This window comes from Monodelphis domestica, chromosome 1 (assembly GCF_027887165.1).
Source record: "Monodelphis domestica isolate mMonDom1 chromosome 1, mMonDom1.pri, whole genome shotgun sequence".
Lineage (NCBI taxonomy): Eukaryota > Metazoa > Chordata > Mammalia > Didelphimorphia > Didelphidae > Monodelphis > Monodelphis domestica.
The window spans coordinates 143,804,507-143,948,685 of NC_077227.1; the positions used below are offsets into that span (position 1 = coordinate 143,804,507).

General features: G+C 36.4%; 1 long non-coding RNA gene across 3 annotated transcripts; it reads left to right on the forward strand.

Moving 5' to 3' along the window:
• Positions 1 to 38,541: 38,541 nt before the first annotated feature.
• Positions 38,542 to 115,254, forward strand: LOC107648927 (uncharacterized). 3 transcript variants are annotated; one of them, XR_008914015.1, is made up of 6 exons: positions 38,542 to 39,108; positions 39,917 to 39,966; positions 44,592 to 44,685; positions 61,268 to 61,348; positions 113,933 to 114,080; positions 114,976 to 115,254. It is a non-coding gene; the product is annotated as an uncharacterized LOC107648927 (long non-coding RNA). The 3 variants fall into 3 exon arrangements; XR_008914017.1 differs by lacking the exon at positions 44,592 to 44,685 and having other exon boundaries at positions 38,547 to 39,108; XR_001626684.2 differs by lacking the exons at positions 38,542 to 39,108; positions 39,917 to 39,966; positions 44,592 to 44,685; positions 61,268 to 61,348 and adding an exon at positions 112,248 to 112,461.
• The last annotated feature ends 28,925 nt before the right edge of the window (positions 115,255 to 144,179 follow it).

Below are 144,179 nucleotides of genomic sequence, written 5' to 3' on the forward strand. Positions count from 1 at the left end.
GGGAACTTCTCTGTCTGGGGGTGGGGGGTGGGGAGGCACTCCAGGGTCTTTGGGATCTGGGGGCTGCCAGGAAATAACATCTAAGGGTGGTTTCACGGGAGAATCCTGCGCTGAGCACAGGGGCCGCGGAGCTGTACTCGGGGTGGTTGCGCTGAGTATCTGGGCAGAGCTAAACAACAGGGGCGGACCACGTGCTGATTATCTGGGTGGAGCTGAACACCTGGGCAGTTTGGCTGTGATCAGGGCCCCAGCACTGTAAGAAACCTCGGAGGCTGGGAAGAACTAGTCTGAGGCAACCTAAATTCACAGAAAACCCACCCACATCACCAATACCCCAAACCAAAAAAGAAAGTGGAATAAAACCACCAAAGGGATGGCTCACATGGCCCAAAATCAAGCCTCCAGGAAGAAAGGGAAAAAGGTGACTATTGAAAACTCTTATGGTGGAAGTACCCATGGAAAAGAAGAGAATGAGGATGAAATCCAAAAAAAATCAGAACATGCCTCCCAAAAAAGAAACTATCAACAAGCTCTGGAAGATCTCAAACTGGAGCTTACCCAAAAGACAGAAACCTTCTGGAAAGAAAAATGAGAGAAAGAGATCAGCAGTCTGATAGATAAGACTGCACAATTGGAGAAAGAGCTCGAAGCATCCAATAGAAGGGCAGACAAAGCTGAAAAGCAAAACTAGTCCCTAATGGCCAGAATTAAGCAACTCAAAGAAAGTGAGATCATAAAACAGCAAGAATCAATAAAGCAAAGCCAAAAAAAAATAATGAATTAGAAGAAACCATACAATATCTCACTGAAAAGGTCACAGATTTGGAAAACAGAGGAAGAAGAGACAACCTCCGAATTATCGGTCTCCCAGAAAAAACAGAGATAAACAATAACCTCAATGTTATTCTACAGGAGATTATAGAAGAAAATTGCCCACACGTTCTGGAGCAAGGGGGCAAAATAGAAATAGAAAGGGTTCATAGAACACCCTCTATACTAAATCCCCAAAAGACAACACCCAGGAATGTAATTGCCAAATTCAAGAGCTTCCAAGAAAAGGAGAAAATCCTACAAGAAGCCAAGAAGAGGAGCTTCAGATATAGGGGTGGGGGTGGGGGTGGGGGGCTCCCATAAGGATCACACATGACTTAGCAGCTAACACACTAAGAGACCACAAAGAATGGAACACAATATTTAGAAAGGCAAGAGAGCTGGGTCTCCAACCAAAAATCAACTACCCAGCAAAATTGACTATATACTTCCAGGGGAAAGTATGGGCATTCAACAAAATAGAAGACTTCCAAGCATTTGCTAAGAAAATACCAGAACTTAGGGGAAAATTTGATATCCAAGCACAGAAAGCAAGAGAAACATGAAAAGGTAAATATGAAAGAAAGGGAAAAGGAGATAAATCTTATCTTTTTCTTTAAGTCAAACTCTCTTCTATAAGGACTACATTTACATCAAATTATATATATATATATTAATATGTGGGGAAAATGTTTTGTGTAACTCTCAAAAATTGTATGCATCATAAGAGTAGTTAGAAGAAACATGCATAGGGAAAGATTGGGGCATTAAGAAGATTTGGTGAAAGTGGGGGGAAAGAAAGGAAAAGGGAGGGGGGAACCGTCAATAACACTAAGATTTACCTCAAGAAATGGGGGGGGGGGCTTAATAGAATAATCTTTCCCATATAAAGATACACATGGGAAGGGGAGGGGAAGAACTCTCATATGAGAAGGAGAGGAAGAAAGCATGAAGTAGAATTACTTAAACCTTACTCTCAGTGAAATCATATCTGAGAGGGAAGAATATCTAGATCCAGTGGGATCCTGAATTCTATCTTATCCAACAGAGTAAGAAAGAAAGGAAAATTAAGGAAGGGGAGGAGGGAAGGAGTATAAAAAGGAAGGGAAGGAGAGGGGGGAGGGGAAGGGAGCATAAAAAGGGAGGGGCTAGAAAGGGAAGCATATCAAGGGAGGGAACTAGGGGGACTGACCCAAAGTAAATCACTGGTTCAAAAGGAGATACCTAAAGAAGAAAGGTCAGAACTAGGGAAAGATATCAAAATGCCAGCGAATCCACAAATGACAATCATAACTTTGAACATGAATGGGATGAACTCACGCATAAAACGTAGACAAATAGCAGATTGGATTAGAACCCCAAACCCTACCATCTGTTGTCTACAAGAAACACATATGAGGCGGGTCGATACTCACAAGGTTAGAATTAAAGGTTGGAGTAAGACCTTTTGGGCCTCAACTGATAGAAAGAAGGCAGGAGTTGCAATCATGATATCTGACAAAGCCAAAGCAAAAATAGACCTGATCAAAAGAGATAGGGAAGGTAAATATATTCTGCTAAAAGGGAGTATAGACAATGAGGAAATATCACTAATCAACATGTATGCACCAAATGGTATAGCATCCAAATTTTTAATAGAGAAACTAGGAGAATTGAAGGAGGAAATAGACAGTAAAACCATATTAGTGGGAGACTTGAACCAACCACTATCAAATTTAGATAAATCAAACCAAAAAATAAACAAGAAAGAGGTAAAAGAGGTGAATGAAATCTTAGAAAAATTAGAGTTAATAGACATATGGAGAAAAATAAATAGGGACAAAAAGGAATACACCTTCTTTTCAGCACCACATGACACATTCACAAAAATAGATCATACACTAGGTCACAGAAACATGGCAGTCAAATGCAGAAAAGCAAAAATAATAAATGCAGCCTTTTCAGATCACAAGGCAATAAAAATATTGATCGGTAAGGGTACATGGAGAGCAAAATCAAAAATTAATTGGAAATTAAATAATATGATACTCCAAAATCTGTTAGTTAGAGAAGAAATCATAGAAACAATTAATAATTTCATTGAGAAAAATGACAATGGCGAGACACCCTTTCAAACCTTATGGGATGCAGCCAAGGCAGTACTTAGAGAAAAATTCATATCCCTGAGTGCATATATTAACAAATTAAGGAGGACAGAGATCAAGGAATTGGAAATGCAAATCAAAAAACTTGAGAACAAACAAATTAAAAACCCCCAGAAGAAAACCAAACTAGAAATCCTAAAAATTAAGGGAGAAATTAATAAAATCAAAAGTAATAGAACTATTGGGCTAATAAACAAGACTAGAAGCTGGTACTTTGAAAAAACAGACAAAATAGACAAAGTACTGGTCAATCTAATTTAAAAAAGGAAAGAAGAAAGGCAAATTACATCAAGGATGAAAAGGGGGAACTCATCTCCAATGAAGAGGAAATTAAGGCAATCATTAATAACTACTTTGCCCAACTATATGGCAACAAATATACCAACCTAGGTGATATGGATGAATATTTACAAAAATATAAATTGCCTAGACGAACAGAAGAAGAAATAGATGTCTTAAATAATCCCATATCAGAAAAAGAAATCCAACAGGCCATCAAAGAACTTCCTAAGAAAAAAATTCCCAGGGCATGATTGATTCACCATTGAATTCTATAAAACAGTCAAAGAACAGCTAACTCCAATACTATACAAACTATTTGACATAATAAGCAAAGAGGGAGTTCTACCAAATTCCTTTTATGACACAAACATGGTACTAATTCCAAAGCCAGGCAGGCCAAAAACAGAGAAAGAAAATTATAGACCAATCTCCCTAATGAATATAGATGCAAAAATCTTAAATAGGATACTAGCAAAAAGACTCCAGCAAGTGATCAGAAGAATCATTCACCATGATCAAGTAGGATTCATACCAGGGTTGCAGGGCTGGTTCAATATTAGGAAAACCATCCACATAATTGACCACATCAACAATCAAACCAACAAAAATCACATGATTATTTCAATAGATGCAGGAAAAGCCTTTGATAAAATACAACACCCATTCCTATTAAAAACACTGGAAAGTATAGGAATAGAAGGGCCGTTCCTAAAAAAAATAAACAGTATATATCTAAAACCATCAACTAATATCATCTGCAATGGGGATAAGCTAAATCCATTCCCATTAAGATCAGGAGTGAAACAAGGATGCCCATTATCACCTTTATTATTTGACATTGTATTAGAAACACTAGCAGTAGCAATTAGAGGAGAAAAAGAAATTGAAGGCATCAAAATAGGCAAGGAGGAGACCAAGTTATCACTCTTTGCAGATGACATGATGGTCTACCTAAAGAATCCTAGAGATTCAACCAAAAAGCTAATCAAAATAATCAACAACTTTAGCAAAGTGGCAGGATACAAAATAAATCCACATAAGTCCTCAACATTTCTATAGAATTCCAACACAGCTCAGCAGCAAGAACTAGAAAGAGAAATCCCATTCAAAATCACCTTAGACAAAATAAAATACTTAGGAATCTACCTCCCGAGACAAACACAGGAACTATATGAACACAACTACAAAACACTCTCCACACAACTAAAACTAGACTTGAACAATTGGAAAAACATTAACTGCTCATGGATAGGACGAGCCAATATAATAAAAATGACCATCCTACCCAAACTCATCTATCTATTTAGTGCCATACCCATGGAACTTCCAAAAATATTTTTTACTGATTTAGAAAAAACCATAACAAAGTTCATTTGGAAGAAAAAAAGATCAAGGATATCCAGGGAAATAATAAAAAAATACAAAAGAAGGGGGCCTTGCAGTCCCAGATCTCCGACTATATTATAAAGCAGCGGTCACCAAAACAATCTGGTACTGGCTAAGAGACAGAATGGAGGATCAGTGGAATAGACTCGGGATAAGTGACCTCAGCAAGACAGTATATGAAATACCCAAAGATCCCAGCTTTTGGGACAAAAATCCACTATTTCATAAAACCTGCTGGAAAAATTGGAGGACAGTGTGGGAAAGATTAGGTTTAGATCAACACCTCACACCCTACACCAAGATAAATTCAAAATGGGTGAGTGACTTGAACATAAAGAAGGAAACTATAAGAAAATTAGGTGAACACAGAATAGTGCACATGTCAGACCTTTGGGAAGGGAAAGACTTCAAAACCAAGCAAGACTTAGAAAGAGTCACAAAATGCAAAAAAATATCTGGAATACATCAAATTAAAAAGTTTTTGTACAAACAAAACCAATGTAACTAAAATCAGAAGGGAAGCAACAAATTGGGAAACAATCTTCATAAAAACCTCTGACAAAGGTTTAATTACTCAAATATACAAAGAACTAAATCAATTGTACAAAAAATCAAGCCATTCTCCAATTGATAAATGGGCAAGGGACATGAACAGGCAGTTCTCAGCCAAAGAAATCAAAACTATTAATAAGCACATGAAAAAGTGCTCTACATCTCTTATAATCAGAGAGATGCAAATCAAAACAACTCTGAGGTATCACCTCACACCTAGCAGATTGGCTAACATGACAGCTATGGAAAGTAATGAATATTGGAGGGGATGTGGCAAAATTGGGACACTAATTCATTGCTCGTGGAGTTGTGAATTGATCCAACCATTCTGGAGGGCAATTTGGAACTATGCCTAAAGGGTGATAAAAGACTGTCTGCCCTTTGATCCAGCTATAGCACTGCTGGGTTTGTACCCCAAAGAGATAATAAGGAAAAAGACTTGTACAAGAATATTCATAGCTGCACTCTTTTTGGTGGCCAAAAATTGGAAAATGAGGGGATGCCCATCAATTGGGGAATGGCTGAACAAATTGTGGTATATGTTGGTGATGGAATACTATTGTGCTAAAAGGAATAATAAAGTAGAGGAATTCCATGGAGACTGGAACAACCTCCAGGAAGTGATGCAGAGCGAAAGGAGCAGAACCAGGAAATCATTACACACAGAGACTGATACGCTGTGGTACAATTGAAGGTGATGGACTTCTCCATTGGTGTCAATGCAGTGTCCCTGAACAATCTGCAGGGATCTAAAAAATACTAACTACAAGCAGTGGATAAACTGTGGGAGTAAAAATACCAATGAAAAACAACTGCTTGACTACAGGGGTGGAGGGGATATGACTGAGGAGAGACTCTAAATGAACACTCTAATGCAAATACCAACAACATGGAAATGGGTTAGAAACAGGAACACATGTGATAACCAGTGGAATCGTGCGTCGGCTATGGGAGAGGGAAGGGTGGTGGGAGGAGGGGAGGAAAAGAAAATGATCTTTGTTTCCAGTGAATAATGTTTGGAAATGACCAAATAAAATAATGTTAAAAAAATATTCCAGCATTTAAAGCCCTTCTGTCTAATTCCAATACACTTAAGTTTTTTTTTTCTTTTTCCAAAGGACTTTGCTATATTTTCCAATTATATGCACAAATAATTTTTAAGATTCATTTCCTAACATACCTATTTCCATATTCATCATGTTGTAAAAGAACATATATCATACATACAAGAAAATACTCATGAAGGAAATAAAGTGGAAAATGATATGCTTTGATCTGTATTCAGAAGGCAGAAGTGCCCATCATATGGAGAATAATTGAACAAGTTGTGGTGTATGATTGTAACTGAATACTGTTGTGCTCTAAGAAATGACACTATTTAAGAAAAACCCGGAAGACATGAACTGATGCAGAGTGAAGTGAGCAGAGCCAAGAGACTATAATTTGATATTTGGTAGGTATTCTGAATGTATGATTCTGGTATTGGAGGGAGACTATAGTAACTATATAATAACTAACTATGAATGACATAGCTATTCTTAATAATACAATGGTCTAAGACAATCCCAAAGGACTCGTGATAAAAAATGCCATCAGCCTCCAGAGAAAGAGCTCAAGGAGTCTGAACCCAGATCAAAGTATACTGTATCTCACTTTTTTTCTTTGTTTTTTGTTTGTTTGTTTTAGTTTTCCTCCACACAAGGACTAATATGGAACAATGTATTAAATGATTATACATATGAAATCTTTTTTAAAAAACTCTTACCAAGAGTTTTAAAAACTCTTACCAAATTAGAATACATCAATTCTAAGGCAGAAGAATAGTAAAGGCAGGGCATTTGTGGTTAAGTGACTTGCCCAGGGTCACACAAATAGAAAGTGTCTGAGGCCAGAATTGAACCCAGGACCTTCCGTCTCCAGGCCTGGTTTTCTATCCACTGAGCCACCTAGTTTCCCTGTATATATAAAATCTTTATCATATTGTTTACAGTCTCTGGGAAGAGAGAAGCAATGGAGGGAGAGAATTCAGAACTCAATTTTTTAAAAGAATGTTAAAATTGATTTTACATGAAATTTTGAGGGGAAATAAAATATTACTATAAAAAATGATGAGCAAGATGCTTTTAGAAAAACCTGAGGATCCTTACATGAACTGATGCAAAGCGAAGCGAGCAAAACCAAGAGAACATTTCTTCTCAGAGTAATAGCAATTTTGTACAATGGTCAATTGTGAATGACTGAGCTACTCTCACCAATACACGGATCCAAATCATTTCCAATGGACCCATGAAGAAACGGTCTCCAGAAAAAGTTTTTTGTTTGAGTTTTCTTCCACACCCGAACTAATATGGAACAATGTTTTAAGTGATTATGCATATAAAATCTTTTTTTAACTCTTACCTTCTATCTTAGAATAGATTAGTTCTAAGGCAGAAGAAAAGTAAAAGCTGAGCATTGGGGTTAAGTGACTTGCCCAGGGTCACACAAATAGAACCTGAACACATATTGAAGCATATTTTAAACTATTTTTCTTGGGTTTTTTTGGTCTATGTTTTTCCTTTGCAATATGGCTAATATTGAAATATGTTTTAAGCAATGAGATATGTATAATCTATATCAAATTGCTTACTTTCTTTAGGAGAGGGGTAGAGAGGGATAGAGAAAAGAATCTGGAACTCAATTTTTTTTGAATGAACATGAAGAGGACAGCTCAGCAGATAGAGATTCAGGCATAGAGATGGGAGACTTAGGTTTGAATCTGGCCTCTGATACTTCCTAGTTGTGTGACCCTGGAGAAATCATTTAGTCACCATTGTCTTGCCCTTACCTCTCTTCTCCCTTGGAACCAATACAGGATTGACTCTAGGACAGAAGGTCAGGGTTTGTTTGTTTTTTTAAAGGATGTTAAATTTTTTTACATGCAATTGGAATTTTAAAAAAATTTAAGAAAACATAAACAATGGTGTCAGTAAAATAGCTGCCTGCTTGTATGATGTATTCTAAACAAAGTTTGTCTGTTCCTATAACTCTGTGTATTCCTTCTGTGTTCTGGACATGGGCCAGATCCAAAGGGCCACCTCTCCTGACTCAGTTGTTCCAGTGAATCTGAGGGCTTGGACAGCTGGCTTCATTTGCAGGGGTGGGAGGGGGGAAGTAGAAGGGGAGTCGTGTCCCTTAAGGAATAGCCCAGTTCAGGATCAAAGTGACTTTGCCCTGTCAACAACCAAAGCCACCCCTTTGATCCAGCCACCCTGTCTGTAAATAAGCACCCTCTCTTTTCAGACCTATTGTTACAGGGTGGGAAAATGATTTATTGCTAAAGCAGATTTCAAGCAAACAAATGAGTATTTAAGAAGTCCAATTAATTTGGAGAGGTTTTTCAAAAGAAAGCTTTGATCTCTGCTTTGCAGTACACATATGCTTAGTTTTTAAATAATAATCATGACATGCAGTGGGCAAGTTAAGGAATGCTGAATTCATGGAATTTAGTGGAATATCAAACCACCCAAAATTTGACATCGTACATAAGAAATAAATGTCTTAGATCTTTTTTTTAAACTACTAAAGCAGCCAAGATGCCATGCCTTACGAAGATATAGGAATGCAATTTAGAAATTGTGTTCCGAAATGGTTGCCCCATTTTATTTTGGCCCGGTTACTATAGGGGGCCCTCCTGGTCAAACCAGGGTCTTCTCACCTGATAGAAAGTAAAGCTCTTTGAGGACAGAGATTGGTTCATTTTTGTCTTTGTATCTTCAGCCCCTAGTAAAATGCTTGCCAAGTAGCAGATGCTTAATAAAAGCTTGTTTATTAATTGGTTGAATAATGGATCATTAGCTGTCAACTATTGCCATAAATCTCTAAGTAGGTTGAAAACAACGTGGTGTAATGGACAGTGTTGTACTTGGAATTTGGAAAACATGAGTTCAAATCCCACTTGTCACACTTAGCAGCTATGGGGTCATAGACAAGTTACTTAAGTTCTGTAAAGTTCAATTACCTCATCTGCCAAATGGAAGCTATTATACCCTATTACCTCCCTTCTACCTTTACCAACAGAGCTTTTTTGAGGCTTGAGACAAATTTTGAAAACTTTAAAATTATTTAAATATCAGCTGCTGTCACCGTACTTGTTATTATTATTCAAGTAAAAAAAAGGCTCTTATCTCCAAATTCTCAGGTAACTCAAGGATGATAATAATAAACATCTTCATGAGACAATTCCCATGAGGCCACTTTGTAAAGTAAGTCAGTATCAAAATAGTGATTCCTATGGATCACTTTTATCAGTCACTTTCCATCCTGAATCATTCATTGTCGATGTTTGTGAAGCCAAGCTAAACCAAATTAAGCAGCTATTCACTACTCTTTCCCTCCTGAAAGGACAGAATTTTCAAGCTGTAACAGCCTATAGAGGTCATCTAGTCTAACGTCCACAATGTACACATGGAGAAACTTGAGAGTACGGGAAGTTGATAGCTTGCCCAAGATCAGTTGGTCACTGGTGGATTTAGATTTAAGAACCAAGCTCTCCTGACTCTCAATCCACTATACCCCAGCTACCTCTCTGTTCTCTCCATTCTTTCTACTTCCCTTTTTCCTCCCCTTCATCTTTAACCCTAGTTCTACCTCCCCCTTCATCCCTTCTGTAAGCCTCCATCCTCATCTGGATTTGACTCATCTGAAAAGATATGATTTGGCTATTGATAAGTGATCAGTGCCTGCCTTTAACTCATGCCAGAACATAACCATAAGGTTCCTCCCATCTCTCTAAATCGTGTGTTCTAAGAAACTGGAGACATTAAGAAATACTTCAAATTAATTACCAACTTTTGAAAAGGATAAAGAAGAGAAATCCTGCCTTATTTAGTCAGTGAAGAGACAAAACAGGTGAGGAGTTGGGGATGAGGTGGCAGATACAAAGTTCTGACAGTCTAACCATTAGTACAGTCACACTAGGAGAAAGAATCATTTGTCCCTCACCCCTGAGGAGTCTGGGAGGAAAAGATGAGTCCCAGGACCCTGGGAATGGCAGCCCAAGGACAATTGGGCCACACAGCAGTAAGGCAGGAAAAGGAACATGAGGTAAATAAAAGTATTTTATTTTTTAAATTTAATTTAAATTAAAGTCATTGTAAGGAAAGGTATACCCTCCCAGGAGAAAGTATGTCCTCAAAAATCTCTCCTACATGTTGGCACTCTGGGACAATTTCCCAAATGCTCCCATGCTAGCAATGGCTCCAAAAAAGACAACTCCCTGAGCTCAGTCCTAATTCAGAGAATGGCCTTTCTGAAGTTCTGCAAAAGGTAACAGAACAGATCCCACAAACCAATTTGAAAACCACTCCGCTAAGTTTTCCGTCAGTCAATCCTTCACATGTTAGATGATCTCGCCCCTGCCGGTGGCCACAAATCTATGAGTAAGCATTTTTTTCCTAATAGCTGGAGCCAAGAAAGATAGGACTGAAACATGAGCTCTCTCTTTTAATCATCATCAAGGCCATTAGGTCATTGAGTCCTCCCTCCTGTTCAGGGAAAGGGACTATTCTGGGACCCACCCAAAGGGATGGAACACATGCTCAGGGTGGGAGAATGCAGGAGGGACAGAGAAAGGGCCTCCCCTCTAAAATATAAAATATCAGTGAAGACCTATGTTTCACGTGTTGGAGACCTTTCGTTGTCTCTCTGCCTGTGCACTGGGACAGTGCTAAAAACAAACAAATGAAGGAGCTTCCCAGATAGACTCAATTACTCAAATCAAACAACAAATATTTATTAATCACTTACTAGGTGCCAGGAACCACTGTTTCTAAGTAATGAGGACACAAAGACAAAAAAAAAAGAAATATTTGTGCTGGAAGAACTTATGTTCTATTGAATGAGGGTATCCATCACAAAGAGCAAATGAGAGGTCAAAACTAGATTGATTCTTGGAGAAACAAAGCTGAACTGAACTCTTTTGCAGCCATAGGTCTCTACAGCTAATCTAATCTTGAATCAGTGCTCGGTAATAATTTTTGCTGTTGTTGAGTCGTTTCTGGTCAATCCAATTCTTTTGTGATCCCATTTAAGGTCTTCTTGGCAAAATATTGGAGAGGTTTGCCATTTCCTGCTCCAGCTCATTTTACAGATAAGGAAACTGAGGCAACCAGGATTAAATGAGGCCAAATTTGAACTTAGGAAGATGTCTTCCTGACTTTAGGTCTACCACCCTATCGACTGTACTACCTAGCTGCCTTTGTGTATGTGTATGTACATATATATATATATATATATATATATATATATATATATATATAGGGCTCTATATTTTTAGAATAATTCTGGAATGCTTCCATTGGTCATCAAGGCTCCCCCAAAGAACATTTTATATATGCATATATATATATGTACATACATAACTTTATATTTATATATATATCATCTCATTTGATACAACACCATGAAATAGGTTCAATTGGTATCCCTATTTTGTAAATGAAAAAACTGAGGCTAAAAGACTTGCTTAGGGTCTCTCTACTAGCATGTGTCAGAGGTAGGATTCAGACTTGGCCACAAGTCCAATACTTTATCCCCTTTGGCCAAAGTAGATTGAGGTAGGAAAATATTGTTTGGGGGAGTCTTGATGACCAATTGAAGCATACCAGAATTATTCTAAAAATATAGGAACCTGTTTTTAATGGACAGTCCTTAAAGCTGCAGCTCTCAGGTAGGAGAATCAAGGCTTTTGAAGGGGAAAATGTCCAAGAAATGTGGAGGCTGAGGAGCCCAAAATATGCATAGGACATGTGCTATTGGATGAAATAATTAAGAAAACATGCCTAATCTCCTAGGGAAACATAAATCATCTCGTGCCACTTTCTAGGCAGATACTCTATGGCAGAGGTCCTAATTTTTCACAGCTGTACCGGTAAGACAAATGGATGTAGGAGGGAATTGGGGGCTGGGGAGAAGGAGGCAGGATGAACAAAAGGGGGATGGGAGGGAGAAAGTGGGGGAGGGGGTACTAAGAAAGAGGCATGTGATCAGAAAATCTTTGGAGAGTTAAAAGGATTAAGACAAGGTCTCGCTCTTCTGAAATGAGAGTCTTTTGGTTGCACAAACATTCAGCCTGATTCCTCTGCAGTCAACAGATATAATATTAGCCCTGGGTAGTGTGAAGACGATTCCCAAATGTACAATTCCCCTGTCAGTGATAGCATATTTCTCCAGAAGGGAGAATGTCATGGGCTCCATCAAGCACTAATTCTTATACATCCTTTAAAATTCAACCCCAGTACTCCTTGTTCCATGAAGTCTTCCCCAATCACTTTCCCAGCAGATCTCATCTATTATTTTCTTAAGTAGTTTTCTACCGCACTTATTGTAATGTTGTGAACTACAGTTGCCTGTTTTTGTGTCTTGTCCTCTCCAAAAGTCTATAAAGGCCATAAAGCAAGAAGTTGATATTAACTAAACTTTGCATCTCCCACTGTGCCTAGCATAGCCATCTGCATGGAGTAGGAGTTTAATAAATGCTTGTTGAAAATGAAGGACTGAGCCTTCCAACTTTTTGGTTCCTCTTTTTCTTTCCCTCTCCAACTTTCTTCTATTTCTTCTCTTTATATTTGCATAAATTTTTTAAAAATATAAGGAGGAAAAATTACCAAATACACATGCAAAGAAAATAGGTTTGGCTTTTATAGGGAGTGCCATATAATATCACTAGATTTGGAATCAGAAGTTTTGGATTTTAACTTTAATGCTACAAGTTGTAAACTGCATGACCTTGGATCAGTTACTTCCTCTCTCAAGAACTCATTCTGATTTGTTACTGAAAGGGGTTGGACTAGATGACCAGCAAGGTCAGCCGTCCAGCCAAAAAGTCTATAAACTGGGCTTAGAAACTGGGGGCCTTGGCTTATTATATTATTCTAAGGGTGAAGGAAAAAAGTACATGAATAGTTTTCCCACTTTCCCTATCCCTGATGGCCTGGCATGATGACAATTAATCTTGCCTGCTCAGTGGATGCTATTTAATGTTCTTCGAAATATAGTCCTATATCCCACAATCTCAACCTGTGCCACCTGTGTTAGCCCCCAGTAGCTTTCTAGATCTTTCCCAGGTCATAATATCAGCATTGCAGAGCTGGAAGGATCTCAGAAGTTGACCAATCCAAACAAAACCACAATATACACTTGACATAAAGTTAACAAGGGGTCATCCAGCCCCTGCGTTGAATAATGGTTGTTTCTAGCACATTCAATTTTAGTGTAGCTTTTTTATATCAAGGTGAAATCTGTTTCTCTGGATCTTTGCACATTGTTCCTACTTCTGTCTTCATGACCCAAGGGGAACAACTCTAATTCATTCCCTGTACCAGTCCATCAACAAGCATCAGGCATCGTGCAATGACATCTCCTACCATCAAGGAATTTATGTTCTAACAGGGGAGAAAATGAACTTATTTAGTATTTCGACAAATTAGAAGGAAGGTAACCTTAGAAAGGAAGGGATTTTAGCATCTGTTGGTATCAGAAAAGACTTTCAGCAGCAAATAGAATTTGAAATAAGTCTAAAAGAAGCTAAGTATTCTAAGGAGCAAAGGTGACAAAGGAGAGCTTTCTAGATATAGGGGTCAGCCAATGCAAAGAGGAAATAAAGATGGAACATGGAGTGTTATGTATGAAGAACAAGTATGGCTGAATGAATTTTGGAGTACATGGAAGAGATTAATGTTTAAAGATACTGGAAAGACAACAAGAGACTAGATTAACATAAGATCAAATATAAACTCTAGGATATTTGACTCCAGGGTTAATATGAAATTACTAGAGTTTATTGAATAAGGTGAGACATGGCCCATTAGGAAAACCACTTTGGCAGTTTTGTGGAGGATGAATTAGAATGGGGATAAACCTTAGGCAGGAAGGCCAATTAGGAGGCCATTGCTATAGACAGGAGTAAGGTCAATGCATTGAATCCAAAGGACCAATAATGAAGAATACTACCCTACCTCCTAACAGAGAGGTAGTGAAGGGATCAAGATACAGAATGGATACATTTTCATCGCCAATGTGGGAATTGGAAGGTAGAGCGAAAGGGAAGGAGGGAGACAGAGAAAGGAAGACAGAAAGACAGAGAGAGAGAGAGAGAGAGAGAGAGAGAGAGAGAGAGAGAGAGAGAGAGAGAGAGAGAATAAATGCTTGCCAAGTATAAAAATAAGGAATGAAAAGAAAGTCAAGAGAGAGCAGACAGAGACAGACAGAAAAAAAGGGTGTTATATTTGGCAATGAAAAAATCATGGCTTACTTTGGAGAGCAGTTTCAGTTGAATGTTGAGACTGAAAATTAGATTACAAAAACTTTAGAAGAAAGTGAGGATAAAGTGAAGGCAATACGCATAGACAGCTTTTTCTGACCTATCAATTTGGTTTTTGCACTGTCATCCCATCCATGTTAGTCAATTCTGCAACCTTTTCTGCCAATTGTGTCATCTTTGAATCTGATAAACATGATATCTATGATTTTATTCAAGTTATTAATAAAATTATTGAACTGCATCTCACTCAATGGCCTTTCCCCCTTTGAGGTTTTCATTACCCAAATCTATCACCCAATCCAGGTCCTGATAAAGGCTTCCTATTGACTTCCAAAGCATTCTTCTTCTGTTTTCAATAATTGAGTACCTAGCCTAGTCTTTTTCTCCACTCCAACTCCTGCCCTTATACTAGAGGACTTCAAAATATATATTGATGTTTCCTCAAATACCCTAATTTCCTAATCCCATAGGAATTTATTTCAATTTATGGCACATTCCTTCACTCCATCTTAGTCACAGACAGGCAATCTTGATCTTGTCATTTCCTAAAAGTGTTCAACTTCCAGGCCAAAGAACTCTGAAAATCCTATACTGACCATAGTCTTCTATCATTCAATATCTCCAGATATCTTAAATTCTCTAAATCTATTCTTATAATTCTTTCTATGACTTCCAATCCCTTTACTCCTAAGGATTTCCCAAAGACAAAATCCCCGTTTTTGGCTATATTCTATCCATTCCACTTTTAAAAATTTCCATTTTTTACCACTAACTATTTTGTATTATAGTCTTTCAATATAGCACTAATCATCTCTGATTCTTTATATTTGCTTGTCTTCTTTGTGGAACAGTACACAACTGATTTTTGTGAATTTTGGAAAAAAAGTTTATTCTTTCTTTTTCTTGTTGAGTTCTCTAGATGTCCTTTGGCTTTTGTTTAATATTCTGTTTGGCTCTCTAATTTCTTTCTTTCTTCTTTCTTATTACATTGGATTATAAAAGTTTTAATTAAATTTTATTTTTAATTACATGTATTTGGCAATTGTTTTCTGATATTTTGCAATTCATATTCTCTCCCTTTCCCCTTTTACTCTTTCCTTGAGGCGGTAAGTAGTCTGATCTAGGTTATACCAGTGCTTTCATGCAATACTTATTTCTATATTTCCCATGTCCTAACTGAAGACATATCACATACACAATCAAAAAGTCATGAAGTAAATAAAGTAAAGGATAGGGAACTTTGATCTGCACTTCGATTCCAACAGTTCCTTCTTTGGCTGTGGATAGCATTTTTAATTTTTATCCTGAAGACCTTAGAATTATCTTGGAACTTGTCTTGCTGATAATAGTTTAGTCCTTCAGATTAATCACCATATACTACTTCTAGTACTGTACACACTGTTCCCAGCTTCTGGTCACTTCACTTTGCATCAATTCATATAAGTCCTTCTAGGTTTTTCTGAACTCATCCTATTTATGATTTCTTATGACACAATAGTTTCCCTTTACCACTATATACTACAGATTGTTCAGCCATTCCCCCAACTGATGGACAGTCACTCAGTTTCCAATTCGTTGCCACTATAAAATTGCTCCAAAAATATTTTCGAATAAGTAGGTCCTTTCCCCCTACCTCTGATCTCTTTTGGGATAGTGATATTGCTGGATCAAAGGACATGCAAATTTTGATGGCCCTTTTGGGCATGGTTCCAAATTCCTTTCCAGAATGATTGTATCAGTTCACAGCTGCACCAACAGTATATTAATATCCCAATTTTCCCATATCCTTTCCAACAACTATCATTTTCCTTTTAGTCATATTAGTCACTCTAATAAGCCTAAGGTGGTATTTCAGAGTTGTTTTAAGATGTATTTCTTTAATCAGTGATTTAAAGAATTTCCTCATATGGCTACAGATAGTTTTAATTTCTTTATCTGAAAACTGCCTGTTTATATTGTTTGACCATTTATCAGTGGGAGAATGCTTTGAATTCTTATAAATTTCACCCAGTTCTCTATATTTTTTAGAAATGAGAGTTTGTCAAAGATATTTGCAATAAAAATAATTTTCCCAGGTTGTTGTTTCCCTTCTAATCTTGGTTGCATTCATTTTGTTTGTATAGAAACTTTTTTAATGTCAAATAATCAAAATTATACATTTTATTTTTCATGATGTTCTATATGTCTTGTATGGTCATAAATTCTTTCCTTATCCATAAGTCTGATGGGCAAACTTTTCCATGTTTCTCTAATTTTTTATGGTATTCCCCCTTTATTTCAAAATAAAATATCCATTTTAACTTTATCTTGGCATATGGTGTGAGATGTTGATCTATGCCTAGTTTCTGCCACATTGTTTTTCACTTTTCCCAGCAGTTTTTGTCAAATAGTGAGTTCTTCTTCCCAATACCTTGGATCTTTGGATTTATTGAATACTAGGTTAATATGGTCATTAACTACTATGTGCTGATTTCCTAACCTATCCCAATGATCCACTATTCTATTTCTTAGCCAGTACCACACTGTTTTGATGATTACTGCTTCATAATATAGATCTATTATATGTAATAATGAGGTACTAAAATCTCCCACTAGTTTAGTTTTTTTTAATCCATGATTTTTTTGGTTTATTTTTTTTCATAATCTAAAGGATTTTCTTGAATTTTGACACAGTATTAAGAAATGTATTTAAGATTAAGATTCTCTTATTTGGTATATAACATTTTAGCATTACATAATGTCCTGGTTTGCATCTTTTTATACATTTCTAATTAATATCATATTGCTGTACTCTGCTTTTTTATTTCATTCTTTGATTCTCTTTCATTTTTATTGAAGCATTTAACTTATCTGTATATAGTAGTTACAATAAGGTTTGTATTTTTTCTTTTTCTTTATTTTTTTTTACTTTCCATCTTAGAATCTATACTATGTATTGATTCTAAGAAGAGTAGGAAGGACTAGGTAATGGAGAATTAAATGATTTGCTCAGGATCACATAGCTAAGAAGTATCTGAGGCCAAATTTGAACCCAGTACCTCCTATTTATGGGCCTGGCTTTCAATCCACTGAATGACCTATCTGCCCCCCAAGTTTCTATTTTTTCAAACCATCCTATCATGAGGGAATATATTTGCTTCCTTATATTTTATTTTTCTATCATAAATCTAAATTTTATAGAACCAGTCTAAAAATTTCTTTGTTTCATATTAAGAAATATTTGTTTCTTTAACTTAGATATCTCCTTTATTGATGAAAGGTTTCCTCTGGAATTATACTGCCCTGATCCCTTTTCTTTTTTCCCCTCTTTTATTCTTGCTTCTCTGAAACCTTTAGTAATGTACTAGTTGTCTTTTCTTAAAGGCTTTAATACTTATCTTTTGTCTGAGAGCTAGGTTTAAGAACATAATCAAAGAAAATGTTTCTGTAATTTTTTAGTCTCTTTTGTTTCTCAAATGTCTATCTGCAGTTATCATAAAGATTCTCAGTTCTATAAATGTTCTATTGCATTTTTAATGATTCTTAATTGCACCTTGAAAAGTTCACTGTGACCCTAATTATGGACCCAGGTTAAGTAAATCTCTGTAGCATTTTCCCCCTCATAACTGTAATGCTAAATGTGTCTAATCCATGAGTTTTTTCCTTATCATTTTGTGGGCGTTGTTGTTGGGTTTTTTTAATTACTCACCAGTTCTAGGAAAATTTCTTTGATGATTTCCTGAAATAAGATATTCAAATTATTTTGTTTTTCTAAGTTCTAGAATTGAATGTCCTGAGATTGGTGTGTCATCTGTCTTATAAGTCTCTCACATGAGTCTACATGTTTTCCAATAGTTTGGATTAAGGGGTGATTTTGAGATTATATTTCAATTCTTCCTTATTGTGTACAATTCAACTTTCTGCCAGAGTAAATTTGCTTCTGTTCACTTTTCATTTTGGTCTTTATATTCTTCTATGTGGTGTCCTTTTAAGCTGTTTTTCTTCTCTTTTGCATTTCTCTTTGTTGTTTTTATGTGGAATGTTAGTAAACTGGCTTCCTTTAGTTTTATCACTTCTATCTGAAGTAATGTGGGGGTTCACATTTGGCATTGTGGTGGCAGTTTGGACAACTAAAAGGTCTGCCATCACTGGCATAGACTGTTCCTCCCACCACTGACCCCGTTTCCTCTTTACTGGTACCTCCTACAATCCTTAGCTTCCTTCAACATTCATCTCTGGTGTTTTCCTTATCTTTAAGCCTTTCCTTCTTCTAATTGTTAGTTCTCTCTCCTTCCACAAATTAGATTGCCTTTACCTAACTCTATAAACTTTTTATTTTCCCAATAAAGCATAGGTTTTTTTTTTTTATAAAACCCTTACCTTCCACCTTAGAATCAATACTGTATATTGGTTCCAAGGCAGAAGAGCAGTAAGGGCTAGGCAATGGGGATTAAGTGACTTGCCCAGGGTCACACAGCTAGGAAGTGTCTGAGGACAGATTTGAACCCAGGACCTCTCATCTCTAGGCCTGGTTCTCAATCCATTGAGCTACCCAGATGCCCCCAAAACAAAAACTTCTTAAGGGCATAGGTAGATATTGTTGGTGTTATTACACATCATAAGATGCTTCTTAAAATTAAGGATCCAATTCTCTTTGTTCCATTTCTTATCCTACATCAGAGTCAAGAGATTTAACCAGCAATTAGAACACCAAACTCTCAGTATCAGAAATGTCAAGAGAAAAACCTGTGTCTTTTATACCCAGTATAGGGTATTATCTACTTGGGAAGACATTTCTAAAGGTCCTGATAGGATAGGATCCTCTCAGGAATCATTATTTTCAAGTTTTTTGGATGTTGCTTTGCAAGGAAATTTCAATGTGGGTTTTCACATCACCATATTTATTGTTATTGCATTTTTTATAACAGCTGAATCTGGTATAAACTCATTATAATAGTATGGGGCCTAATGGCCAAGTACATTACAATACTATACTGCTGGGACAGAAATTGCTTCGTCGTGTGGCAACTGTCTAGAAGTTCTGCCTTGTTAATAATTGCCAAAATATGATGTATCGCTGCTACTACGGTCCAACAAAAGTGTATGTGAAACCACCCCAGATTGTTGAGATGATGTCAGGGATCCTGAAGCCAGAGCCTCTGCCCAACCCTTGGAGGGAGGCAGGCAGCCCTGCCTTTAGGTCCCCAGGTAATTGGGACACCCCTGCAGGCTTCTTAGTCCCTCCCAAGGATAAAGCCCTGCCAGCCACACACAGAGAAATTCAGCATGCTGCTGGCTCAAATTCCTGCCAGAAGGCTTTAAATCCAAAGGAGCTGGCCAGAGATGATGGAGTTAAGCAGAGAAGCCTGTTCTCTCCCATCATAAAAGGCAGCAGAGAGACTCCCAGCAGCTCTGTGTGACCAGAGGTTTCAGGAAGCTCCACTGCTTAGCATTTCTGTTCCTTTGTGCCACAGATTCCCTGGTCACCACTTTAGACTACTTGTAATATGGTTGACAGCTTTCCACCCTTGGCTAGATACCTGGCTTAGTCATGACCTGGACTAATCAGAACTGCCTTATTATCCCCTAGTGACCTAGACTAGTGACCCTGAGAGTGCTCCATGCTCAGGGACCCAACCCTGAGTCACAGGTGCAAAGGATTATTGGAGGCACTGCTGGATGGAGGCATCCTTCTGCTTAAGAATAGCTAACTGACCGCTTGCTGTGAGCATACACACCTCTCTAGATGTCAGACATGGAGACTGAGTTCTCATTGCTTGCTAGTACACTCTTCTACTCTGGTTCCCATCCTTTCTACCAGGTTATTCCTTACTGGACACTGATTTGGCCTGGTCCCCTTCACCAGACACATGAGAGAGAAAGAGCATTCATTGAGAACTGGAAGGGACATTGCAACATCCTCCTCATTTTTCAGATGAGGAAACTGAGGCCCAGAGCAGTTTAGAGGTTTTCCCCAGGGTCATGCAGGTAATATAATTAATAGAGGCTAGATTCACCTGATTCCAAAAGAACACCAAGTTCACAGGTTGGGCCATCTGGTGGCGCAGCCAGGATGGTACTTTTGCCATTCTACTAGGGGTCCCTGGCTAAACCAATTGGCTGGGAAGCCTAGGAGGAGCAAAAGATGACAAGTGGCATTACTTTACAGTTACTCATTTTTCATATTTGCTTTGATTCCTCTGAGAAATCTGAATTTTTTCTTCTTTTCTGCATAGGTTCTCCAGATGTTTCCACTGAGTGCCTGAGCTTCAGTAAGCCCTTCTTAATTAGGACCTCACTTATTTGGAATTTGTGAAAAATCTAACTGGAGTTGAAATGAAGAGTACTTTTTCACTATGCATTTTTTTTTTCTTCAAGACTGTGTTAAGCCAATAAAGAGAGCTCTGATTTAACTACAGAGAAGTTGTTTTCAAGCACTTTTCCAACAGGAGGTTACATCTGATCAATTGATATGGGAATTACAAAGCACTCTTATCTGCTCATTAAAGCAAATCCCCCAAGGATCAGTACTTTCTTGGCAGTCCTTCCCTAGCCTAGTTCAGGTTACTGTTTGTACTTGAAAGCAATGAAATTGCAGGTCTTGAAAGTCTTTTGGACTTCAGATTTGTTGGCCTGAATTAGTGAGATTTTACTCTCTCAGATCAAGTCGTTGATATTATTATCATTACCTTTACTGCTAAAGGTCTGTCTTATCGTTTGGGGTGTTTTTACCAGACATTTGTTTTCCATGTTCAGTATTTTCCTTTTGATTATGCAATGCTCCATTAAGAAGTAACTCTGGGAAGGGAAGGCATGCTGTCCTTGTAGTGTTTTGATCTATTGTTATCCATGTTCACTCTGGTCCCCAGGAGATCAAAGAGTTTAATTTATGATGGGTGGATAGATCAAGTCCAGTCCTCTGAAGCAGACATTGGGCAATGAAAACCTTGGAACAATAGCTCCTTAAATGTACAAATGGTTCTGCAGAGAAACAACCTTCCTGATAAAGGAAGTTCCCATTTTTCTTTGCCCTCCTGCTTGGGGCTTGGGGAACTAAATGATCTTCTCTAACAGGGTCTTGAGGACAGCTGCAGGCTGTCTGTCAATTTTTTCTCTCTTCCTCCCCCAAGTTCAATATCCCCTGAGCATAAGAGGGCAGCACCAGACTCCTCCGGGCAGCAAGCTGCTGTTGGGGAGAGCAGAGCACCCACTCCAAACTGGCTCATTCACAGGATTGTGCCCAGTGTGTGTGCCTTTGGGAAGTTTCCTACATTTTCCCATGCTTCACGAGATTTCAGACAGACCTGACATTAACCACCCAACAAATGGCTTAACAAAGGTACGAGATGTTGTTCCCTGGAAGCAGGTTTCAAACTGAGGTGGGGAGCAGGGAGCAAAGAGAAGACCTACAGAATAACAGCTTGGTGGTACCTGGAATGTCCTATCAGCCAGGACAGACTGAGCAGATTCTTTCCCTTTTTCTGCATTTCCTGTTAGCCCGAGTCTTCTTTAAAAATGAAGAGCACAAAGACTGACAAGTATTTTCAGCAGCAGTGGGAGATAGATGCAGTGAAAGTCAGAGCAGACTGGGAACCTTTATCTAAAATTGAAACCAAACCCTTTTGGAAGTTCAAAGGTTGGGCTGGGAAAGAGTGGGGGAGAAATTTCAACAACTCTCTGTTAATTCCTGAGTTATTTTTCAATTTTTCTCCACCTTCCAGGATCCAGCTGGGTATGCAAGCCAGAAAAGGGGGATCTTCTAGAAATCTGGGGAGAGAGAGACACCAACGGAGACAAGAGACAGACAGACAAACAGACACAGAAAGAAAGGAAGGAGACAGGGAGAAACAGACAGGAAAGGAACAGGGAGATAGACAAGAGAAAAGAGAAAGAATGAAAGTGAACTTGATCTCACCTGAGTGGAAGGAAGCCTCTTCATTTTCTAATGTTATCCCTTCCCCCATATATATATATATATATTTTTTTCCTGTCCTGACCTGTGATTTTATCTGTATAGAGAACAACTTCAAGCAAAGTGGACAAGCAACTCCTGTAACTTAATCTTACAAAATTGCCTGGAACTGAAGTTAAATGACTTACCTACAGTCACACTAAATGTGTCAGAGACTGGACTTGAACCCAGAACCTTCCAAGTCTAAGTTCAGTTCTCCATCTGCTACACCCCATGTTGTAATTCTTTGTAGTTAAGGATGAGAATTAGAAAGAACCTCAGAGGCCATTAGTCTAATGTCTTCATTTTTCAGGTAAAGAATTGAGATCCAGGAAGGGTCAAAAGGCACTTGCCCAAGGGATTGATCCTATAGCATGCTCTGATAAGGTGAACTAAGTATTCCCCCAAAGAGAAAGAATCCTCTCCCTTTACAAATGTTTTATGAGGCAGCCACGTGACGCATTGAATAGAGTACTGGGTCTTATATCAGGAAAACTCATCTTCCTGAGTCTAAATCTGGCCTGAGACACTTAACAGCTGAGGCCCTGAGCAAGTCATTTAAGCACATTTGCCTCAGTTTCCTCATCTGTGAAATGGGTTGGAGAAGAAAATGGCAAACCAATCTAGAATCTCTGCCAAGAAAACCCCAAAGGGGTCGTGAAGAGTCAGACATGATTAAACAATAAAGGCCTCTCTCAATACAGCTCAAGATTGCAAATGTTTTATGACTGATGACAATGGCATGGACTCATGTAAAGGCTTATTGTTCAGTCCTGTCTGACTTTCTGAGAACCTGTGGACCATACTACTCATGGGATTTTCTTAGCAAGGATACTGGGATGGTTTGCCATTTCCTTCTCCAGTGGATTAAGGCAAACAGAAAGAGGTTAAGTGACTTGTCCAGGGTTACATAGCTAGTAAGTATTTGAGGTGGATTTTGAACACAGGTCTCCCTGACTCCAAGCCTGAGCTATCTAGGTGCCCTTCTGTAAAGACTTCTTTTTTATTCTGTAAATTGGGTCTGACTCTTTATGACTTCATTTGGGGTTTTCTTGGCAAAGATACTGAAGGTTTGCCATTTCCTTCTCTAGCTCATTTTATGGATAAGGAAATGAGGCAAACATGGTTAAGTGTCCAGTGTTACACAGGCCAGATTTGGACTCAGAAAGATGAGTCTTCCTGATCAGACCCAGCAGTCTACTTACTGCGCCACTGGCTGCCCCATGGGAAAGCTACTTGGCACCTACCAGAATTTGAGACAGAAAATTAATAAAATTATATTGGAAAATATCTGAGTTCCATGAGGAAGGCCACCAGGATTCCTGAGGGCCTGATGGCTACCTAACACTGTCAGACCTTGGATATGGTGTTTAGTGACAGTTCAAAGATGTTTCACAAAACAGTGGGTCAAAAGCAAGAGTATTTGAGAATGGCCCATGCTGCTTGTGATCTTCAGAGTTAAATGGGAGATGGGGAAGAAATTAACTTCACATTAAGCAGCTCTGTGGAAAGGTAGTCATAGAAAGAAGACTTTGTCTTCTGGTATGCAGAGGCATACCTGCTACATCTTGAAAAGGTGTGGTGAGGATGGTGGTAGTGGTGGAGACAGCTAGAAATTGTTATCCAAGGGATAAGATCTTTGATTATAATCAATTTAAGCCATTCCTTACATCCAGGGAACAACCAAAGTTATTTTAGATTTAATATTCAAAGCCAGTGCTTGGCATACTATTGATGGGGCTGTGAATGGTTCCAATGATTCTGGGAAACAATTGAAATTATACTTTTAAAAAATGACTAAAGTATCTCTACCCTTTGGCCCCCTTAATTGCTAGGCATATACATCAAAGAAGCCGAAAAGAGGCAGAAAACTTCCATGTACTCTGACATATTCACTGGTGCACTTTTGGTAGAAGCAAAGAATTAAACACAAAGTAGATCCCCAACATTTGGGGAATGACTAAGCAAATTTCAGTACCTCAATATAATGGAGTATTACTATATTATAATAAATGATGCCTTTAAAGAATTTGGAAAATCAAGAGAAGACTTATGACATTGTATAAAGTAAGCAGAACCAGAAAAGCAGTTTATACAATGACTGAAACAATGTAAAGAAAGAACAAATTAAATTTCTATATACATAATTACAGGGAATCGGTTTAGACCTCCAAAAGAGTTACAGTGGTATACCTCTCCTTTCATGGAAAAGGTCAAGAGCTAAGGTTATGGAATATTGCATATATTGTCAGAAATAAGTTGGTTAATAACGTTGAATTTTTTTTTCATTCTTTTTGCAACAACTCCTGGAAAAGAGCTCTGGAAAAGCCTCTGGGGTTTGGAGGTCTCCCCAGCTTAGGAAAAGAGGAAACTAACAGGTTAGCCCTCAAAAGAAGGTGGAGAGGTTTCTTCGTATATGGCTAGAGTGAGATGGAGTACTGTTGAGGGCAACAGGGAGAGAAGGGAAAAGTAGTGGTTGTCCCACTGCAGTAGCATGAGACCAAAGCAGCAGCTGTTGCTGGCCATATCTGTAGTTACCTTCTGTAAGGCCACGAGAGATGATAAGTAGATTGGTTAAACTAACATATATTCTATTTTCATCTTATAATAAAGAATATTTCCCAAAGTATTTACTTTATTTGAGAGTATGGAATAGTGGATAAAGTGCCAGCCTTGCAGCCAGGAAGACCACTGATGTATCCTTGTTATATGCTTTCAGGTAAAAGTCCCCCGACTTCTCTGTGTTTTAGACAACTCTCTGGACTATCCATTTCAGAGAAGATATATTCAGAGAAGACACAGGGAGTGTCTTCATTAAAGAGTTACTAAACCATTTAAATCTCAGATCCAGTCCCACATGTGAGAAATTGCCTATAAAGGCCATGTGTAGTGGCAGAGCACCAATTACTGCTTTAGAATCAATAACCTTGACTTGAACCAACATGAATAGCAATTATATGATACTTCAAGGTTTATGAAGTGCCTTTTCCATGACAGCCCCATAGAGTAAATAGGAAGTATCCTTTATCCCCAAGTTACAAATAAGGAAATAAATGCTTAGGCAAATCACTTGCCCAAAATTAATGCAGATAATAAAGGGCAAACTAAAAATTCAAATTCAGATCTGACTCTGAGTCCAACCTAATTTCCAATCTGTTAGTCAGACAACACGATGGGCTGCCAACCAGAATGAACAATCCTCTGCCCCAGGAGTGATTAGTTTGGAGTAGTGGAAACAGTACTAGACTTGGAGTCAGGAGAGGTCTGGTTTTGAATTCAGCTTCCGAAAATATCTATAGAGTGTCCATGGGCTAGTTACTTAACCTTCCTTAGCCTTGATTTCTTCGTTTGCAAAACAGGGGAAATAATACCTATAGCTTTTGTGCTACTAGATTTTTAGGAGTTTCTTATGAGATAATGTTTGTCAGGAATTCTCACCTTTGTTCTATGAATTCCTTTCAACAACAACAAAAGATGTATTGTGAATGGCCAGTGTAATTTAATATTTTACCCAGAATATTCTTTTAGATTTATTCATTAAGTGCTTATGATAAATACAACTTCTTGCCCAAGAAGCTATAAATTAATATTTTATTTATATATAATTACATTTTAATTCTACCTATAATTATGAAAGTTACAAATACAAAGTTACAAAACTCACAAAATAACCATGATTATTTTATGTGTAATATTCCAAGAGAATTGAAACAAGCATTCCTCATATATTCACTATTATTATCTGCAGGACTTCATCTTAATCTCTATATTCTACCAGTTTTGTTGAACACAAATATTTTAACAAAATAAGTTACAACTTGGAATATATCTAACATAACAAGAATAATTATATGTAAGATGAATTTATATCTTGACCTTTTATTCTGAACAAAGGTTCAGAACTAAAAAAAGCACAGCCTCGATCTGGTTAAATATTGAATTTGCTTTTATATTCTGATTTTTTTTTAAAAAAAAAAAGCTATAGTGAAAAACACTTGCTTATGTGGCAGGAGAATTTTATAAACTCTCATACTTAGAGATAAAAATTCATTTTTTCAGCTAATCAATCAGTGAAGATGAGTGGTTAGATATGATATAAAATATTTACTTTTCTACTGATTAATGACAGACTATACTAAATAATAAATGTGCTTAAAATTCAATAAAGTGTGTTGCTTAATTTTTAGCAATGTTTATATGTAATCTAATTTGTATAAGGAAAAAAATCTTTTCAGGCATGACTTTCTTCTATTCTGCCCCAACACACTGGTTATACTCTCACAGAAACTTGACCAGTGTTACCAATCCATTCATTTGAAAATCCACCAGACAGAGAAATAGCAACATAAGGAGAGGATAAGTTTAAAGTAGAAGATAGACAATACTGCAATGAGAGATGATATAAAATATATTTCTGCAGAACATTTGCAATGGTCTGTGATCATTTCAAGATGGATTATAATAGGCATGCCCAGAGATCACTGTTTTCAAACACCCTGATATGTGTGATGCAAGAACACAAATGTTCATAATACCTTGTCACATGATTACATGACTGCTGTGTAATTAGGGTAACAATAGAATAAGAGAATTACTCTTGTACAGTGAAAAGAACAAAATGGGAATATGCACATGTTTCTGATAATCTTTTAGAAATAGGTTTGTGCTTGAATGGAAAATGTTTGTGACAATTTGGAAAAAATTTGATGATAGCTTGAGAAACTACAAGAACATATTACACTTGGTCAGAATTTGATGAAATTGCTGTACCAACACCAAAATCATTACATGTACAATCCTGATGGTTACAAACCACGGCAGAAATAAACCTATAATGCTTCAAACATGCTTGTTGTCAGAGAGGAAAAATATTTGAAGCCTAATTGGGAAATTAATTAGTACTTAAGGTGCCATCAAAAAAACCTTTTTGACAGTCTCTTGAACCATTGTTAGGACCTCCAAAATTATTTGCAAGCCACTAAATAAGAACCACTAGTCTGTTGAATTTTAGGTAAATGTCAACTGTTATCATCATACTTCCCTTACGGCTGCGAGCTGTCAGGCCATGATGTCTTGACAAGGTCATTTGTGGAAGCCAGAAGGTCACAAAGTGACTCCTTGGCAGGATGGAATTGCCCGCTCAGTCCCCTCTGTATGACTTCTCTCATCAACATCCCTTACTAATGGAATTGACGTGATTGTTGTCCTCTCTATAGTCTCAGAAAAAAGTAATATAAGAGCAAAATGTTTGTACACTATTTCCCTAAAATATCACCAAATATCACCAAAAGTTCAGACTCTCAAATCCAAACCCAAAAGACCATCATGGGTTAACTTTTGCTTAGGGACATTATTCCCAGCAAAAGCTGTGCCCACAAGCCAAGTGTAGAAAATCCCCTTCTCCCCTGTATAGAAACGTATTCTCCTAAAGCCAGTACATAAATCAACCATAAAAACCTGCACAAAATGTTTTGGTACACCATGCTTCATCATGCCTCAGTGACTTTATTTTACCAACCAAAATTCTCCTTGAAAAACTCCCTAACAAACCCTGAAAATGATCAGCCTAATATTAAATCTGAATTGTGTTTTCAGTACCCCTTTGATCTCTCAATTTCATTGCCATGATTGTTAATTGTCTTCAGGATTTCTGTTGATTATCTTTTTTTCTTACAGGTAATAAATGATTTTCCTTGATTGTCTGTAAGCTCAAAGCTCCTCACAGGTTAATGATAAAATTAAGTCACCTGTGACAATAATTTATCTTGTGTAAAACTTTTGTGTGTCCTGTCAGAATCAATAGTCAAAATATGATAATTTAAATTATCTCAGAATGTTAATCAAAAATGATTTGTTAATGTATCACTTATCCAATTATCTTTATTTCAGCATGTATGTTGAATAATGTAGCTGTATGCCAAGAAAATGGGTATAAAAATAAAGGCTAAACCTGGGCACAGCAAAGCTGCCATTTCATGCAGAGCTTTGCCCCAGGCTGATACACATACAGCTGCCTTCTTTCTCTCATTTCCTCCTAGTTGCTCCACCTGCCCAGGACCCTCTGGAGCCGTGGGCTCTGCGGGATCCCTTTGTTTTTTGGAGTCCTCTAAAGAAATTTCTCAAAGCTGGAGTGTCTCTCTTCTATGGTTCATTGTTTTATTTGTTCTGCTCATAATCAGAAACAATAGAACTAATTATCCTTTTCAAGCTACTTTGTCAACAAACTTAGTCAGAAACCCCTCTAGTCCATTACAGAAAGTCAAATGTCATCTAGTATCGCTTTTGAATTATTAATTTGGAGTTGGTCTGCCATTTCATTAGTATAGAGCATATCTGTCAAACATGCAGCCCACAACAATCCTGTGTGCAGTTAGATTAAAATGTAATTGGGGGAAGGGGCAACTAAGTAGCACAGTAGAGAGTGCCAGGCCAGGAGTCTGGAGATGTGGGTTCACATCTAGCCTCAGACTAGATGTATGACTCTGGTCAAGTCACTTAACCCAATTGCCTAGCCCTTGCTGCTCTAAGACAGAAGACAAGGATTTTAAAAAATGTAATAGGGAAATATTTAACAAAATACAATAAAACATAGATAGTATTGATAAGCTTTGAGAGTTGTTCCAGTGGTCTCTCAGAGGGGAGGGTCCTACTAAGTGTGATGATTCAGTCAAATAATGGATGAGAGGCACTGTGTGCTCAATCCTACGTGCGTAGGCATCACACAGTGCTCTACCATGGCACCAGGTTCGTTTATTTTATAGGTTCAGTGAGTACATGCTTTTCTGGCACACAATCATTTCTCAACATACATGTTTCCATAGAACCTAACAACAGACGCAAAGCCTAATGAGATAGTAAATGAAACATTGTTGCTATGACAAAAATAGCTGAATGACATAAACAGGGTGATCTGGAGGTTAGTTCTCCCTGATCTATGGGATGACCAGTTAGGAGAATCATTGTTGCTTTTGGTCAGCTTTCACAATCAATCACAATTACTTAGGAGATGGGTAACAAAACATTTTGTAGCTAGGTACAGGATTAGAGGGTAATTGGGGTTTTCCTCAATTTACAAGTTCTATTTTTCTTGTATTATTTTAAAGCACCTGGCAATGTTGCCTGATTTCTGTCCACAAACAGATTCAGTGGAGCGTGTCCTGTAGACCTGGGCTTGAAGGTGATTGATGTTCTTGGCTTGCCTGGCTTATAATGGGAGTGAATGTAACTCTGTGGAGAGGGAAAGGAGGAGGCTAATGGGTAATGATCTTTCACTTTTAATTTTGTGAATGTAATCTTTTAATGTAATAATCTGGGGGATTAAGGTGGGATATATGTGTGTTGATTATTTCTCCTGTATTGGGGAGAGAACAATAATTATAGCAATTCCATTAGTAGGGGAAGTTAGAGGGAGAAGTCACACAGAAGGGGGTTCAGTGGGTGCCTTATTTTCTGGGGTCTGATTTACAGTCTCCATTTCCCCAAACTGTGACTCTGTCAGACAGCAGGGGTGATGACACTCCACAGATAAGTGGTTTCCTAAGTCAATATGCAGCTCTCAGGGATCTTTGTGTACAGTTTTGTGGCATTAACACAAATAAACATCTGCTCTGCCACATGGAAAATTAAAGTCACTTGGACAGCTAAAAAGCCAAATGACTTCCCTATTCAGCCATTGACACAACCATTATGTGTCAGAGGCAGTTCTTGAATACAGGTCTTCCTCACCTGGAAGCCAGTTTTCTATCACTGAAATATAAGAATTCTCTTTGACTTGTTACTCAATGCAAATTTGAGAGATCCTTTAGGAATGGGTTTGCCTTATAGCTTACTGGAACGTCTCCTGGATTTGCTATTCACAGAAATGTATGACTCTTTCCCTCACAGTAAATAAATGCAACTCTTTTGTGTAACAAGAGTTTGACACTAGGTTCCTGGTATCTCCCATATTAATACCTCCATTTTACATGATCTGGGCATGTGCCAAATATTATTACAGTAGCAATAAATTCTTGATGACTGATTAATTCATTGATTGATAGTAATTTGCATTTACATAGTACTTCCCCTATCTGAAAGGTAATTTCTTCCTTGTTCCTCTAATTTGATCATGATGTGACCTTTTACATATTTGGAGCTTATTTTGGTATGTGTTCTGAGATCTTGATGTATACCTAATTTCTGCCACATTGCTTTCCATATCCTTCCACAATTTTTGACAAATATGTTCTTACTCATTTTACCCAGAATCTTTGGGTTTATCAAATTCTAGGCTAGTAGGTTCATTTGCTTCCTTAAAAAAATGTTTTAAGTATTTATTTATTCATTTGTTACATTAAAATTTCCAGGTATCTCACTTCTTCTCTCCTCCTCTCCTAGAGGGACATCATTTCACTAGATGAAGCTATCATTTGACAAGAAGATATATGTATATGTAAAACTATGTCATGCTTTTTCTATTTATCAGTTGTTTCTCTGGAGGTGGACCTAAACAAGTCATTCTTCAAAGAATATTTCTGTTAATGTATATAATGTGCTCTTGGTTCTGCTCATTTTGTCCTTCATAATTTCATGTAGGAGTTTACATTTTTTAAAAATGTTTAGCTTCTGTCTCAGAATCAATACTAAGTATAGGTTTTAAGGCAGAAAGGTGGCAACGGCTAGTCAAATGAGATTAAGTGATTTGCCCAATGTCATACAACCACAAAGTATCTAAGGCCAGATTTGAACTCAGGTCCTCTTGAGTCCAGGCCTGGCTTTCTCTCCACTGAGACACCTCTCTTCCCTCATGATTTTTTAAAAATTAACCCACTCATCAATTCTTATGGTGCAAGTAGCATTCCTTCACAATCATATGCCACAACTTGTTTATCCATTCCCTAACTGATGGGCATCCCCTCAATTTTCATTTCTTTGCTATCATAAAGAGAGCTTCTATAAATATTTTAGAACATATAAATTCTTTTACTTTTCCCCTGATCATTTTAGGAAATAAACCTAATAATGATATTACCAGTATATACCTAACCAGATCCACTGATATCTTTCTACTTTTAAATGGTAGCTGATCATCTCAATGATTATGGCTTTGTAGTATTTTTTGAATCAGACTAAGCCCTATTCCTTCCTACCTTTTTTCATTATTTCTAATGAGATACCTGACCTTTTGTTCATCAAGATGAATTTTTTCTAGCTCCATAAACTCCTTTTGTAGTCTAATATAAGAGTAAAAGTCAACCAAAAAGTGGTCAAAGGATATGAACAGCCTGTTCTCAATAGAAGGAGCTTTCCAAATAACTAACAATTAGATAAATACAAATTAACATAACACTCAAGTTTAACTTTACACCCATTAGGTTGCAAAGTTGACAAAAAATGATAATATCAAATGTTGGAGGGCTATAAGAAAATAGGAACACACTGTTATTGTAGCCATGAGTCTAGCCATTTTGGAAAGCAATTTGGGAATATGCCCCAAAAGTTACTGACTTTCATACTCTTTGGCCCAAAGTATGTAGGGACCACTATGAGGTCTATATCCCAAAGAAATCAAAGAAAGAGGAAGAGGACCAATATGTACAAAAAACTGTTATTGTTGTTGTTGTTGTTGTTGTTGATTTAACTAGAGACTAAAAGGTTACTGATCAGTTGGGGGTTGACTTGAACACATCATGGAATGTGAAATGAACACAAAAATGCAGCCCCTTACTGGAAGATGTGCATTAAGGTAGGACTCTATGGTTTGCCAATATGGCAGAAATGTAGTCCCTGACTTTGGGAAAGGGGACGGTGGAAACCCATGTGTGCCTGGTGATGTGACTGGTTTAATTAGAAAACCCAGTAGGAGTACTGTCATTGGCCTTATAAAAGATGGGGATGAGCAATAGCAGGGATCTTTTTTGGTGCAGGCTTCATCCTTATCGAGGTTCTCCTTGCTCTGCCCAGCAATCTCTGATATTATCTTTCCCATGCCACTTGTAAAATATTCTGGGCAGTCTAGGAATCTGGAGAACTGAAGAAGCACAGCTGGGTCAGAAGTCTTTGGTAATTAGGAAGACCTGGTGATATTTTTCTTTCACACTTTTACTAATAAATAATTATGATTCAATATCTGGTCTCCAAGATTTATTTTAAGCATAACAATAAATGTGACAGGATATTATTGTGCCAAAATAAACCAGGAAAAGAATGATTTTAGAGAAATCTGGGAAGATTTATATGAAATGATACAAAGTGAGGTGAGCAAAACCAGAAGAAGAATTAATACAACAACAAGACTTAAGAACTCTGATCATTGCAATGACTAATGATGATGAATAATGCCATCCTCCCCCTGACAGACTGACAGAGATATGGAATAAGATAGAGAATAAGATATATACTTTTGGACACAGTCATTTTATGAATCTGTTTTGCTTTAATATAAATATTTGTTACAAGGGGTTTTGGTTTTCTTTTTTCCTTCTCAATGGAGAAAAGGGGATGGTGGGAGAGAGAGAAAATAAACTCTCAGTAGGTGCAATGGATAGTTCTGGACCTCAAGTCAGGAAGACCTGAGTTCAAATCTGACCTCAGATAATTGTTAGTTGTGTGATCCTAGGCAAGTCACTGTTTGCCTTTGTTTCTTTCAAGGTTGTTTTGAGGACCAAATAAGATAATATTCGTAAACTCCTTTGATCAGTACCTGGCACTTAGTAAATCCTTGTTCTATGCACTCTCTTCCCCTTCCCTATTGAAAAAATATTTACATTTTAAAAATTAGCCCTCCACAATTGACTTGATAGGTAAATAAGTATTCAAAGGATGCCATTTCTTACAATCATTTGATTTTTAAAAAGTAATTTAAAGTTCCCAAGGTGCCTTCCTAACAAAACCTTATGAGATATATAGATGAATTACTGTACACATTTGAGAAATGAAGAAACTGAGTACAGGAAGGAGATATGTGGCTAAAAAGTATAGAAACCATAAGTTAAACTCAGTTCTTTTGATTCTAAAGCCAATGCCTTTCCCAGTCTACCAACCTGCCTCTTACTCTAAGAAGGAACTAAAAACCCTTTTTTCTCTTCTTACTGTCTCATCCCAATTTTCTTTGGAGTTTTCATCTCTCCCAATATTCTTTGTTTTAAAGGTTTACCTCTCTTTCACAACTCAGCATTTAGATCACATCATAGATCTAGAGTTGGAAGTAATTTTGGGGGCCCTTTAAGGTAATCCCTTTTCATTTTACAAATGAAAAAACTAAAGCTCAAAGGTTAAATGACTTGGGTAACTGCAGGCTTAGAGAAAGGATTTGAATCTAGGTGTTGTGACTCTCACTAGAGCCAGTGCTCCCACAGATATTATAATTTTCCTTCTTGTTTACAAATATTAGAATTAGATCCCAAACTCTGCAGAAAAAGACAAATCAACTTACTATGAGACATGGAGCAAGATTATAAAAGTAATTTTTGCATTTTTTTTAAATTTCAATCATTAGAGTTCCCATTGACTGAAATAGGCATGATCATGCGCCAGTCACAGGGTGACTCATAGATGATGCAGCTGGTGATTGTCTACTCTGAGGTAATTGAATTAAATGAGTGTTTTAAGATGCTTAGCCTTAAAAAAAAAATGTATACTTCCTCTCCCCAGATTTGAGGCTTATTGTTCACTATGAGGCATATACAAGTCCCATTTGGAGAATCAATTGTTTTCCACTTGGCTTTTCAGTCAGTGAAGTTCAAGAAATGCATTATATTCTCTGCCCCAGCGTATGTTTACAAAGAAAATTCAGAATTACCCTGAATTATAGAATTGTCTTACTATCTCAAAATAAAAATGGATTTTTGTTTAGCCGTAAAAAAATGATAATAATGAAATCTCTTTAAAAGTTGGAAGAGACAGAGACAGAGAAGTAACTATTAAAAAAGAAAATCCAAAGCTCAAAATTCTACCACTAGTTATAGGGCCTAGGGTAGTGGGAGGAGTCAAAGAGGAAGATGAAAAACATTATAGTGTCTACTCCTGTTCTGGAAGTATCATGGGCTTTAGTCACAGGCAGAAACACCCCCGAAAGTCTGGAAACAAACCAGTGTGAAACTTCCCTGAAGAGTACTATACTATACTCCTTCCCTTTCCCTCTGGCTACTATTTCCCCACCTCCACCCCCTCACATAAGCTATAGAACACTGAGGTAGGAACCAAGAAGAAGGGAAGTAGTAGAAAGATCAGGCCAATTTTCCAGAGCCTCTCCAACGCCCATTCTTTTATTGTATTTGAGTTTGATGAAATCTAAGAGTTTTAATTATCCTGCTCTTATTAGTGATTTGGTGCTATATTCCATAGAACTGTTGATCATTTGCATTTCTTCTTTTTAAAAGTGATCATATCCTTTATTAGTCAACGTATTCATTGTAAACATGTCTAAATGTACATATTGGAGGTAAAATACTAAGATCAGTTTGTTCTGGATTAATGATATACAAAGCACTAGAAAAGATTAGAAGAGCAAAATTGGGAAATATTTTGGTGGCAGTATAGTCCAGTGAAGAGTACTGGATTTTAAGACTTGGTTCAAGTCCAGGTTCTCCTTATTGCCATCTCAAACCTTGGGTAAGTCATTTACTATGTTCTCTCTGAAAATCACTTTAAAAAATCTTATAAAATGAAGGGATTGAATTCTTTGGTTCTGGCAGAAAATCCATGAAGCTATGAACTTGATTAAGAAATTATGGCAAGATGGAAAAAGTGGGCAAGGTTAAGAGTTTAACCAATGTATTATTTGAAGTCAGAGTCAATAAAGTGTCTAAAGAGAGCTGGCCTCAAAGCCACGAAGACCTGGCTTCAAGTGTCAATTCTGACCCTTATGAAACTATGGACAAATCATTTAATGCCTCAGTAGCCTATCTAAGACTAGGAGTTGCAAAGGAGGCACCAATCTGCTCTGGTAAAGAGGGTTTTCTCACTTCAGAGTTCTCAATATCAATGAAATTACAGGTCCGATCTCTATTCCTATTTGAGACAAAAATACTCAGATGAACACAGGAAGTTGATACCAACTTAATGACAGTCTTCTTCAAATACAAAAGACAACAACACTCAGAGAAAGAAACATGTGGTATGCTTGGTATAAAAAACTAAAAAGAAACAAAAAACAAAAAAAGACTGTGAGGTAAATTAAGAATATTAGTAAACCAGCCCCCAAACTGACTGAAAATGATTATTCTTTGGATGGAATTGGAGATCTAGTGGTCAAATGCGAAAAATGTTTATTTTTGATCTTCAACTGCACCTAATTTCATCCTTTCTTCACTAAAAAATGAGGGCACATAAAGCCACTTTGTAACAACATTTTATACCAAAATATTCTTTATATTCTATTCTAGGACTTCTTATTTTCCTCTTAGTGATCTCTACTCCCATGGATTCCTATCTAAGGAGATGACTCTTAGTTTATCTCAACTCCCAACCTCTCCCAGGAAGAGTCCAAATGTTCCCAACTGTCAGTCTACCTAGATGTTCCTATTGATACCTAAAACTCAACATGTCTAAACCTACACTTTCTCTCTCTGCACAAAACTGACCCTATCCTGAACTCTATTTACTGGTAGTTCTGGTCACCAATTTGGGGACCTGATAGTCTCTTCTCAGCTTTCTTTCTCCCTTAGCTGATACATCCAATCAATTGCCAAGTACTGACATTTTGGTCTTTCCAACATATCTCATAGTAGGTCCCTCCTTTTACTCTCACCCCAATCACTCTAGTTGAAGCCCTCTTTTACTCTCACCTATTACAATACCCTCTTTCCTAGGGTCCCTGATCCCAGGCTATTCCTTCTTTCTTTGTTCTTCGCATAACTAGAGAGTAATTTTCCTAATAGTCTGGGATCATGTCAATCCTTTACTCAAAAAAATTTCCTGGGTTGGGAATTTTGCTTTAGTGGATTTATGTTGGACTATAAATCAGAAAGATCTGGGATCAATTCCTATCTCTGGCTGCATGACCATGGGCAAGTTACTTAACCTTACTGAGCCTCAGTTCTCTCAACTGCAAAATAGGACTAACAGTCCCTACCTTGCAGGACTGTTATTAGACTAAACTGCAACTGTCTTGAAAGAGTTTTGCATACTTTGAAAGCACTGTATAAATATTAACTTTTTGCCCAAAAAACCTTTGGTGGTTATCATTAACTATTAAAAATCTTAATAACTCTAATATTCAAGGCCCTCCACTATATAATTCAATCTCTAACTGTCCATTCTTATCTACCATTACTCCACTTCTCAGATTTGACATTTTAGCGGGAACTTTCTCCTCCCTTTTTTTGTCCTGCTCTTCACAAACTTCAAGATTTGGTTCAATTTCTGAAAATTGGAATGGAAATCTTTCATATCTCCACCTGTTTATGTTTCTCTCTTTCTTCAATCATCAATCCAGTTGCCAACTCCTCCAGAAAGCCTGTAGTGATTTGACCACTCTATCAGTTGAAAATGACTTTTCCTTTTCCTTCTTCAATTTTTTTCACAACCCTTTGCCTGAACCTTTCCTTTAGATTTACCTCACTCTCCTTTGTAAAATACTTATTTAATACTTATTCTACCCTGTATTGGCCCATATACTATACTTAAGAATGGAGGCTGTGCCATAGCTCTCTTTGAACCGAAAGTGTTTATTGACTTCAAATGAACCATTAAAGATGTTCAATTTTTAATCTCTTTGCCCTCAATGCATCTCTTTAATACCTTGATAGGAAGTTCTTTGACAGAAAAAAAAAACAGTCTGAGTTTTCATCATTGTACCTTCAGCTCTTAATTTGTCATCATTTGTGTTCCCCTCATCTCCCCATGAAAGTACTTAATGTTTATTGTTTATAAACCTTTAAATGCACTTATCTGTCTTTGCCTTGTTTACCCTCTCAAGAAGGTATATTCCTTAAAGACATTCCTTAAAGAGCTGTTTAATTTTATTTTTTTACACCCTAGACAACTAGCACAGATCCTGGCACATATCATTTAATAAATCCCCTACCATTTTTGACCAAAATACTTGATTCGATGACCCTATATAGATAAATCCTTAGTCTATATCTCCCACAGAAATCATATTTTGAGGCACTCAACCAACACATGTACTATTTTAGAGCTATATGCCAAAAAGAAGTAGCTGAATAAATCCTTACTACATATAAAATAACTGGACAGTAACTGGGAAGAAATGTTTATAATTATTTGTTATTGTAGTTTTTCAGTTGTGTCCTTATCTTTGTGGTCCCATTTGGGATATTCTTGGCAAAGATCCTGGAGTGGTTGGCATTTCTTCCTCCAGATCACTCTACTGATGAGAAAAATGAGGCAAACAGGATTAAGTGACTTGCCCGGAGTCACACAGGTAGTTTCTGAGGAGGGATTTGAACTTGGGTCTTCCTAATTCTATTCACTATACCACCTAATTATTTAGCTCTAATCAATTCTCATTTGTCAAAGAAGCTAGATTTGGAAGAGACTTTGGAAATCTTCTAGTCCAATACTTTCATTTTATGACTAAGGAAGTTGAGGCTCAACTTCTAAAGCATTTGTCTGTCACCCAGATATTGAACAGCATTCAACCCAGGTCTTCTGGCCCAAGATTAATTTCTTACTTCTACTATACCAACTCTGAATGGCAGGATCAAGAGTTGATGATTTCTTTTCTTCTTTAGGCAATGAGAAGCCAATGGAGATTTTTTAGCAGATGAGTTCCTTTATCATTGTAGGCATTAAGATTACTTGGATGGGGGAAGCTAGGTGGCTCAAAGAATAGAGAGCCAGGATGAGAGGTCCTAGGTTTAAATCTGGCCTCAGACACTCCTAGCTGTGTGATGCTGGGCAAGTTTCTTTGCTATTGCCTAGCATTTACTACTCTTCTGCCTTAGAACCAATACATAGTAATGACTCTAAGGCAGAAGATAAGGATTTAAATACAATTACTTGCATAACAGATATTGGAGGTAAGATGATAACAGTGTAGCTAAGAGGAGGTGAAGCTCAAATTAAAGTGATTAAAATGAAGACAGAGACCAAGGAGCCAGTCATAAGAGATATTACAAAGTAGCTATTTGGCAACAAACTAGATGTAGAGGGTGAGGGAGAGAGAAGAATTAAAGATGACTCCAAGGTTCTAAGGCTTTGTGACTAAGAGGATGAATAAAGGGATTCCTGAGAGAGGAAGATTTCCCTGGGGAAAGTATTGAATCTAGAATCTTGGGATCTAGGTTCAAACTCCAGTTACAACATTTATTATCTCTGTGATTTAGTTTCCTTATCTACAAAATTAAAAGTTTTAACTAAATTTTCTCTTAAGTCACTTCCACTGACTGAATTCAATCTTTGAGATGATGTGTTTGAGGCTACACATCTAAGTAACACTACCTACAGGGGAGTTGAGAAATCAGGACCAGAGCTGTAATTTTTGCTTCCTTTTGGATATTTTGTTTCCTTTTAGTATTAGTAGGCTTGTGCTAGACCTACTTTTCCTTACTTTGGCATTGTTTCTTACCCAAGTTTTCCAATTTTGCTAATAATTTTTTTCTACCATCATTTTGCACACAGACACTTGGAGAAGTCTCACAGACACCTGTGAGAAGCAGTTCTGCTAGACTTCTGCTGGAGGCTACTGGCAGTTCTACTGGAGTGGAGGCTGATGAAGAAGAGGCTGATAAAGAATCTGCTGATTGAACTGACAGGTGGTGAGTGTAAAGGCTGACTCCCTTTTCCTTGGACTTTCTGAAGCACCAGCCTCTGGAGAGGCCCATCCACTTGGGACTCCTTTCCCCTGGCTGGGGCCTCTGAATTCTTGCCTGGCTCACAGAAAGCTAGAGCAGCTATCTCTCTCCTTTTCTTCTCTTTCTCTCTTCCTTAATATCTTCCCTCTTTATTGTAAACTACCATAAATTCCATTCTGACTTTAGTAATTCATTTGGGATTTAGTAATTAAATCCCTGGTGACCAACTAAAATATTATTCAGTCCAACCATACATTTAACAATCTTAATATTCATCTCCATACTCAACTTTTAAGTACCAGTCAACAAGCACTTATTTCAGAGAAGTATGAGTTAAGATTTTTAGCACAATGCCTACACTGTATAAATACTTATTCCCTTCCCTTGTGAGCATGTCATCAGAACCTTGAGAAAACATGAAAGGGGAATGGGGGGTGGGGGGGTAAGGGTTTAGAAAAGGTGCATGGAAAGGCTGTGGTGAATGTGGTGAGTAAATTAGGGAGGTATAGAGGAATTGCCTTGCTCCAGTGAGGGTCCAAAGGAGATTATGAAACATAAATTTGTAGCTGATCCAAATAATTTCTTCTGTTCATCAGTAAATGAGAATGAAAGTGGTAGGAGGTGGGACTGTTTTATGATAAGAAGAAGAGATAAATCAAAGTTGAAAGATCAAACAGATTCAGTTCTCCTTTGGTCTTCATTTTTAGCCTAGGTCTATACATTCAAAAATTAAACTAAATTAATTCAATCTTTCTCTTGTTTAAAAATACAGGTATCCCTTCCACATGATGACTTTCTCCATCAAAGTTTCCATATATTGCGGTCAGTATGAGAAATTAAATGGACATTTGGGGGGAGTGTTGCAGAAGCTGAAGAGGACTGTATGAAAGCCAGTAGATGACCAAGAAAAAATTTAGAAACTAAGAAATCCATAAAATGCAAATATAACATTGCATAATAGCAACAACACATTTTATCTTTTAATACCATAAATACATATAACTTCTTTTTAAAAGTTAAAATAAGTAAAAAGAATGCAAAAGCCAGCAGATGACACACAAAGGCTAGAAATATAGAGATGTCTTTAAAAGTTTAATTCATAAATATGTAAAATGTATATATTGTTATGTATGTGTTTTACTAGTCGGTAACATAAATGAACAGCTACACAAATTATTTTCCTTAAAATTAAATTTGTAATAAAATAATTGTCATTCCATGTACTGGTTTGGGGATGCTGATTATGTTTATAGCACTTTTTTTCAGTGATCTTGGAAAGGTTTTTACATATTGAGTCTGAAGGGGCCCCTAAACCTGGAGATTTGGAAGAGTTAGATGTAGTTGTACTCAGTAAAAATGTAGAGTTTGGTGTATGTGGTAATGGTGGTAGTGGTGGGTTCTTTGTCACCCAAAATGATTTGACTCAATTATTTCCTTTTCAACCAATTATTCTAGTAAAACCAGTGATGAGCAACTTTCCAGATATGAGCCAAAGGTATTTTCAAGAAATCCTCAGGACCCATTAAGCATAATGTGGAAAGAGACTCATAGAACCTGCTCCACTGATGGGCAAAAGCATGAACTAGACCACACTGAACAATCTCTTGACTCCTTCATAAACTTGCTGACTATATTTTCCAGCCACTGAGTCATAGTATACATTGTCTGACAAATAATATTCCCTTAACAAAGCCTTGCTGTTTCCAGTCATTGAGTCAGTATACATTGTCTGACAAATAATATTGCCTTAACAAAGCCTAATTAAAAGTGCCCTTTCTTTTCTCAAAAAGCAGGACTGGGCCCCTAAATCCCCACACCATTTCATTTTCTTTCTCTTGGTGCCTGGGGACTTGTTAAACCCACATCCCCACATTCAACCAATCTGCTAACCCCAGCTAAGGTGTTAACCCATAACTAAGGTATTAACTGTGACTTGACCTGTGCCCCCTATCCTGGGTACCTGCATTTTAAAAGGTAATTCTCTAAATTTTGGAGAAGAAAAAAAATTACCCCCCCTCCCACACTGATCATCTCTATTTTCCCAATCCCTGGCCACCATGTTTATCATCCCCATTCTCCCAACCCTCCTATTCAGTGGATAAATAAATAAAGAGACTGGGTAAATGCCTTCAGCAGACACAAATTCCGAATTCTATCTTCTACTTACAACTTCTCATGGGGCTAGACAGGGATGAGGGCAGTTGTTACTGTGTTTAAGGGATAAGGATTCTCTAATGATGCCTTTCCTAAAGTCAACAGTAAAACATGGATGAGGTTTTTCTTGCTGTCCACTAGGAATAAAAGCAAGCAACATTTATACCAAACTGTAATTTTATAGCTGCAAAAGGTTAATTCTACTGAGAATTATTCCCCCTCTTGCTCCACAACCCCTCCCTGCCCCTACACTTAAAGTGGTCCAGAGAACATGTGAACAGAGAAAGGGCAGAGAACCAAATGTGGGTGGTCTGCCTGCCATGCAAACGTTTCCACTCTGGTTACTGTGGGCAGAGCAAAGGAAAGCTGTACTTTATCTCAGTAATGAACTCTGACTGTCCGGGAAAGCATTTCTTTTATTTTTACAAAAATTTTAACTGAGGGGATGAGTTTTGAAAGGAACAGTGGGCAGCAACCCCAAAAGAGTCATTGGGGATGGGTTTGGGAGGATGAAGATAGAAGGGCAAAGCCGTAGTTCTGATTTACCCCTTGCTTAACCCAGAAATGGTGGGGCAAGTTCTACCTTGCCTTTCGTTGCTTCTCTTTTCTGAATGTTATTGGGAACCAAAGTCCTGTGGTAAATGGGGCAAGATACAAGTCTTGTGATCAAAGACCATGCATTCTACTTAGTGACTCGAAGTGGACTTTGAACAAATCTCTTATTCCCTCTGATCCTCAATTCTCTCATGTGTAAAATGGGGATAATAATACTTCACAGAGTTGTAGTTGATCAAATGACAGTGTAAGTAAAATTACTTTGCCCCATTAATTATATAAATTTAAGGGATTATCAGGGGTAGAAAATTATTTTAAATGATTATTTTAGAATGAAAAATACATTGGTTTTGGCCTTGGAAACTCTGAGGCCAATTCCTGCCTTGGTTTCCTGGGCCTCAGTTTCCTCATCTATAAAATGAAGGTAAGAGGTAAATGGCTATTAAAGTCCCTTCCAGCTCTAACTCTATGACCCTATGATTATTTTTACACTTCACTCAATTTTCCTTGGCAAATAATCTATTGTCCCTCCTAGCCCTTTCATAGAACATTCGTAGAATAGGTTCTTGGAAAATATTTATTGATTGGGGGAAGCTAGTTAGCTCAGTGGATAGAAAGCCAGTTCTGGAAAGAGAATGTACTGGGTTCAAATCTGAACTCAACAGTCTTTGCTGTGTGACCCTGGGCAAATCACGTAACACTCTTCTGACTTAGTATCAATTCTAAGACAGATAATAAGGGTTTAAAAAATACTTATTGATTGGTTGACTAACTTTAAAATGATGTTTATTTGGAGTGGAGACAGAGCAGTTGTCAGTCTTTTATTTTCTGCACTAGGTTAGAAGTTTATTACCTAGAATTGGGAGTTAGATTTAGGCCTTGCTCATGAGCAAATAGTGAATAAGTGCGGCAGGGAACCCCCAGGGAGCAATCTAATTTGGAGACAACTTGGTAAGTCATTTCTGTGGTATGATTTGGGGGGTCTCATCTACATATTATAAATAAAAAACTATTAATGATTATAATAGAGCCATCATTTCTAATATTCCCCTTGGATAAAGACATTACCTTCAGGAAAACCTGGTATTGTAAAATTCAATTCAATAAATATTTATTTAGTACATAATGTGTCTAGGGCACCATACCCTCCAGGATATAAACACATGGTTCTTACTGTTGAGGGATTTTTAAAAATAAAGGAAGGAAGATAAAATATGGCTTAAATATAAATCATAAATGTCTGGAAAAGGTTGTAAACAAAATACTATGAAAAATAAAGAGCAATAGAAATAGAATCTCCCTCATTAGATTGTAAGCTCCCTGGGGGTAGGCACTTTATTTTGCTTTTTTTTTTTAATCCACAGGCCTTTCCCAGTGCCTGGCACATAGTATGCACTTCATGTTTATTAACTGCCTGCTAATAAGAGACTAAACATATATCTACCAAGTAGTCCAGATTGTCTCCAGCAGTGCATACATAGTATGAAATAAATCTGGAAATGTAGACTAAAAGAAGATGGGAAAGGGCATAAATTAAACACATGGGGAAGGAGTTTTGGACTTTACCCTAGAGGTAATAAGGAAGCTCTGAAGCCTTTTAAGAAATGGTTAGTAAAAAATCCAAAACTTATAAAATAGACTATTATAATGGAAGACTCAGAGGTAGTTGGAGTAGATTATAGACAGGCTAGAATGCCAGACTAAGGATTTTATACTTTATTTTATAGGCAAATGGGAATGTTGAAGGGGTTTTGAGGGATTGAGATTGTTATTTTTTGTTTGTTCATTATTCATTTTTAATAGCAGTGCTGTAAAATACAAATGTGTTATTTGGAAATGGGGCAAGGGGAGAAGGTTTGGGACTAGCATCCCTTTCTTCTGAGCTATTAGTACAGATTAGTTGATCAAATTCACCAGCTGTGACCTTGGAAAGCAGATACCACGACTGTAAGAAAATTAAATGCTCCAGGTATGTATTATTGGGATGAAGAGGAAAGCAGTGGGAATTATTTAAAGTATTAGGATGTTTTCCAAGTCAGACAAGCTTTGGTGAGGCCCTGTAGTGGGGAATCCAAGAGAAGTCAGAGCACAACATACTGAGAGCCTGAAGAGGAAAAGAGGGGAAAACCAGGAACTAGAGAAGACAAATATGACCTTTTCATAATTTTTCCTAATGCCACACGCATTTTCTATCAAGAGCAATAAACCAGCTAGTGCTAAGGCTGTTCTAAGCCACCTTAATCAGTTTATCAATCTGTTAATGCACCTAGGAATAGAAATAGCCTGATAAAAAGTGGGAATGGCACCAAGGAAAGATTACTGGACTTGTGGGCAAAAGATATACAGTTTCTGCTTGGTTGTCTGCCAGCTAAGAGACCTTGACAAAGGCACTCAATATGTCTCAGCCTCAATTTCCTCATATTAAAATGGAAATAATATGACCTATCTTACTAACTTCATAGAGTTATCATGAAAATCAAATAAGAGTAGATGATGTGAAAGCAATCTGATGCACTAACTCAGGTGTTAGAGCTTTGGTCTTAAAAATCAGGGGCTGGGAGTTCAGATCTCTCTGGGGCTTCCAATTCACAATTTTGGAGCAGCTATGTGGCAGCAGGAGATTGAGGGCTAGATCTGGTATCTGGAATACTCATGTTCCAGAGTTCAAATCTGGCCTCAGCTTTGTGACCTTGGGCAAGTCACTTAAGCCTGTTTTTCCTTGTTTTTTTGTCATCTAGAGAAGAAAATGGCAAACCACTCCAGGATCTCTGCCAAGAAAACCCTAAAATGAGATCACAAAGAATTGGACACAACTGAAAAACAACAACCAGTGTAAGGGGTTATTCTGAAGTAGATCTTCTCAGTTACGATGAAGAATGTAGATGTGGTGTAGTGAGTCACACCTTCGTCAAAGACAAAACATAGTATATAATATATTTGAGGGAATAAGATCATGGGAAAAACTCTAACATACTAGACCACCCAAAAAGACCTGATCCAATTTTCAGATTTCCCTTCTGGCCCTAATTCCATATCAAATCATTGGTCAGAGTAAAGTATGTTATGTAAGGAACACCAAGGGAAGAACTGAGGCTACATTTGCTGACCCAAGCAAATTGGGAGGCTGAGGCCAGAAGGTTGCTTTATCACTTAATCTCAGGAGCATCTGAAAGATTTGTTGCCATTAGAATTTATCACCAATTCATTTCTTCCCTATGCCTTCAATTAAATACTAAGAGCTTCTTATACCATGAACTGGGTCCAGATTTGAGGGAGAAGAAACAATTGGACTGAACTTTTTTTGGTAAATTCCAAAGTGCTTTTAATGGTCCTCAAATGCCTGCCTTTAATTATGTAAAATTAAATATATACTTTTTTTTAAAAAGCTGAATATAAAAGAGATTCACAATGTCCTCTTTGTATAAGGAAATGTTCAGGTTTTGTATAATTTTGTCTAATTCAAAATGATGAAAAGTTTCTTTAAAAGGAATTAAAATAAGGTCAAGCTAGGTAGTTCAGTGGATAGAGCACCAGATCTGAAATGGGAGGATCTGGGTTTAAATTTGGCCTCAGACACTTACTATCTCTGTGACCCTAGGCAAGTCAGTTAACTCTAATTACCTAGCCCTTGTCACTTTTCTATCTTAGAATTGATACTAAGCAGGAAGATAAGGGCTATTTTAAAAAATGATTTAAGACCACTATATATTCTAATAATCAGCCTATAAAAAAATAAAGGTATTGAATTACATTATTTTTTAAAATTCTCTTTTAGAGCGAATATGTAATAATGCTAGTGGAGTAGACACTAAAGTATAGAGATCTGACCCTGGGAACTCTCTTCCATCTCATATTCTCTCATCTTGCCACTCCTTCTCCCTGACACTCAATTAACATAATTCTCACCTGACCTGACCTTTCTCTCCTTCCCAACCTCAAAGGTATAGCAAAAAATCAGTGACTCAGTGACAAATAGTATTGACCACTGCTCTTCTATCAGCCCTACTGGCCAACCAAGATACATGGTAGAAGTGATTTCATATTAGTAATAGCCTGAGAGGGATTGGCTTTCAGGTCAGGATTGGGTAGCATGCTTAAGGTGACAAAGACGAGAGCTGGGCAAAGTATATAGAATCAATGTGGTCAATGAGGCAGAAGGACCAAATTATATATAGCTCTAAAGGAATGGAGCAATAAGATCTTAGCTCCAAGTACTAGTAGTAATTTATGGCTTTAAATTCACTTTAAATTTAATTGCCCTTTAAAATTAAAATTTTTCAATTTAAAATTTAAGTTCCCTTTAAATCCCTATATCATCATGAGCAGGCATCCAAGCTCAAGGGATTAAACAAATCTTCTTTGGTTTTTGTGTCTGAGAAAAACTCACCATTATCTTCAGACTTTCTGCCAGTAGTTATTTACACACAATATACAAAATACATATGCATGGATGGATGGATGGATGGATGGATGGATGGATGGATGGATGGATGGATAGACATATACATAAATAATAACCACTGCTATAACAACAAACAGCAACAACAATAATAAATAAAACAGCATTTATATAATTGCAATATGTGCCAGGCACTTTGTTAAGGATTTGACAAATGTTATTCACAACAACCCTGGAGAAAGAGGTTCTATTGTTATCCTCATTTTACAATTGAGGAAACTGAGTCAAACAGAGTGTAAACAACTTGTCCAAGGTCACATAGTTATTAAGTATGTAAGGTAGGATTTTAACTCAGGCCTTCCTTATTCCAGACTCAGTGCTCTGTCCATTGCATTACCTACCTGCCCAAATGAATCCATGAATCCATACACCTTGATAAGTATTTGATTTCATCAGTAGAAGTATTATTTCCACTGGTACATGCTTTGACATATCTATGCATTCTTGTTCTCTGCAATTTGTGTTCCTCTCTTTGCATAAATCCTCCATCAAAAGTCCATTCAATGTACTGATGGTCTTCTTCTGGTCCTTCTATTAGTGCATAAATATCACCAATGGAGCATTTTGACTGTGCATTATATATGTGTGCCTGTATTTCTTTATAGCAGTCAATCAAGCAATGAACATTTTCTCTATATACATATATGCGTATACATATATATCTAGCAACCCATAATGGAGAGGGGGGGGGTTCTTTAGGTGGTATTATTTTGAACCTTTGATGGATCTGTGATTTTAACCTATCGACACAAAAGTCTAGAAGCCTTGTTCCATTTTTTTTAAAAAAAAGCTCTTATTATCTTGGGATGCCAAAACATTAGTCAGACTGTTCATCTACTATTTTTCATTCTCTGTATATTCCACTTCCTTTTCCAGTAACACACATGCTTCTTGAGCACAAGTTGTTATTGGTAGTATGAGGCAGTCTACTTTCACCTACCACATTCAAAAGTTCTTTGAGGAATCAGTTTTGTTTTATTTTCCTTTTTAAAATTAATATAATTTATTTATGTGTCTCAGCCCCTCCCAACCCTACCCACATCATAGAAAACATCAACGGGGAGACAGATATATAAATTATGTTTTATATATATATATATATGTGTGTATATATATGTATATGTATATATATTCATGTTCCCATTCTTCAGTTCATTTTCTGGACTCTTTAAGTATTAAATCTGTAGCTGTGGATGATGTTCTCTTGGTTCTACTCATTTCGCTGTTCATTATCCTGTGTAGTTCTTTCCAATTATTTTTTAATTAGCCTGCTCATTATTTCTTGTGGTATAGCAGTATTCTGTCACAATTATATGCCACAATTTGTTCAGCCATTCCTCAACTGATGGACATTCCCTTGATTTCCAGTTCTTTGCCACCACATAGAGCTGCTATAAATATTTTGGAGCATATAGATTCTTTCCCTTTTTCCCTGATCTCCTTGGGAAACAGACCCAGCAATATTGCTGGGTCTAAGGATATACAGAGTTTTATAATTCTCTGAGTATAATTACAAATTGCTCTCCGAAAGGGCTAGAACAGTTAACAGCTCCACCAACAGTATATTAGTGTATGTACTTTCCTACATTCCCGCCAATATTTGTCATTTTGCCCTTTTTTCATTTTAGTCAATCTAATGGGTATGAGACATCTCATAATTGTTTTGGTTTCATTTCTCTAATCAGTAGTAATTCAGATTATTTTTCATTTACCTACATGGCTTTGATTTCTTGAAGAATGGTTTTGTTTATAACTTTGTGTCACTAGTGCCTGGCATGCAATAAGTACTTAATGCTTCTTGCTTTGCCACAGTCAAATCCATAAGATTTATTGAGCATGTTATCTGTGTTAAACACTACGATAGGCACTGAAGATATAGAGAAAAAATTAAATAGCTTTTCCCTCAAAGAATTTATATTATACTCTATACTTTCCATTGACCTTTGAGTTCCTTGTAATCTTAATTATTCTGAAATCATGATATTCTATGATTCAGTCACAGAACCCCACAAAGAGATTACTGATGTTAAAGAAATAGGTTTGTGTATAGTTGCACGTAGTTTGGGGATCATTGGAAACATAATGCAGTTTTCCAAATGCAATCCAGACTGATCTATTTAATTCAGAGTCTAAGTCTTGTCCAAGCTATATACATTAATAAATTTATTTGGCAGGCTTCCTATCCAGCTGAAAGCTTTAGCATAAGTAATATGCATTTTCATCCACTTTGTTTTCCATGTGGATGGTTATCTTTTGTACTACTATGGTTAATAAGCCAAGTTCAATTAATACAAACCTCCTCTTCCCAAATTTGACCTCACTTTCATGAGGGAATCCTTTCTTTGTTTGTATCTGAAGTTAACTTCTTTGACTGAGACAAATGCTTCTGTATGGTCCCTGGAGCTACTAGAGCCTACATTACCTTGTACCTACTAAATATGTATCTTGTATATGCATGAACAGGCAGATATTGTCTCCTTTGTTGGAAGATAAACACCATATATAAAAATATTATTTTTGTTTTTTTCTTTGATTCCCCAATCATAGAACCTGGTATATAGCAAGCACTTAATAAATGTCTGTTGAGTGATTACAATGTGTCAGCAATTAACCTTGTAAACTTTTGGATGATCTTTGTAGTATCACAGGGGCAGAGGCATTCTAGAAAAAGAGACCATAGTTCTATAATCTTTACAAATAATCACCACAGTGTGAAATTCATCATGTTATATATCTATGGAGAGAAGCCTTCTGTAGCCTCATGCTAGGCAGATAATTTGTCTTCCAAAGTGAGAAGACAGAGAGGTCTTCTGTATGCCAAGTTCTCTCTATTTCCCATTAGTGTAGGAACTATGTCACAAAGACCTTAGGAACCTTTTATTCTGATTCTTCATTTTACAAATGAAGAAAATGAGGCCCATACTGATTGAATAAGTGATTTACTATGTTATATATACAGTGATATCATTCATGCCCCAATTAAAAGGCTGGCACTAAGACTATTTCACAAAACTTCACAGAATGGAAGAATGCATATTGTAATATTGAAACTGCATCTCTGTCTTTCTCTAATTTGTGCCACACCTTTGCCACTGTTCAAACAATCTGGTTTGCTATATATTTCTTAATCCTCTTGCTAAATTCACATTTGGCAATTAAGGCAGTTAATGTTCCTGGGTCAAGTACAGGATGTTTCAATGAAAACACCTCTCTGGTTCTGTAGCTGGTGTAGGAACCCTGTGTCCTTTCTGTTATAACATTTTTTACTCATGTAGATTTTACATTAGAAGATGGGGAGAAGGAGAGGGAAGGCTCTACTCTGGCAGAGAGTCAACCACTTCTCTTCCATCTGGGTCCTTCCTTTCATCTTTAGGATCAATGCCAATTCCTCTTTGTTAGAGATTGTTCCCACATTACCAAAAAAACAAAAATGCTATCCTCACAAGAGAAGCCCCTTTCCCTTCTTCTTCCCAATCTCCAAGAATTTCTCCTGACCTCTCAAAAATCTCCTGATTCTCATTTCAGATTCTAAATTGGCTTAGTACATCTTTTCTGGGAAGCAGCATGATCTTAAGAAAAGCAAACTTTCCCTATAGTCTTGGTTTCCTTGTTCTGGGTTAAGCATCTCAGGTAGTTCTCTGTCTTATTTTGGTCCTGATAACTTCACATGTTGCCTGCTCATATTCAGTCTAGTCACCTCTCTCTGGTCCCCAGTAGGGACCTCCTTTCTCCCATCAATCTCACCTCCTGTTGAATTAATGCATGAATTTTTGTCTTGTGACATTATAGGAAACGGTTTTTTTCCCGTTAATTACCTTTTCTATTTTGCAATTCGATTACACCACAGTTATTTCTGGATTTCTCTTTTCCTCTGGGCTTCTTGATCTTCTCCTCATCTTCTGGAGAATTTGATGCATTCCAAATTCCTGATTTTCACAGATTCTTGGCAAGAAGTACAAATATTCCAGCTGATTTCCCAATCCAGATATGATTCAATGATTTTCCAGGGCATTAAGCATGCTGCATCAGTGCTATAAACATATTCACACATTTCTAGGCAAAAAATGAACAGATAGCCTAGATAGACAATCAGAGGATGAGGTATCCACCAAAAGGGAAACACACAATTATAGCCAAAGTTCAACGAACATTTGTTAAGTATTTCCTTTTGTAAAGCATTGTGCTAGGCCAAGAAGTAAGCAAAACTTAGTGAAGACAAAATACTTGTCCTGATGGAACTTTTGGTATAGTAGGACAATATGAGCAAAATAGGAAAAAGAACTACAGGTATTCCTTCTACTTCTTGGGGGTCAGGGGCACAAGACTATGATGTGGAAAATCACTGTGGGAACTTTTGGCCCTTCCTTTGTATCAGAGAAGTCTGATTTTTTTTCTTTTATGGGGTGTTTACAGTACCTTACTGTAAAATTTTAATTAAGTATTTGGCCACAGACTATATGTAGGTCAATGTAAACATTTATTTCTAGCCTGAGGAGGTCATCTGGTGGCTTTTGCATTCTTTTTTTACAAATTTAATTTCTAACTTGTTTTTACTTTAAGAAAGAAATTGTGTATTTATAGGATTTTAAAAGATAAAATATGCTATTATATAAGGCTATTATGTATATGTAATATATAATATATATTCATATATTTTATGCATTTCTGAGTTTCCAGACTTTTTCTGTGTCATCAACTGGCCTTCACATATTGCCTGTGGCTTCTGCAAAACTCCCCATTCTCTTTTCATTTCTTATGTCGACCTGTGACATCAAAATTGTGATGGGAAAAGTCAAGATGTGGAAGGGATGCCTGCATATAATATGAAATAACATGAGATAAATGCATGAGAGATATGTTAAGGTCTGATGTAAGGTTGAAGGGGGAAAACATTGTTATTAGCAGAAAGGATCAAGGAATTGCATGGAGGATCTGGCATTTGATTGGAGCTTTAATGGATGGGTAGGAATTCAACAAGCAGAAGTTTGGAGAGGGCATTCCAAGTCCTGGGCATATTCAAAGTAGGAGAATGGAAGGTATGGGCAGAAAACAACGAGCAGGCCAGTTTAGGTAAAACATATTGCACGAACAGGGAAGATAAAGAAAGGGAGGATAACTTCAGATTGTGAAGAACTTGAATGCCAGGCAAAAGAGTTTGAACTTTATTTGATAGGCAGGAGGGAACCGTTTAAGGATTTGGGGGAGAAAAATAACTTGCCATTTACATAAAGAAAGTAAGTTTAGCAACAAGGTGGTTTGGAATTGGGGAGAAAAGGGGATGAAGGAGGACCAGAAAAAATGCTCTTCACAATTGTTGGTTCTAGGAAAAAGTAAACTTGGGGGATTTGGGTGGAGAACAAAAAAGCTGGAACTAGATCTGTGGAACTATACCCAATGGTAGAAGAAGCTCCTAATGAGAGAATGTTTACCACTGAGGATCAGCACCTACTCTGCAATTCAATCTTAGTGGGTTGCCTGGAGCGCTAAGAGAGGCCACTACTTCTTTCAGCTGCTGTGGGAATTTCAGAGGTGAGGCTGAAACCCACCTTACTAATTGAGGCTAATTGGCTATTATCACATGCTATGTCTCACAAGTACTAACAGGATGAGGTTCTATTTTGTCTATGGCAATGATACTTAGACTGACACTTTAAAAACTGGGCAGGGCTGGGACTGCTATGGCAAATGTCTGATGGTGTTCAATATGGTAGCTAGATGGTACAGTCCAATGAACAGAGTGTTGTAATTGAAGTCAGGAAAGCCTGAGTTAAAATCTAGCCTCTGACATTTGCTGTGTGACACTGATCAAGAACTTTGCATCTCTGTGTCTCAGTTTCCTCATCTGTAAAATTGATGTAACAAAACTACCTTACAAGATTATTGCCAAAGGAAAATGAAATATTTGTAAAGTGCTACAAACTTTAAAGTAGTATAAAGGCTAATTATTATTGTTATGGTATTTCAAGACATATGATATTAGATTATAAGACTGTTTCTATGATATATCAAAGTGAAAGCTGATTGCTTTCTCAGTTTCTTCTAAATCAGACATACAGTGCTTTTACTTCTCAAAGTGGTTGATGTCTACCTTCTGAAAACTTTTTCTTCATTCTTCAAATAGAAATAGAAATATAGTGATAGTATGTGTCCTCTTCAAAAATCATGTGTAAATTAAACTTTTGTTCAACTTCTCTAGGGGTATTTTCTATTTAAAGGAATCCTGTTCTCTATTTAAAGGAAATGAATAATTTTATAAAGCAAATAACCAATCCCTAAGTTATCAGGTAAATCTGAATTTTTAGACACTCAATTTTCTTAAAGCAGGCCCAACCTGCACATTTGAACATATATTGTGTATACTACCATGCAAACTGTCATCTTTCTTTGCCTATAAACATCTCACAAAAATTTATTAATCAGTTTTTTTAAGTAGTGGAATTTTTTTTTTGGTGGGGGCAGAGGAGTGACCAGACTTGTGATTTCATTCCTATCAGGAACTTCCAGTGAGAAAATTCCTTCTATGAATGCATATTGGCATCTACTCTGCAATTTGTAGTCTTAGAAGATTTTGACAAGTTAAATCACTTGCCCCAAATCCCACAAACAGTAGGCATTTGACTTAAACAGGACCTCACTCTGACTCCCACATCTTCTCCCTATTACCTCTTGTGTAAAGGTTTGCAAAGCCCTTTTCAAGATTGCTCATTGACCTTTGGTGTCCATCTTGCAACAACCAACTCTCTCACCTGTGGCTTGAAGAGCTATAGTATGTGCAACAGCCACACTCCAGTAAAACTATCTCAGTAGATGGACTAAACCTTACTGAGGGTGATTCACTTAGGTAAGTTAGGGAATGTCTACTCTAATCATTTGAAGATTTCTCCCAGGAATGGGCAGATGAAAACAATTTGTTACAATGGCCATGAAGTTGGCTAAAGCACATACTATATGGAGTGCTTAGAATTTATCAGACATTGAAGATTCCAAGGTCATCCACTGTATACTGGGCCATCTCTAGTATTTCCTGACTTTTGTCTTGCCACTAGTCTTTGATGATGCTATAAGACAGAGTGAGGCTGATGACTTTGTGCCACTCTGCGTCACTTAAATTCAATTCACTTTTGAGTCAAGGCATCACTTCATGATGTCACTGGTCCTCTGAAAGGAGGAATGAACAACAACTTAACCATGCTACACCACTTTTTTTGGTCAGGTTGTTTTAACATTTTTGACATGAGGAATGAGAGAGAGAGGGAGAGAGAGAGAGAGAGAGAGGGAGGGAGGGAAAGAGAGTATATTTTCTGGGAGACAAATTTCTTTAAGCATAGGAGAAGACATTGCACCAGTTGCCTTTTGAAGTAAACGGGAAATAAATTAAAAATAAATAAATAAACTTAAAAAAAAAAAGAAGTGAGAGGGGCCTCAAGGTACAATATATGGGTACCTCTGAGGACAGTGGGCTGAAAGATAAAATTGTTGCAATTTGTTGTGGTACTTAGGTTTAGAAGTTAAAGTTTACCACTGCCTGGGAAACAAAGGCAAAACTCATCTCCCAGAGGGATAAATGAGCTTAATACATATGTCAGGCAGGGCTAGGCCCATCCACTCTGCTTACCTTTTTGCTTTCTCTTTCTTCCATCAGAAGTCTCTCAGCTTCAATTGATCCTTTATTTCATAATTTAATAGACTTATGTGCCAAACAAATAAAATAACATTTTTTGCTTAACTAAATCTGTTACATTACCTTTTACGTCAATTTTCCTCTGCTCTGCTTCTCATGTCCTCTCTGGACATGGAGAACAGCTGGCTAAATCCTTATTATAATATTTCCTATAACTGGAGCCAGTTAACTCATCCCTCAGCCTTTTCTTCTACAGACTAACTCCACCTCCTTTGACTCTAATGAATCCATAAATAATTTTAGATCAGTCTTTTCCCCTAGATCTTTTTTCTTTCAAAACGTGGAGGCATTGCATGATTTCAAATAAATGGAATTATAAAAAGAGAATGAGCACACATTTAGAAAACAAGAGTGAGATAATTTGAAACTTTATTGCTATAAGCCCCTTCCCTATTTTATATTTACTGTTAAAATGTGTATTTTGGGGTGGGGTAAGCACAGTCATATTGTTCTTGTCATTGCTTCATATCCCCCCAAATTATTCCCCTAGTATTTGTTATATAAAAGCATCAAAAGTTCAATTCTGAGGTCTCAACCTCTAGATTCACCAAGTTTTCAGCAATTCCAGATTCCTAACGCCTTAATGAGGAGAAATTACGCAGAAAGGGGAAAAAATTATTGCATTTCCCCCCACAAAATGGGGATAGGGTGGAGAAAAGGAAATGGTAACTACGCAGGAGGAGATAATATGTGAGTAAATACAGCAGCTTGGGGATGACACCGAGGCTTGCCATGCTGAGCGCAATCATCTGAGCAATGTCTATTGACATCAGTGGGAGTGTTTCATGTGGGAATCCAGAGCACTCCCCAACCCAGAGCATTTGTACTAGATTTAAAACATGACATTTTTCTGGCTATTGCTCTAGAATATGAATGGGATGGAAGTATTTCCACTCTCCATCCACAGAGGGGGAAAAAATTCCAACTTCAAACAGCTCAGATATTCAGCTACAGAAAATGTATGACTTTCAGGCAAGGCTGGAATTCAGAAACATTCAAATGGAAATGTCATGGGCTGTATCCAAGTTCAGGGAACAACAGCTTTCACACAAAGGGACCTTCTCTATAATTTAAACTAAGCTAATTTAAGTTAAAGTTCCTAACTTGGGCTCCACAGCTTCCGAAGAGAGACCTATGGATAGACTTCAGGGATTCTCGGGATATTGGATAGGAAAACAGTTACATTTTCATTTTAACTAATCTCAGCCTGAAATTTTGCATTTCCTTCAATTGTTTAAAACCATTGTTCTCAGAAGGGGTCCATAGGTTTTTACCAGATTGTCAAAGGAGTTCATGACATGAAAAGAACCACCACACTATAAAGTTACCCTTAGAAAATGGCGGATTTGCTCATGAGTCATGTTGGCCTATGGTTAGCTCAATGATATGCAGCTAAAAAATGAAGCTTAATACCAAGTAATTTGATATTATGGTAGGACCAGAAGAGTGACCATTACTATACATAATCTGAGATAAATGGTAAAGACATTACGAGAGTAGAAAGACTGAAGAAATAAAGAACTAAATGCCCAGAAGTGAATGAAAATAAGTGTCTAAACTTAAGGACGTAACATGGTATAATGGAAAGAGCAAAGGCTCTGGAGTCAGGGGAACTTGGTTCAAATCTTGCCTCTAACAGTTATTACCTATAAACCTGTGGGCTTAACCTATCTCAGCCTCAATTTCCTTCTCTGTAAAATGAGGGAGATGACATCTACAGTCCCTTCTAGATCTAGGATCTTCTTTACATGTGGCTACTTAAGTAAGAAAATAAAGGAGTCCTCTAAACTGTCCTGCTTAACTCAATTAAGAAACATTCATTAAGTTCTTGCTGTGTGCCAAACACTATGCTAAGCCCTAACAGGTATGAAAACAAAATAAAACAGTGGTCTTCAAGAAAGTAAGATTACTTTCAGGAAATCCCATAGTCATAATAATTAAATTCAAAATAAATACAAAGTCATTTGGGGGTGAGTTCTGACAACTGGGGAAAATAATAAAGATGGGAGCTAATCCTTGAAGGATGCAAGAGACTCCAAAAGGAAGGGATGAGGAGGGAAAACATTCTAGGCCAAGGGAGGAAGGTAGTCTCTGCAAGGAGAAATAAAATGTCTCATTCAAAAACATTAAGTTGGTGAATCTGATTAGAGAGTAGAGTGATAAAGAGTAATACATAATCAGTCTAGCAAAGGAAAGTTGGAGGCAACTGGTAAAGGGCTTTAAATGTCAAACAATATTTTATTATATAATTAAATGTATAAATATATTTTATTCTAGAAGCAATAGGGAGCTACTGAAGCTTCTGAAGGAGTGTTGATAAGGTTAAACATTAGGAAATATTAGAAAATAAATAATAATTTGGAGGAAGACCTTTAAGATACTACTCAATAAAAAAAAATAACTTAGAGGTTACCCTAGCACCCAGATTCATGGTTTGTAGATTCTGGTTGCTACTTTTGAACTTGGAGGTCTAACAATCCTCAACTCTGCCACAGAAATATGATTAATTCAAGTTTTGATAAAGCCCTTCAGATAATACCTTCACACCTAGATCCTACAGGCTTTCTAGAAGCATCATCACTGGATACTATAATTAATGACCTGGGGTTCATGCATGTGCTTCTGTTATTACACTGGACTCCTTTTAATTGATGACGCTACTGGAAATTTTCAAAATATCCCTATAGAGTATGAAAGTACACATTGAACTGCCAACCTCTTTGGCTGGTGAGGATCAGACCAGGTAGAGAAGCTACATGTCAAGGTATCATTTTCTTTGACAAATAGGGCATTGGCTCATAATGCCACTTTGGTTACATGCTTTCCCTAGAGTTATTATTATTAGCAAGTAGGAAAAGCAATGTCTCACCAGAAATTGTCCACAAACCTGCAAAGAGCCTGGTTTTAGCTGTTTTGTTAAGGACTCTGTGTAGGTGTGCATTCATGCCTAAGAGCATCCATGTCTGCATCTGTGTGTGTCCATGCACGAAATGTTGTAGACAAACCAAACTGGGCCTCCCAGCCTGGCAAAGGAGAGCTAATATTGGTAGTCCTTTTAATATTACTCAGCCTTTTCAGGTGTCTGACTTCCATACTGCCCCGGGCATAGGGGGAAATGTAAACATTGCTCTGTTATTCAACTTACTACACAAGAGCACTGATTTTGACAAGGTTCCAAGTAGCCCAGTGTTCCATTTTTACCCAGATTAGACACTGATATCCGTCCCCAGTGACACACAATCTGGCAGGGTTGTTTTCCACCAAACAATTGACCACTGTACATGGGAGGTGACTAGGTGCCTGTCTTGCAAGAGGCCAATTCTAGAAGCCAAGGAGGAATCTCTTGAGCTTATTCCCAGGGCCTCCATCACTTGTGTATAATTAGAAAGAGGTGCATTTTACTTATAACAGCCCAAGGACGATTATATGAGTCTTCCGATGAACACCACATCAAAGGGCTCCAGGTCAGAATCCACTTCCCCTTAGTCATTCTAAGAAGTTCAATATTCTCAGGTGCCTATTCTCTGTGTGTGTTTGCTTTTATTTTTGTTTCTAACTACAAATAGATTGTAGCACTCACTCCCCTTAATACTTTCAAAGGTGCAACAACAATGGCAATATATTGAATAACCAAAAACAAAAACCAACATCCCACAATTTGTCTTTGAAACCAACCATATGTTTCGAGAATAGGGATTTTAAAAAAAACTTTTATCCAAAATTAAAAATATCTTCCATGCCTTCCTGCCTGGTAGGAAAGTCCAGCTGGAATCATCGCTTGTTCTCTTTTTGTTTAAACTTTGATTCATTCATCCCAAAAGCAATTTACCATTTTGCACACACTTGACAGAACTTTATCAGCTGGGCTGGCCAGGTGGTACTCTTAATCCTGAAGTGTATACACATTAAAAAGAAACAACCTAAAAACAAATTAGTCTTCTACAGGATGTGATCATGGAAGTAAAGTCCTAATTTTTCAATCTCGGTTTTTGAGTAATGAGTCCATCATTTCTGCTCCATCATTTTTTAGTATTTATCCATGTCAGTAATTCATAGTGTGTTGAGCATTAAATGAAACAAGGCCCAGTTCCTGTTTTCAAAGAGTTTTGAAAAAATTTCAAATTTGATAGAGAAGAGACTGATCAATTAATCAACCAACAAGTATTAAGTGCATGTTTGCCAGTTTAGTGCTATGATCTGGCATGCAAAGAGTCCAGTTTGGCTGGAGAGTAGAATAAAATTCAAAGAGTTTTGAAAAAATTCCAAAAAATTCAATTCAAGTTCTTTCCCCCATCAATACTTGCTACCTATGTGGCTCAACCTCCTTGGGTCTCATTTTCCTTATTTTTATAATGTGAGGAGAAGATTCTACCAATTGAATTCTGAGATTCTTTCTAGCTTTAGATCTATGATTCTATGACCACAAAAGAATGTAAATGTCATTATCTACTATGCTAGATTTGTCCCCACTTTGAGGTTTTCATGTTTCAGTGATTTGATGATCCTGTCCATGAAAGTAGTCTCCCAGGGGTGTTCATGGGAACTAACCAAAAACTTTTCATACCATATGACTCTGTACCTGACTTCCCACAAATTAAATTTTCTTAAACTGAGGGGATTTTAAGGGGCCTGTGAACTTAGATGTAATAAGCAATTGCATTTTTATTTTTACTAATTATCTTAATTAATGAAAACATTATTTTGAGAAAGTTTCCATAGGCTGGGCTTCACCAAACTGCCAAAGTAGATGATGGTACAAAAAAAGTAAAGAATTCTCCTTCCATAAATTTCTTATAAAGGACCTACCCAGTACACTGGTACAGGCTTTCTGCTATGTCTCATGGTATTATGGGGGTGTGTATCTCAAATCCCAATGGGGAGCAGCTAGGTGGTTCAGTGGATTGAGAGCCAGACCCAGAGATGGGAGGTCCTGGGTTCAAATCTGGACTCAGATACTTCCTAGCTGTGTGATCCTGGGCAAGTCGCTTGACCCCCATTGCTTAGCCCTTACCACTCTTCTGCCTTGGAACCAATGCACAGTATTGATTCCAAGATGGAAGATAAGGGTTTTAATAAATAAATAAATAAAATCTCAATAGTTTCTACTACACCATTCCTATTCATTGGCCCATCAGACTATATGGTACTATTTTAGTTACAATAAAGCCTGCTAAAAGAAGCTGTGTAATTCTTTTCTGAGCTTCCACATTAACTTTTTAGATCAAGGTTTGCAAAACTTCTTCCCTCATTGACTGCTTTTAGAATTTCCAAAATTCTCTGAAATCATGGATTTATAGAAGGGCTACACACTTTATGCCAAATCTAGCAATCAGAATAGCTAACTTGTTTACTACGCCATGATAGAGAGAAGAAAAGATGGAGGGAGTGGGCAGCAGCATAATATGAACTAATATGAAAGGAGAGAGATGGGACAGCCCACTCTTGTAGAAGCTTGCTTAGAAACAAAGATTCAGTCTTTCAACTACTTTTAAGAACTGCTGTTCTGCATCAGAAGTAAACCTTAGTGATTTTTTCCCAAAGGATCTGTCTTTGTTATTCCATTACTCAAAAAACTACACTGGCTCCCCATTACCTCTAGGATCTAGTGCCAACTCCTCTTCTCCTCACCCTTCTCATACTGATTCTAACATACCTTTCCTCTAATATTATCCATTAATCTTCTTCATCTAGTCTACTCTCCAGCCAAACTGGCCCCTTTGCATGCCAGAGCCTAGCACAAAACTGGCACACAGATGTACTTAATACTTTTTGATTGATTAATTGATCATTCTCTTCTCTATCAAAATTTCCTCTAAGAAAAATATAATAAACTCATTTACAAAGATATAAATGAATAATAAGACTTATAGTTGGAGCCATTTATATTCCAATGTAAGAAAAGGACTTGGGACAAAGGAATATACACATAAACTCAGAATCCCAAAGATAAGCCAATTTGTCAGAACTTGGGGAGTAGGGGGGAAGGATGATTTCCAGCACCTCTGAAATAAGGCCATTTCACTAAACCATTTAGTCTATTTATACTATTGGCTATGATGTGTGTTTGTGTATTACTCCTCTTTTGGACTAGGAAGCATGCCTTGGAAGCTTATATCCTTGAAATCTTACTGTTAAATCATATTTCTTTTACTAGCATGGGGAAAGGGAAGAATGGGGGAAGGGGGAAGCATGGGGAGAGGTGACCTGAGATCCTTTCCAGCTCCCTTTTCCTATGGTTCCTCCAGACAAAAGGGCAATTTATTTCATTAGACAGCTAACACCCTGAACTCTAATTTAAGCATTCAGGCCAAGTTCTCCAGCACTGTTAATTAAGTTGGCTATTAAATGTGCACATGCAGCATTCAGCAGGTTAATTACATATGTGCAAAAATATTTTTGGGCCAACAGCATCCTGTTGGCTCCTGTGTGTGCAGTCAAGAGACCTGTTTATGAATATTGGGTCCCTGATGTCTGAGTACATTTTGATGGAATCCAATCTCTTCATCCAAAGGACATTAATAGTCACTAGTGCCTAGCATGACAGTAAGTTTAAGCTATTACACTTGAAATTTTTCAAGGAAATAAGAAAAATCCTTGACTATTTGAAAGTAATGAGTGCTTTATGAATAAAATTATTACATTTATTTATAGGAAGCATAAACAGACTAGAAAATTACATTCCATAGTTTGTTCCTGGGTAATTTTGATTAACTTGAGATTTGCACTGGAAAGAACTATTTCCTGTCAAATTTAAGAAGGAGTCCAACTAACCAGAAATGCTATTAGTACACAGGGAACTGTTAAATCCTTAACCTTCATGTGAAATGAATTTTTTCTTCATAATGATCAGGTATCAGATGTTCATTTCATCCTTCAGAGGGGACATGTTGAACTGATACTCTATAGATTTGTTCTATTGAAGTTGTGTAGAAGGCAGAAATTTCACATAAAGAAAGACTCACTGGGCTGACTTTGGGTGCCCTTCAAAAGCTGAAAACTAAAAAATAGATATGGAGAAAAACCTAAAGAGTCTCCCACTAGTGAATTCTTGGAGGGCTAAGCTGGGAGAACAAAATCCCTAAACTGCTTGGTCTGAATAACATGAAAAAATCAGGAATTATAATAGTCATGTAGTTTTTGTGCCAAAGACTCCTTGGGAGGAAATTCTTCAGTTCCTTCTCTAACCTTCAATTTTCAGAGACCAAAGACACAAAGTAGACTTAGTCCCACTCCATCCACCCCACCAATAACACTACTCTTATTCCTCTTTCTAGGAAATATCCAACTCAGACCTCTTCTAACATCAAGATGAAAGTAACCAGAAAATAAGGTTATGGGAAAAAGTACAATTTCTGGTGGGTTGTTTTTTGTTTTTGTTTTTTTGTCATTTTATAGTGTTAATTGCCTGCCATCACATCTACCCTCTCCACCCAGGTTGGTCTTATTTAGAAGTAACAAATGAAAGAAAATGTAGTTCTAATATTTTTCAATATAAAAGTAATTTTTAATGGTGCAAATTGTGTTGGGTATGGAGACAAAGTTGGGTGCAAATCCTAATTCTGTCCTTTGCTGACCTTAAACAAGTTATTTTAGTTCCCTGGGTCTCAGTTTCCTCACCTATAAAATGAGGGATTTGGACTGGATGAACTTTTAAGGCCCTTACCAGCTCTGAGACCTATGATCCAATGAAATGTAACGGAAAAATAACTTTCCCTCCATTTTTAGCAATCAGGCTTGCCAAAAATATTAATAATCTTGGAGCAGCTGGTTTAACAAAGAGAAAAAGACAAGGTTTAAGAGAGATTAATCACTTCATGAAAATTATGTAAGATATTTTCTCCTGTTTCCAAGTAAGCAATGGTTTGTTTTCTTGTTTGGTTTTTGTTTTTGTTTTTGTTTTTTTGAGGATGGAAACTTTGGGAAGTTGATATGAACAAAGATAAGAATACCAAGAAATAAGAAGCCACATTTTAAAAAATTACATATGTTTATAAACATTTAACATGCTTTTAGTTTTTAAAAGTAAGATTTTAAATCACTAAAAAGTAGTAGGTATGTTGTTTAGAAGAGGATTTATTGATGGGATTGAAATAAAAATTTGAAAAGTAATATAATCAAATAGATTTGTTGGCTAATGCCTTTTAATCCCTGCTATAAGACAAGGCTGAGGCTGGTGTATCACTTGAGTTTGAGGGTTCTGCATTAAAGAAGGGCTAAACTCAATTGGATTTCTCAACTAAATCTGGCACCAAGATGGTGAACCCCTGGGAGAAAGGCTTCCTAAGGAGGGCTCATCTGATCCAGGTCAGAAACTGAGCTGGTTGTTTCTATGCCTATTAGCAGTGGGGTCAGGCCCATGAATGGTCACAGCAATTCCATCCTGGGAAAAATGGGATAATGCAGTCACTTTAAAAAATGCAATCACATTTAAACATATTTTACTTGCACATGATTTATCATTGAACAAAGTCTATAGGCTTATAAATATTTTGTGAACATTCAGTGCCTAAAATTATAGTTGTCACATTACTTGGGTATAATTAAACATTGAATGGCATTTATGTTGTTTAAAAGAGAAGCAAAATGTCAAAGCTTTTTTGTCTGACTTAAATGATAGGTCAAGCTGTGCAGAAATCAGTTTGGTTTTGGAAACTGGCATTTTGTTCCAGATTGTCCAATTATCTGAGTAATCAAGTTTCAGGTTGGGGCTATCTACAATAATACATCTTGGGTTCAAGCCCAGGATCCTTAAGTGGGAAAAGCTTCCATTGGCATCAGTGAGATGAGTCTCTGTGGTGTGTTACATCAAAGATCTGTAACTTTTTAGAAGGGATTATATGAAACTATTGGCTCTTTAGGGAGACATTATTTAAACCTAAAAATCAAAAAGGTCCAGGTAAGTCTATTATGGAAACAATCTTTATCTTTAAACATAATCCCAGGATAACCTTCCACATGATGCCAAACCAGCTATACCAGCTCTTACATTGTAGATGCAAGTCCCATCATAGATGCAATCATTTTAGAGCTGGGAGAAATGTGATAGTTCTATTATCTGTAATCATGCACGTTTATTTGGTAAAGAATCCCTTAGAAGACTTACACAGATACAGCTGTGTCTAGAGTCAGGAAGACCTGAGTTCAATTCCAGTACTTAATAACTGTGTGATACTGGAAAAGCCACTTAACCTCTGTCTGCCTCAGGTTTCTTATCTGCAAAAGTGGGAGAGAAGTAGCATCTGCCTCCCAGTGTTATTGTGAGGATAGAATGAGATAATATTTTAAATACTTTGCAAACATTAATGCTATATATAAATGCTAATAATCACTTCTTCCTTTCTTCAGCAGAAACATTCATTACATTATCCCAGTTTTGAAGCATGTTAGGTCTAAGTGTGGCACATAATTTGTGGGCTTTAGTTGTAAGGAAGGGACTAAAGATCAGAAAACCATTCTTAGGACAGTCCCCTAAGAGGTGGTTCCTCTTGCATCTGAATAAGGAAAGAGAAAATATGTAAAAAACAAATTTGGCACTGGATGTTAGAGGCTCATAGATTTAGTTAGAAAGGATCTTATCCAATGGATCTAGTGAATGTGCTACATAAAATCCAAATGGAAAAGGACTTTCTTAAAGATCATGAGATTCTCCACGTGTGAAAGACATTGGGTTGATTTCACTGAAACTCAGAACACAATGGCATGGCTGCTCAAAAACACATGGCCTACTAATCTACAAGGAAAAACCAAATTGATAAAGAATACTTATTGCTAATATGGATGTAATAAAATATATAAAATGAGAAATGACAAAAGGAAAGATTTAAAAATAGAACCTAGGAAGACTTGTTTGTACCAAGGCAGATTGAAGTGAGCAGAACCAGGACAATAAGGTATACTATAATAATTTTGAAAAGACAAATAACTTTGAAAGACTTTAAGAACTCCAACCATTTCAATAACCAACAAATATTTCACAAGTCCAATGACAAATAATGCTATCTACCTCCTGACAGAGAGATAATGGACTCCCAATATACAATAAGACATATTTTGGACATGGTAACTCTGGGAATTTGTTTTGTTTGACTATGTATATTTATTATGAGTTTGATTTTCCTTTTTCTTCACTACTGGGGTAAGAAAGGTGGGAAGAAGAGAAAATAGACTTTTGTAAAGCAAAAAAGTAAAATCTGATTGCTCAAAAAATTGCCCATAATCAGATAATCATTTATATGAGAAGTCCACTGAGTGCATCCATATGTATGTCTAGGAGAGATATGGAATCAATTCTAAGAGGAAAACAGAATGGATCACTTTTGGTCAACCAAGCAGTGCTTTCAGTGGTCCCTGTCACCAAAACTCATCTTTTTAACATTAATAGTCTCCTAGTGATCTTATATAGGAGAAGTAGTAGGGTATCTTTGGGTTAGAATACCTAAGTAAAGAGCCCTCCTTAACCAGTGTTAGCTTGTACACATTAATGAAATTCCTTAAGCTTCATTTTGCTCATCTACAAATCAAGGGGGTTAGCCTAAATAAATAACCTCTCCAATCCTTCCAAGCTCTAGATCTATAAAAGCATTGTAATTATGGAACAACAAAATCTAAGAGCAATTTTAAAACACCTACTTAAAACTAATATGTTCAGGGTACTGTGGTAAGCACTGAGGGTTCTAAAGACCAAAATGAAACAAGTCCCTGCCCTCTTGAAGCATATTTATTTTCAGAAGAATCTAAATTGCAGGTAAACCAAAATGCAAAATGAAAGCTGTATGGTAGATATAATTGGCTACACATATGGATAATAATTCTGTGCATAAAATATAGGCAATACAAATCCATAACCACTGGTACAACCAAAGAAAGTGGCAGCCTGATAAAATAGCAAAGAAAAAAGATAACAGATAGGTCATCCAATGATCATGGCATATTAAAAAATAGGGAGCAAAGCCTGAAGCATTCTATGGAGGATTTGTGGAAAGACACAAACACAAAGAGCACTGGATGAGAAGGTATAGATGAGTAGCTATCTACCACAGAGGAGTTAGTATTCATCCTGATAACTATGATAAAACAGTGGATTTATTAGTGATTTATTGCAGAAGGAGAGACAGATGCAATGCTGACATAATATTGAGAGGACTTACCCATGGAGCTGTTGGTTGAATTTAAAAACACATTCAAAGTTAACTACAATACAAAATAATACATGGCAAGTATATTAGAAAGATCCAAACATAATGATCCAAGGCAATCCCAAATGACTCATGATGAAAAAGGCTATCTATTTCCAAAAAAAGAACTGATGGAGTCTAAATACTGATTGAAACGTACTGTCTTTCACTTTATTTTCTTCATTTTAAAAAATGTATCTTCTTCCACAACATGAGGGAAATGGAAATATGTTTTGTATGGTTTAAAAAAAAAAGAAAGATACAAAACAAAGTGTTATTTGAGATTGGTGATTGGATATGGTCACTCTATCCACTGGAAAGCTGAAGGAAGAGGTGAAATTAAAATTGAATGGATAAGAAGTAAAAAGGCAAACTGGGAATGAATAGATTCTAGGAAGCAGAGGCCTGAAAATACAGAGAAATGAGAATAATGTGGTTTAGGTAGAGTTTTGAGCAGTCCTGAGATAAGGCTGGAATAGAATTGGGTCATATTACAGAAGACCATACGTACAAGACAAAGGCCTTTGATTTATGCTCAGTAAGCATTAGGAAATTGCCAATGACTTCTGAGCAGGAGGAACATGAGCAGGTTTGCGCATAAAAATGTGTCTAGAAGCAGTGTTAAGAATGGATTGGAAAGGGGGAAGAAAGGGGGTAGAATGGCCAGGGCAGGTAAAAACTGCAGTCTGCCCAAGGGTGATCATGATGGAAATAGAGAGGAGGGAGAAGATAGAAGAGAAAGATGTCATGGCAGTTAGTATCAACAAGACTTGGCAACTATTTGTCTCTGAAAGATAAGGAATAGGAAAAATCAAAGATAACACACCAAAGTTACAAATGCAAGACTAAGTAAATGGGAGTACCACTCATAGAAATATTGAGTCTGTGATGAGAGACATCATCTGCCTCCAGAGAAAGAATGCATGACATCTGAATCGAGAACAAAGTATATTATATTTCATTTTCTTTATTTTTTGTTTGCACTTTCTTCCACAAAAGAACTAACATGGAAAAATGTTTTACATCGATTGCACATGTAAAATCTATATCAGATTTCTTATCATCTCAGTGACAGGGGAATGGAGGAAAGGAGGGAGAGAATTGGGGATTTGAATTTTTTTAATGAATGTTAAAAAACTTCTTTTACATGTAATTGAGGGGGAAATAAAATAAATGTTACATCTGAGGGTAGGCAGGAAGAGGAGGAAAGGAGGAAAGAATTTATATAGAACCTACTGTGAGGGAGAAAAAAAGAATCTACTGTGTGCCAGGCACTATATTAAGAGCTATAGAAATATTATCTTATTTGATCTTCATAACAACCCTACAATGTTATTATCCCATTTTACTGTTGAGGTAAAAGAAGTTCAATGAAATTGTCCCGCTTATGAGAAAGAACACTATCCACATTTGGAGGAAGAACTGTGGGAATAAAAACACAGAAGAAAAACAACTGCTTGACCACATGGGTTGATGGGGATATGATTGGAGAAGTAGACCCTAAATGATTACCCTAGTGCAATTATCAGTAATATGGAAATAGGTCTTGATCAATGACACAAGTAAAACCAGTGGAATTGTGTGTAGGCTACAGGGGGAAAGGAGGTGAAGGAGGGGAGGAAAAGAGCATGAATCATGTAACCATGGATAAATAGTCTAAATTAATTAATTAAATAAAATCTTTCAAGGCAAATAAACAAACAAATAGATTAATTAAGTAATTAATTAAATTGTCCCAAATTACACAACTAATAAGTGTCCAAGGCCAGATATGAACCCAGTGAGCTGCTTCAAAAGAACAAATGGATGTTAATAAGTTCAGTTTCGTCATGGCAATTCCTAAGCACTAATGGAACACCTTGTCTTGTAGGCTGTATGCAGCTGAAGATGACAGTCTGGAACTTAGAAGTTGAGGTTAGAGATTTGACTTGGAAGTTGTCTATCCTGTTAGACTGTGAACTCCTTACGGTCACCTAGGTAGCACAGTGAATAGAGAGCCAAGTCTGGAGTCAGGAGAGCCTGAGTTCAAGCCTAACCTCAGATACTTCCTAGCTAAGTGATCCTGGGCAAGTCACTTAATCCCATTTGCCTAGTCCTTACCATTCTTCTTTCTTAGAACTAACACTGTCAGAAGGTAAATGATTACAATTAGAGAGAAAACTTCACAATTTTGGCTCTTGGAAATTATCCAGTTCCATTCTCCTGTGAGGTCTATGGTACTAGTCATGCATTAATGGGTAGGTGGAAAGGAGATCATTAGAGGCAAAGAGATGGAAGCAGAGTATGGTCAGGGATGTTGAAGATTCATCAGCACAAATATTAAAATCACTAAGAATGATGGTGGGAAATGAGATAAAGAAGAGCACTAAAGTTATTAATAAAGTTAGACAAGAAATCTGAAGGTCAGTAGGTAATATCCAAGAGGATAGACAGAGAATAATATAAAATGGATCACAAGGACTTCCAAACATTTTCTTGAATTAGCTAATTGCTTGATAATTAGGGACACTTACAGATAAGTTTTGATAGTAGAGAGGGAAAGATACCAAATTCGAAGTCTTTAGCAACCCAAGTTAAAAACTATAATGGAAGGCTCTGACTAGAGAGTAGCCTTAGAGTACAAATGAATAATTTAGAGTAAGCACAAGCAAATTGGTCAATATATTTAGTGGGAATGGTGCCATGAAGAAGACAGGGGAGATGCATCATGTTTAAGGAAAATCATTATCTTTTTCCAATCAATTAAGGAAAGTTTTCTCAAAGTGCCTCTAAGGAACAATTTAGATAAAGAAGGGAAAATTTAGGGAGCTCATTCCATTCCCAGATCATTCATCACCAGACTGGGATGAAAACAAGTAAAGGTTCTTATCTAAATGTGCTTGGGAGAAGTTATAGGGTTGGATAGGAAGCAGGAAACACAAAGGATCTGAGATTTAGAGTTGAAAGGGACCTGAGAAGTGACTGAGTATAATCCCCAAAGCCTAAAGAAAATAAATGGATTACCAAAAGTCATATAGAAACAGAATGGAATTCAAATTCTGGTTTTCGGATTCTAAACCCCATATTTGTAATTGCACTATGCTGTATCACTTCCTAGTTCAGGATTAGTTCCTAGTTCTGGTCCTATTTAATGCAAAGATTATCTTCTATTTCCCCTCTACTCATCTAGTTTATATGTTGTTATTTGCTTGTTTTTTCCCCCTTTAGCGTATGTACTCTCTGAGGGCTAAGATTATTTTTGTCTTTCATGGTATCTCCAGGGCTTAGCACAATGTGTGACACATTCTTGTTCATTTATTTTAGTTGTGACCCCATTTGGGTTTTCTTGTCAAAGATACCAGAGTGGTTTTCTATTTCCTTCTCCAGCTCATTTTACAGATGAGGTAATTGAGGCAAAAAGAATGAAGTGACTTACCCAAGGTCACACAACTATTAAGTGTTTGAAGCCAGATTAAAACGCAGGAAGATGAGTCTTCCTAACTCCAGGCCTGTTTCTTTATTTATTGTGCAACCTAGCTGCTCAATGTGGCATATAGTAAGGCCAAAATAAATGCTTGTTTATTGATTAACAAAGAAAAATAGAGCAGAGGTCTCCTCCTCATCCACATACTCTTCTAAGAAGTTAGTTCCTTTTTGTGATTTCTTTGCTCCTTTCAAAGATACAGTCTGGTGTTCATTTTAACCAGATTTCACCTGTCAAAAAATAGTGGCAATGAAAGAGGATGGAGTGGGATTTGCCCTGGTCCAGTCTCCTCTTTGGAGACAATCTTCAGCCCTGAGATCATGTAAATATTTGATGAATACTGTCATATGGCAAGAGTGTAGTGTCCTTCAGTTGCCTAGCTTGGCAGGCTGTGAGCCCAAGATGATGCTTTATTCTTACTCAGAATTAGTAACTTACTTTACCTTTGCTACTATAATGATGGTTTAAGGAAACTGATTCTGATAGTTCAAGGCTCACTAAGAGGTTTGGAACAATGATGAAATGGTCCCTTCTAGAATCCTGGCCGGAAATCACTCCATCAGCCAAAAGCCTTATTAGCTCACTCCTCTGCACATTGTCTGCTTCTAAGAAGTACAAGGGGGAAGGAGAAGAGTGGAAGGTCAAGGCATTGTATTAACAATTGTATCCTCATTGTAGGATTTGTGTCCTTTGAACTCCACAGCTGTTAGACAGAACTTCTCTCCATACCTGAAGACTGCAAAAACCAAGGGGAGGAAAACAAATCAGTCCCAAAGCTGCCATTCCAATCCCCAAGAAGTTGCTAACTGAGGCAAAAACCAAAAACAGGGCATAACTAACTCTTCCCAAATGCAGGTGCATAAACTAACCTCACTAGAGAAACTCTCTAACCTCTATCTTTGACTTCTGTGTCTGATTTACCTTAAAGGCAAATCACACTTTCAAAGTGAAGAGATATTCAATTTTAAAGTGAAGTCACTAAAATTGATTTTTAAAAATATAGTTTGAATAATTAGGTTTCCATAACTAAGCAGTATAACTTATTGAATCATCAATTGGTGAGGAAGAAAGGAATGGAGTAGAGAAGGGGATGTTGGATTTAGGGGCATTAATTCAGTAAATGAACCAGAAGAAAATTCTGAATAGCTTTTGGAATAAAACCCTATATTCTTGGTGACTTAGACTTTATTGGCCATTAGCAAAGTCATCCAACTAAGGATGGCTATTAAATTCAACAAATGTTAGAAACCTAGTCTCCAGTAAGCACATTCTGAGTACTATCTGGAAATTCCTCCAGAAACTTATCATCAATCTACCTAAAATTCCATTTGTCTTCTTGCCCTTCCCCCTTTCCCCCCATAACTGGTAATATCTCCACCATGCTTCAGTCATTCAGGCTTTTAACTTTGTAGTTGCCTTGCAATCTTCCCCTCTCCCTCACTCCATCTACACACCCAATACCTGACAAATATCTTTTCTCTTTCTACAGTATTTTTCACATCTAGCCCCTCCAGTTCATTCCCACAACAACCATCTTCATTCAAGGTCTCATCACTTCTCACCTCATCTCTTTGGATAGCCTCCTAACCAATCTCCTGTCCAGCCTTTCTTCATACTATCATATCCACCTATTCAAGTAAACTCCCTAATGAGTTGACTCTGATCAAGTTAAACTTCCACAAGAACAAACCTTCAGTAGCTCCCCATTGCCTATAGAATAAAGTAAACTCAATTAAAGAAGCATTTATTATCTAGACATTATGCGAGGCACTAGCAATACAAAGACAAAAATAAAACAATTACTGCCCTCAGTGAGTTTATAATCTACTGAGGCATGACAGCATGGAGACATATAAGTATATGTACTTTATATGAATGCAATTTATGCAGAATGAATGCAAAATAATTTTAGAGGAGGAGGAGCAGAAAAGTATTAACAACTAAGGAACTCAAGAATCTTTTATATCTAAGCGATGCTTAGGGCTTCTAAGAAGAGGGTATGAAAAAGAAGAGCATTTCAGGCCTGGGGAGACTACCTATGCAGAGACAGAAAGGCAGAAAAAGGAAATGGAACATAAAAATTGAGGTGTGCTGGAGCCAGGTCAGACCAGCTTATGAGAGTAAATTGTTAAATTTTCATTACAAACATTTACAACTTGAAAACTATAAATTGGGATTTGATTTTTTTCTGTCTAAACTCAAGAAAGTGGTGGAGAAAATGTAAATAATACAGACTTACCCTTGTATTCAGAGAATAGCAAAATATCAGTTTGACTGCAATATAGACCTATAGAGGGGGAAGGACAGTATAATTTGGTTGGAAAGATAGGCTGGCCTATTTTTAACCTTAACCAAATTAAAATGTAATTGGGAAATATTTAACAAAATAAATACAAGTACAATTCAACATATATAATGTTACTTTTCAGTTTTCATAGCCCATATGAAGCCAGTAGGATCCATTTTTATTTGAGTTTGACACTACTGGTCTACACAATCAACAAAACAAGAAGCCAAAACTTGACTGATAGCTCACAGACTTTCTAGGTATAATGCTCACAATGAAAATTAGACAATTGACACTCTACCAAGCAGGTTCAAGCTGGCTTTAGCATGTCTCTGGATATTAGAGATTTTATGGAAGAAGTAGAATGATGGGGCTTGGCATCTGATTGGATATATTTGTTGAGGGGAAAGGAAGAGTAGAAGATGACTTCCAAGATTTTAACCCAGAACTCATGACTAAACGGTTAGAGATATCCTCAATCGAAAGAGGGAAATTAGCATTAAAGACCCCCTACATTCTGATTCTAACTTCTCAGTTCTGTCTCCTATACTACCCCACTTTACAAAAAATTTGACAAGAAAATTGATGGACATCCCCTTGATTTCTAGTTTTTTGTTACTACAAAAAGAGCAGCTATTAATATTTTTATGTATACAGATCCTTTCCTCTTTCTATAATCTCTTTAGGGTATGAACCTTGTTGTGATATTGCTGGTTCAGAGGTCACAGTCCAAAAACCTTCTGGGCATAGCATAGGGTACTCAGGGATGAGCTGGACCAACTCACACTGGCATATAAAAGTCAAGGTGAGAATTTACATGTTGGAAATCAGCAAACACTACAGTTTGAACCATGATTTGTTGTTTTGTTGCTTGTATGGAATTAAGAAAGAGAGAAAATGTTAATAATTCAGATTAAATAAAAGAGTGTTGTGGGCGGCTGGTTGCTAAAAATTCGCCAGCACATTCCTGGGTTTACTCCATTCTCAATAAAGTACATGGTCAAAAGAAGGAAGGAGATTTTTAGATTGATTTGAGATTGAATCAACAAATGTTTATTGAATACCTACTGTGACAAGGAAATCACTTTAAAAGACTGATGTATATATATAAATTTAAGGTCGCCAAGGAATTCAGCTATGTAATTCCTAAATGAAGTCAGCCGTCAACCTTTTATAGAGTTTAATTACAAACAGGATGAAGAAAGGTATTAGAGATAGAGAGAGAGAGGGAGAGAGAAAGGGGAGAGAAGGGAATAGGGCTTAAATACCCCTTCTGTTTAGGCTGGGCCAAAAAGCCCAAGCCCTTAGATAGCTGGGGCAAAGAAAGGAGATCAGTCCCTATTACTCACGTGACCAAAAATGGAGAAACAGTCTCAAAGGCCCCCACCTTCAGCTTCCTTCAGAGCAAGCTTCTCAGAGCACCTCTCCAACCACTCAGAGCCAAAACTCTCCAACCAACCACCCCTCAGTCCTCAGACCCCTCTCTCTTTAAGCAAACCATCCAAGTTCCCTCCCCTCAGTTCTCACATCTACCAATCACTGTCCATGTCTTCCCTGTGCCAATGGTGGCTCTAGCTTAACCCAGGACCGCCCAGAGGTCTGTGGCTTTGCACATGTCTGTTGAAGGTCATATTCTCAAATAATTAAATCTTGATCCTTTGCTACAGCCCTTTCTAAATCCTGTTACCCTGAGTAGGGTAGAGATTGGAATAATTAAATTTTGATCTATGCTGCAGCCCCTCCTAAATCCTGTTAGGACTGAGCAGGGTGGAGATTGTAATTTCCAAGACCTGGTTCTGTCATTCCAAGTATCTCTATTGTATCAATTCTAAAATCAATCATGACTCAAAGAAATTCCTGTTCTATGCTTAAGCATAGGTCAAAGCCCTTTCCATTGTTCAGCAAAAGGTTTCTGTCCTAAAGTAATCTTAAGAAGGGAGGAGGAGGAACCTCCCATGCCAATGGGGTTCACATTCCAATAGAGTTCCCATTATCAATAGGAAATTTTTTCAAGTATGAAATTTCCCAATGGTGAAATTTCCAACATTTATAAGTCTAAGAAATTTTAAGGTTTACACTACTGTGTTATACATCATTGTGCTGCATATTTAGAAATATAAATGGTCCAGGGAGGGGCTTATACTCTGTTTGGGAAGATAAGATATAAACATGAAAAGTTTAATAAAAGAATATTTAATTAACAATTTAAGACAGATTATGGAAAAGTCACAAAGAGGTACATGATTATTTGAAAAATAAATGGCATGTGTAAGAATTTCTATAGAAAATCAGAGAGAAATGTCACTCCACATTGAAACAGTCAGAGCAAACTTTATAGAGTAGGTGGAATTTTAGCTGGATCTTAAAAGACATGAGGGATTTTGCTATTTGGAGAGAAGATGAAATCTCTGATATAGTATAATTTTTGTTTTTTAGTGGGAAGGTACAGTGTTGCTAAGACACTGGATAATATTGAGGGTAGTGAAAAGTTACATGGAGTGACTCCATCAGAGAGATTAGGCAGAGGTAAGGTTGTGTAAATTTCTCTTTTCCATTTTAAGGTACTATGTAAATATAATTGTGGTATGGGCCCTCCCTTTTATCTGCCAATCTGAATAGGTAGGATTTAGATAGGCAAATTTGGAAGGCTATAAATTCTGAGATATCATCCCAAATTCCTGGAAATTCACCCATGCTAATCTCATAAACAGAAATATGAATATGGGTCAGCTCTTTAACAGATCATTCAGTAAATGATGTTAACCTTTTCTGGTTTTTATCCTTCCCAAAATACTTAGTGAGATTAAACCAATTTCTGACTTCTTCAAAGTAAAACCATTTCAGTTTCTCAAAAATTTTTAAGGACTGGGGGAGGAAAGAAGCAGAATAACAGGAGGGAAGGTAGAAGAGAGGCACTGAAAAATTAATAATAATATTACAGGCTTCATGCCTTCATTTTTCTGAAGCATGGTGTTGTGAAAAAAATATGGACCTATGAGTCAAGAGGCTAGGATTGTAATCTTGGCTCTCTCTGCCCTGCTTTGTAATTTTCCCATGTAGCCCCTTCTGAGACTGTAGTTTGATCATCTTTGGCTTTGCTATTTCTTTCAATATTGCAGACAGTGTGCTTACAATTCTACTTATGCTGAGTTCACTATGCAGAAATTCATGTCTTTCCTTATTTATCATTTCTTTATATTTGTCATTTGTATGGCAATCTAATAATAATAATAATAATCTAATTAACATACCATAATTTAGTCAATAATTTGCCAATATTTGAACATATTAGTTATTTTTTGCTATTACAGATAAATTAGCCAGGAATGGTTTCAGACAGTAACTTTTGACCATAGATTTAGTGTAGGAAAGAAGATTAGAGTACATAAGAAAGAAGGGCATAGTAGGAAAGGGGCCACCACTGGCATTAGGAAAACCTATATTTAAGTCCTGTCTGTGGCCCACATTAATTGTAGGTGACTAAGAGCAAATCAGTCTCTAAGGCAATTTTTAAGAGCATATCTTACAGATGAGTTGCCAAGAAGTCCCTGCAGTGACTAAATAACATTTCTGACCAAGAAATAATTTCTCCCTCCAAATACATTTCTTATAATTTTAGACATTTTTTTGCACAGAGTCATATTTATGTAATCAAACACTGATTATCTCTGTAAACATTTGTTTCATTTAGTATTAATTATAATATATTTATATATTATGTACATAATATATAAATAAAAATATGTAAAATATATAAAAAAATATAATATAAATATAATTTACATAGAACTTAACCACTGCACAGCATTGCCTTCCTAAATAGTTGTCAACATGGAAATCTAGAGATCCCCAGTTTATTTAGTTTAAGTATAGAAACCCCAGGTTTTGACCTTGTCACAGGAGAGTTTCCCCCTGAGGGAAGGTCCCTCTTCACCAGACAGTGAACTTCCTGGTAGTTTGGGTGGGAACAGCTAATCCCATCCAACATTGAACATCCCTTTTGTCCCAATGGTTTCTTCCCCCTAGGCTAAAGTCCATGACCAAGGTGACCCAGCCCTAGGCTGAGTCTTTCCCTTTTGTGTCCATTGTAGGGCCCCAGCCCCTCACTATTATTCCTGTCTGGAACTCTTCATTTTCCTTTCTTACCATTGTAAAGTCAATCAACTGTCCCTCTAATCCTAAAGCCCCCATGTCATCGAGAGTGGTATATAGGTTCTCCAAGTTCTTTTGTTCCTCGGAGTCCATCCTGAGTCGGTGGCACTCCCAGGGGCTGGTGACCAGAGCGTCTTGACTCCGGTGCAGTCTTGGAAATCAGCTCTGTTGTCGTAGTAGCAGCGCTAACCCCTTTTCCCTTGATTAAAGAGTGATTTTGACTATTTAATAGTTCTGTGTTTTTTCTAGTTGACATAGTCCATCGTGTAAATAGTGAAAGTATTATTATCCTAATTTTAAAGATGGAAATTTAGAGTTTAAATGACTTGTCTGTGATAACAAAGCTGGTAAGTGTTTGAGGTATAACTTGAACTCAGGTTTCCTATCTGCATCACTAGACTCTTCTCTGTCAAAATAAATACTTTTTCCTCCAAGGATTTTTATTATTATTTTTCTATATATGGTCCATTTATTCAGATAATTTATTATATTATGAGGTAAGAGATAGCACAGCATAGTAGGTGAGAATCTAGAAGCCAGTATTCAAGTCCTGCCTCTGACAGAACACCTTTTAAAGAGTTTAGATTGTGAAGCAGCTGTTGGATATGCATTTGTAGAAAGTGTATGCTCCTCAGTTATTCATTACACTGATCAAACATGGGTCTGTTTTCTATAAAATGATGTGAGTTGTGAATCCAAACACATTTTTTTAAAAACAGCTATCTGATTTTTCCAACAGATTTTTCTTTCTAAATTGAATAGTAATTTCATTTCCTAGTATTTCTTAGCCATGGTTTGCTAAACATTCTCCTTGATTGTTCCATGTGCATTCACTACTCTGTTCCCTTGATCTATTTTCCAAATGTTTTTCCTCAGTACCCACTTTTATAACATACTTTATATACTTATTTGCTCTAGGGCATTGTGAGATCTGGTAGGACAAATTACCCTTTGCCCATTCATTTGGATAATTCTTTTTTCTTTTTTTTAAATTAACGAATTTGTTTGTTACATTTAAATACACAGCTAACTACTTCTCTCCCTCTCCTACTCCCATTAGAGAAGCCATCATTTGACAAAAAACAAATTGTATTTATAAAACTATGTCTTACTTCTTTCTATTTATCAGTTCTTTCTCTATAGGTAAACACACATATTCTTCGAGCAATATTTCTGTTCTACATAATGTTCTCTTGGTTCTGTTCATTTCACTCTTCATAATTTCTTGGAGGTCTTTCCATGTTTTTTGAAAACTAACGTGTTCATCATTTATTACCACAAAGTAATATTCTGTCACAACCATTTGCCACAACTTGTTTAGCCATTACCCAACTGATGGGCATCCCTTCAATTTATAGTTTGTTTTTTTTGCCACCACAAAGAGAGCTGCCAAAAATATTTTTGAACATAATTTCTTTCCCATCTTCCTTGATCACCTTAGGAAATAAAGCTAATAGTGGCATTGTTGGGTCAAAAGATCTATACACAGTTTTGTAACTCTTTAGGCATAATTCCAAATTACTTTCCAAAATGGGTAGATCTATTTAGTTCCACCAACAGAGTATTAGTGTTCCCATTATTCCTCATCCCCTCCAACATAATTCTTTTTTATATTCATCTAATTGTATATAACTTGCTTTATTATTTTTCTAAAACTATAAACCTATTAATAGCTTGATTGGTAACATTGTCTAGAAATTAGTTTGGAAGCATGATCATTGTTATGCTACATATCCTTATTCTAACCACAGTTAGGGGAAACTGCTCCATTTGTTCAGGTCTACCACTTTTGTCTAAATCATTTGAAGTAATTTTGAGATGTTGCTTAGACGTTTCAGTTTTGTCTGACTCTATGACTCCATTTGGGTTTTTCTTGCCAACGATCCTAGAGCAGTTTTCCATTTCTTTCTCCAACTCATTTAAATATAAGGAAACTAAGACAAACAGAATGGAGCAACTTGCCCAGTAAATGTCTGAAGTCAAATCTGAAACCAAGACTTCCTGACACTGGGCTTGGCGCTATCCACTGCCCCACCTCAGTTTTTAGATACATACTTTATATGTCTTCATAAGTGAATGAGCTATTAAGCTTAATGCTACACTAGGACTTTGGGGTTATTTTGTATTTAATTTAATTAATTTTGTCATTATTGTAAAAAGATCTTTCTCTTTGTGTTTTCCCTTAATTCCTCTGTTAGTATGAAGTTTTGTGAGTTTTTCTCATATCCTTCTAAGTTATTAAGGTTATTTGTTACCTCAGTTAATTTATTTGTTAATTATCTGAGGTTTTTATAGATTTTAAGTTATATCATAGGCAAATACAGATACTTTAACTTCTTCAATTGTCACTGTTTATGTTTTTATTGCCTTTTTCATGTTTTACTGCAAATATTTTAAAATTACATACAGTAAAAGTAGTAAGGAGAAAGTCTTATTTTGTGCCTTCATTAAGTAGGAATGCATCTGTTTGTCCACTATGTATATTAACACCAGAGTTCTATATCATATTTTATTATATTAAGGAAAGATCCTACTGTGCCTTAATTTTGATGTTTTTATGTAAATTAATGCCCTTTTATTAAAGGATTTCTGTACATGTTGATATACATATCACCTTTATTTTTCTCTTTTAATAACTTATATGGTTTTTCTAATTATTAAACTACTGTTTCTATTTCAGTTATGACCTACTTGAAAATGATGGATTTTTTTCTTTCCTCTGCCACAGGATTCTATTTAGATATAATTCATTTAATATTTTTACATCAATATTTATTAATGGCATTGATCTATAATTATCTTTCTCACTCATTTCTTTGATTTAAGAATAGATACCATACTGACCTCATAGAAGGATTTTGGTAGCTGGTGAATTTGACTAGGTCTAGTGTCTTTTTGTAGGAAAGTTAATAGCCTGTCTAATTTCTCCTTCTGAGCTTGATCTATTTAAGTTGTCAGCTAAGAGGCACTAGTGTGCTGCAGTAGCTAAAGCATTATACTTGAAATCTAGAAGTTCTGTGTTCAAATCTCTATTATACATTTAACTAGATGTATGAGCCTGGGTAAGTCACTTAACCTTTGTTTACCTCAGTTTTCTTATCTATAAAACAAGGAAAATAATGCCACTTACCTCCCAGGGTTGTTGTGAGAATAAAATGAGATGCTTTCTAAACCTTAAAACACTATGCAAATATATTATTGTGCATATTATTTTATGAATTTTAGTATTTCATATTTTTGTAAGTACTATTCCATTTCTTTTGGATTCTCAAATGTGTTAGCATGCAGTTAGAATAATATCTTATAATGTTATTGACTTCTTTCATTTTCACTAAGATATCTCCTTTGCCTTTTAAAATTTGGGCTTTCTCAAGTTTATGTTGTAATATGAGTTGATTTTGTTTTCAGTTTTATTAAACTTCTGATTTTTGTTTCTTGTGTTTTCTTCTGGTTTTCTTGTAGGATTTACATTCATGTTTAACTCAGTTTCAATATTTTTCTTGTTGATATGGAAATTTAACTTTAAATTTTCCTCTGAATAATGCTTTTATTACAAATCACAGATTTTGTTACCCAAGTTCTGGGGCCTCAAAGAGTTTAATACCTGTTCCCTCTGCTTGTAGGATTTTTCCTTTATTATTGCAGTGTTGCAATTTAGTTATAATTTGTCTCAGAAAAATGGAATCTTTTTTTTCTTGTTGAGGCCTATGGATATTTTGTATTTATAAACTATCACTTGTTTTTTTGATAATTCTGGAAAATATTTTTAATAATAACTAAAATAAAAAAGCTACCTGAAGTCAGCCGGGTCACTGGTCAAAGAGATGAAGTGGAAGTGGGAGGAGTTACAGCCACTTACATAACAATAGCTTGATCAGGCACAGGAGAGATTAAAAAGAATTTTGGGAAATACTTCTGGGGGATGAAGTCCAAAGGTTCAAAATCATTTATACACTAGAATGTGATGTTCAGTTTATTTTGCTTTTTTAGTATTCAGCATTTTCTTCATTTTTAGCAGCCTTTAATTCCAATTTCACTTCTTCCTATAAGCCTTTGTTTGCTATATGCTTTTTCTGTGACTTTCTTAGTAGGGATAATTGTTGTTGTTTAATTCATTTAAATTTGTAATTTATCCACTTGAGAATGTTTCTCAGGATATCCCACACTGTTTCTTTTTCCATCTTTATCACTTGTTACTTCAGCTGCTTTAGTTTCTCCTTAATATTTTTATTACATTAAAAGTTTTTTTTTTCTTTACATGAGTAAAGTTTGAGTTGAGTTTTATTTTTTTATGCATGTTATTTTAGGTGGTTTTTTTCCTCTTGCCTTCAGTGTTTCCTTTTGTATTGTAAGGAGTATAGGAAGAGTCTGGCTTCCTTTAACTCTCTCACACTGCCATATTGCCTGGGAAGCCATTTTAGGGTTTTTGATTGGTGAAATAACATTGGACCATTTCCACATTGTGCTGTTTCTTCTCTTAAAAGCTGGTAAATATGTCAGCCATATGAACCAAGATGTAAACATATAGTTATAACTTTTTTCCTTTCATTAGCTCTAGGATGATATGTAATAATTTTGATATTATAGAGACAATATTATTTCCAGATTCTCAGGGTGTAACTCAACAAATGAAAACTTAATTATATATTAAATGTCCCTCAAATAAAAAGCTGCTTTTTAAAAAAAAGAAATATAGTATTTTATTGTCTCATAATTCTTAAGTATTGTGAATCCCCAAGAATTCTCTGAGTATATTTTATGCTGATTTAAATAAATATATGAATTTCAGGTATATAAGTGAATATCAGCAAGCTTCCTAAATTAAAGTTTATGCAAGAGAAGCAATTCATAGTATGATTTATACCTGGAAGAGACCTAAAATAATCTAGTCCAAAAGCTATCAAAGTATGTTCTGAAGACTTTGGGGGTCCCTGAGACCCTTTCAGGGAATCTGTGTGGCCCAAATTATTTTAAATAACACTGATATTTTATTCTTAATGTGATAAATATCCATAGATACAAACTATATGAGCTAATGCTTTTTGGTATAATTTTTAAGCATGTAAAGGGATCTTATGAACAAAAAGTTTCATGATATACTGCCTCACCCATAAGTATCTTTCCTTCTCCCTTTTACCTCTAACTTTGAGAACAATTTTGATTTCAACATTACCATTCCTAGGAGGTAAATGTGTCAATCAATTGCCCTACAACTTTAATCATTATCTCCCATCTTCCCTTACCAAAAGACCTCTCCTTGATCCTACCATTCCTCTATATGTATTATTTCCCCTTATTAAGACTATAAACTCCTTTAAGAAAGAAACTATCTTGTTTTTTGAATATGTATTCCCGGAATGCAATACAGAGTCTGGCACATAGTATAAGCTTAATAAATGCTTTGTAATTCATTTATAGATAAGAAAACCAAAGCCCATTGGAGCTCAGGTATTTCTTCAAGATCATATAGGTAATAAAGAGCAGATCTGGGATTTGAAGCCAGATCCTCTGAGTCCAAGTCCAGTATTTCTTCCTTTAGAAATCATTTCTAGCTTTCTTCCCTTCCCTCTACAGTAGTTCATCACCAAGATACAACCATTTCAAACATTCTTTAGAATAAGATCTTCTAAAAATTATTCACAAACAGTAAAAAAGATAGCCATCATAGAATCCTAGAATCTTAGAGATTTAAGGAGCTATAGATCTGATTATGAGTCCAACTTTTTCATTCATTCCTAGCTAAAACAATAGCTTACATATGTGTATACATATATATGTATAATATATATGTTGCATTTTAGGTACAATGGGCTTCACATGGATTATTTAATTGGATCCTCCCAGTGACTTGGTGAGAGAGGCAGCACAAGTATTCTTATCACAATTTTACAAAAGAGATTCAAAGAATTTAAGTGACTAGCCCAAGATCATACCAGTAGCAAAGCAGCAAGGAGGGGAACCAGGATAAAAATGTACAAATCAATAATGTGAGGTTAATAAGATTTGGTTTTGCCTTATGTAAGCCTATATAAAAGCAACCAATATATTCAATTGGTAGCTACACAAAGTCAAAAGAACTAGAAGACACCCACTCCCAGCATGCTGGGTATATACACTGTAAAGGATTTATGGGTATTTATGAACAAGAATCAGGATGTGGCTGCATGGATGGGTTGTAATTTGCATCACTGGAGGGGATGAGATTGATCAATGAGATCACTGCTAGATCAAAATATCAAAGCATGTCATAAAATTCCATCAAATTATGGAAATTCAGTTATATTGCATTCTAGATAAGGAAAAGAATGAACTGGGACCAGCCTAAAGCAGCCCAGAAAATGTCATTTGATATTAAGATTTGTTAAAACTAAAGGTCTAAAGGCAAAAAATTCCAAATTTCATTCTGTTTTAGATCAGCAAAGAAGGTATACATAAGAGTAAAAAAAAATCATTGTGGATAAAAATTAAAACCAATGAAGCCTGAAGTCAGGTATAATTTAGAAAACCTACCATGTGTTGGTAAAGTTGGATTTATTCCCTAAGGAGGTAGAGCCAGGATCATTGTAAATATTTTTAGTATTCTGGGAAAAACAGTACAGTCTAAAGAAGATAATACTAAGGAGACTAAATACATTTTCCTTTACAAATATTGTCCTACTGATCAACTGTGATAGACTTAGCTACTCTGGGCAATATGATGATACAGGACAATTCTGAGGGACTTATGAATGCTCTCCACCTCCAGAGAAAGAACTCTCGGAGTGGAAATGCAGATCAAAGCATATGATTTTTCACTTGCTTATTTGGGGTTTTGTTTGGGGGTTCTGGTTTCATATGAGCATTCTTTTACAACAATAAACAATATGGAAGTATGTCTTGCATGATAATACCTGTATAACCCAGGAAAAAATAAAAGTTAAAAAATATATATCTTACTAATCCAGATAAATAACCTGTATGAAAAGAAATGTGATTCCTAATGAATTCCTAATGATCTGGTCAGCTTATCACAGCTAAGGAAATAACACTTAAGAGAAGCATCCCAAGTACAATATATTATCAACCATAGAAAAATAATAATTATACCCAGATACGCTACTAGAACTGCCAGCATTGGCTTAACTTCATTGATATAATTCAGGCACACATATCAAGAGACTCAATGAAAGTGCCTCCAAGAAACCGAAAAGTCCGAGGGGGTTCCAACACTCCTGCCCTCAAAACTAAGGAAGAAAAGAGCTTACAAGGAAATATAAGGAAATAACGTTTTCACTTGGAATCTGGCCCCAGTTGTAAGGTTTATCAAGTTCACCATCCTATGGAACAATGTGCCCTGTATTATAATAATGAGCAGAGAAGCTTTACATACAAAGACCTTCCAGTGCTATATAAACGGTAGCTATTATGAATATGGCTTCTTGAATTATTTGCTCAGAACAATCTTTGAGCTCAGGTAAAGCAAATAATAATTCCCTTGGAACCAATGGCATAGTGACCTGTACCTGGGAACTTGGGGTACTAAAAAACTTACCCAATAACTGGATCTGGCATCCATACTGGAATGAAGCACTTGCCTGAAACCCTAGCTAATAATTTGTGAATATATATATGGAATCCACTCTCCTATGTAGAGCCCTGATAACTTAATTCATACTTTGCCTTCATTGTAAAACTGATTAACTCAAATGAAAATTATATTAGCACTCTATCCACTTCATTACAGTTTTCAGATAAAACGGAACTCATGTCTTATAATCCTTCATGCTTAAGATGAGAGGGTTGTCTCCCAGTGACTATTTTTTAAGCCACGGTTTTGAAATTAGCTCTTTTTTGTAACACCCTTCCCTCCCTGCAGCAAGTGTAGTAAATATGGAACTCTAAGTGAATGCAGATCTGCTCCTTGCTATCAGTTGAGCAGATACAGAGTTAAAGTTATTTCTCTGAGCCTCAGTTCCCTCATCTGTAAAATTGGGATATTGGGTGAAGTGACTTCTAAAGCCTCCTTGTAAATCTCTTGGAATAGTTGATGGAATGCTGCACTTACCAGGAAAACCTACATTCGAATGCCGCCTGATGCTTAATTAATTCGTTATGTGATCCTGGACAAGTTACAAAATGAGATAATGTGTTTCCCTCTAAGAATCTTAAAGTGCTATGTAAATGTTATTGTCTTATTGATATTATTATCATTACTAATATTTTGCTATTGTACTAAAACTCTCCATAGTGACTCAACCAGAGAAAAAAATTAAGTGCTTCATTTTCCACACACAGGGGAAAAACACTCTCTCCCGTCACCAACCTCACAATTTCGGTGACGGGTGCAAGCATGGGTCTGTTCCATGCACCTCGTCAGAGCACACATTAACAGGGAGACGTGCAGAACACCAAAGAAGGCCTGTGGTTTACAACCAGTGAGATCAACTGAACATACTGAGATACCCTTGGGTAAAAAGGAAACTGGAAAATGCTTACAGACATCTGATTCTCCTCAAGTTTGGTTGGCTCCAAGTTCAGCAGAAGAGACTTGTGTGTCTGGTTGCACTCCAAAAAGATAGAGCAAAATCACCTGGAGTTACAAATCAATTGCAGAACCTTCTCCCTAATCACATTAAGAGCTATGAAATCTAAGTCTTATTTTTTTGCCAAATGAAATATTCTCATCTACTCTTTGCAGAAAAGAATTACATGCTGTGTGAGTAATGTTTTTGATTTTCTATCTGCAAAAGAACAATTTTCTTTTTTTTATTTGAACTTTTGCTTGGGTTTCCAATGATTATTCCAAAAGTTATAATGATACTTGTTATTGAACTGAGTTGACCTTTGTGTTTAATGCATTTCAGTAAGTAATAGCATTTTAATATTTTTGTGAGAATAGCATATCTTTTTACTACTAGGAGATAGCTGTCCCCTACTTACTTCTCTTCCATATATAGGACATAAAGCTCAGACTCTAATCATTTGGGGCTGTTTATGGATCCCAGCTAACTAACAATTCTTTTCCTATAAAAGGAGATAAGAAAAGCAAAGGCCAGATTTTTGTAGATAAGAAAGAGGGGCAGAGGAGAGAAAACTAAAACCACACTGATTCATTATGAAAGGCCAGAAGAAACTAAAAAATCATGGGAGGAAAGGCTGCTTTTCAGCTAGTCATCTTAACTATGTGCCTGCAGAATCTTAAGAGATGAAATTCACTTGAGCATATATTAAGCACTCTTTGGAAGTTTCAGCCTTTTTCCCACTTCTCATTGGGTAATATATGTTCTAGTTTATCATTTTTTATATTCAGATTTCCTTTATTGCCACAGACAAGGATGAAGTAAGATAAAAGTCACTGACCTAAGGGATTTTACAATTTAGGGAGATATATAAAACATGTAGCCAAATTATTTTTAAGACCAAAGGACTTAGAACAAAAGGGAAGTCGAAAAAGGTATTATGAGAGACTCAAAAAGGGAGAAGTAAGGGAAAAAGGGAGGAAAGGGGGGGAAACTGATTCCATACTTGGAATTTGGGCTGAAAGAAAAAAATACTTTCCTCCTTGCCCCTTCTTCTAGGGAAAACAAGTACTCTGGCCATAGCACAGGCTGCTGAATTAGGAAGAAAAACAAAAGCTTCGGTCATAGGGCTGTGAATTGAAAATGACTTTGATAGCTTGTTTTTTCCCTTCTTAAGTTTGGGGACTACCTGTGATGGGGGAGAAAGATGAGGAGGGCATGTGAAGAACGAGCAGGATAGTGTAGACAATGTCCACTAATTCAGTGACATGGCCTCATTTCCAGCCTGTTCTAAGAGGGGCTCCCCTCTCCGGAACAGAAGAGCTTAGAAATAGTCCAAATTGATCCTGCATTAAACAGAAGAGGCACAGAGGACAAGAGGTGATTTTACCAAAGTCATAAAACTCGCTAGATCCAGAACCAGAGCTATAACTCAGGTCTTTTGACTCTATATCAAATATATACCAGACTATATAAATAACTGTATCACATATCCAGAGTCTTTAAGTTTACAATCTTTGAGTAACTTGCTATTATAATTACCATATAAATATTCCTTTGGGAGGGGGTGTGATGATCTAGATTTGTTATTTTAGCAATGAAAGTAATTTCTGGTGTGGAAACTCCCTCCCCTGATGAAGATAGGTAGCTACTGTGCAAATTAGTCTTAATGAGGAGCCTAGGACACTGAAAGTTTTTAGTTGGCTTGTCTATAGTCACACAACTAGTAGTGTAGGAGGTAGAATAGGATCCAAGGTCTTACTGATTCCAGGACCAATCCTCTATCCATTAAACCATTCTGTTTCTCTTAAAACAAACTTGTCTACAAGTGGGGAAGGAAGAAGAGGGAGAAAGAAAGACTCTTAGAGTGCAATATTTGATTAATCAGGAGGAAAAAAACTCTCAAAAGTTCATTTTGCAAACTGAAATAAATAAGAAAAGGAGCACTAATTTTACAAATACTCTAGTTCTGTAATGTAAATACTGAAATTAATTTTAGAAAGGACCTGTATATATAACATCTAAAATACAAGTTTTAATCAATAAAATAGCCTGCTATTGTTAAATTGTGGAATAGCAGGTTGAATTTTGCAATAATGTCATCACTAAATTAAAATAATTAAAATACCAATTACTCCCATCTCTTTTCATAGCTAAATGACAACTCTCTGAGCCAATTAAGGAGAACTCCTATTCTGCTTAGTTTTAGACATTCTAATATTAAGTAGTACTCTCTGGCTAAAAGTAGGATTAGCACATTATTAAGATTAGCTCACTAACACTGACATTAGCTAGAAGTTTTGCACATATAAAGGCATTCATGTCTGCATTATCAAATATAAATTACTTGTATTCACACCCTTGTGTTTGCAAATGTGCCCATGTGTACAACTCAGCAATATTCATATGAACAATTTACTCTAGAGATTTCAGGACCACAAAAATCTACCCAACAAAGACACTGATTTACTTTCTGACATGGTTAATGTCCTGATTTAATGAGCCTCTTATATCACACTCAGCACCCTAAATTATAGGGTACCCCATGCAATTAAACTGTAAGGTTTCAGAGAGCACTTCTCCCAAATAGCTGCAAAATGGGTTGAAATACAGCTGCTCCTAATATTGCCCATATTAAAGCTAGCAAAGTAAAAATGCTTTCATCTCTATTTTAGTTACATGCCTTTACTCTCAATTAAAATAATTATTTGCACCACCTTGTTGTTCCAGATCACTGTCTCTCGAGATTTTCTGTTCCAGGAAATTTGAAAAATACTCACCTCCCCCACTACAACCTTTAAGGAAAGAAAAACACAAAGGGGTAAAAAGAGTATTTTTATTATATTTTTATTGTGTTGTTCAACCCTCAGTGAAACTTAAAATAATAGTTTTACAAAGGGTTATTATTCATAATGATGCTTTTTTGGAAAAAGTAGCTATATAAAGAATTCCACAAACAGGAGCCAATCAGTTTGTCCCTAAATACAGCCAGGTCCAAAGTGCAACATATGAGCTAAAAGGTCTTTAGCACCTAATAAAAACACCACTCAGTGGTTTGGACAGCAAATAAAAGAGGCGACTATGTGTGCCCCAAATTAATTTGGAAGCAGAGAGACAGAATTGAATTTCACTATTATTGCTTATGCACAATACCTAAGTAAGAGGATCTTTTATATTCATGAAAATAATTTTGTTTTTAAATCTTGAAAAAATAGAGATAAAAAAGTGTCTCTGTTTTTCACTTGCTAATTTGAATTAAGTGAAAAATGTCTCATGAGTACATTAAGCATTTGGATTTACAATTGCTCTGTGAAGTAAAATTTTACTTTTTAAAACTGTAAGATTTTAAATTTCTAGAGTTTTAGAATTCTAAAATGTCAGAAAATTCCAACAAGGGTAAAATTCTTTTGCAATCATTTTGACTAAAAGGGAAATGCATATGTGAGATAAGATGTTTTCAAACAAGACAAAAAGAGAACACTGCTAATTCAGAAAATTAGAATTCTAAGAAAAATGCATTAAAATGTTGTCATATATTTTCTTTTACTGAAGCTTTTTATTTTGTAAATATAATTTATAAAGTAGAAATCTCAGTAGAAATAAAAAAGACACCAGACTTTCTTGTTGTTCAGCTGTGCCCAGTTCTTCATGACCCAATTGGAGATTATCTTGGCAAAGTACTGGATGGTTTGTCATTTTCTTCTGTAGCTCATTTTACAAATTAGAAAACCAATGCAAATAGGGTTAAGCAACTTGCCCAGGATCATATAGATAATAAATGAAAAAAATCTGAACTCAGAAGATGAGTATTCTTAACTCCAGGTCTGGCACCCTAATCCCATGCCACCTATATGTAGTCTATAAATAAATAAATAAAGTTGAACTTGGACTTTCTTGACTCCTGTCCTAATTCTCTATTCACTTGACCACTTGTCTTAGACAAAGCATAATAATCAAGAAATCTCTATTGACTGAAAGCCTTTCAGCTTGTGTTCCAAGTCAATCTAATTCTGAATCCATTGATCCATCTGTAAAATAGTCATTATATTAGTAATCCTAATGGGAAAATATTTGGGCAATCATAGGAAAAGTATCTGTGGTTATTTTTACTATTATTAAATCAGTTATTATTGGTCTTCCTGAGAAGGGATCATGCTTTATTTTTTGGTTCTATTTTCTTTCTTTGTTGATATTTTTTGAAAATAAATTTAGAACCTGAAAGTACTTGAGACACCCCTTAGTTGGCCATGTACTTATTTATAATACCTATCATAAATACAAATCTGAATTTGTCAGCATTATTAAGCATTAGAAGACTTGATTTTCAAGTTGTTATATGGAAAGTAGAAGTACTATGGATCTAGAATCAAGAAAACTGGGCTCAAACCCCAGCTCTGACACTATTTGTGTGGCCTTGGACAAGTCACCTTACCACATATCTGTGAGCCTCAGTTTCCTGCTCTGTAAAATGAGTAGGTCTGATTTTTAGTTGTGTGATATCCCTTCCAACTCTAAGATCTCTAAGAGAAATAGGAAAGCATAAAGGGGAAAGTGAGAGAGAGAAATAGAAGGTACTGAATCTTTGTACTATTGGGTTCACTTTATTAGTGGAATCCTAGCTGTTCTCTCAATAAAGCAATGGAAGGAATTCCACCAGCTGCCATGCTCATGAGGGCAATTGAAAGAATTTAACTGAAAACATCCATAAGCCCAGTGGAACTGCAACTCAGTTGCAATTGATAGCATGTAATACAAAACACATTGTGATTTTTTTCTTTTACCTAAATAAGGAGAATGCCCAAGACAGCCCCCAACCCCTAAAAATAAAAATAAAATCTCACTCTAGCAATCTGACTTGGTGAAATGTAGAAAAAGAATGTATACCCAAGAGCTGGTACTTATGATATACAAGGCAATAATATAAATGAAAGAATATTTTTTTAAAGACCAACTGCATAGAGATGTAGTTGGAAGAGGGCAAATGGTAACCTAGCAATGGAACCTAATGAATCCCTTTAGAATTGCATCATTTCAATCAAATTGAGTCATTGTGGGAAGATCTGGGAAAACAAATCAAAATCCATTACTTGGAACCTAGTCACCGCTATAGTTACAGTTTTATAGGTTGTGTGTATATATGTATACTTCAGTTTGTGTTTTATAACTCAAATTTTTGAATGATTGGAGGCAATGCCTTACCTTTGAGACACTTGGCAGAAGGGGAAGTCATCTTGGAATGTAGGCAGCCATACTTGCTTTCAATGAAAATAAAATTTAAAAAATAGCATTCTGGTTAAAGTTTACCTGGAATTGAAGAGAAACTCAAGTTGAGACACTACTAGCACTAGGATAATTAACAATTATGATTCTAATAATTAGTATCTTTATATAGTACTTTAGAGTTTGCTAAGTGCTTTGCTTAATAGAACATGGTCACAATTTACTATTTCTAGGACTGTGAGGTTTAGTCCCATTTTGTTTATAAGAAAACCAAGAGTTAATGAGGTTAATCCTTGCTTAATTAACCATCACCTAAACAACATCTAAAGGCAGATTCAGCCAAAGATTTTCTTCAATTCAAGTCCAGCACTATTTAGACAATCATACTATCTCTGTTCTAGGTTCTATGCCCCACTCAGCTGCTGTGGAGCTTCTGACCTTGGGAGATCACTAAACTGAAGCTTCTCAGTTTCATTAACTATAAAATGGAAGCAGAAATGCATGCCATCTGCTTTAGAATATGTGATGTCCTTCTGGGTGGCCTAATAGTACAATATTCTAACAGAGGCACCAAGTGACATTTTTAGAATGAACATGGTAACTGCCCTTCCTTGATATTATTAAATTCAAAAGGTTAGGTATACATCCCCAACATTCCTAAGTCATCCCCCAAATATAGTCCATCATAGATCTGTTACATGAATTTATCTAAACCCTCACTGGTCTGCTTTCCATCCCATACATCTCAGGATGACAAGCTTTGAAGTGATGTCTTAATAAAAGTTTAACTTTACATAATAAGCACTACAAGATTTACAACGCTCATTCTTCATAATACCTCCATAGGGTCAGAAGGTTTTAAATGTCATAGTATTTAGAGCAAGAAGAGATTTTAATGATCACCACTGAGGTATAGTGAGGTTTTGGGGTTAGATGACCTGGGTTCAAATCTTATCTCTCATTTAATTCCTGTGTAACCGTGAATAAATCACAGCCTCTCTGTGATTGTTTTCTCATCTACAGATTTACAGATGAGAAAACTGAGCCTCAGAAAGATTAGTTGACTTGCTCAGGGATACACAGGTAATAAGCCTAAGAGACCCAAGATTCTAATTTAAGAGCCTCTGCCTGAAAATCCATTGTTCTTTCTATTATAACACAATTTAACTTGTAATGAAATCTTAAAGATCTTTTGTGATAGGAAAGGATGTGGGAGAGAATAAATACTGATACTGTATCTGCTTTTTATTTTGCATAGAAACTTATGAGTCTCCCAAGAGAAATAATACCCTACGATTACTCACACCTGCTTTTTAGTGAAGAAACAAATTAAAATCATTTTATATGTTTAAGTTATGTGGATATGGGTTTTTTTTTCAAAACTCATGAGTGAACTGAAAGGTTTGCTTCTCTTGATGAAAAGTTTCCCATCCCCTCAACCTTTTTCTGTACCCACTGATGCTTAAGCTATCAATAATCATAGAGTTTGATGTCATGCCAGTTCCCAGTGGTGCTGACAGAATTTATCTCTGAAGTCCCTTTATTGGGCCTTGTTCCCCAGTAAAGCTTGCAAATTGCTCTGATCTGAGCAGACAAAGCCATCGCTCATTCTTTGCATCTTTGAATATCCCCCACAATAATGTAGGAATTGGCGAAAATTACCCAAGATAAAATATCCTTTACAACATCAAAGTCTCTGATTTCCAGGCTGTCAGCTGCAGGTATGCAAGAGGCCTGACAGGCTTGAGATAGGTAACGAAGATAAAGTGAGAAGTGAAATTCTCCAGCGAAAGAAAGTGTTGTCCTCTGAGCTGATGCTAGGATTTCTGTGAAAGGGATTAATGTTAACCTGGCAGGCGTGAGCAAAGCATTTTACTTTTACCATCAAAAATAAGTCATCAGGAGTAGACCCAGCAGAAGCCACAGATAAAAATCAGAGAAAGGAAGGGCCTAAGGTGAAGCCCATTAGTTGCTGAGAATGTTTAGATTAGCACTTTGATAATTTTGCATTAGTTGACATGCATATTTCCATACTTTTTATTAAATTCTTCATTTCTGACTCTGATGAAGCCATTGTTCTCCTCCTACTATCATCTTCATTATTATGTTCTCAAGGACAATTTGCATGCCTCTTGAATCTTGGAGGGCTGAGGGGCAAATTTAGTGCTTTTCTCAAATGCCATGAATATTGTATGGTCTGGTTATGTTGCCAAGATGCAAAAACACACACTCCATCCCAAACATCCCTCCCCTACCCACACCCCAATTCTGGATTGAGTAACATGCGTTAGAAGTTAAGCTTTATTCTTAAAAGAAAATATATGGTACATTACAAATCTAGAGCTATCATGCACACCATATGCTAAAAACATGTTAGGAAGACTGGCCTCCCTCTGTAGCCTTCTTAGTCTGTTCCTAAGACAATGAACTATTACACCTCTGTTCAACCAATGGTTTTACTTAGCTCTTTGAGGTGGGAAGTTTGACTCCATAACAAGACATAACATCACAATATCTTAACTTTATGATTTGGACAAATAATTTGACTGCATTTCCAAATGAAGGATCCAATTCAATAAAATACTAAAATAAAACTTCTACCATCAAGCATCTTCTCATTTTTCTGACAGAGGATATAGAAAATTAATGAGAAAATTAATCTTCACAATTAGCTACAATCCTATGGAGATCTCATGTTAAAAAGAAGAATTTTTTTTACCATAGCCTCATGATAGTATTAATGAAGAAAAAAGGGAAGGACTATTTTGCTTCTATGACTTCAAGTTGAAGGAAATTAATTATTAACATAAACTGAAGTGTTGAGTTTAGTATAAATTAGATAATATATGAGGTGGATCCCTTCCAGTGATAAATTTCTATGATTCTATAAAATTTTGACTTATTAAAAATAACTATTAGATCTGCAATTTCTATTATTTGTTAGCAGTTATAAAGAAACATTATGAAATCAAATGAATGACAAATTTGTATCTGACTCTTCCAGAATACAGATGTGTCTTATTAGTAGGTTAGATTATAAAATAGTAGAAGGTTCTTCAACAAACACACCCAAACTGATCAAAATCAAGTATGGTAGCATACCTGGTAGATTACTGTGATTATTTCAATGAGTCTGTCATTCTGCATTTTTAGTACCTCTGCTTTGGAATTTTCCTTAGTAGTGAGAGCCTAAGAAATTTAGTTGTATTATTTTAAAGTCCTGACTTGGAGAAGAGTTGTTCAATGGTGATAGCAGTAGAAGTAATTAGAAATCAGAATTATCTATCTGAATCACTCATTTAACTCACCAGATTTAAGATCATATATTTAGATCTAGATGGAACATGGCAGGTAATCACTCAGGTCTTATCTCTTTATTAACAACAACCAAAAATAAGACCCTTAGAGGCTACATGACACACTGGAGTTCAAACCCCAAACCTCTCATTTGAATCAGTTTTGACAGATTCAAAGGACTATTGGCTATTCCCACAAATAAAATCTGTTCTCAGTCATTCAAAAGATGAAAAACTGCTATCACTGAAGAAGACAAAGCCCCAGGGCATGATCTTGGGCAACATCTACACATCATGTGTCAGGAGATGAAAGATTATGATCCATCAAAAGAGAACTGAGAAGTGGTGGTCAGGCAAGAGAAGAACAGTAGCAGCAATGCTACCAAGGTAAAAGACAGTATCCAGATGGTCAAAAATGAATAACTGTAGAAAAATAAAGTAAAATAAAGAATGAGATACAGTCAGTGCATTTTCTTGGAGAGAGCAATTAGATTTGAATAGTTGGACCAGAAGCTAGATTGCAAAGAGGTAAGAAGTGAGCAGAAGGTGAAGAAAATTGGGGGCTATGACTACAAATAATAATTTCTAGAGTATGGCTGCAAAAAAAAAAGAAAAATATCAAATGATGTCTTGCAGGTATGGCATGATCATGCCAAAATATTTGAAGAATGGGGGAAGTCAGCATATTCATAGACAGTAGAGAAGGGGTCAGTGGATAAAGAAAGATCAAACAGGAGAGGAAGGGGGAATGACTGAGGAGACAAACTTTCAAAGTGGGTAGAAGGAGTTGAGATCAAAAGCACAGATAAAATGAATACTTTGGCAGTGGGAAAGGCTTACCTCTTCCTTAGATAAAAAAAAAGATAGAATGGGGAATGATGCAAAGAATTTTGAAAGAGTAAGGAAGAAAACCGAGTTCATGCCATGTGGCCTCTATGTTCTCAGTAAAATAAGAGATAAATCCTCTACTTAGAGAGATAGGAACTGAGTAGAGAGTTTAGGGGAAAAAAGAGAATGTCTAGAGGAGCTGGTGTGGAGAGTATGGCAGATAACCACTCAGCACAAGGAGAGCTCCCTTGTGATTAAATAAAGAAATTCCTAGTGACCCCAGTCAGCTCAATCATTTGACTTTGTGTTTTGTGATCCTCTTTTTGTGCTCTTCCAGAAGTTTATTTCAGGCTTGACATCCTTTCATATTTCCCTTTGAACATTCATGCATTTCCTTTTTTTGCATTGTTGTTCTCTTCTGAGTGTCTTTAGGTCTTCCCTGTTGCTAAAATAGCTTTCCAGTCAGGCTTTTTCTTTGTCTTTTGTTCATTTGGGGAAGGCTTTTTTCTATCTTTACCTATGTATTGGAGTGGAGGGACTAGTGTCCCATACCTGTACTGTGACCGATTCCGGAGCCTGGGGCCAGCTCAGCTGCCTCTTTGGTTATGTGGGTGGGCTGGCTGTCCTGCTGTGAGAAGGTGTGCAGCTGTTCTGTCCAGATGCTGCTTGTGCTAGCTCTCATTGGGTTCCATTGTGGCTGGATCCTATTTAGTTACTCTCCTTCCGCTGTCACCTACATTGGATTGCACTGGGATTCCACTACCTGTATTTGTCCACATCCCTCCCGCTGCTGCCTGAACTGTATTGCATTAGTTTCTGCTCTCCGCCACTGAAGCTGGACTGAACCCAGCTGTGCTCCTTTCCTTGTGAATTATGCTGAATTGCCTAAGTGCTTTGGACTGGACCCTGTTCTCTCCTCCTACCCCAGCAAGATGGGTACTCCTTGCTGTCCCTCTATGCAGTCCTGGGCTGAGCATTCCTCCACGCTCTATTCTGTTGTTTCCACCACTCCAGGATTCATTCTGAAGTGTTGGGGGATTTTTCTGTGATTGTTTGGAGGTGTGTTAGGTGAGCTCAAAGAGCCCCTTTCTCTGCCATCCCAGCTTCCCCCAATCATTTGACTTTTGCAGAAGTATTCTCTTGTAATCCAAGGTTGGGATTTGGCAAGTCATGATAGACAAATCAGAAAAAAAAAAACACAGCAAGAGAGTGAAAGGTAGGAGGTCGTGTGTAATTGAACTAGTCAACTTTAGGGGCTAGGCTGTGTTTAAATTCCCAAAAGGAACAATAGCCTAGAAGGGGTAGCAGTAAAAGGATTAGAGGTAATGGGAAGCACACAAAAATAACATAAGGAAGATTGAAGGAGGAAAGTGCAAAGATAGTTGTTTATGATCATGTTTTGGGGAGTGGAAGCATCACTGAAATAAATACATGGCCTGTGATGACTTCTTGGAAGGAAAATTGCAATTGTTTATTAAAAAAAAAAGAATTGTGTTATATCATTGTTTGTTAAAAATCCATTTTTGTTAAAATTTCATTTATTACATTTTTTAAAAAATTAATTTTCATAGATTTTTATAGATTCCCTTTATGGATAGCAGGGACACAGTCGTTAATGAATTCAAAGTCCACAGAAGATTCACTTGAATCTAAGTGAAAGCAGTCTGAGGTCATTCACAGGAAAGTATATATGTGATAATCAAAAGACAAACAGCAATATATTGAAGTTATCGGCAAAATGAGGAGTCTTCTTAGATTCCTAGAAAATTATCAGAAGAATCCCTTTGGAAGATAGGGCATAACTATTTTCATGGGTTCATCATTTTCTTCTTAGTATTTGTTCTTTTGATTGTTGCAAAGGGTTCATGTGTTCCTACTAACTCCTCCATCCCCATGGGTACTGGGTGGTCACTCATCCCCACCCCAAGCATCTCCTCACTAATGTTAATGGTAAGGTGTCTTGGCTCTTGGTCAGAATGGGGCCAGAGGGAGTTATTGATGCTTTAGTTCCCATGAACCAGCTGAAGAACCATCAGGCCACAAAAGTGAAAATGATCTTGTCTGGTCGGTTTGTTTTGCTTTTACTCATTCAAAGGTTCCCTAGGCAGGGAGGAACATTTTTCTTGTACCTATTGGATAATCCAGAATTGGAGGGTATAAGATAGAATTAAAGCAAGAATGGATTTCTACGTCATCAATAAGTAGCTTTAGAGATGCATATGGCAGCTAAGTGACTCAGTGGATAGAGTACTGACCTGAAGTCAGGAATTCTCATCTTCCTATGTTCAAACCTGGCCTCAGACATTTACTACCTTTGTGACCCCAGGCAAGTCCCTTAACCCTATTTGCCTCAGTTTCCTCATCCATAAAATGAGCTGGAGAAGAAAATGGCAAACTGCTTCAGTATCTTTGCCAAGAAAACCCCAAATGGGGTATTGAAAAATGGGCATGACTGAAACTACTGAACAGCAACAATAAAAGAGATGCACATTTAAGGATCAGTTCCAAAAGAATCCTACTAAGATACAGAAAAAGGAAAGAGAATCTTTTAGCAAGGACTTAAAGGAACTGTTTGACACTAGTTTTGCCCCTTTGTGAGCTTCAGAGTCACCATGAAAACTTCTGCATCTATACCTCTATATTAGAATGACCTTGTAATTTATCTCCTATTAAAGCTACAGAATTTCATTATTCTTGTTTTACATGAACCAAATGTTAATATCTTGGCATTAAATAGTAACAAAAATATAATGAATACTGGAACTCAAGTACATTTAGTAAAGGACATACTCCACTCTCAGGTTTATCAGAATGTCAAGCAGGGTTTTGTGTTAACACTTCACACACACATACCTCTAATCAGAATTCTCAGAGTCTTCTTGAATGCCTTTCTAAATATATAAAATATCCATTTTGAGAGATCAATAGGTTAATGAGTAAATTCATTGGCCTTAACCCAATTTGTTGGCTCTGATTTTGATTTTTGTATATTCAGTTCAATAAACATTTTTAAAATACACTGTACCAGGAACAAGAAGGAAATAATAAGATAATAACTCACATGAGAAGTGGTATTTTATAATGGATAGAAATCCTGAATTACTGTCAAAAGATCTGGGTTCAAATCCCTTCTCTGATAATTATTGGCTGTCTTTTTTTTTTAAACTCTTAACTTCTGTCTTGGAATCAATACTTTGTATTGGTTCCAAAGCAGAAAAGTGGTAAGGGCTAGGCAATAAGGGTTAAGTGATTTATATAGGATCACTCAGCTAGAAAGTATCTGAGGCTATATTTGACCCCAGCATCTACTCTCTCTAGACCTGACTCTCAATCCACTGAGCTATCTGTACCTGCCATTTTAGGTATCTCTTAAACCCTTATCTGCCTCAGGCAATTCCTTCAAAGTCAAGAGCCCAGCTTCCATCTAGCCTAGCTCAGAATCTAGGTGAATCAAAAGCTGGAACAAATTTCACTAATTTGGATGGATATAAATAAGAATATTTTCTACTGAACCATAAAGCAAACTAAAATGTTTTAGTTTTTTTATAAATTCTAATAAACCCTAAATTGTTCCAAACTTACATTTCCCCCCCAAAACTATTAAACTAGAACACAATCTAAAGAGCAGTTAACTATAATGAAAAGGGAACTAAATTTAAAGTTAGATGACTTGGTTAAAATCTTACTCACTGTTCTGTTTGAACTTGGGTTAAGCCCGGAATCTCTCTGGGCTTTGGTTTCCTCTTTTACATAGATAATATATGTAATACCTAGCATTTAGATGGTGCTTTAAGATTTGCAAAGCTCTTTACATTTATTATGTCATTTGATCCTCACTAACAATATTGGAAGATAGGTATTATTATTCCCCATTTCACAATGGAGAAACCTTAAGGCAGACTTTAGGCAGTTGGATGATTTGCCTAGAGTACATAAATGTCTAAAGCTGGATTCAAATTCATTTCTTCCTGATTCTATCTATGTCCAACACTCCACCTCACTGACTCTATAAGGTGAGAAGTTTGAATAAGATGACAGCCACCTTTCCCCATGATCCAAAAATTCTGCACCCTGAATCAATATTTTGACTCAGTCTTAGTATATTCGAGGTGTCAGAGACCTCTGAGATCATTTTATTCCACTCTCATTATCTGGATGAGGAAACTGAGGTCCAGAGCAGGGAAGTTAATAAGTAGCAAGGCTGGAGTAAACACTGTGCCCTTTACTTTGTGCTAGTTTGCCTCCCTGATGATATAACAGAGACTATTGCCTGGAGCTTAATCCAATTCTCTTTATTCTTAATTTATTTCACTCCAGAGTAGGTATGGTTTTTACATTGTTTTACTAAATGTGAAAATAAAACAATCATAGCTAATTGAAAGAGACTGTCCAAAAATATCAAAACAATGTAGCTGATCCCATGAACTCAGACAACACAAATACAAACTGAACTAAAGCTATTTCATTATCTGAGGTCTTCTGTTTTTCCTCTTTTCCCTCATTCTTGTTTTCTGTTTTTAATTATGACCTGGGAACTTACCAACACAAATATAAGTCATTGAGAGAATAATTACTTTCAAGTTGTACCTTTTAAAGGAAAAACTTCTTAGTTTCCAGCCCATATCTGTCATTATACCCTCCTGCATCTCAGGGAAATTAGCAACCTGATTCTTCCCCCTGCTGTCATTTAAAAGAAAAAAGCTTTCTTATTTGCCATCCAAGTAAAAGTAATGTAAACCTAGAAGTGGAGAGAAAGGGGTAATGAAACCTAGTTAACTGTATTCCACAGGCTCCCATTACCATATTTACCTGCATCATTTTCAAAGAGATATAGCTGTCTGATCCTGAATTAGTATATCATTTCCAACTGTGTTTAACTATAGGCCTGCTTGTAAATATATTGGGTCCTCTTAGGATGGTGAGATCAGTTTTTGCTTCAAAAGATGACCTCACTGTCCTCTGAGATTCCTCTATAATCCAAATTGCAATCTGCATATCATGGTACATAGCAATAACTCATGATTTTAAGTTTCCACTGGATCCTCACTGTGCTGCCATAGAATACACACCCGTGGACTACATTATAGAAGAGAGTGTATTAAAATGAGTCTGATACTGATTCCAGTAACTAAACTCCTTGGACAAAGCCCAAGGTGGACTCATGTTTTACTGAGTTCTGTGATCTAGTAGGTCACATTATAACAAGAGGCCCAGGGATATTTGGGGGGGTTCTCCTTGAGGAAGCTGAGCTATTTTTATTCTTAAAGAGAGAAGTATGAAAGACACAAATAACTAAAAGTGTTCAAAATTTTATAAGCCATATAAAACATGGGCATTTTAAATAGTTCCATAATGTTTTTATTTATCTTTTAGTTTTTATCTTCAACTAATTAATCAACTCAGAGAAGAATTTGAAAAACATATGGGCATTTTACTAATCTACATTTTACAAAAGAAACTGAGGCACACTGAGGCAAAGGGATTGCCTGTGTGGACATCCAGGATAAAATACCTTTGAGTCAAATCTGAGTTTAATCCTTTAATCCTAGATTCCTAACAAATTTGAAGATAGCATTTTTTTTTCTATCCTTATATCCTTTACACCTACAGAAATAGGGGAAAATTAAGCAAAAGAAATTCTAAATTGTGGGCTATAAAAGAGCAGGAAGGAACAATTTCAGAGATAGAATAAGAGTGAATTAATACCAAGGCTTTCTTCTGTGTCTTGCCACTTCTTATAACAAAATTCTAGATGCCTAAACCAAAGGGATTGTTTAGTGCCATCAGGAAATGAACTGCCAAGCTTATTCCTATTCTCAGTGGACACTCATCCCTCTTTTTCAAAAGTCATCATCCCAGCAGCCATTAGTTGACAATTTTAGCTGAAATGAAGAAAGAACATTTCCATGACATGCCAAACTTGCCTCTTAGCCCCATATGCACTGACCATCCAGAATGGAATATGTATGTGGTTAGGATGAGTGGTGGAAAAATAGAGTGGAAATCTGGAATTTAAGAGCAATACAGTCAAAGTTCCCAAAGTAAATAATTTCCATTCCCTCCCTCTCCACATTCCCATCTCATTCCCTACCCCATACCCCTCCACCTTCCCACACGCAAACTGAATATAAAGAGCACAGATGGCAAGGAAGAAGAGAAAAAGTTTGCCAATCTTAAAACTACCTATTCTGGAATTGTCCAGAGGAGTGTAATACTTTCCATAGTTTCATTGATACTTCATTCTCTGACCAAATACATATGCTTAGAGAACATGCCACAAATGTATAGTCACTTAATCATCTATATCAAAACAATATCTCATACCTAGCATTTAGAGAGCATTCCAAAGAAATTTATCTGTGCATGTTGAATTTATATATTTCTTTGTTCCCTTGAATTTAGATGAAAGAGATTACAATAAAAAGCCTATAGTCTACATGTAGAGATCATAGACCAAATATTCTAGTATATTAAAAAAACAATCCCAGAAAAAATTAAATTACTATAAGCATTTTGGGGGGAAAAGGGGAATTTTTCTCCAATTTGGTAAATTATCTTTTCCATATACCAAATATACCAATAACCTTAGAAAGATTAATATTAAGAAAATTTAAATTTGTTAAGCTCTAAAATTTAATGATACTTGTGAGCCTTTTGAGAGTTGTAACAGCATCACAAACTTAAAAAACTCAAGAGTTGAAAAAGACCTCAGAGACTCTCTAATGAAATTTGTAACAGGAATCTTCAATTCAACATGAATGACAAGTAGTTAAACCAGTGTCTGGTTTAAGCTATCCTGTGATAGAACAACTACTGCTTCCTGAGGATGGCTATTCTACTTTGGTATAGTTCTAATTGGAAAGAAGTTTTTATTTACATAAAGTTTAAATTTACTTTTCTGCCCTTTAAAACATTGGTCCTAGGTTTGCCCTCAGAAATTAAATGGAACAAGATTAATATCTCTTCCAGATGAAAGTTCGTCAGATGTTTGGAGACAGCTTTCATGTCCTCTCAGAGGATATATTTTCTCTATGCTAAACAAATATCTTGAGTTCTTTTAACTGATCCTCATAACCATCATCCTCAAGTCCTTTGCAATTCTGGTTACCCTTCACTAGACTTTCTCTAGTTCATCCAATATCCTTCCTGAAATATGGCACTCAAAACTGAACATGATGATCTAGATGTTACTTTATCAGAGTACATTACAGTGAGTCTCCTTATACAGACCCTTCTTGCATTAACTTTTATGATTTGTCATATTACATTGTTGGTTTATATTGAACTTGCAATCCGTTAAAATCTCCAGATCTTTTTTCAGATAACTAATCTCCAACTTGTACCGGTAAGATTGATATTTCTAACTAAGTGTAAGACTGTGTTTTATGTTACACATATGGCCCAATATTCTAGTCAAGATCTTTTGGGATCCTGCCTCTCTCACTCAAAGGTAACTTCCTTTCCTAGATTTATGTCACCTGAAAGTTTGATAAGCATGTTAATTACTCTCTTATCCGAATCATCAATTATAAAATCTTAAGCAACACACAACCAAGAACAGAATTCTAGCATGTCTCCTTTCCAGATGATAGTGCTGAATCCACCTAACTATACTATCATCTAGCCCAAACCTCTCAATCTTGTCACATAATGTCAAGAAAATCTCCACCAGCTGCATTGATAAAATCTAGGCAAAATCTAGAAATAGTATTCTCCTCATCTACCAACCTCATAATCCTGTCAAAAAGAAAATGAATTTAATCTAGCCTTCTCTCTCTGGCACAGGCCTACTACTGATGTCTCTCCCATTGGTGAATTCTTGGTATGACCAGCATTTCTGGAATGGCCACTGCTAGCCATGTTTCATTCCCCTCTTGACTGTGCTTCTGACTTTCTAGACTCTGCCACAACACTCCCTCCCATAGGTACTTTCCCCTTATGTAGATAGAATCCACTCCCCAGGCTTGTCCTCTCCAAGCTCCTCCTACCCTGCATCCCATTTTGCATGCCTATGTTGCAGGATGCAGAGCACTCTCTCCATTGGCACTTTAGTGCAACACAGGCTTGAGCAGGAACTCTGGTGCCTCCTGTGCACTTGAGGACTTTTACGGACTTTGGCGGCTTGGGGGGCTTCGGATTTTGGCTTCCTGATTCAGTTTGGGATATTTTAGTTAGGTGATGTTTTGTGTCTCCTTCCTTAATTGTTAAGAACTATTAATAGACTCATGACTTGAGAGTTAATTTTGTAGATGGAGACCACAATCTTTTTTTAATCAACATTACATTTAATATTTTACTTTCATTATTACACTCCACTCCTATTTGTCTTTCTTGTATGTGCTGTCTCCCTCCAACCTATTTGAATGTAAACTTCTTGAGGGCAAGGACTGTCCTTTTTGCTTATAAATATGCCCATTCTTTAGCACAGTTCCTGATGCAAGGTAAATGCTTAATGAGAGCTTGTCCTCTGACTGCTTTATTAGTTTTTTCTTTTTTTTTAAATGTATTTAGAATGCCTTTCCATGATTCCTTGATTCATCATTCCCCCCATCTCTCCCCCCCCCCCCCACTCCTGAATCCGACAAGCAGTTCCACTGGGTTATATATGTTATAATAATTGAAATGGGTTTGACAAATATAAGAATAAAAATAATTATTGTGGTTGCCGTTTATAACATATTAACCCTTAAGTCAAGTAAACTGTTAGCAGATTTTATTTGTAACAAGTTAATATATAAAGTGGCAAATATGGAAGGAGGTACAGAATTGTCTGTCCTACCAGCATAAGTGCTAATCCTGTGAAGTCAGGCTCAGTCCTGGCAAATTCTCCCACAAGTCCAGATCTCCAGGTGGAAGTCCAGGTGGTGTCTTCAGCCAGAAATTCACCAATGCAAGCTTCTTCTTTCAGTTCCAGTCACTCACCCAGCAAGTCTCTTCAGTGCAAAATGTTCCTGCCCAGGACAAGTCCAGGAAAAAGTGACTGCCTCCAAGAGTCTCCCTTCAGCCCAGCTCATCAATGCAGAATGATTGAATTCTTGGGCTGGCCTTTTTAAAGCAGTTTTCTTGACATTGCTTCCTGTTGCTCCCCTACTTATTGAGAACCAATCACAGCCTCCCAATTTGCCTAGCACTGGGGTTGGGAGGTGACAGTGATCTTTGGAGGTGTGAGCTATCTCTAGTAAATGACTTGTGAACTCTCTTACTTAATGGTTATCTGGGTTCTAAGTAGGGGTACTTTAAGTTCTTGATTTGATTAAATTAAAGATTAGATTGCTGATTGATTACATTGAAAATAAACTAAAGAGAGTCTAATTCTCTCTTCAATATATCATTGTTCAAAACCCATTTCTATGTTATTCGTATCTGCAGTAGGGTAATCCTTTAAAATAAAAATCCCAATCATATCCCTATCACATTATGTGATCAATCACATATTTTTCTAATGCATTTCCATTCCCACAGTTCTTTCTCTGGATGTGGACAGCATTCTTCCTCACAAGTTCCCCTGAATTGTTCTGGGTCATTGCACTGCTGCTACTAGGAAAGTTCATTATATTCGATTGTGACATAATGTATCAGTCTCTGTGTACAATGTTGTCCTGGTTCTGCTCCTTTCACTCTGCATCAATTCCTGGAGGTCTTTCCAGTTTACATAGAATTCCTCCATTTCTTTATTCCTTTTAGCACAATAATGTTCCATCAACAACAGATACCACAATTTGTTCAGCCATTCCCCAATCTATGGACACCCCCTCATTTTCCAATTTTTGCTACCATAAAGAGCACAAATGTAAATGTTTTTGTATAAGTTTTTTTTTTCCTCATTATCTCTTTGAGGTACAAATCCAGCAGTGCTATGACTGGGTCAAAGGGTAAGCATTCTTTTAAAGCCCTTTGTACATAGTTCCAAATTGCCCTCCAGAATGGTTGGACCAATTCACAACTCCATCAGCAGTGTATTTGCTTCACTAGTTCTTGATGAAGCCTTGCTGAGGTTTACTGCAATTACCACTTCCTCTTCTCCTCTTTAAAAACTAGAATTTTGGGGGCAACTGGGTAGCTCAGTGGATTGAGAGCCAGGCCTAGAGATGGGAGGTCCTAAGTTCAAATCTGACCTCAGACACTTCCCAGCTGTGTGACCCTGGGCAAGTCATTTGACCCCCATTGCCTAGCCCTTACCACTCTTCTGCCTTGGAGCCAATACACAGTATTGACTCCAAGACGGAAGGTAAGGGTTTAAAAAAAAAAAAACTAGAATTTTGCCAGGAATTGAGGTCAAGTTCAATAACCTATCATTTGTAGATTTCACCTTTTCTTTTAAAAAAATGAGGATATTGGCCCTTCTCCAGTACTATAGAACCTCTACTATATCTTCTGACCTTAAAAAATTATATTTTAGTATTTGGTAAAAATCGTATTTTAGCACTACATAATACTAGTTCTTTCAGTATCTCAGATGTTCTTTATCTGAACCTGTACATTTGGACTCATGAAGAACAGTAGGCACTCTTACAATCTTTCTTCTTCTCTTGAGTTTCAACTTATTATTAGTTATTTTTGCTCTTCCTTTCCAATCCAGTAATGATTATTCTTGGAAGAAAAAAGTGAAGTCAGAATAAGAATGAATAATTGTCTTCTTTCTATTCTGCATTTTATCATCCTATCTGTTCAGTCAATGAACCTATGCTCATTCTTTAAGCCTCCTCTCTTCTATAATACAGCTTTAAAAAAAAATTGCTTTCTGTCATCATTAGCCTTCTTTGTTGGTCTCTGCTCACTCTGGATTTTCACCATTTTTGTGTAGCAGAATGCTCATGGAAGATTAATGGTTTGAATTAACCCCATTCATTGCCATAACACCAACAGGGGCTATTTAGAGCCAAGATCCTGATGAGTCAACCCAGAGCAGTTTAAGTTAACTTTCTTTCCAGGCATATTGACCTGCCACCCAGTCTTGAATTGTTTGACCAAGCAATATATAATACAGAAATGCAGCTTTAGGGCTATGACAGATAACTCCTGGGAATTCAAGTAACTTCCTTAAGGCAGACTCTTATTTCTTTGTGGCCACTTTTACCTTGGTATTTCAGAGTGAGTATTTATACCTCAGATATCAAACACTATAAATAATGATTTGACATTGATGTGTTTATTGTTGATATTTAAGAAAGTGATGGAGAAAATGTTAATAATGCATATTAAACTTAAAAACATGTCATATGTGCTTTTTTGTGTGATCCAGATAAACATTTACCAATACATCCTTAGACTTTATAAGTCATTTAATGGAGTCAGCTAGGTGTCATAATGGATAGAGAACCAGGCCTGGAATTAGGATAAGGTGGTTTCAAATCTGGTCTCAGATACTTCCTAGCTGTGTGACCCTGGGCAAGTCACTAAACCCCATTTGCCTAGTCCCCGACTTTCTGTCTTCCAGTTAGTACTAAGGCAGAAAATGAGGGATAAAAAAAGTCATTTAATGAAAACCTCTTGCAGAAGAGAAAATTGATCTCAAGAGAGAGGAAGCGATTTGCCCAAAAATACATTGGTAATAAATGACAGTCAAAATTTGAACATAGGTTCTGATTCCAAAATTAGCACTTGTTCTACTGTATCACAGTATTAAAAAGATTAGCCTTCTTATGGGAGAAGACTAGCATCAATCAAAGAATATTTCAACTTCTCAAAAATAATCCATCTATATGAAATTGCTTACCATCTGAAGGGATAGTTAGCGGCAGAGAGGGAGAGAATTTGACATTAAAAATTGTTTTTAAAATGTTGGAAACTATTTTTACATGTAATTGGGGAAAAATAAAATTGAAAAAGAAAAAGATGATCCAATCCACTCTCATCAATCTTTTCAATTTGGGAGTTCAACTCATTTTCTTTTTGTAGCATCTACTGAAGACAGATGATAATATATAAATTCTATAGGATTCCTATATTACTATGTATCACATTTTGGACAAAAGGCATTCTTTATCCAATTTTTTTCTGTGTGGATAGTTAGAACAAAATCTTTTGAGTGATCATAACCTTTCTCCAGGAAATTCTGCAGAGTTCCTGTTACAGATAAAATCAACCCAGTTATTCATTAATTAAACTATCTGTAGATCTTTACAGTCTCTAAGTAAACCCTCTTAAAATTGAATTCTGCTTCAAATGTCAACATCAGTGGTAAATGTTCTAAGTCAACCATCTAATATTAATTATTATAAGGTTATTTTTATATTTTACAAGGAATTAGAGACTTTATTGGAAGAGAGACTTTGAAGTATAATTTTTCTTCAGGGAAAAATGCTCTAAAAATTAGCTAACTTATAATAAGCATCTGGGATCTTGTATTCTCCTATATTTCAGTAAATTGTGTAATTACAAAGATGTAGTTTGTTATGGAATATTGCTTACAAAAGCCTGTTTGTTTTCTTCTAATACCTTTATCAAGGATACCCTCTGTCTTAAATGAGCTGATTGATGAATTAGTTTCCTGAGCATCTTCTCACTCTTTAGACAACTCCCCCTTTTACAATTTCATTATTGATACCTTCAATCCCTTACCAAGTAACCAACTATGTAGCAGCAAGCAATCCACTAAACCTTTTTGAACTCCCAATTTCCTCATATTTAAGATGAGACTAAAGGTAATATCTATGTTTTTTTGTTGTTGTTGTGAGGGTCAATTGAGAAAAATCTATGGAAAGGGCTTTGTAAACATTAAAATTAGCACACAATGTCAGTTTATTACAAATATTTCTCCCAGTTTCTATTACTACATTTAAATTTTTTCAGGAACTCAAAGATGAGTTTATTGCCTGCTGATTGCAAACTTCAAAATCTTCTATTTTTTTTTCAACATTTGGACATTATTTCTAATTTGTTTCTGCCACACTTCGTTCATTTACCATAATCTTTTAGAGCACACTTTTAGAAATAATGTCTTTCAGTACCTGGAATATAGCTCTTTAGCTTGGTGACTTTAATTCATCAAATGTAGGTTGGTGCTGTCTATCTCCCACCTTATCAGATTTCAAAACTCTAGAAGCTAATTAATGTCATGTGATCACTGCTTCCTGTTCTTTTCTCTAAAAAAATAGAATTTTGCCATGAATTGAAGTCAAGTTCAGTAGCCTATTATTTGTGGATTCAACCTCTCTCCATTAAAAAAAAACTGGGATATTGGCCTTTCTCTAGTACTATGGAACCTCTACTATTCCTTCTGACTTTAGAAAAATTACAGCACAAAAAAATAGCACATATCTTAGCACTATATACACTACTTATTTTAATATCTCGTATGTTCTTCATCTGAACCTGGACTCCTGTACTCATCAAGAGCAGTAGGAAATCATACTATCTTTCTTCTCTTGAGTTTCAACTCTTCTATTAGTAATTTTTGCAAATTTATTCAATAATTACTGTGTAGAACTCTATGAAATTGATTAGGGGATACAAAGTTTAGATGTGATTCAGTCCCTGTCTTCATAAAAATTACAATCTAAGAGAATGAGTTGATATATACATAGATTAATGAGGAAATATAGCTGAAGGATAGAATATAGAGAAAATAAAAGGACCTGTGGAAGTTTTGAAGGAGTACCAACTTAGGGGTATGAGAATGGAACAGAGAAGGAAGCAGAAAGGCAATTATATGAGAGTTTGGAGAATGGAGAGAATATCAAGAAAGAGCTCTTAAACTAGGATCTGTGAACTTGCTTCTCATAATATTCTGATAACTATATTTTTTGAAAATCTTACGTATTTTGTTTTCTGTATCTAAAAACATTATTCTGAGAAAGGGTTCATAGCCTTCATTAAGTTGTTAAAAGTGTCTAAGACACAAAAAGGTTAAGAACCTTTATATATATATAAGGAATATATAAGGTATATAAGGAAAAGACATGGTTTAGGTCAGTCTTGGGTCATGCCCACATTTGGGAATTAGGAGGATATTAATGAGCTAAAAAGAGAGAGCAGTGAAAGGGGGTGGGTAAAGATATGAAGTGAAGGTGAGGAAGTAGAAACTGTCTTAAAAGTCAACGGAAAAAACAATATCCAGGATAGTTTGGTCAACAGTATTAAAAGCTTCAAAAAGTTCAACTAGAAAAAAGATCAAGAAAGGGAGAAAGTTCTGGACACTAAATGCGGACTGACTATAGCGGAATATAGGGAGCTAGGAGGCTCAATGGATAGAGAGCCACACCTAGAGGCAAGAGATCCTGGGTTCAAATATGACCTCAGATACTTCATAGCTATGTGGACTTCCTGGGAAAGTAACCTAACCCCATTTCCCTATCCCTTACCACTCCTTTGCCTTAGAATGATGCATAGTATCAATTCAAATAGAGAACGTAAGGGCTTAAAAATAAAGATAGCGAATAGCAAAAGTTCTTAACCTTTTTTGCCATATGCCTCTTTGACAGTCTGATGAACTATGAACTTTCCCTCAGAATAATGATTTTTAAATTATTGGAGCAAATGCTATATTTCAGTTAGAAGTTAGGGAAAATAAAGATGTAATTTTTCCCCCAACAGATTTGACAGTCTCTCTTGAAATCCACAAACCTGAGGTTAAAAACTCCTAATATATTCTCTGAACTAAGAAATTACATGGTGTTTTCCCTTGAATGATTTTCTGGTACAAGTTATAGATATTCTATAGTTTGATGGTGAAGCCTTATGGAATGAGACTACCCCCTGCACAAGGCTGGGCCAACAACCTATGGAGTACCTATAAAGGTTATTAAAATTTGTCAAGATTGCTAGGAAGTTTAAGGTATTATAGTTAGGTTAGTACCAAAGTGATACAATTTTGACCCAAGTAGAAAACTAAGCATTTTTAATTTTCTTGTAAAATAATTAGGTACAAATATACTAGATATGGGCACCAGTGAAAATTTCTTAATGTACCTTAAGAATGTTGGGCTTTCTTCCCCTCTTGGTTTTCCAAGTTACTAACTGAATCAAATTACAGGCCCCTCTGCTGGACTTCCTGTGAAACAACAGATCTTACTGTAACCAAATATTACCATTTAGGAAACCCTTATGCAACTAGTGAGGATTCTTCATTCTCAGACAACAGTGAAAAGGGGTCTTTGTTTTAAGCCTGAACACCTGGAGCATGTTATCTAAAGCGGCCTCCCCAGGCCCCCAGTGTAGCGGGTTCCCACAGGACCCAATCATATTCCTGCCTGTTTGAGTGCCAGGAGAGCCACCCACACCCACACCTGCATCCAACACTCCTATTGGCTAGTGTCTCTACCAGTTTTGAATAGAACCCCTACCTCGAATGATCTTAGTAGTTTCAGGAAGCACAGGAATCAAAATGAAATGCCTAAGTTTGGATACTAAACTGGGACAATAACCTTGATCACAAATTCTCCCTTTCTCTTTCATTTTTTTTCCCTCTCAAATCTGGCTAGAAAAGAAGAAAAATGACAAGAAAGAGAAAAAGGAAATCCAGAGTACATACTCTACATAGAATAACTACTGCTTACCCCAAATCAGCTCTTTAGACTAGAAGACATCTTGGATACAAAGCCTCAGTTTCCTCACTTGTAAAATGAGTGGATTGGATTCACTAGGTTGTGGTGGGAATCAGATAAGATGAAGCACTTAGCACAGTACCTTTCACCTAGTATGTCCTTAATAAATATTTGTTCTCTTCTCCCTAAGATTCCTTCTAAATCTAAATCTATAATCCTATGATCTTATGAACAATTCCATGTGTAGATTTATGATCTTGTGAAAGATCCTGAGAAGCAATTTAATAAAAAGAATGGAAAGCTGGCCTTAGAACTAGGATGACTTTAGTTTAAATCTGATACACAGTGGCCATGTGACCAAGGGCAAACCCCGACTTCTCAGAGCCCTAAACCAAAAGTGTCTAACACATAGCTCCCTGGCAGAACATGTCCCACAGCACTCCTGAGTGCTGTGGCAACCAGATTAAAATATAATTGGGAAGATATTTTTTAAAATAAATAAAAAATAATAAAACATAGATATTACATTTTAAAAGCATATTTATATATGATCCCAAAGGGATCCTTTTGTCTAATTATCGTCCTTCAGACAATTCTCTAAAATTGTAAATTGCAGAAAGTGCCATTCTCTACTGAATTTCTTCACCAAGGAATTTCAGGGAAATCACAGATACTGTCCTAATCACCATGAATGACTTTATGGGTGGGAATACATATTTACATAGTGCCTACTATGTACCAGGGACAAAATTCTATACATATATTATCTCCATTATTCTCTACTATATCCACAAAGAAAAAAAATATACCAAATATAATCTTAACATAGAATCTACATGAAGGCAACTGAACATTTTGGCCCAAGATAAATTAGTTTATCTCTTTGTGGATACATTCGTTCACTGGAGATATCGATTTCTAGCCTCTGCTTCCATCTTTGATTATTTGTCTCCACACAAAATCTTTCAAAGTTCCCCCTTTCCATCTAGTCTTATTGTCTACATTCTCTCTAGGTCTGCATAGACCAAGAAAGAAAGAAAATAGGCTTAAATGATACAATATACTGTGGTTTGGAAATTAATATATTATTTACAGTGAACCCTAGAATGGTCTATTACATAGTACAAAGAAATAGAAGTTTCATTATGAATGGGTTCTTGTGTGACCTCAGTTTTTCACTGAGTGACACTGAGACATTATCTCTCATTTGACAAATAGGGTACTAGTAGATTATGAGTACAAGATATATTATATGATGGTAAAGTTCAAGTAAAGTGTATATGCTAAAATAATTTTGAAAAGATAAGAGTAATATCTTTATTCATATCTTCCTAGAGTACAAATTCCTGATAGGCTAGAACTAAATCTCAGTCATCATTTTATCCCCAAAAACTTTTTGCACAGTGCTGTGAACATAGTAGGTATCAAATATTCATTGACTAAAAGACAGATGTCAATGATTTTAAAATAATCATTTATAATATAGTTATTTTCATTACAGAATATGTAGTTTTACACATCAGAAATACGTTTCCCCCCTCATATGAAGAAAGAAGGGTTTTTTTGGTCTTTTTTAATGAAATCTTATACATATGCACAGACAATCAAAATTATGCTTGTGTCCTAATTCCTGGTTTGTTTGTTTGATATGTGAGCAATCGCTGGTAAATTTAGGTAACTTCAGCAATTCAATTTTTTGATTAAATGAATCAAAAGTCTCACAGGATCTCAGACTTTGCATTGGAAAAAGAGACTGAGAAATGAACACAGGTAGAAATGTTGGAACTATGTTATTATTACCATATTGTTACTATTTAGTAATAACCTACATTTACTAAGTGGCAGAAGGATTCATGCCAGAATTACATGCATAATGGAATGAAAGTCATTGTGATGTTAAACTGTAGATTTTTGAAGTATTTATTTTTATATTTAAGAATATATTTAAATATATGTATATTAACTTCATCTGCTTTTAGATAAAGGAGTCTGAATACTTGTTGAATATGTCTTTAAAATATGAAAAAGATTGCCTCAATTAAGCATTTTCTTATCTCCACACACTATTTTTACATTTAATGTTTTTGTATTTCAGGTAACAGTGTATTTTCACATATCTTCAGCTCATTCCTCTAGCAAAATGCATGTTTAAATGGTTCATCTGCCCTTATAACCAGTTTAATTTATTTGATTCAAAAACAAATCTCTCTCTAGATGGTTTCACAAGAATGAGGGAAAGACATTAACAGAGCTTGTTTTTTTTTTTCCTCCCTTCTCTTTGAAATAAAATATACAGATTTTGTTTCCTGGTGTTTCCATGTCTATCTTTCTTGCTTTCTTCGTTTTTATGCAGTATCCAATATCACAGAAGCTGGCAGCAGAAACTACATAGAAATGCTTCTAATGGGGGGAAACATTCCCTAGTGTTATAGGTGTAACATATATTCCACAAGAACAATAAGAAACCAGTTAGGGTTCCACTTTTCCTCATTCACTTAGAAGTAATGATCTCTAGGGTAGTGTGTAGGTTTGGGGGTAAAAGTTGAGGTGGGAATGGGAAGATAACTATTATTCATGGCATTAAGTAGAAAGAAAAATCACCAAACTTCTGGGGTTTATGGTCAGCAGCCTTTCTTTCACTAATATCTAATGATGTCATTTGTTTACTTGTAAAAGCCAGGATATAAAAAATGAATTATTTTGCTCTCTGGTCTAATTCATCTCATGGATTGTAAAGAGATCAGGAGGAGAGAGGATGAGAATAATTGAAGGAATGCAGAATTATTATGATTTTCAAGAAAGTCTTATAAAATGTGTATTATTCCTAATAAACACAAATTCTTCTCAGGTAAATATGTAATTAGGCACTTTCAGAAAAATATACTTTATGTCTACAAATTTCCTTATATTTATGTGAGCAATGGAACTGTTATGTTTCCTATTATTCATTCCTTGAGAAAATATATAACTAGGAAGGATTTTTTTAAAATTATCAACACAGTCCCCTTAAGAACTTGTTCTAAGGAGAATGAATATTAATTTTAAGAAAAAACATATCTATAAATATTGGGGCAAAATTTTTCCAAGTTTAGTAGTTTAGCTATTTGTTTCTTTTTCACCAAAGCTAAGGTAATTACAGCAGAACTAGAATTCTGCTTGGAAAATGATTTTAAAAATAAAAATTATTTTTAGGCTGGGAAACCTACACATAGAAAATTTCCTAAGGTTAAAGAAAAAACCTACTTAAAATGGAAAATAGAAATGTCATTTCTTCTTGAGAGTACTGTTTCCTACAAAGAGTTAAGTCTGAAGCACTGAAGAAAAAGGAACTTTCACATTATCTTTATAACCAGTTATTTAATGTCTTTTTAGAAAGTGGAGGAAAAGACAGAAAATAAAGGAAACCCATTTACAGTCTGCCAAAGGATCAATCTCAAACTAAATGTGAAAGAGGGCTGAATTACTACTGCTGGAGTAGTTTGGGCTTCTTCAATGGCCTCTTTTGAGTTAAAAAAAAAAAATATATATATATATATATATATATATATATACACATATAGGTGTGTGTGTGTGTGTGTGTGTGTGTGTGTGTGTGTGTGTGTGTGTGTGTGTGTATCTTATGATGAACGCGAAACTCAAACTCTCATCCCTGGGCCTGAATGATCTCATCCCTTGAGCCTGGATGGAGATGGTCAGGGAGATGGGGTCACATTCGCTCTTCACCGCGGCTCTATACCTTCTCCAGAGTTCCCCAAAGTCCCGGGCTAACTGGAGTACAGGCGCGTAGAGCTCACGTAGACTCTTATCCGGGAAGTCAAGCCCAGTGCTCTAGGCTGTTCCACCGGTTGCCAAGGAACCGGACCCACGTGGCAGTGGCGCGCTCCTGCTTGGGCCACACAGATTTAGTAGCGGTCTGTAGTGGAAGTAGGAGGAGACGTTCAGGTCTCGCTTCTAATCGAGCGCTCTCTTAAAATGTTAATCCCATGTTCTGAGACCTTCTCCCACCAACTCAGCACCCAGGCTCCAGAATAAGCAAGTGGGGTCTGGGGATGTGGCGCAGAAAAGGTACCCAGGCTGTTAGTATACTTCTGAGGGAAGAGGGCCTGGTGCGGAGTAAAATTGTATTCTTTTCACCTCTACATTGTCTCCCACCCTCATCCCTACCCGCCTCCACCCACCAACATTCAGGCTTTCGAGGACTTTTCTGAAGTGGGAGTTACCTCGTACTCCAATCCTCGGCCTCACATGCTGACCCCGAAAAAGCGGGAGCAAGCATCCAGCTGTGGACCGCTTGGGCCCCCTTTGCCAGCCCCCAGGAAAAGGGGCGAGACCCTAGCGGATCAATCCTTGCTCCTCATGAGTGGCCACAGGAGGGGCCCCTGGCGCTGCTTCTGCCGTGGGGAAGAAGATGTGATAGGGTCCCCCATATGCCTTTCTGACCAGATCACTGACATGTTGAAGTCCAGGAGCTCTTAGTCTAAGTGGACAGGGAGGGGACAGGAGTGAATAAATTCCCGCTTTGCACGAACTCCCTAAACTGGGGAGGAGCCTGGAAAGTTGAAGATTGGAAAGTCAAAGGAGGCAACTTCAACTGAGTCAGTGAATGGGACAGGTGGGCAAAGGCACGGAGCTGAACTGCATGTGAATAGCCCCCGCACCCAAAGAAGCAACAAGCCTTCCTCATATTCTCTAGGATCCCAATTGGGTCAGCATTCCCACTTCCTGCTTGTTTCAAAAGCAGAGACACAGGAGAGACTACTAAACTGTTAGAAACTAATCTTGTACTGGAACAGCCGGGGTACTGGGCAAAAGTCAGAAATGACTCAGGAATTTTAGTAAATAAACTCCTTGTGTCTCACATCTTCCTTATTTCCCTCTTTAGTGAAGTACTGAATGTTATTTTCTTTGGAGAGAGAGGGGTTTTTTCCCCCTAATTAAAATGACTAATTAAAAAATATAGCCCTTCTTGTTCTCATCCCCTAGAGCCCACAATAAAGTTCTCTTACTTTTAAGCCTGGTGTCCGGAGACAGTGACTCAGACTGTCCCGGCATTCCATCTGCCTACACTGCATATGCTTAGCCACTGCCAAAATTTGCACATGTGAGAAAAAAAAAGGTATTTATTGTGGTATTGAAATATATTCATATAAACAGAAAAATATTCCAGTTACCAGTGTCTTCATGTTTAATATTTTTGAGTTAGTCAATCAAGTCAATTAGCATTTATTAAGCACTCACTATGTGTCAGACATAGTGTTAAGCCTTGGAGTTTTCTCATTTCATATAGATTTCTCCTATTCGTCATATAGATACTCCTATATATACAGACACTAGAAGGAACAAGAGTGCATCCCTTCCATTCTTATTTTCTCTTTCCCCTTCTGATCCCTTTACAATCCTTTCACTCCATGAGATGAATTAGACTAGAAAGCAACAGAATTCATTTTTATGATTGTATTTTATTAATATAATCTTAATGATTTGTTTTTTTATTCTTTATAACCTGGCACATGGTTGTGTATCATGTACACATTAGGTCTTTAGCAAGTTGAAATGAAGAGGAAAAATGTGAGCCAGAAAGGAAGAAGATCCTTATGATTTGGGACACAAGAGTCCAGTATCTCTACACTAAGACATTCATGATGTAGTACAAAGAAGAACTGATTGAAAGGGGGCATTCCAAGGTAAGAACTCCCCTGGAAATTTTTGGGACATAATGACTAAGTCTTGGACCTTCCAGGGATGATGAACTTCCAAGCTGTCTCGGGTCATATGATAGCTCAGTATGGAAAGAACTGGTTACTTTAGAATAACACAGAAAACAATGAGTAGTCTCACTTTCAATGAGGGGAGAAAGATAAGTTGACTTTTCCCTATCTGGAATCATGGTGACCAATCCCAAGCATCAAAAGTTGAGACTGGGCTTGGTTGCCTTTTCCACTTTTTGTTCTTTTTCTTTTCTACCAAAGCAAGAATGAATCTTCAGATCTAGATTTGGAGGTAACCATCTACGTTTGAGCCTGAAATCCTGGTTCCCTTAAGTAATTGGCTGCAAAGATAATTTCATCAATAAGAGTAGATGATCACTGACAAGAGAAGAAAACCTTAACTACCTAGAGTTGTTTGCCAAAAAGACATAAGTATAAGGAGATTATAAAGAGAGAATATCTTTGGAATTCAATTTCCTTATCTAATTTAGAGGGTTAGATTAAATGTTAGAGGGTTAGATTAAATCACTGAATCACAGAAATTAAGAAAATTAAGAAATTAAGAAAAAGAAGAGACCTCAGTGACCTTTAGTCAAACTCATTCCTAAGAAAGAATCTTTCCATAGCATACCTAACAAGTGTTCATACCAGGGTTGCTTGATGAAGGGAAATGTACTACCCCCAAGAGGAACCTATTACACTTTGGGATGGCTCTAATTGTTAGGAATATTTTCTGTCTATCAAACTTAAATCAGCCTCTGAAAGTTTCACCTATTGCTCTATTGAACCCTCTTGGATCAAAATTAACAAGTCCAACACCTCTTCAAATACTTAAAGACTGCTATGTTATACCTTGTCTCCTCTTCTCCAGGTTAAATGCCAGTTCCTTCAACTGATCTCAGGTGACATGAATTTCAGACTGCCATACTGGTTGCCCTCTTCTGGATACTCTCCAAGTCATCAATATACTTCTTAAGATGTGTAACACAGTATATAAGGTTCCAGTATACAACAGGACTCTTACCTCTGTCTGATATGATATCTTCCTTGACTTACCTATTTCTCTATTGACTCCTATTAAACTTGTATTTGATTTTAAAAATCTAAGAAATTAAAAAAAATAAAATGTTGTGTATAGCCATGCCTTAAATATCTTGTATTTAAGGTGTTTGTTTTTTAAAAACTTAAAATATAAGATGTCATTTATTTCTCTAAAAGTACTTTTATATTATATTTGACTCAATTTGCTAACCTATGAAGATCATTTTTAAATCTTGAGCTTCAACTGGTATATTAGTTTTGCTTCTTACTTCGGTATCATCTGCAAATTTGATAAACATGCCATCTATGCTTTTATCCAAGTCATTGATTAAAACAAACAAAAAAAAAGTTTAAAAGTATCCAAGAGACAGCTAGATAGCACAGCAGATAAGAGCATCAGGCCTCAAGAGGGGAAGACATTACTTCAAATCAAGCTTCAGATACCTCTTAAACAGAAAGTAAGGGTTTGGGAGTCAACTAGATGGCCCAGTGGATTGAGAGTCAAGCCTAGAGACAGGAGGTCATGGGTTCAAATCTAACCTCAGACACTTTCTAGCTGGGTGACCTTGAACAAGTCACTTAACTCCTGTTGCCTAGTTCTTATTGCTCTCCTACCTTAGAACCATTGCACAGTGATTCTAAGACAGAAAATAAGGAGAAAGGAAGGAAGCAAGGAGAGAGGAAGAAAGGAAGGAAGGAGAGAGAGAAAGAAAGGAAGAAGGTAAGAATTAATTAAGTGTTTGGAGATGAGGGTAGCCAAAGCATAGATCCCTAGGGCACTCCATTGAAGATTTCCTTCCAAATTGCCATAGAAGTATTAATTAATGACTGCTGTTTGGGTCCAGCCATTAAATTGGTTCTGAATTTACCTAACTTTATAATTGTCTAGCCTGTAACTCTGGGGAGATAAAGAAAAGAGTAGAATAACAATGACTAGTATTTATATAGTACTTTAAGGTTTACAGAGTACTTTAACAAATAGTTTTTTATTCTCACAACAACCCTGAGAGGGTAATTATCCTTTTTTTTTACAGATGAGAAAACTTGAGGCAGACAGAGAGGTTAAGTGACTTGCCCTGAGTTACACAGCTAGTAAATGTTAAGGCTGTATTTAAACTTATGTCTTCCTGACTCTAAGTCCAGCACTCTATCTACTGTAGTTTGCTATGATTTGCTTATGATAAATCCATGCTAATTCTTTGTATTTATTGCTTCCTTTCTTAGATATATGCTACTTCTTTCATAAGGGAAATAGGGGATGAAAAAGAGTGTCTGGTTAATTTTTTACAGTTGAAAAAACTGAAACAAACAGTAAAGTAACTTGTCCAGGGTCACACAGCGAATTAGTATCTGAAGCCAGATTTGATTTCAGAAAGATGAGTCTTCCTGACTCCAGCCTGGCGATCTATCCACTGTGATACCCTATTTACCTCCTAACCTTCTGCTAGAATAAATATATTCTATATAATGTATCAATATCTGTATACATATTATAGATAACATACATTTTTATCATTATATTAACATATATACCACAGCTAACTCTGGTTTAAGATTTTCATCCTACCTGAATGGTGATGAAGTAACATTTTTAAAGTTAATGCTTCTGATATTACTTTGCATATATAAAAGTATGTATATATGTGTGTGTGTGCATATATGTCAGGGGACATCTAAAACTCAATCATGTGCAAAAAGAACTAATTACCTTTACCCCAAATCTACCCATGAATAAGCCTTCCCTATTTCTATTGAAGGTGCAACTATCTTTCCAATTTTCCTGATCCCTAACCTTGGGATTATCCTTGACTCTTTACTCTCCCTCTTGACATATGTATATATATATATATATATATATATATATATATATATATATATATATATATATATATATATATGTATATATATATATATATATATATGGCATGGAGGTGACCCTAAATTATCTAAGTCTATGCAAATGCTGTCCAATCAACTTGAAATCTTTGATTTGATGAGACCATCTTGCCTAAATTCAGTAAAATTTATCATACACAGATTGTCCACTAGGGGATGGATATCTTTGACCAAATCAAACCATCAAACTACTATAATATGGAAGGTTTGCCATTTGCATTGATGGAAGAAGTAGTTACATAGAAGAGATCAGAATTTTTTTTGTAATTGTGAAATAACAGTTATTAATTTTTTAGTTTTATCAATGCTTTTTTAAATATCACAGCTATTTCCAAATGTACTACCCACCCTCCAATAGAACCCTTGACAAAAAAAATCAGTAAGTAAAACCAACCAAGGCAGCAATTGCATCAGGTATTAAATGCAATGAGCTATGTTCATAGTTCTCCAGCTCCATATCTAGAGGGAGATTGTTTTTCTGTGGATGTTTCATTGCAGCCTTTGAGAGTTTTGAAGTTAATTGAGACTATTTTTTTAATCCTATACTTTAGGCTACAATCCTCCCATTTCTTTTAGTATTGGCAGAATTTAGTAAAACAGGGTTTAATTTCTCTCTGTCTCTGTCTCTTTCTGTTTCTCTCTCTCTCTCTCTCTCTCTCTTTCATTACTTCTTCCCTTCTTCTTCTTTTCTCTTATTGTACTCTCCTATTTGGGGCCTGTGTGCAATTCCATGTACAATGTGTAGATCAAGGCAGCAGGAGTAAATTTGGGGTAGTGACTGTTCCCTAGGTTGGGTGGAAGGAATATACTCTGAAAAGAATTTGTGCACATGCCATGAGAAAAGAGTTGGGAGGAACAAGGGGAGAGTTTAGGTGTTAAATCAATGACCCATAAAGTTCTGAAAGTCACACAAAATATCTACTTATTAATCCTCTTTTAGTTGAAACCATGGACAGTTTGGAAAATTATTCTCTGGCCACCCAGAACACAAAGACCAGTTACGCTATGTTTTGATTTGCTTTTTTTTTTTTTTGTGCATTTTTCCCCCTGATCTATCTGCAGTTCCCCAAGGATCCGGTGTGGTTTCATTGGATTTCCTCTTTGCCTGTTATGCTGTTCTCCCCATGCCGCCCCCTCTCTCCCCTTTGCCCCCACCCCCACGCACACTCAATGACTTGTCTCCTTCATGCCCTCCCCCTCCTGTTCTCCCCCCAGCCCCCAACCTCCTGCTTCCCTAAGCCTCTGTCCTCCTCGTTAGGAAGTGTTAGAAAGTTGCTGGAGTGAGAAATGAGCCTGTGAAAGCTCGTTGTCCTAATTAAACTTTGACAAGGAGAGTGACAAGAGGCAACGAAGAGGAAACGATGCTAACAGTGTTTCAGAATCCATCCAGAGCTGGAAAGGCTTTTGTCCCCAGGAACAAAAACAGTTGTTTGCATGTGTTAAATCCCATTAAATTTCATCAGGCCCAGGTGCAAAAAAAAACAGCATCCCCAAATGCCATCCAGATACATGCCACCTTCCTAGTAGATGGCGAGTCAGGCCACAGCAGTCAGCAGCAATCAAGGCAGAGGCCTCAAGACCCACCACATCAAAGCGACTCCCTTACTCTGTAAATACTTTGCTCTGAAGTGAGTTGTCACTACTTTCTATTGCTCTGCTCTTCTGCCTGGTGAATTTAGGGCAAACTTCAGAGCTGCTGCACAGTCTTAGACTGGCTTTGTTAATGAGGTGGGAAGGGAGGGGCTCATCATTAGCATGGGGCTAATATAATCACTTAAAACTGTTGCTTTGGAACAAACCAAACTCTTCCAGAACCATTTCTCCATGAAAGCAGACGCACACCAAACTGCTTCCTGGGAGATGACACAATGCCTCTTATTGTCTCTATCACTTCCCCTCCACCCACCCAGCTTTAAAACATCTACTCTGGGAGTAGCAATCCTGTTCAAAAGATGTTTGCCGATGCCCAATTCTCCACGCTCCATGGCAGTTTCCAAAAAAAACCCACAAGCAGCACAGTCTCTCCGTGCAGCAGAGAAGAGCCTGGTTTCCAGAACTGCCAAGCCTTCCGAACTAGTCTTAGATCCCTGTCACTCAACTGAGACTATGTTCTCATTGCCTCAACATGGTAACAACAGGCAGGTAGAGTTCTAAAGAGTCTGGTGTATTTAGACTGCCAAAAGTCTTCAGTAAGGCACACAGTGATATGACTCCCCTTCGGAAGGAATCCAAGAAAGATCAGATGACCATCCCCAAACAGCCTAGTCCAAATACCAAGCCATTAAGGTATTAAACAGAATTTTTTTCTGGTTTTCTCTATACTAAAAAAAAAAATACAAAAGAGGGAAGAGAGGAATTTATTACAGCAAGTAAATTTCTGATTGCTTCTTGGACATTCATATTATGGCCCCCCAAAAGGGATATTCTTCTAAATGCTAATTTACTCAGAGCTATCAGTAATACAGTCTACTTATCTTGGCCCAGAGACAGCATGGCAAAATGAGTAGATATAGCTTCAAAGTCAGGAAGTTCTGGATCTGTGACAAGGCATTTGATTAACTCTCAATGCCTTCAGTGACTTACTATTTTTACAAATTACAGTCTAGTTGCCATCTTCCTGGGTAGAAAGACTTTCCCAAAACTCGCCAAGAGTTCCCTTCAGTGAGGAAATCTCAGATCTGGACTAAAAGTGGTTTTCTTGTTCCAAGAGCAATGAAAGGGAGTGAAGAGGAAGAAAGGGATGACTTTAAAGACTGCTAGACTTAATTGGGTAAGTGACTAAGGATAACTGAAGAAGACCCACTCTATATAACCCATACTTCATCACCATAAGTCTTTTCACAAATTCTGAAAAATTCCAAGACAGTGTGGTAAAAGGGAAAAAGTGCTGACTGGAGTCAGAGGACAGGAGTTCATATCTTACTTTCCTATTTAAATGGCCTTGAGCAAATCACTTATACATGGCTTCCTCATCTGTAACATGAAAGGGATGGACCTGAAGCATGAATGGGATGGCCTCAGAGGTCTTTTCCAAATGTATGCTATCCTATGATCCTCGCACAGGAATGTGGCTGATGTATCAAGTAATCAGACGAAATTAAGGTTAAGAGTTATACATGGAATTGAACATCATTAAAGGGAAAGAAAAGCTAAAGCCAGGGGGAGGTTGAAAGCAAGATGGGTGAGGTGCTGGAAAGTGGAATGCTAAATTTGGGAGTTAGTGACAATTCAGGATATTCTACTTATCTGAGAATGTGCAATTTACTTCCCAGGAAATATAATATGAAGGCTTTGCTAAAGATTGCTTACTGACTTAAAAAAATCACTTGCTTTAATTAATCCATCCATTTGTTTTTGGTTATCCATGGATATTGATTACTTTTTGTTCAAAAGGACTTTAAAATCCTGATAAATAGAACCTTATCTTTTAAATATTATATAGCTAAATTTTCTTTCTATATTTTCTCAAAGCTCCTCCTGGCATCCTAATGCTAATTCAAATACCTCTATATTATAGATGTCATCCAATGAGTCTCCACTTATGATGTCAGCAGAGGAAAGGGACACGTCATAATTTGAATTTAAGAGAAACCAAAGTCTTCTTTAAGTGGATCACTTTTGGATTCTACCAAGAGTGACATCATCAGATAGGATTTTTTTTCCCCAGAGTATTTCTTTTTAATTATAAACAAAGGGTGGATGTGCAAACTCAACCCAAGAATGCCTTGGCTGAGTCTCAGCTAGATGAAACTTTAAAAAATGATTTAATATAACATTAGGCTATCGCATATTAAAGGAATGCAGCATGGTCTAATGAGAATTAGACTTATGCCATGATGGGTTAGGCCAACAGTTGGCAGCCAAGGCCAGCAGCACTTGAAGGATATATATCTATCGCTCTTTTGGACAAATAAATGGATGAGTCTGTACATGAATGTTGACTCACCTCATTATTGGATAAATGCTTGCCTGAAGGATCTCCTGCTGAGGAGACCCCTTTTTAGGTCTTATATCCTGAGTAATTACCCCTATTCACTACATCTTTCTCCACCAATTTCCCTCTCCCAAACCCCATCATACAAAAAATAGAACAACACTGGATTTGATATCAGTGAACCTGGGTCCAAATCCTGCCTTTTACTATCTTTTAACTCCAGAATGGTTGAGTGAGCAAAAATACTTTATCCTCTCTAAGGTCATAACTTCTTTCCCACCATAATGATGGAATTGTTCTATTTCTTCAGGTCTCTTTCAACGTTAACTCATGAAACTATCATCTATTTGCTGTTGTCAGTTTTTTCTTCCTCTATTTCCTCTACAACTTCCTGTCTCATAACTCATCACCTTCAGGCTTCTCTTCTTTTGACTTCCTAAAATGACAATTAGCCAATATGACTAACTCATGGTACTAGCATGCTAGCAAGAGAAGGCTAGGGGCCTTTCCTACAGTTTCTGGGACAAAAGCATTATGTAAAATGGGCATTTTTGAGATTGTAAAATACTATTATTATTTGATCTCTTACAGAGTAAACTTGTCTAAATGAAAGATTTCTAACTTTTGATTTTGTCATCAGTCTGTGATCTCATTGACTTGAGTATTGTCTCTAATGGTATAAATTTTAATCACTCTGGGTCTTCTCATTTTTAGAGATTTTCAATCATGTCTTCCATAAGAGTTCTAGCAAATAGGCTAAGGGCTTCCCTTTAAATCTTTGGGCAATGATGGAGCACCACTATGCTACAAAATTAGATGAAATAGTAAAAATGTTTATTGGTGAAGAAATTGGAATCATTTCAATATGATGTATATATATATATATATATGGGTATATTATATACATGTTTAATGAAAGGCAATATAGATAAGTGGATGGGCTCCTAGTCTTGTATCCAAGAAGACCTGCCTGGATCCAAGTAACCCTCAGCATCCCAAGCAACTCTTTGAGATGATTTTATGGAAGAATTAGTGATCTGCAGGGGTGGAAGGAATTTTGATATTAGGAGGTTTGGTTTTGTTTTAAGATGGTTATTGATTATTTCACCTGGACCAGAAGTGTAGGGCCTACACATGAACCCAATTCTGCTACTAATCAGTATATCAGCTCTGACCTGTTCTGTTTCCAACTCAGGCCAATTTACCCTTCTATAGAAAAATTGGTGGTCTTTCACTTACCAGGGCTCACCATATTAATGTAGGACTTCATGTCCTAAAGTAGCTTATTAGGACACTTCATACCATAACTCCCAAGCCCAAAAACTCTCCTAACCTCAACCTCCTGGGCAGCTGAAATTACAAGGTGACCCACCATGTTCAGTTATCTCAAGAATTCTATTCACTGATGAAATCAGAGGTCCAAGCCAAATTAATGTTGATAATAGTACTACAAAACAAAACAAGCATGTACACTATTATACAATGGACAAGAGAACAGTTATGTCAAGGGAGGTGCCTGAAGCTTTAGATTCACTACAAAACTAGAAAATGACAAAGCAACCAAGATCTTCTTGGGCTATGCTTACCAGAATCCAAAAATGATCCACTTTAGTAGACTTGAATTCTTCTTAGTGGCACATGAATTACTAGCAAATCCCTTTATCAGCTTCCTTTCAGATGCAAGTCTGATTCTTCTTTTCCAAAGTCACTTCATATTGACAACAAAAGATGAGCACATGAGTGACACATCCATATATATATATATATATATATATATATATATGTGTATATATATGTATGTATGTATGTATGTATATAGAATCATGTACTTCATGCAAAGCATTCACAGCCTGTAATACTTTTACAAAAAAACACTTATGAGAAAACAGCATGTTTTCTGAGAAGCAAACAAAAAATGTATACCAAGAGGTTTTGAGTGCATCAGAGAAATACAAAAAATGAACAAGCTACCATTGAAACATTTATACTACTTGTGATAGTTATCACAGAGCCTTTGATTCAGTTCCACCCTCAGTTTGTTCATGTATTACAAATATATTAGATAGAAATAAAGTAAGAATGCTTCAGTTTTTAATATCCACATGAAAAGCCACCCTTTATTTAAAACATGCTACCAACACATTAAAGTCAAGAATAATTGATATAAAATGTAGCATCTTTCAGAGAGTTTAAACCTCTTATGATTCTACCTAGCTTTAGACCTATTATCATCTCTCCTAAATAGAATTGAGTATGACTTTCAAATCATAGAGAATGTCACATCAAAATATCTTATCAATCATTGTATTAACAAGAATGATATCTAGTTATGTGACTCCACTGAAAAATACATTAACGGCTTCTCCTTCTCAAGAAATCTTTCTCTAATGACAACAAAATGTTATTTGGACTTAAAGTTTTAACTTCTTATTGTACACCATAAAAAGATGGAGACAAATCTTCTAGTTTGATTCTGTAGGTCTAATTGAACTAATGAAGGAACTCTTTTGCAAGCATACTACATTGAGCATGCAGCTGTCAAGGGCAAACCTTAATTCATTAGTATCTTTACTGGTATCTTTTAATTTATAAAGCTCAATGGAAGACTAAAGCAATTAACCAGTACTAACATAAACTTTTAGGAATTTTCTTCTTTTCTTTTGTTAATTAATGTTTTCTATGTCCCTTATCCATGAATCCAACAGCTAAACTTTTTCATGTTCCACTATATGGTATCCCTCTTTCTTTCTAGTTCAAGTATCTTTATTTTGGTATATGGTATGAGATGTTGGTCTACCTTCTGCCATATTATTTTAAAGTATTGCTCTCAGAAATTTTTGTCGAATAATGAGTTCTTCCTCCAAAGCTTGGATTAACATTTAGAGATATAAATCTTCCCAAGAACAGTTTTGACTTCATCACATTGATTTTTTATGTTGTCTCCTCATTGTTATTATTTTTAATGAAATTATTATTTCTGTGATTTGTTCTTTGACCCATTCATTCTTTAGGATAAGAGTATTTAATTTCCAAGTAATTTTTAGTCTTTCTGCTGCTCTTTATTGAATGTAATTTTATTGCATTGTTTTCTGAAAAGGATGCATTTAATATTTCTGTATTTTGTTATGAAGTTTTTGTGCCCTGTGATATAATCAGTTTTGGGGAAGATGCTATATACTGCAGAGAAAAAGGTATATTTCATTCTGTTGCCATTTAGTTTCTCCAGAGGTCTATCATATCTAATTTTCCTAAAGTTTTATTTATCTCATTAACTTCTTTCTGATTTGTTTTTTGGTTGAAGTTATCTATTTCTGAGAGGGACAGGTTAAGGTCCTCCATTACTTAAGTTTTACTCTCTATTTCCTCTTGCAACTCATGTAATTTCACCTTTAGGAATTTGGACACTGTGCCATTGGGTGCATATACATTAAGTATTGTTATTGTTTTATCATATTTGGTGCCTCTTATCAAAATGAAATTTCCTTATCTCTTTGGATTAGATTGATTTTTGCTTTTGCTGTGTCTGAGATCATGATTGCTATCCCTGCTTTTTTAAACTTTGGCTGAAGCATAATAGATTCTGCTCCAACCCCTTACTTTTACTCTGTGTGCTTTTCCCCACTTCAGGTATGTTTCCTGTAGAAAGCATATTGTGGGATTTTGCTTTTAATCATTCTACTATCCTTTTCTATTTTTATGGGTGAGTTCATCCCATTCACATTCACAGTTATGATCATTAACTTTGTGTTTTCCTCCATATTATTTTCCCTCTGCTTACATTTCTCTCTCTCCTTTCATCCTTCCCTTTTCCCAAATGTTTTGCTTCTGACTACTAACTACTCCAGGTCTTAGAAATTAAAAATCAAACATAACAGATTTGGAAAATTTCATAACTAAGTCCATGTAATATTAACCGATAGGGCTAATCACTCTAAGAAAGCTATAACTAGATGAATGTTTATTTGTCAAAAGGGAGGTAAAATATTTGTAGATCTTTTCAGAGCACATAATAAATATATATTTTAATTGACAGGAATAGTTTTTAATAAACATTATTCCCCTGAACAATAGCCAAAACTAACAATAGGTTCATGCAATTTGATTATCAAATTTAACTGTGATCTATCTCCAGATGGAGCCTATTGAAACAGCAAAAATCCAAGGACAGAAGATAAAGATACTCCTTGAGTGATCTCCACATGAACTTCACCAAAAATATGTCAACAAAGAAGGGACAAGCAAATGACTATCATGATTTTATCTATAGAAACAGAGGGATTTTGTCATTTGGATTTATTAACCAATGTAGATTATGCAAAAAAGGTAAAAGCTCTGCAACACAGTTTAAAAAAACAGACAACAAATTCTTTACTATAAATTCTATATTATACTATAAAAATAGGCTTGAGAATTCAACTGGTTAACTCTACTGGATTCAGTCCATTATTGTAAACAGAACACCATTGCCTATGGCAATAATATTGTTCTATAAAAAAGAACAATATTTTAATAGATATCACCATAATTTCATAATCATAAAATACTCAATCTCCAAACTATGTCAAATAAAAAAAACTTTTAAAATATAGAGATCTAGCAGAAGAAAACAAAATCACATGTGAATAGAGTGAGAGGTACATATTATCCTTGTCTTCTTCTTGGAAAATGGAGTTGACTCCAAAATGCTTTAAGTAAATCTACAGAATATGAGCTTAAATTTCAATATTTTTATTCAATTATAATAGCCACATATGCCTATAATCTGCAAAACATTAAAAAAAGAATAATATCAGAACAGTGACTGGTTCTAGGACCTTTTCTAGTTGTATACCACTGAAAAAGATGAAAATATAATATAAGTATAGTAAATAGTAATATTTATATGAAATATTATGTAATGCAATTTTTCAGAAAGTTATTTCTAAAAATACCCCTCAAAATCTATTTCTTAAAAAATAACATATAGATAGCTTGGGGGAAGGAGTGGAAAGGGACTAATAAATAATTGGCTTTTTGCTCAGCTTTCAAAGGCAGCAGTTTTTGTGGGGTAGAGCCAAAATGGGAGCTTAGCATCAATGAAAGCTGAAATCACTCTGAGAATCCTGCCAAATAATCTTTAAAAAGTGCCCCCAAAATGACAGGAGTCAAAAACCAACAGCAAGATGGAGAGGGCTCTCCTGTGGAAAACAACTTGGAAGGTAGGCAGAAATAGTTGATTTTCATAGGCTAAGGGAGAACAGGGAGTAAAACTGCACACAGAGAAGAGCTGGCTGGCCACTCCCCACTACTGTACCAAGTTCCAAGTCTGAGAATAAACCAACTTTGGGAATCCTATGACCCTGCCTAGACCAACAACAGAGCACCCAACATCCACCCCTTGAAATCCCAAGCCCTGGCACTAGCCTACATTGAGACCTGGAAGTCTGAGGTGCTTGGCCCTTTCAAGTGTGTGCTTTGGTGAAACCATAGCCCCAAGTCAAAATATCTCAGTGTACTGAGTTCTGCAAACCATCAACAGAGGAGACAAAATCATCTGCTTTCAGAACTCACAGTCCACAGGCAAGAAAAAGCTAGGAAATGAGTAAACAACAAAAGAAACATCTAACCATAGAAAATTTCTATGGCTACAAAGAACAAGGCACAGAGTCAGTAGGGAATGGTGAGATCTAAGTAACTGCATGCAAAACTTCAAAAGAAAAATGGAAACTGGTCTCAGGTGCTAGAAGAACTCAAAAAGGAATTCAAAAGTCAAATAAGAGAGGTGGAAGAAAAATGGGGAAAATAAATGGAAGTAATGCCAAAAGAAAATAAAGGCTTAAAAAGCAAAATTGGTTAACTGGAAAAAAGGCACAAAAATCCAATGAAGAAAAGAGTTTGTCAAATGCTCCAGTTTTTTTTTTGTTTGCAATTTTTAATTTTGTTACTTTCTTGGGCTCCCTTTACCTTACCATAATGCTTTACATTTTTGTGTGAGGAAAGCTTATTTTTTAATTTTATGAAAAGAAAGAGAGCTCTCTTAAGTAGGCTAGGTTTTTATATATCTTACTTTGTTTTATTATTTTTCAGCATATATAAATATATATATATATATATATATATAGAGAGAGAGAGAGAGAGAGAGAGAGAGAGAGAGAGCATGTCCATGTGTGTATAATTTACTGGAGGCAGATAAGCAGCTCAGTGCATAGAGTGCTAGACCTGGAGTCAAGAAGACCTGAGGTCACATCCAGCCTTTGGTCCTTCCTAACTGTGTGATAAATAGACAAGTTATTTGAACTATTTGACCTCTAATTGACTAGCAAAAGAGATCCACTGAGGAAGGAAATGGCAAACCACTCTAGTATCCTTGCCAATCAAACCCCATTGATAGTTATAGGGTGTGGGGCCAGTTGGACACAACTGAATAACAATAACTATAATTTGCTAGACTTGTGATTTGATTGGTTTAGGAAACTCCTAGTGGGGAAGTTATACACATTTTTATAAAACTTAATTTTAAAATGATATTTTATTCTGTATAGTCACCAAAGGTACATAATTATCAAAAATTCACAGAATTCATTGAACGTTTCCCAAACTTTCAGTTTTCTGTGACTGCTCTTTTTTGGCATCTTCATTTTCTCCCATCCTTAACTAGCATCATTGTTGTGGTGGTGGTTCAGTAATGTCAGTCATGTCCAACTCTTCATTACGCAATTTTGGGAGTTTCTTGGCAAAGATATTGGAATAGTTTGCCATTTCCTTCTCCAGCACATTTTTATAGATGAGGAAACTGAGGTAGAGTATAAAGTGACTTGCTCAGCATCACATAGCTAGTAAGTGTCTCAGACAAGATCTGAACTCAAGAAGATGATTTTTCCTGGTTCCAAGCATAGCATTCTATACACTTTGCCACTGGCATCAACTGGCATCAACTTTTCCTTTATTCCCTATGAGTAATTATTCTTTCTTCTTTGGCAGTGCTTTTTTGGTTAAGACTGACTTGAAGTGGTAGGTTTGGCAGATCATTTTTCATGCCTCCTCTATGAATCATCCCTAATCTTAGTCTTATTTCCATTAACATCTTCTTCAACTTTTCTCTTGGGCATGGTGGTAAAGGTATTTTCACATACATAAATATCTTCATATGTGTGTATGTGTGTGCATATATTCAAATGACACTACTCTAAAACTATGACTCAATTCCCACTCAACACTGGTAGATTGGATCCCCCAAACAAGGCTACAACTTGTCTCCTGGGTTTTAGGTGTAAAAAAAAAAGTATTTGAAGATAATTTTCTAATATTATAGCTCACAAGTCTCCACCAGTATGCTTCCCCTTATGATAATCAATCAAAAGACCTAATTAACTTTTAGAAAGAAATATTAAATAAAGTGGTATAGTGAGAAAAATTAATACAAACCCATCTTCATGAGTGACACACTCTATCTCAAGGACATAAGATTCCAGGAGAAAGTGGGTTCAAGCTTAGGGTATATATAGCAAAAATAACTCATACCTTATGGAAGTCATGATATCCTCCTCTGACCACAGAGAGGTAGGGGATTGAGACCAAGGCAAAGGGCAGAAATGGGAGCAGAGCCTTGATTCTTTTCCTCCCTCTCCTACCTCAAGTGATTTCTTCTCAACTCTTAGACTTCCAATCTAAGTGCCAGATGTTCAAATACCTTAGCGCCAAAAAGCTTGCTGTTTTATAGACAATCGATAAGATGACCAATTTCCCTGAACCAATCTGAACACACTTTCTGTGTAACATCCAATGGGTTTTGAAAATATATCAGTGATCAAAGACTTTTGCACTTAGTCTAAAGTCTATGACTCAATAAAAATGAACTCTCACCTGAAAAGGGTATGTATGTGTGTGTGTGTGTGTGTGTGTGTGTGTGTGTGTGTGTGTTACAGAACTTCCTCATCAGGAATTCCCTACAACCAATGAAATCACAGGTCTAGTCAAGAAAGCTATATGTATATATATATATATATATATATATATATATATATATATATACACATATATACACACACAATAATTGCAAAAAATACCATGCTTTAAAAACCTTAGCCTATTTAGAAAAAAGAAAAATATAACAAATTAAATGAAACCTAGGAAAGTGACAGAATTTAGAATGGCAAATATGAGAACTGAGGCTTTGACAAAAATGTTAATATATTTATTTATCCTCTTCTCTTTTTCTTCCCCTCAATTTGCCTTCCTTGGGTGGCTCCTTACACATAGGCAAACCTTGGAAGCTCCATTCCTCTAAGTAATAAAGTTTAAACTTTAAAGAGTTAGACTTTCTAGATTTCCTCTCCACTACTCAACTGTAACCATTTTTTGTGGCTTTAGGATTGAGAAAAGGAGGAAGATGGGTTTTGAAGTGAGTTAAGTATATAGTTAACAAACTTTTATTCAGCATCTACTATATGCTTAAGCAGCACGTGGTTCAGTGGATAGAGTGCTAGACCTAAAGTCAAGAAGACTCATTCATCTTCATGAGTTCAAACCAGGCTCAAATACTTACTAGCTCTGTGACTCTGGCCAAGTCACTTAACTATTTGCCTCAGTTTCCTCATCTATTGAACAACACATGCTTAGAATCAGAGGAAGCTAACTTCCTAACCTTTTAGCACCAGGTTCTTGGTGTGGCAAAGGATTTAGAGATGATGATAGCTAGCATTTATATAGCCCTTTAAAATTTGCAGAGAGCTTTACATTTGTTATCCCATTTGATTGTTATTGATGCTACTTCTAATTTCTACTACAGGCTTTAGGCGATGTCTATGATAGTAACTGATTACAGGACGCAGCTAGGTTTCATAGAAATCAGCTTTTGAAGCTATCGGGATGAAGGAGAAAAGCATGGCCTCTATCTGGAGCAATATAATCATCATACCCATTGTTGCTGGGCCTTTTATTACTTTCAAATATTTGATTTGTTTTATTAGAAAGATAAATAACTAGGTAAAGGAGGGGTTCTTAACCTGAAGTTTATGGACCACCCATCAGGGTGATTTGAGGGGATGCATGAACTTGGATGGGAAAAAAAGGTGTAGCTCTTTTTACTCATCTCTTGTTTCTTGGGTAATCCTATGTGTTTTTAGGCATTAAAATTTTATTTTGTAAAAGAGTCTATCAGATTCACTAGACTACTAAAGGGGTACAAAACAAAAAAGTCAATTAAGAATCCACAATTTAAAGGCAAGCTTTGCTTTTGTTTTATTTTTCTGGACAGTATCCAAGAAATCTATAAACATAGTCATATCACTTACACAGAGACATCATGACTTTGCAGATGGAGCATTAGTCTTAGAGCTGGGAAGATATAAAAGGGCTCACATCCTACCTCAGACCCTTATTAGTTATATTGCTCAAAGCAAGTCATTTTAGCCACCCTGAGCCTCAGTTTCCCAATCCGTAAAACAGAGGTTATAATAGCACCTACTTCACAAGGTCTTTGCAAAGATCAAAAGAATGTGAAGCTCTTTGCAAACCTGCAAGTTAATATGAATGGGAGTTGTTAATAGTTCTAGATGGTTGTACAAATTATGGGTTATCTACTCCTTTGCCCATGGTTCTATTCCCTAAATGAGCCTACTCTTTAAAATGTTTATAGCTGTGAGTAGTCTACTGGCAGTGTCATTTGACATGCTCTTTCTATTCAAAAATTATTTTAATGGTTGTAACTTACCTGAACCACAGCACCCAGCACTGTACCTTCCATATGCTAGGAACTTAATAAATGATTATTGAAGTGAATTTCTGAGCTAGGGATACTACCTAAAGAAAAGGAAGCTCAGGGGGAGGGACAACACTTGGACTACATCAGCCAAACCAGATTGACTATGTTGAAGCTATGTTACAAAGTCAAATCATTAGCCTTGTAAACAGAAAACTTTTAGACTAATCTTTTTAGTGAAGGGAGGAGAGGCAGGAAGAGAGAGTTATTTTGTTGGAGGAACTACTTTGCAACTGTTCAGCTGTTTTCGCCTCTGTGTTCTGAGGCGTTAATGGAAAATTATTGGGCATATAGCCCACAGCAGATGTGATGATGAATAAGAGAAAAGAAAGGAGGGAAGAAATAAGAGAAGAAGAAGGGGGAAAAGGAAGTGTTAGGAATCTATGATTCTAAGAAGGTAACCACAGCGGAAACCTGGAAAACAAAGAAATTCCCACTGGTTGCAGAAAACTGAGCTAACCAAAAAACCAGCTTATTTCCTTTAAGTGGATCTCAACAAGACCAGTTGTTGAAAAGCAACATTTTTAAAAAACAACATTTTACATTTGTTGGGCCTGCAAATCGAGCTAAATTTTGTGAAAATGACCATCGTGTCCTGTGGGAGAGGTTCAAGAAGGATTTTTAAACATAGTATTCCAACTACCAAGTGCCAAAATTTTAGAGTAAAGGCTACACATTAATATTTATCATTTAGAATATTTTTATGGTAAGTCCAATTAAATAGAAATTAACAGAGTTAAGTAGAAAATAGAGTTTAAGCTTCTGGAGGACAGAGATTGTGACATTTCAGCTTTGCCTCCCCAGTACCTAGTGCAATGCCCTGAATAAATGTACTCAGCAATATCTTAATTGAAATGAAAAAAACAAGAAGAAAAACAAAAGATTCTTTTCCAGGGCACCCAGTAAATTTGACCTAGTGATCCCTAAGTTACTAAAAGTTGATTCTAGGAAAGTCAGTAGCCCCACATTGAGTTAAATGCTGCAACAATGTGAATGGTAGTCTCTCTTCTCCCTGCTCCCCAACGCCATTTAAGCCCAAGGCTAATCTTGGCCCTTCCTGATACCAGAACTATGAAGCATGAATTAGGAGATTTATGTTTAATAATGTCTCCCATCTTTTCAATACTGTCTGAATCCCTTAGTGGTACTTCCTCCTCCCTGACCTTGACCTCTTCCTCACCCGACCCTCAGGCTCTATTCTAATGCCTTCTAGCTTTGTCCTTATTTAAGGGGGGAAATTTTTTAACCAAAGTCAGAAAGATTCTTTATATGGGATTCTATTGATGGAGATCGATGTCCTGACCTTTGCGATGGGGAGAACTGTGTTGGAGAGATTGAGAGAGCATGGTTTGTTTTCTTTCCTGTTTCTTCCAGCTTGGAGAGAAAAGATGGCTAATTCTAACTTCTCTTCAGATTTTGAGGAGAAGCCAACATGAAAAGAGCTAACAGTTTCAATCATGTCCCCATTCTCAGCTCATTACACTAGAGACTTTGGGGAATTTCTCCAGAGTGAGATCTTGTATGCCTTCTGGCTTGGTTTAGCCAGTTACCTCATTTCCAGTGAGAGTCCCTTCAATCTGTATTTTTCTAGTATATATTCGTATATGTATACTTTCTCTGATTTCTGTTTTTCTGTCAACTTGAATAGATTATATTTATTTGCTATATATTTTCATTGTGGAACTGACATTTGGTTGGAAGAGTCAAGCTTTGTTCGTGGGACCCTTTTTCCCATTAATATATTGATCAAGAATTTAGTTTGAATATAAAATAATTATATCCCCTAGACAAATAATATTTAAAGGAATAGATAGATATAATTCTAGGCCAGTATTCCTTCTCTCTAAGGAAAGCAAAACAGTGACCAGCCTCTGACTCCAACTTCCTACTTCCTCTCCTGGTAGGATTTAAAGTCCTCCTTGGAAATGAAGATAGGAAACACTAGAGATGAATCTATTCTGTCTCCCTGAAAGGCGCACACACAATACCTGTTGCTATAAAAACAAATAAGTGATTTTTAGGAAAGGTTTTAAAAACATGTTCACTCTGAAGTCTAAATGACTAACCAAAAAAGGATTTATATTTTAAAAGAGATTTTACAGTTTAATGAGTATTCATGTTTACATGGTCCAACTTCAGGAATCCAGAAAATGTCTAGCTTTGAATTTCAATTCAATTTTAATTTAATTGTAAGGTTCCTTGATGTCTTTAATCATGGATTTATGCTAGTTGTTGATATGTTTTAGTTGTGTCTGATTCTTCATGACCCTATATAGGACTTTTCTGGTCAAAATACTGGCGTGGTTTGCCATTTCCTTCTTCCGCTCATTTTTACAGATGAAGAAACTAAGGCAAACATAATTCTGTGACTTACTTAGGGTCACACACCTATTTAGTGTCTGAAGCCATATTTGAACCAAGGAAGATGAATCTTCCTAACTCTAAGCCCAGCCCTCTAACCACATTGTCACCTAGCTATCCCTAATCATTTATTAAGTGCCTACTATGTGTCAAGCATTGTGCTAGGACTGGAAAAATAAAAGACAAAAACAAAGTTCTCTGGCCGCCAGAGAGTTTACAATCTAATATTCTGTATGACCTTAGGCCAATCACTTCTTTAGGCCTCAGTTTCCTCATCTGCAAAATTAGGAAACTGGATTAGATAAGTGATCTCTAAAGTCTCTTCTATCTATAACAGTCTAGGATTATTTGAATGAACCTTCTTTTGGGTGAGTGAGGAGATTTGGGTTGTCAAAGATGAAGATAGAGAATCTGGAGGAAGAAACCTTTCTTGTGCTTCTGAAATAAATAGATGTGGGACAACCTACTTCCCTAAACAGGGATATGTGGGAATGAGCTAGAACTAGTTCCCAAGAATCAACTGTTAAATTTTCAGTGTGAGAATTTACATGTCAGAAGTTGGCAATTTCTACAAATAAAGGCTGGCTTTATCATTTTTTGTTGATTGTCTAAGATTTAAGAAGATGCTAATAATGCAGATTAAACTTTTAAGTGTGTCTGGGTATTTTTCCTCTTTCCTTCCTCCCCCCACCCATCACCCCCAAGTTGTTAAATTTTATCAGCACTCTCTGAAGCCCATTTCAGTCCCAGACTTAGCCACAGGATGGGAACATTTTTCACATAGTGCATGATGGGTGTGGGAACTTCCTCAGATGGAGGCTGAGGAGGTATTCATCTATCAGAGAAAGAGTCTGTGACTGTAGGGTTGAAAGTTTTTCCAGCATGAAAGGGCCACTGGAATGGAGGTAGCAAGATTGATAGGATGGTCCAAGTTTTACCTTACTTAGCCTCAGTTTCCTTACCTGTAAATTAGAGATAATAATAGCACCTACCTCACAAGGTTGTTGTAGGGATCAAAGGAGATGTCAATTAGAAAGGGCTTTGTAAACGTTAGGATGTTATATAAACTCTAATTGCTATTATTTCATCAGTTGATGAAAGTTTCATAAATCTATAGGAAAACATGATTTGGCACACTATAGAGCTAAGGAAACTGAGTCTATTTTCTTATTCAAAAATGTTGTATTTTTCATTTATAGCAATAGAAGGATAATAAGAAAAGTAATGTCTAGGTGGTAGATAAACTTTAGGGGAACACAAAATTACAAACAAATATGTACCACCTTTGCCCCACAAACTACACTTCTCTAAGCCATCTGTTTGGTCACTTTAACTGGTCAGTAATTCTCTGGCCTTGGGGAGCTGCTTCCTCTCAGTCTTTATAAGATTTCTGCACTTTGCATTATCATCACCAGCTTAAATCTATTCCCACATGCTGCTCACCTACCCCACCAATCCCAGGCCATTATGTGGTTCTCCTCCCTCTAGGAAGAATTTCCCAATTAAATCTCTGCAGGTGCAACCGGACGGAACCAGTGGTTTTTGAGTCTTTCGGAGATGACGGGTGTGTAGGGGAAGAGAGGAAGACTCCTGGGTTTAGGACAAATCCCACATGGGAGGAAGCCTGCAAAATTCCAGCAGTTTTCTTTTCCCATCCCACATCTACTTTGCCAAAAGGTTTTCAGATTCACAAATTCCAAGAAGGACCAGCCTTAGCTTCCAGACTCAGAGGTTTGGATCAAAGTTATTACTTAGCTAAATAAACAGTAATAGATATAAAAGGACAGCATGGAGTTCAGTCTGTTTTCCTATAAACCACTGCCCTTCATTAACTGCTGGAGTTTAAGGCTGAGATTATAAAGTTACTTTTCTCTAATAACCTAACAATGACTCTGTTGTTTTACAGTGCTTTTTCACCTGGAAACAAATATTTTTTGTTGTTGTTGTTGATAGGGAAGAGAAAAAAGAAAGATTCCTTCAGTTACAAATGTATCAAAGAGGAAGTTACTAGCCCATGGTATTAAAGATGAGAAAGGTCTAGAGAAACAATTATCTTAGAGATCAAAGTGTTCCAGACCACTGATTCATGCTGTTAGGTGTCTACCTCTCGTACACTTAATGTTTATTATTATAAAATAACTTCTCAAAGGGAGAGGAGGAAGTCACTTTATTATTCTTTCTCTATGGGATGTGATTAGAAAATCTAACGTTAGTTCATGTCCAGTTGATATATTTTACTTGAAAATCCATAGTTTAAAAAGATTTTTCTTCTTAGGCATCAATGTCTTCAGCAGATTCTACCACCAATGAACTTTGGTGTGGTTTAAGGAGGCATCATAAAGCTAACCAGTATGAGAGGGCTGGTTAGAAATTCTTATGTTTCTTTAGAGTGGCTCTTAAGGGACTAGGAGTTGGGAATTGAGGCAAGAGAGGACTTATTATTTATTTTTCAAAAAGTAATTGAACTGACATAGAATTTCATATAGTAATTGTGTTTTAAAAAATCAACATCACAAATATATGGAGGAGGCATGGTTAGACAGCAGTTTGATCTGGGCCGTAAGGGGATTATAAATTCAATAGGAATCCAAAGTGTGATGAGACAGATGAAAAAGCTAATGGGATCATGGGTTGCATTAAAGCAATAACCCACTGCACTCAACCTTCATCAGTTTTTATCTGTAGTACAGTGTCCACTCGTGGGTTCTCTGATGTAGGGGGGACAATGATAAGCATTTAGAGGAGGACAGTGAGGGTGGTGAAGAAGAGTCCATTCCATCTGAAGATTGGTTAAAATAGCTGAAGATATAGGCTAAAGGCTGGAAAAAAGAAGACTCAAGGGAAACATGACAGCTGCCTTCAAGGTATTTGTGTGGAAAAGAGATTAGATTTGTTCTGTTCAGTTCCAGAGGGACTAACCAAGAAAAATGACTGGAAGTTGCAAAGAAGCAAATTTAGACTTGATTTCAGGGGGGGAAACCCTTTCTAACAATTACAGCTGTCCCAAAGCAGAATGATCTAGCCTGAGCCTGTGACTTCCCCTCATCAGCAGTCCTCAAGGAAAGGCTGCATAACTACTTGTTCAGTGTGTTACAAGGGCATTCCTTTGGGGCATGGCTTCTCTTTCTTTTCTGATCCCCCACCGACCCAACACTAGTAATTTCCCTCCACAGACTACCTCAAATTCATTTTATATATGTAGTATTGGCCACCTGGGTACACTGTCTGAAGCTACACTGGAAATAAGCAGATTGAGGCCCCGAGGACAGTTTCTATTTCTGCCCATAGGGGTTTAGGAGTAATGGGGGAAGGAGGAGGATGCTTCTAATATCTTCATAAGCTCCCATCCAGTAAGTTCACCTCCAAATCACTTAACCACTTAGTATCTCCCCAATATCAATCAATCAATCAATCAATTAACTTCCACTGACTCAAAGTACCTTCTCTCCATACTGTAAGGCTTGCTTTTCCCTCTGAACACTCGCTGTTCTTGAGGAGAGTGGGCATAAATTAGCCTGCTCTGCCCCTTTGGTGGGAGGGGGACACAAGAGGGTAGTGCTTCTCTGCTTTAGGAGTCCTTTTCTAAACCATTCACAGAGTCCTCACAAATTTTACTTGTGACCATGGCATAGCCAATGGATGAGTTGTTCCCTTTCATATGAGACCGTATCTGAGCTGCTAGGCTGAATTCACTGCTAGGCTAGGTCAAGCAGCTTGGTACCTCACCTGACTGGGCTACCTGTTGCTACTCGCTCTGGTTACTAAAGATATTTGTTGGCTCTTCCAAGCTTTCTAAAATCGCAAGTTCATGCCTTGGACCATTCTGTCCCTGATATTCACGACTTGAGAGCAGAAAAGAATAAACACAAAGAGATAAAAGAAACTGAAGTATGATGTGATCATAGCTACATTCTGGATGGGTGGGGAAATAAGGCAGCTGTGACCTTTCACTTTACTTCTGCCCCCACCCAGAGGCCCATAGCATTTCCTTCACCTCACTTGAAAGCCTCTGTGTAAAAGAGTCACTTCCTCTCCTATTGTATATATACAGCTTAGGCGCAGCAGCCAATTAAAAGGCTTTTGATTACTATGTAGTAAGAAGACAAAATACAGTTTTCCTGGGGGTCTAGTCTTCTCCATTAGGCATTCCTGGAACAGTCTTGCCAAGTCTCCATGTACAGTACCAGGCAGAACTTGTTGCACATATTCTGACTAGTCCCTCATTGGCTGATCCCCCCATTACATATAAATATAATGCATATACCTATTTATGTATATGTTATCACCTCCATTAGAATGGAATCTCTGTATCCCCAGTGTTTAATAATGTCTGGCACCTAGTAGGCATTTAATAAATATTTATTAATTAACTGATTATTAATTATTGATTTATTAATTAACTGATTTTATCTCTCAAATTCTGTGATTGATTCTGAAGAAAATACTGACTACAACTTGGCCTCATTGCTTTTTAATCAGAAGCCACTTAATCTAATCTAGGATATTTTTATTTTTGTTTGGTTGTTCTTCAGTTGTTTCTGACTCTTTGAAACCTGATTTAGAATTTCCCTGGCAAAGATACTGGCATGGTTTGCCATTTCATTCTCCAGTTCATTTTATAGATGAGGAAAGGAAACTGAGACAAACAGGGTTGAGTGACTTGCCTAGAATCACACAGCTGGAAAGTGTCTAAGGCTGGATCTGAACTTAGGAAGATGAGTCTCCCTCACTCCAAGCCTGGAGCTATGTCTACCTATGACACCTAGCTGCCTCTAAAATTCAAGTATTACAACTCTTAGACGAACTCCAGACCTAGCATTCTGTCTTCTTTGCCACCTAGCTGCCTATTTTCTTTCCTGATCCAACCAGGCTGGAGGGCAAATTTGGAATTATGACCAAAGGACTATAAAACAATACATACTATTTGATCCAGTAATACTACTAGGTTTGTATCGCAAAGAGAGCCTTTAAAGGGGGTGGGGGGAGGACCTACTTGAACCAAAATGTTTATAAGCAGCCTTTTTGTGGCAGAAAATTGTGCTATTAGACATGATGAACAGGATGATTTCAGAAAGAGCTGGAAAGACCTACACAAACTGATGCAGAATGAAATAAGCAGAACCAGGAGAACATCATGCACAGTAATGGAAATAGCATGGCATGATCAAATGTGACAAACTTTGCTATTAACAGCAATAAAATGATTCAGGACAATTCTGAGACACTTATGACAAAGAATGCTATCCACCTCCAGAGAAAGAACCATTGCCATTGGTATACACATCAAAGTATATTTTTTTACTTTAGTTTATTTGGGTTTTTATTTGGGGGTTTTGGTTTTGTATGATTGTTCTTTCACAAAAATAAACAATATGGAAATGTGTTTTGCATTATAATATATGTTTAGCCCAGATTGAATTATTAAATTTCTTGCCAGCTCTGGGAAGGGGGAGGGAAGGGAGGGAGGGAGCAATTTAGGTCATATAAATTCAGAAAACATGTTGAAATTTGTTATTACATATAATTGGTAAAACAAAACATCTTTATAATGAAAAAACCTTAAAATATTACATAAATCTTAGTTATTAGTATAAGTAGAATGATTTACTAGCTTCCCTCCCTAATTCCTTTCTATATTCATGTCCCACAACTCCTCCTACACAGTGCTATAAAATCCAAATTCAGACATTTATTTGCTGTTCATACTACAAGGTAAACATTGTGCAGGTAAGATACAATCTCTGCTCTTTTAGAATCAAGTCTGGTCAAGGAAAATGACAAATGTATAAAATAGTCAATCAACCAACAAAAATTTATTAAGCACCTTTTTTATGTGCCAATATCTATGCTAAGTGCTAATACCTAATAAGTGTGTTGGAGAAGTACCCTTTATCCTTATGAAGTCCAAGATGGCAAAGGTTAATATTGAATTGGCAGATAAGAAAGATTAATAGTACTTTTAGGCTCTTATTCAGGACCTGCAACAGCTCCCTATGCCTTACCATATCAAGTGAAAACTTTTGCTTAGCTTTTGAGGTCGCCAGTGATTTAGTCTTATCATACTTAACTAGCCTTATTTGACAACTACTACTCCACCCCCTTTACTTCAATAATATCATTCTCATTGTCCTAAAATCAAACAAGCATCAATGTCCATTCTTGCCTCTATACTTCCACTCGTTTTGTTTTCTCTTTCTATAATGTATCTCCTCCCATTCAAATTCCTACCTATCTATACTCTGTAGAAGCTTCTGTGACTATTCCAACCTTTACTGATCTATATGATCTACCTCTCTCTAAGCTCCTATAATATTTATAGAATATGCTAGGTCATTTGGTTCTTAATTGCATATTGCCTTTTATTGTTCATTATTTGTTTCATGTGAATGTCTTTTCTTTCCAATTGTATTGTGAGCTCCCTGAAGACAAGGACTTCTTATACTTTTCTACACCTAATACAATACTAAAAACAAAGCACTTAATAAATCTTTTCATATCACACAGAATTCTTTAATTATTCAATTAATTTGTTACTTAAAAGACATAATCAAGAATAGCGCTTTGGTATCTATGTTTAGGTCATAAATAATGACAAAATGTAGAAAAACCTGAGGTATGAGTGCCAAAGATATGATTTTAGTTGTAGTTCTGTGGCAAATCATTTGATATTTCTGAGCATTGTTTTCCTCACCTATAAAATAAGGAAATTGGATATTAGATATGTGAAGTCCCTTACAGCTCTAAAATGTCATGATAGTTACCTCATAAATAAATATCCCATTTATTCATTTTGAGATTATCAAAGCATATGAGAGAAACTGAGCCATAACACTATTATTGCCCCCACTGGAGGAAGATAACAAAGCCTTTTTATTCTTGTTTAGTGAATTAGTCATGATTTAATCTTTATATGGCCCTTTTGGATATAGGTATTGCCTGAGTGACAAACACCCATTATGTACATGAATACCCCTTATATACAAATATTTTTTTCACATGTGTTTCATCGGTTTCATCTTCTTTAACTTTAGTCTTCCAGCCTCCTTAACATAAACCAAGCTGTCCTAAGCTAATCATGCTTCTTTGTGGCCAATATAAAAAAAAAATGTCCCTTCCTTAGCACCCTTCTTCCTCCTCTGGGAGATTATGCACAAATAATTATCTTCTCTTTTTTTATTTCCTTTACATTTCTCACAGGTCAATTCATTTCACTTTAGGCAGCATCTTGTTCCTGTTACAACAAGAAAATCTCTCCTTTGTTCACATGTGAGAAAAAAACCTCAAACATAAAAGTAGTTCCAGCAATAGATCTCTATCAAGAAAAGGAATATCTATATTTTGAGTTGGAAATGATATAATGTAGTCAACAACTACAACTTTATAAATTGTTTTCAATATCTACACAAAAGTCTCCATCCACTTTTTTGAACATTCATTTATTTTTTTGCACATAGTTGTAATTTCTAAATCACTGTTTTCTGACATTTGTGGTCCATGTTTTCTCCCACCCTCTCCTCCTCCTCTCCCCAGATGGTAGGTAATAACGATATAGGTTATACATGTGCTATCATGCAATATATGTTTCCATGTTGTGAAAGGAGACACATATTGCTTATAGAAGAAAAAACTCATAAAGGAAATGAAGTAAAACATGATATACATTAATCAACATTCAGATGCTATCAGTTTCTTCTTATGATAGTAGATACACTTTTTTGTCATGAGTCCCTTGTATTTGTCTTGCGTCCTTGCATTACAGATAATAGTTAAGACATTCATAGTTGATCATCATAAATTATTGTTTTTACTGTGTACAATGTTTTCTTGATTCTGCTCACTTCACTTAGCATATTTCATCACTTCATATGTTTTTCCAGAGATTTTTTGTGATCATCCTTTTAGTCATTTCTTATGGCACCTTATTGTTTTTGCTAAAATCTTTCTCTAATACAACATTGTAGCAAGAGGATGACTCTAGGCTCCTGAAACCAAAGACAGTAAAGCAGAAATTCTGAAAATTCTATGGAACATGAAACACCAAAATGTACATTAGACATTGAACTCTTTAATTGAGGCTCAGCTACAAGATGATGATTTTTTTTTAGCTAAGACAGCTTGTGAAGCTTACAAAGACAACGCTAGTGAATATTTTTGAGATCCTGTACCCAAAGTACAACTTCCAGCTGCCTGTGAGCCCCCACCCCATACCCCAGGCAGCAGAAGGAGGAAGTTCTTACAATGGATGGCTGGACAGAATGGTGGGGCATGCAAAAAATGTCCTCAGGTGCTGTGGAGAGGGACAACAGAGCAGCCCTTCCTGTGCAGCCCCAGCACTTGTGCCACAGCTTCCCCAACATGATACTAAGACAGAGTAAAGGAATTATTATCTGTATTTGAGGAGAGAGCATGAACAATAATGAAATTACATGTCTTTCAAACAATTATTACAACACTATCAGGATTGTTGGTAGTGGGTTGGGTAGTTCTGGTTGTTGCTATTGCTTTGATTTTTAGTATATTTCATTATAAATCTGCAACATTTCAGCCACATTGAAGTAAATAAGCCTCTTTAACCAAATCCATCATATATTTTCCTTAGGATAATATGTTCCAGTTTTCAGGAACCAACTTACAAATAAACTTTCCGAATACAACGTCTTTTAAATTGAGAAGTACTTGAAGAGTCCAGCTAGAACCAGTTTCATTGACAATTTCCTATGCAATTCTGACACATGACATCTAGTGGCTAATTGAAGAACTGCAGTGTAACAAATACTATGCTAAAATGTGAAATTGAGAGCAGGTGCAAATAAAGTTAACTGGGCAGATGAAAGATTGATATGAATGTACAATAACAAAACTCATATTAAATCAGTAAAATGTGTGATTATCTTTGGGTTTTAAGTGGTTTTCTTAATCAGAAGATTACACTTTATTCCTTCTATACTTACGGAAAAAAAGATTGCAACTGGCCCATGAGCAGACTTTTCTCATTGTTTATTATATATATTCATTTGCATACATGTTAGCATGTAATTATAACTAAATTTTGAAAATGATTACAGACATAAAAAGGCTACATGATCTATAAAACTAAGATACAAAGTCAGCATGTATGTTTTAACACTAATTACTATCAGTGATGTCTTCAAAACATGATGACAATACAGAGAGATACACTTACATTAAATTGTGCCCTAAGTACACCATATAAGACCATATATTTTTCTGGAAAATGTTTCCATTTACTGAAAAAACCTCAAGAGCAATGCCTTAGTGGCTTATATACTGTAACATAATCCCATTTCCCTCTCCCAACAAAAAAGGTAACCTGGTGAAAACACAAATTTGAACTTCAAGATATATGTAAAACAAATATTTGAAAGACAATTTTCCAGTGACTGATGCTACTTTCTTGGAATCAGTAAAGGAGCAAAGAGAAAACATTGTTGCTTTGGAGAGAAAAAGAACCTGGTAGCGGTTTGCCAAACCTTAACCCTCGCAAATTATTTTTGAAACTTTGGGGTTTGGCAAAATACATCTTGCTAAGCCCCTTTTCCCGTCATTTTTATACCCATGTGTATTTCAAGGGAAATTTAATATGTGTGTTTCTGATTCCCTTACACTTAACTCAGCACAATTCTATTCTGTAAAAGCCACTTCATGTCCAAGAATCCTCGTGAGCCTTTTTTTTTTTTAATAAGTCCTTTAAGCTATTTTCCTTCTAACCAGGAAGTTAGAAGTTTTGTCAGGAGTAAATTGAACTCAAACCCCCCAAAGATTCGAGTCGTTTTCAATATTCAAAATTCATTAATTTTGAGAGTTTTGGAAAGTTAGAAAACTGGCTTTCCTGTCACTGGAAATGTTCTGTGGCAGCTTGAAGAAAGAAAAAAAAAAAACCAAAACCCAGGACATGTGTTGAGGTAAAATCTGATTTCTATTACAAAAGTAACAACAGCAACTTACAAAGTATCACAGAGACTAGTTTTTAGGTAGAATGCAATTTGATCATTAAAGCATCGGCTTAGAGTTTTCATGACTGATTTGCTGGTTGCTGCTTGCTGAGGTGCCAATCCTTTCTGAGCTTTGGAATTTCAATAGGAATACAGGATCCCCAAACCTAATTTGAGGAGACATTGAATACCATCAAGTGAAGATTATGTGTAGAGTACTTTATGTTCCTTGGAATAAAAACGCCACCTGAATATAAAAGGAAGTTTCAAAAAAGTAAGATCCTCACTGTCAAAGTATTTTATTCATGCTTTATCTGATCCATGGCTAGGAATTTTTCCACCTGGGGTAAAAAAAACAAGACACCAGAAAGAGAGGGAAGCAATCTGAAAAGCAAATTTAGCTAAGAGTTCAGGGAGGGATGCTATTGTATTGTAAGGCAACAGATACTGACATAAGGATATCTCTAAATTGGCAGTGAAGACAGTGGGATAGGACAGAGATAGAGTCTCAGTCTAGCTGCCATCTACTAACTTTCTATTTTAATTAATTATGCTTGCTAACAAGGTGCTAACTTCTATTGTTTCCATGATGCTGAAGAATTCTAAGTACTGTTAGTGCCCTCTAAATTTGGCACCCTGGGACAAAGGCCTGGTCATCCTGTTCTAGTTATACTCTGTGAATTAAAAACACTAACACCACCCCAGCCTTCATTTCACTTACCACAGAATAGAATGGGACATACACAGTATATTCTGTTAAATTCAAAATAGTGGTGTCATGATGATAAAAATGTGCTTTGCCTCATATACAACCTTTTGGACTCATCATCCCACCATCAATAGGAAATGGTATCCAAGTTGTTTCTCCAATAGGAGGGATGGTTTTCCAATGATCCATCCACACTCTCTTATATTTCTTGTCTTGACCAATAGCATGCCATTTGCAAGACAGTTTGGCCCTGGTTAAGGGTGCAGTGTGTGCCCTTTTTAAACCACCAACCATTAATTTAGTTGAAGGAAGAGCCAAAAATCCAGAAGAACTGAAGATCCAGACTCCTAGACTCCACTCTTACCACCAAATTTTTACCAATTCCTTTCTCTTTCCTTCTCCCCCACTGCTACTCTAGTGGTCTTAAAGCTTGTCACACACA